The following is a 144,179-nucleotide window of genomic DNA, read 5'->3' on the forward strand; positions in this document are numbered from 1 at the left end:
GGTCCAACTGTAGGCTTTGGTTGATCAAGCGGAGCATTCAGATTGATCATTGCAGAATTCTGTCTGAGTACGTATGGCCTCGAGCTTAGAACAAAGTCCATATCCCGGTGCAGACAACACCAGCAGTCACGTGCTTGTCTCTTAGGGTATGTGAAAATAGCCTAGGAGAGCAAAGACCTGAGCTTGTGCCACTGTTTTAATCAAAGCTCAGATATGCAATGTTTTGTTGAGAGTTTGATGGACATAAGAGACCCATGTGGGTCTCTTTTAATGTGTCAGAATTTAACAAAGTATACCTATTTTATTTCGGTATCACAGATGCACTGGTCCCCTAGAAAACAAATTCTGAATGTCAATATTGGTATCCATCCATTATCAGTAATTCTCATGAAGATTACAGCAAATTGGAGCCTATCCCAGATGGGGATATAAGTTGCATTGAGGGACAGACAGCACAATACTGCTATCATCTTTAAGAGGATAGCAATCCATCTGCGGACAACATAAAAAGAAATAATACAAGTCAAACAGTCAAGCCTAGCATGTCACTAAGAGTTGGGCTAAAAACAGAAAACCTGGATATATTATACATGGATATGGGGAGGCAGAAGACCAATGACATAATCAAGTTCAGGACCTTTAAGACCATAAGACCAGCAGGACTTATCATCATGTCTCTCACCTTTTTTATTATGTTTATGCCAATGATGATATAATACATCTAAAATTAGTTTGATAAGGTTTTTGGATTTGCATATGGAAAAATAGAAATCAAACAAAGCAGTAATCTCTAAAAAATTCAATGAAAAGATGCATTTATTCAATTAAAATCAGAATAAGATCAATGCTAGATTCAGGCAAAGGAAATTATAAATTCTATCATATTTTTGTTACAGTCTTTAAAGTAAATATTCATAAATATTGTTACAGCATTACGCTAGGTATTCACTCTGTCTTAGGATCCAGAAATCCAACAGTGACTGCTATTTCAATTCTGACATCAAAGTCGCATCAGATGACAACTCAAGCAACTTCTCTTGTTCATTACTGAAAACATCTAGTGGTGGTTTTTACATTAGTGGTTTAAAATTTCTACAGTATGTCCATAGTATGGACATACTGCATTAAGCTGCAGTATGTCCAAAATTTAGCAGCCAGAATCCTGACCAGGTCTAGTGCAAGTGTTCACATTACTCCTATCCTGGAGTCTTTGCACTAGCTTCCGGTCAAATTCCGCGTAGACTTTAAAATCCTCATGCTCACCTATAAGGCTTTACATGGCTTGGCACCTCAATACCTGTCTGAACTTTTATCCCCCTACTCCCCACCGCGCAACCTCCGCTCTTCAAATTCTGCCCTCCTTACTGTCCCCCAAGCCCATCTACATTGTATGGGCGACAGGGCCTTCTCCTGCTATGCCCACAAGCTCTGGAACTCTGGAACTTGGGCTCCTTTGCCCAAGGATATTAGAGAGTCATCTTCTCTAAACTTCAAATCTAGACTCAAAACCTTCTTCTTCAGAAAAGCCTTTACTTAACTGGTTCCATTCTTCGACCCCTCTGCTCTTCTTAATACCACCTTCCACGGTCTCTTCTATTGTTATTGTTGTATTGTTGTAATTATAATTGTGTCCTATCTTGTGAAATCTTATTAATTATTGTTGTAGTCTTCTTATTTATTGTTATTGTCATCCTGTAAAGCGCTTTGAGAAGCCACCTTTAAAGGCGCTATATAAAATAAAGTTTATTATTATTATTATTATTATTATTATTATTATTATTATTATTATTATTATTGACATTCAAATATCATGTATCAAAAATAAATAGGTGTATAAATGATAAAGTGAAGGTTATGAAAATATTCACAGATCAACCTTAGCAAAATGCAAAAAGGTTGACAACTCCAGTTGGTTTTGTTAAGATGCCTTTAAAGTTTCAAAATTCTAACTTCGCACCAATATATTCTTGGTAGACTATAAAATTGAGGACAATTTCAATTGATTGATTTGAGTCTGATTACAAAAGGTGCAGTGTCACAGAGATGAGCACCTTTGCAGGATAATGCAAGGAAATTAAGGTTGATCAATCAACAGTCTGGGTCAAATATTAATTGCTTTCATCCTGCTTGTCTTGTTCCTTGGACAAAAGGAACTGTTTTTGTATAAGAATGTTCAGCATTCCTACAGGAGAACGGTACAACTCATTGTTGGGAAAGATCCAAAGTTTGGAGACATTGTCAAAGATGCAGGAACAGGAGACAGCAGGAGCAGAAGCACACAGTGTCTGCTGTCTCTAAACAGCCCACCACCTCCTGAAGAGTGTCTGGTTCTGGATGTAGTAGTACCCAGCTGAATGCATGTCACACTGGCTCAGGATAGGCCATCGCTGACTCTGCTCACCACCGCCCATGAATTTGGAAACACTATCAACAAGGACCATGTCTGAGCAAAATTCACAGATATCAAGACCGCGTACAATTCTCCTAGATTAAGAGAGGTGGATCGCATCATTTGTGCGATTAATGGTGGTCCAACTATTTTTTATTTTGATACTGTATAGTCTATTTAAAATGGAACAGGAAATACTTCCTTCACAGCATGTAATGAAGTTTAGGCCATCTGAATCAAATATGTGAACAGACTACAATTCCCAAAATGAAACACATGAAAAAAACATGAAGTTACATCCAGATAACCAAACAGTACTGTATAGTATATCAACTACAGTATATTACTGATTTTCTCTCTTCTTTTTTTCCAGCATGGAATAAACCTATTACTTATTACTGATTAGTGCTGATCTAAATATAGAACAAAATCTGGCCTGTGTTTATTTTTTTTACTCTATGCGTTTATTTGGTTCTAAATACAGTATGATATACTGTACAGTATGATACTTATAGGTTATAATTCCACTACAGTTTGTGTATATTTTTATGAAAATATTAATTAAAACTATATTTGGCCTAATTACTTGTTACTTAAATGAGCATTAAATCAAGATATAAATTATTTTACAGTATATGTAAACCTGCAAATAACACATCTCATTCACAACATGCTATAACAGTAACCTTTTTTTATACAGTATATCCGACTCTGTAATCTTGCTTGGTGAAACAGCCCAGTGTTTATTTTTAATATTAATGTTATATTTTAAATACTGTGATATATGAAGTTAATACAAATGTCAATATATTATACTGTAAAAGATTATCCCCAAGGGGCCAGGCATTATCTAGGAATCAAACCAGATGTTCCTCATGACAAGCAAGAATTCTACCAATGAACTGCCAATGCATTCATGGATTAATGTACTGAACTGCAAGGTTTTGCACAAAGACAATTCTAAATACAAAATGGGTAGTACTTTGCTTCAAGATGCTTCAAATTAAAAAGTTTAATGTTTTTATGTTGGTACATCATTATGAGGCATCCTCTTGCCAATAAGGGGAAACAATACAGGTAAAGAAATGGTTAGGATACGTATAGATGCAGCCATTTAAAGTGTACAAGGTGTCATATGGTATATCACAATAACTGTTGCGGTGAGGCTTACAGTACCGAATAACACTTTTTTATTTTTTCAAATAATCTGATGCAGGACTGCACTACTCTGTAAAAATGCCAGTTGGCACAATGAATCCTTAAAGTACTTAGATGAGTGTGACTGTCACACATTTTTTTAGTAATGAACACTAAATGTTGATTAAACATCCCTGGCTAGATGTTTATCCAGTCTTGAATGTTATCTACATCTTTTTTCAATCTAGTTTGCTGCTCAATGTATATCCACCAAATTTAGTATTATCTGCAAACTGGAATGCTAGGAAATTGAAATTGTGAAATTTGAAATTGATTGAATTTAATTGACTCTAGATTGAAAGGCACTATATAATAAAAAACTTGATTGATTGGCTTCTTAAACTTTATCAGAATCTAGGTCATTGATAAATGAAGAAGAGCAGTGGCCTTAAGACAAATCCCTGTGGTACTACACTAATGATATCACATCAGTTTGAGTATTCAGTTCTGATTTTACTTTCTTCTTTTCAATTTATTAACCATTTCACATTGCAGAAATGTGAATTTCCTTGAATGTCTCATCATTGCTGAGGAATGTCAGTAATAGCAGACTACACACTTTCCACAGTGTCTTACAGGAAAGAAGAATGATACAAAGAACCTCACAAGATGTATGAATCATGGTGTAAGTGCCTTTGGTTTATCACTGCAGGCAAATCAGACAGCATTAAGGTTGTAAAGACAGTGTTAGATTAACAAAAAAAAACAACATTAGTTTCATGTTGGACCTGAAACAACTACTGAATTTCTGCCTCAGGCTGCATCGGTGGTAGTTGGCTTAGTTGTGTTACAGCGAAAAGTACATATTAGGACAGGGAAGTGAAATTTGTCATTTTTGCTGTGTACAGATGCAGCCATTCAAAGTGCATGGCACAGACACGTACCGGAGGTAATTGGCTACGGCCTCGCGCGTCACAGTGCAAAATACCGCGGTACGTGATTGGTTGATTGACAGGGGCACTCGTCAGTCAACCAGGTGCGTTGGTCGGTCGTAGAAAGATTTAAATGTCTTTAGTGTGCCCGTTTTAGTATTGAATATTTATATGGAATTTTACCACTGAAGGGAAATCCTGGTAGCTGAGCATAAAAAGAATAGGAGCATACTGTAACACGTGTGAAGGCCATAAACGATATTAATTTTGGAACATAAACATACAGTATATGGCTGGTCTCAGTACTTTAAAGAAAAAATACACACCAGTATTCCATTTCTCCCTCATCGAAGTCTTTAACTAACGTGATACCGGAGTCAACAAGCATACTTTTAGAATTTGATTAAAAGGGAATATAATATGGAATCGCGTATCTAATGAAATTAATAACGATATAATTATATTCAAGTACCGCAACACAAGCATAGTACACGCTGTACAATGTCTGTTGATAATGTTTGTAGGGCTTTTTCAACACTGCTCATGTGACCTTGCCAGCGGCGCTGTGGGTTAGGTTCCTGACTCCCACATCACATGTGTTCGAATCCAGCTGGAGCCATGACTTTTTTTTCTAACAGACATTTCTTTGAAAAAATTAAACGTTTCCCTGGGTCAGAGATTAAATAAAACTTCACTCGCACCAAACAAATTTATATTTCTAAATAACACAACATGATCGAATTTAAGTCATTTTAATAAGTGAACAGTCATCTATGCGTTACAATATAAACATTTATATTGATTTAAATCGCGTTTAAATCACCTTTATTTAAAACCCATAAATAAAGCTGATACTGTTTAGACTTTTAATTATTTAAAACTGTATTACAGCAGCACAATGCACAATGCAACGTAAATCACTATCTTTGTCTTCTGCGTAAAATTGTTCACCTCTCTGTCCAGCAAATTAACAATAGTAATAATAATGAACTTTATTGTATATGGCACCTTTAAAGGTGGCTCCTCAAAGCGCTTTACAGAATAAAAACAATAACAACAATACTGTTAGGCTGGGCAAACGATTTAAAAAAAAAAATACAAAATGAGATATAATGATGTGTTCCGGCTTAGACATTAATGAAGAGCATAACACCTGGTTGGTGTAGCGGTCGGCTCTGGCTTTCCCATTTATACCGATGCAATGCAAGTACAACCCCCCTCTCTGCGGGAGTGCTGGCTGGGACAAATTAAACCGGTTTCACAGGTATTTTCAAAGTAGAAGGGGGCAAGATTTCCAGCGAAAGACACCTCCCCCACTACAAACCCCAGTAAGGACAGTACTTACTAGTTAAGAAATCACTTTAACATGCTAATACATTGGTGTAACAGTCCGGGCGTGGCAAGCTTCTAATGTCAACCCGACTACGGCGAAAGGAACCCTTCTTTCATTGGAGACAATGAATATATTATAGCCCTAAATGAATTAATAGCAAACATGGTTTACATAAAAGACATGTTTCCAAGAAAGTTTAGCCTTTGTCACAAATGAAACCACTAAATAAAGACATAAATATAGAAATCTTAAGATTTTTAAAATACATGACTTTGCTAAAATTTATTTAAAAATAAAAACGATTGCAAATGCCAGCGGAGAGAGAGAACAGGGGAGGGGTGTTGGTTTTGCATAAGGGGCGGGGCTATGGAAATGAGGCGTTACATGTTCTGGCTGTTTGTGAATTATCGTTGTTAAGTATGGAGTGTTGAGGTATTGATTTTGTGTAATGCTTTATGTTGAAAATTGAGGTGGGTTTTGTTTGTGATAAAGAGGATAAGCTGGGATGGGAGGAGGGTTTGGTTTTGCATAACTATGATAATTGGAGGAATTTGAGAGAGTTTGCGGGCTATTTTTGGTTTGTATTACGAATAATTCGTACAAGATATTGAGATTTCTTGATAATTGGAGGACGGTTTTGCTTTAATGGTTTGATATATTTGATTTTGTATTCTAGTTGTTATCTATGTTTTTGGTTGGTATTATGTTTATATGGTTATTTTTGTTGGTTGGTCATTATTACGGATATTATGTTTATTGTTTCATTTTTGATTATTGGATGTAATAATCAAAAGAGAGAGAGAGAGAGATCGAGCACGTTCTTTTTACTTTTGTAGCCAGAGGCCTTGAAGATCAGATTCCCTTCCCCCTACAGAAAGACAAACACATGTTTTCACAGTTTAGAAGCCGCTATTCAGATGCAGGCGAGCAGCCCCTAGATAAAACATCAACTTTATTTAAACTCCAACGAAAGTATTAATGGTTTTTAATTACCGTACTCTTATGGAACATGTCACCAGCCATCTGCATCGAATGATTAAAAATAAAAATGATTACGATTGGCACTTATGTAACTTTTTCACGAAACCTCCTTTTTCATGAAACAATAAATATACAGTATTTAGCTGAAAAGCTGTACAACGCAAGACATTTCGTTACTCTAGGAGGTTTAGTGAAAAAAGCACATTGTGCTGCTGTAATAGTTTTAAAAAAAGTCTAAACAGTATCAGCTTATTTATGAGTTGTAATTTAAAAAAAAAGTCCAAAACCGCACTTAAAATGCAATTTAGCGCTTTCTGGCAAGAAGAGACCCCCAAATTAATAATGTAATATGCTATTGTTTGTGCAGGAACATAGTTACTGTATACTGTTATTTCTTTAGATACGCGATTCCATGTTATTTTTTAATCTGTGGCAGGACCGGGAGTCCATAAGAATCGAGTAATAGGTTTCATTGCGCTTTGACAGATCGTCTTTAAATCAATTGTTGATTTAAAGGTCGACAGTAAATGTTTATATTGTAACGCATACTGTACAGCCTCTATTTCTCTATAAAAATATAAAAGATCGTTTGTGCAGCCTAAGAGGGGGGCAAATGCACTACAATAGATTAGCATACTGTAGAGGAAAACAGTATAGGCATCGTTGATATGAGGACTTTTGAAACCAAATTTCCCAAATTAAATATGTGGTTTTCTATATTTATTGTCAATTGATTGTCCATAATATTGCTATTCTAAGGAAGGAGCGCTTCACCCTGCCTGCTGTGGGAAGAGTTGGCTTATTCCTTCCCTGCCTCACCGAGGGCAGACCCTGCCAGGCCCTCGTTGACACAGGTTCGACCATCACCGTGCTGCGGCCTGGTATCCTGCCGGGCACCGAGGCAGCCGGACCCCCAGAGCGCTCACCGTGCACTTTGAGGCTGGGAGGGTGAAACACCCCTTCTACCTTGCCCCAGTCCATGTGGACTGTATCCTGGGATTGCACTGGTTGCAGCAGGTGGGTGGTTGCCTTGACTTGGGCGTGAGGGACGGGGTGCTGCGCCGGGGGTGGCGGGTACCCTCCAGCGGCAAGGTCAGGTGGCAGTTTGTGGTGTTGTGGTCGCTCTGTGGGGCAGTTCTCCAAGCTGTGCACGGCCAGCCGGAGGCTGCCAAGCAGTGACCTCGCCGCTGGAGGGCACTTGCCACCCCCGGCGCAGCACCCCGTCCCTCACCTCCAAGGCCTCCCACAGTGCACAGAGTGCCTTACAGACCGGGTAGGGGCAAGCTTATCTTACCGTACTGGGAGTCAGCTCTGGCACGCTAGCCCGACACCTGCGGCTCAGGCAGGCCCAGGCAACGCACGCCGCTGCCACCTCCGCTTCTCACTCCGGTCATCCCACACACCCCGGACACCTCCCGCCCTGCCCACCGCGAAACTGATTCATTCCCCCTGCCCCACCAACTCACGCCGGCCCAAGTCAAGGCAACCACCCACCTGCTGCAACCAGTCCAACCCCAGGATACAGTCCACATGGACTGGGGCAAGGTAGAAGGGGTGTTTCACCCTCCCAGCCTCAAAGTGCACGGTGAGCGCTCTGGGGGTCCTGCTGCCTTGGTGCCCGGCAGGATACCAGGCCGCAGCAGGGTGATGGTTGAACCGGTGTCAACGAGGGCCTGGCAGGGTCTGCCCTCAATGGGGCAGGGAAGAAATAAGCCCTGGCTGTGGCCAACCCTTCCCACGGCAGCAGGTGGGGTGAAGCGCTCCTTCTGGCTTTCTGGAGTGGGGGTAGAGTCGCTCAAGGGTGGCCTTCCCCTCTTAAGGCCACCCCGCTCTCGTTTCCCAACGGCCTCCGGAGTCCCCGGGGCTCCAGCTCCTGGTACTCCCGTGCGATGTGTCCCCTCTCCCCACAGCGGTGGCAGATGACCAGCCGTCACCGCTCCCCCAGCATCGCCGCGCTGGGCGTCTCCTCCTCCCCTTCTGATTCCCCGTGCGCCCCTCCGTTGGTGCCCACCGGTCTCCTCGAATACGGCATCAGCCTGCTCAGCCAGAGCTAGGGCCTGCTCCAAGAGGACCGGCGAGGCCAGCATCACGTGGCACTGCACCTTAGTTGGCGCCAGGGTCCAGAGGAACGCCGGGAGAGTAGGGTAACCCTGGCGGGCTAAGTGGGCCACGTCTGCGGCTGTTACCTTCACTGTTACCTGGATACCTCTTTATTTAGAACTCACTCTTCCCCCTGCTTGTCTGGCTTCTTTTAATCCTTCTGTGCGGGGATTGCAGCGGGTAAGATATTTTCCAAGAAAAAAAGAGAAATCCAAAAAAGAGAAATTTTACCATTTTCCCCTTCTGGTGTCTAATTTTTAGTTTAGAAGGATTCAAGCAGGATTTTGGATGAAAGGCAGTGACCTTAATCAAGCCCAAATCATAATTGAACCCATTCAGAGCCTACATTACATTTTAGCGTTTCATTCTGAGCAGAAGACCCTCACAACCCGAAGAAGGCTTGCGTTTTCTCCTCTTTTAAGCATGTGTACAATGCTGTAATACAATTTAAAATAATTAAAAGTTTAAACAGTATCAACTAAACTCCATTAATATAGTTAATTATTAATAGTTTATTAATATAATTAGAAGACAAAGATAATTTATGTTGCATTTGTCTGATTGTGAATCAAAAAATACATTTAATTAACTGCTCTCAGTGACAGCTGACAATCCTCCATACACTCAAGTGAAAAATTAGTAATGCCAATGTAAACGTCGTATTTACAATTTGTTGATAATAGAAATGTTAAGCTCTCTAAAGCTTTGTGAGGCAGCAAAAGGCAGCAAAAGATTTGAACACCCTATATTGTAATGAGCTGCTGAGCTGAGAATGGGTTATGTTCCTGCTGTCAGAGGGGGTGGAAAGTGCCCGCGGTTATTTAATTAGTATTACAATTCGCACTGATTCCCTTGCGAAGATATGGACATAAGAATATTCGTGCGTGGTCAAAAAATGGCATTAAGCACTTAAAATTAATATAGTTAATAAGAATAAACTGTAACATGCTGTAACAAGATCGTCTAAACTGGGATCTATCGCTTACGCCTGAAATTGGAGCTGCTCGTCGCACAGTGAATAGCGACTAATAAGTCTGTCTTTCTGTGGGGGAAAGGGAATCTGATCTGATCTGAAAACCTCCAACAGAGCTGTTCAACCGTTTTTTGTCGGGCACCTCAAGTGTCAAGTGCAAGAGATAAATATTTTAGTTGAAAAGCTGTACAACGAAAGACATTCCGTTTCTCTAGGTTTCGTGAAAAAGCACATTGTGCTGCTGTAATACAGTTTAAAATAATTAAAAGTCTAAACAGTATCAGCTTATGTATGGGTTGTTATTTTAAAAAAGTCAAAAATCGCACTCAAAATGCTATTTAGCGCTTTCTGGCAAGAGGAGACCCCCAAATTAATAATGTAACATGCTACTGTTTGTACTTGAACATAGTTACTTTATACTGTTATTTCTTCGCGATTCCATGTTTTTCTTTAATCCCTGGCGGGACCGGGCGTCCATAAGAATCAAGTTATATGTTTTTATTGCGCTTTGACAGAAACCAAATTATATCGTTATTAATTTCTTTAGATACGCGATTCCACATTATATTCCCTATTAATCAAATTCTAAAAGTATGCTTGTTGACTCCGGTATCGAGCGTATTTGCAGAAAAGCTTAAAGCTACCACTTTTTATACACATGTTATTTCACGTTAGTTAAAGACTGCGATGCTTAAAATGTTTAACGAGAAATGGAATACTGGTGTGTATTTTTTCTTTAAAGTACCGAGACCAGCCATATACAGTTTACATACTGTATGTTTATGTTCCAAAACTAATATCATTTATGGATTTCACACACGTTATGGTAAAATTCCATATAAATATTCAATACTTAAACGGCCACAGTAAAGACATTAAATATACATATACATACTGTATACAGTAAAGTATACATGTTCCTAAATCAACATCTTCTATGAGCATGTGAAAGGCATGGTGAATGTGGACCAGGGCAATACTTTGAGTTTACAGCTTGTCCAAGGTCATTCATTATACTGTAAATACTATTAGTAATATCTACTCTAAAGACTTTGATGGCGACAGCTCAAACATAAGAGGTTGAGCTTTATTAGCTCCACCTTGCGGAAATTCAGGATACTATTATTTTATTTGCGGTATCATGCGGCGCTATGCGAGAATATACAGTATTAATACCGTAACTTGCGGTATACTGCGTCAAGCGCACCGGTAAATAATGCGTTATCGCCCGTTTGTTTTGAATGGTTGCATCTGTACCTCTGATTTGTATTTCAGATTAAAAGATAAACAGGAGGCTAAAGTACATAATATCAGCTTTTACTATATTTTTGTGCTTGCATGGTAAATCATGTTAGAACAAAAATATTTTATGTTCAACACTCCCTCCCTTTTCAAATGAGCATAAGTATTGGGACAAATTAAAGGAATTATAACTAGTATAAAACTGGGTTTGAGTTTAGTTTACTATTTAGCAAGAAGCAATAGGAGTCAGCTCAGAAGATTGACTTGGCCAGTTCAAATGTTTCCATTTCTTTCTGATGAACTAGTTGGTAAAGTGTTCAGTATGTTTTGAGATATTGTTTTGCTGCTGTGTGAATTGCCGGCCAATGGGTTTGCAGACAGTTTTTGGACATGGGAAGATAAGATTTTTCTGTACACTTCAGAATTCATTCTGCTGCTGCCATCATCAGCTACATGAGCCAGATCCAGAGGAAGCCATGCATGGCCAAACTATGACACTACCTCCATCACATTTCTTAAATGAGGTGGTGTGCTCACTTTGTTGATTTTACAGTATATCACTTTGATATTGTTTATCTACAACTCATTTGTCCATAAAATATTTGTGGCTTATATTTGTAGGCCTTTCTGGTTTTAATACTGATGACAGGTTTGCATCTCAGGTTTAGCTTTTGTAATTCCAAGTGAATAAAAATTAATTCAACCCTGCACTCTGGGGATTGACAACAGCCTATTTGCTTGTTATTTTAGTGTGTTTCTTCATAGCTCACATTTAGTTTTTTTTATCACCTGCTGTTAGTTTTCCTTGGATGACCTTGTCTTTGCCGAATACTTTCTCTTCCAGTATTTTCTTTCTTTTTAAAGATATTCCATATTGTTGATTTTGTGATGCCCAATCTCCCTGCAATGGCTGTAATTTGATTTCTCGTCGCTATCATCTTCACATTTGGTTGCTTTTCTGTCAGACTACTCTCTAGTCACCATCTAGGGTTATGCCTTCTAACTCAAAAGCCAGACCCAAAATGTAAACACACACTGACATACAGGAATATGCACTAACTACATCAGGAAATGTGCTGATGATGTTACACTCACAAAAGAAATAAGAACTATTCCTAACCAGTAACCAGGATGAAAAGTAAGCTTCGCATCCTAATCAATGTGTGTAACAGACATCTTCCGTGCGTGGTTAACTGCATGTTAGTCTTCTGCGTTCTGTTCTTATTTGGACATCCATTAGACTGACATTAAAAATGAACAACCGGATGATCATCTGAATCTGGCAGTTCTCTAATGAAGCTGTCTGTATACTAACAAAAATAAACATGAAGCTGTAGACATGTAGAAAGCTGCTTCTTAAATACAGGTAATCAGTTCCCTCGACAGTTCACAAAGTATGGACTCCACAGTTCGTGATGAAATGACCTAATATTGACAAAGTATTGACCAATACTTATTGAACGGTATTATTAGAAGCAAGGAACATAAAAAAACAAAATAACCTTTTATGACCAAACAAATTTCCACTCAACATTCCACACTGTCACTCTACATAAAATACATGAAATACAATCATATAACATACCTGTATAATAATAAAAATAAACATGAAGCTGTAGACATGTAGAAAGCTGCTTCTTAAATACAAGTCGTCAGTCCCCTGTAGCAAAAAGATCACATGTGGGAGACCCGTAGGAAGCTCATGTCTCACACAAAACTCACGAAGATGGTATTTCCTTGCAATATACCAGTGTAACAGAGTCATTTAATGCTTACAGTACTCAATTGAACATATACAACTGCACAGTAGAATGTGGAAAAGATTCTATTGGTTATAAATCAAATTTTTTTAGAGCAACTAAAATAGAGCTTGCCTCTACAGTTCACAAATTATGGACTGAGAGGTTCGCAATGATGACATCACCAACTACTGAAGTCTCTTAAAGTGACAGAACATCAACAAAGTTCGTCAGTGTGGCTTTAGAACTAATAATATACAGTACATGAACAATGCAACACAAATAAAACTATTTACATAGAGTAAATGGTGAAGGTTCATTTTTTATTTTTAACTTGGTTACATTCACCCATTCTGAACGTCACCAACATCCTGATGACAAATTTAGCTTCCACAACTTAAAACAAAAACAAAAAATCCATAGAATCTAGCACAAATCCTCAACATTTACTTCAGGATGAAGAGGCAAAAAATTGACCTCCAATAACAAATTTCTGTGCAAAACTCTAGGGCGTCCAGCTATGTCCTTTATTTTGTAAACGTGAATGCCTGGATTCACTTCAACAATTGTATAAACCTCATCTTCTCATTTGTCTGCTAATTTCCTTTTTCTGTGTTCTGTTTTATTTGCCACAAGTAAGTGCTCTTGACTCATTTGTATTGTATTGCCGTGCCAGATGTCGCTGTTTGACAGAAGAGTGTTTCTTAGAACTTTATATAGCATTCTGTAGATCAGACAGCAGAGGTTTAGCATACAAATCATAGACAGTCAAATTAAAAACATTCAGTACTTGTTTGACAAGTACATCTACTTGTAGCCTAGGGACACGCCCAAATATAAGGAAAAGGGGTGCATTACCTGTAGTCTCATGGACTGTGGCATTGGAAGCAAATGTTAGGGTTTAGATCTGCTGTGGCCATTGGTGCTTCGCTTTAAGCAGAAGGGTGTGGAGCATGTTACCCAAGGTGCAATTGAACTTCTCTGTGCCTCCATTGCCCATGGGATGATAGCCTGTCATGTGGGATTTTGCTACACCAGACAGATGAAGGAGTTCTGCTATTAATTTGCTTTCAAAATTTGTGCCTTGATCTGAATGAATTCTCTCTGGGAACCCATAAACACAGAATATGTTATCCCTTAGTTTCTTAGCCAATTCGGTGAAGTGATCAGTGACATCAAGGACATCCACCGACTGCTGTTTTCTGTCTTCCGTTGTCCAAGAATCGATATATACTAATTCCATTGGTCTTGAAGTTTTAATGCTCTCCAATGGTGCGTGAGCAGCAGGTTCTGGGGATTTTCCGAAGTAATACACCTTGGGCAACATCTTACATAATCCCTAATGTCTCTCTCCATATCCTGCCAGTAAAACATGGACCCCAGACAAAGCTTTATTCCTCAAGGACTGTGGTAACATATATTGAAATCTCATCTGCTTGGTAACAGGATCTCTTGTTACCCAGCACAGAATACCATCACGAATCTCCAACTTGTCCCGCTGTCTCAGAAACCTCTGTACTTTCAAATCGGCGATGTGCTTGTCTCTTCTCGATGGCTGTCTTCCCACATTCACAAAAGGCAACACTTAAGAAATGTGCATGTCTTGCTGTTGACCTATTTGGAGTTCATGAGCTGAGAGTACCAGTAAAGGATCCTGACCACCTACTAACTGCTGGACTTGCTGGACTAGGCAGATGGCCCTAAACTATGCATCTGTGGCCCCTATCACAATGAACCTGGCAAAGAGCTCCAATCTCTGCTGCTTCATAAGCAACCTTTGACAATGAATTCTGGATTGTACTGGACAGACTGTGCACTTGAGAATTACAGCTGATTCTAAAAACATCCTGCACCAGATCTTTTGTTTACTCTGTTGGCTTCATGAACAAGAGTTCCATATGGCTCTTTGAAAAGTCGATGACAAATGGGCTTAACAAATGGATAATGACTCAAAGTGTCCACAATAACATTTTGACTTCCAGGAAGGTATTTCAGGTCAAAAGAACAGGATGCAAGCTTAGCCACCCAGCAGAGCTCCCATACATAGAGTTTTGGTCTTGTCAGCAGCTAAGCTAAATTGGGTTGTTATCTGTCCAAACCAAAGAATTATGGCCATTGAGCCAATGGCTGAATTTCTCATGCACGCTCCACTTAATAGCCAAAAACTCGAGCCTGTGGGCTGGATGTTTATGCTGTGCTGCACTGAGGGTTTTACTTGCAATGGCAATAGGTTGTAAATCAACAGACAAGATGAAGGGCTCATCAAAGTCTGGGTGTGCAAACACAACACACTGTAACAGCATGGAATATAGCTTGTTAAAAGCATCCTCACACTCTGTTGTCCAGTCTGCAGGAGTGAGCTTCCGGAACACACCCTGACTCTTCCTGTCCTTAGCCCCATATCCCCTCCTCTTCTGCCCTGCAGTCAGTGTGAATAACTGGTTCGCAATAGAAGAACAGTTGGGAATGAAATGTTGGTACTAGAATACCATCCCCAAGAAAGACTTAATTCTCTGGACACAGGGTGTACACCCATCACCCTCTATAAGATCTTCTACCTTCATGTTGTTGATTATTTCCACCTTAGCAGGATCAGCAAACACACCAGAACTATCAATGATATGTCCCAGGAATATGACTTGTCTTCACATCAGATGACACTTCTTAGGGGCCAGCTTCAAGTTGTTCTCTTGCATCCTCTGAAACAGTATGCAAAGTCTGCACAAGGCCTCATCCTCTGAAGGTGCAAATTCAAATCCCCAAAAATGCCAATCATCATTCTCATGAAGAACGCAGGGCTGTTCCACAATCCCTGAGGCATGTGATCGTACTCATGCAATCCTAGAGGGGTAGTGAAAGCTGTGTACTTCTTGTCCTCTTCATGCAAAGTAATGTTATAGAAGCCCGAAGTAAGGTCCATTGTGCTGAATGGACAGTTGACACCTAAAGCACCCAAGCTATCTGACTGGCATCCTTTATGGTTCTCGCATTTAACCACCTGAAATTGGTAGAGATGCGCACCCCACCATCTTTCTTCCACACCATCACTAAAGGTGATGCATATTCGGTCATAGATTTTCTTATTATCCCCCATTCTTCCATCTTGGTAAGAACTTGACTCGATTTCTGATAGTGAGCTGGAGGCAACCTTCTGTATGGTAAGCGAAATGGGTGATCATCAGTGAGGAGAATTTGATGCGTATACCCTTTGGCCTCTCCACAGTCCAGCGGGTGTCCTGGTACTCATTAAACATCTGCAACAGTTCCTGCTTGCAGGATTCACTGACCTGACATAAGCCAATGTCAATGTCACTTAACCCTAAATCTTCCAGACTTCTAGCTGGTATGGAAGTAGCACTGGAAAGACTAGGGGAGCTGCTTGACAGATGTTCCTCTTCTCTACCCTGAAGGCCTTGAAAAATGTCCAGATCCTCAACTGCCAAACATGGAAACACATCAGCCAACTTGCTATTGCGCTCCAAATTGATTACCTTGTCAGATGGACTCACAACAGTCATGGGAACCCACCTGCTCCCCCACATAGGACTGATAACACGACCTACCAGCACATTATGTGGCATAACCTCGGATGCGGTAGGTTCGATTATGACAGTACTGCCTTGGGACATAGGGATGAGAAATGGGAGTCTGCCCCAAATTAGGTGCTCCTGTCTGGGCAAAAGTGTGACAACTTGGGTCAGTTTTACAATGCCAATTTTGTCAGGCAACTCATCTCCCCTCCAGCATTCAATGTCAGTCATCATGGACAAGAACTTTTCAACATCTGGGTGAGCCTGGTTTTTAAATCTTGCTGTAAGATCCCAGAATTTGCTGCTTGTCTTCATGTAATGGAGTAGATGCTTGATGACATTTGAGCCCATGACAAGATCGTCATGTTGACCTGGAACAACTAGAGTGGGAGCAACACAGCTTGTGCCATAGAGCTGAAACTCCAAGTCATAAATGCCTTCAGGCCGGGTCTGTAAACCACCACAGCCAACCAGAATAATAATAATTATAATTGCTTACACTTATATAGCGCTTTTCTGGACACTCCACTCAAAGCGCTTTACAGGTAATGGGGATCCCCTCCACCACCACCAATGTGCAGCATCCACCTGGATGATGCGACGGCAGCCATAGTGCGCCAGAACGCTCACCACACATCAGCTATCAGTGGGGAGGAGAGCAGAGTAATGTAGCCAATTCATAGAGGGGGATTATTAGGAGGCCATGATGGAGTAAAGGCCAGGGGGGAAATTTGGCCAGGACACCGGGGTTACACCCCTACTGATATTTTCTTCTGGGCATCTCTTTTCAGGCAAAACACCTGCAGCACTAAGTTTCTGCTCCGCAACGGTACTAATAGTACAAGCCATAGAACCTGAATCCAGCATTCCTCTGAGCTCCACACATTAATTGACAAGAACAGGAACATAAAACAAATTGCTGAATGCACAAACTTTTGGTTGCCCAGAACAATTATTCTGCACCCTTCTGGTGCCTTTGTTAAACTTTACTCATACAACACTTCCAAATCATCACTGACTTCAATGAGGGTTTTGTTGCCTTCACCCCTCCCACAAGTATGGGGTGTTCAAGTTTAACTTTGTGCCCTGTTCAACAGTGCTGTCACTGAACTTGATATGACGTGGTCCTTGATGAGGGCAGCTTTTTTTTCCAGTGACCTGGCATGAGGCACCTTAAGCACCGATTTTCACATCTGCAATGGGACATTGTTGAATGGTTGAAGACACCACACACTTTGGATGCTCTGTGAAAGGTAGGCTGTGAAGCATTATATGGAGTGTCATGATTGACTGGCACTTTCCTCTGCTGTGTGACAAGCCGATCTAACAAACTCACTAAACTTTTCATACAGTCATTATCAACTGTAGCAGAAGGTGAAGGCGTTGGGACAGATACAGATGATGAAGTGTGTGGGGGCTCATATTCTGCTAGAGTAGACTGAGCATGGACAATGTTTCCCACTAAAGTATGCTTTCGTGGTTTCACAGCAGTACGAGTTCTCTTCTCCTGTACATACTCTCCTGAATTTTATCAGCAGACCATTTTGCCAGCAGATTTTAATTTAAAGATGCTGAAAAGACACTGGTCTGGCCAGTGTTTGACAAACATCATACTGACCTCATGGTGTGGGTTATCGATGTTGCGACCCTGCCTTCTCAGGCACTCATCTGCCACATCTACAGCTTTATTTAGTCGAATCTGATAATCCATAGCATCTTCGCCTGGCTTTGGGAGAGATTTATAAAAGTCAGACAAAGGCATGTTTGAATAGCCCAAATCACTGAAGTTCTGCTTTAATATATACAAAATCACAAAGGGCTATCTATGGATGGATTGTTGCACAGCTTTACAATATCACCTGCCTTACCCATAAGTCTATCCAGAACTTCTTGTGCCTGCTCCTGTACTGGAATGGCCCTCTTTCTCATATACAGAGTCATGACATCTTCACACTCGTGAACCGTATATTTGTCTGAGTTGTCACCCTTAAACACTGGAGGTTCTTTTGCATCTGACTGCATGACAAGCCTGATATTAGACAATGTCATCTCTATTGGTCCCTCAGGGCCTGCACTGTTAGGTATGCTCCTGTTCTGATTATCTGACTGAAGGTGAGTGGTTGTGGATTCACCTAGTTTCTCAGCTAACTGTGCACTGAGAACACCTAGGTCTGAGCACTGTTCAATCATGGCATGCTGTGATCTTCATAATGTGTGGAAATTAGCACAGGTGTATCTAAACCACCTACTCTAGGCTCTGGTATTCTGGTATTTAAAGTTTTGTTTAAAACAATTGTAGTGTGCTCTCATGAGGCACCAGTTCTGTAGGGGTTTGGGGATTTACTTGGACAATTATTAATTGTAGCAGTAAGTCACAAAATTATTCTTTTAATGGCCTTAGAATCCAACCATGCGGTATAACTCAAACAACGCACACACACAGGTACTCTTACACAAGAATACATTTATTAATACATAAAATGTGCATGTAAACATAACAGATCTTATCGTGAGGGTTAGCAGAATACAAAAGATATATATTCAGTCAATCACAAAGAGTTACATATACCAAGAGGAGATACGTTCAGTATATCGTTCATTTAGACCGTTTCGTAAATTAACTTGGATTATAACTTCTACACTAGATACTTAAAACAAGTACATTACTCTTAGGAATTAAATTGATATCAACTGGTTGGGATAACAATTGAATTCTCGAGCAGTAATGCAGTGAAGTTGAATACTCATCCAATCTCTGGGGATTCAGATCTCCTGCGGGCACAAAGAAGCAGTTGCAGGCTTGTTGCTGTCCAATCCGCGCTCTCTGGCTCCGTGCCAGGTTGTGATGTGCAGCTAGCGACGGTGCGCTGCTCTCTGAAGACCAGCTAGTTAGTGTTGGCTTTAACTAGCAAAGTTGTGCTCAGGAGAAAAGGTACTGTGGGTCCCAGCGGGTCAGGAAGAGGACCGGTTCATTCCTGATGAAGCATTAATTCTGAATAGTGATTCAGCTGTCCACAGTTCCAATCTGTCTACGAGGCTTGCTGCTGATGCTAACCTTGGGTGGATCTTTTGGTTACTCTCTGGCAACCTCCGCTCTCGACTCTTAGAACAAAGCAAAGTTCTGCACTCGGACACACTGGCCACGGACACGTGTTGGGCCGGGCTGAGTCTGAGGATGGTCAGGAGGCGCGCTGCGAGAATGTCCTGTGCTTCCCAACTGTTCTGGCCTGCGGGCCGTCCTGCCCTGGAATTGTCTTGCACCCCTGGAATTCTTCTTAGAATAGTTCCCTGGGAGCTCTGTGTTGCCTGTTTTTACCTGGAGGAACTTCAGCTCATTCGTTGGCTGAAAGTTTCATGGGCATCAGACTCACGTGGGTTACTCGGCCCTACTAGTTCCTGATTGGCTGATGATGAGTAACCATGCCCTCTGACCTTGGGGTTGTAAACCACTTGGATAAGGCTCTCCCTTGGAATCTTGCAGACTTTTAGGCGCCAATGGATGACCATTGATCATGATAGCCAGGCTTAGCTAAGTGCATCCCTATTTGGGAGCTGTCCCTTATCAAAAGAAAACATCTTTAATCAGCCTGCATGAATAGCTTCTCTGTAGCTGCACCACAGAGATGAAGAGAGAAATGGGGCCTCAATGGCAAGGGAGAAGAAAACTTAATTCCTGTATTTTAATAAGCTTCGCCGTTACACAATCCTCCCTATACTCAACCGGCCTTAGAAAAATTCATGATTAACATCCTTGCTGGCATCATTACCCACATGATATGTTCTACAGTCATCCATTGTATCAATCACTGTGCTCCTCAAGTAAAACAGTATATAAAATGGTTCACAATTATTTCTCAAAGAAATAAAAAGAAGGAAAAAAACTGAATTACTACTTGTATATTGACCAAAAACATATACATATAAACACTAGACGGTTGCCTGCAACTTCCCACGACGAACGAACTGGCGTCGATCTTCACTTGCATTTGGGTCACAGTACCATTGTAATGGACTTCTTCTGTGCATGGTTAACTGCACGTTAGTCTTCTCTGTTGTGTTCTTATTTAGACATCAGTTAGACCGACTTGAAAAATGAACAACCGGACGATAATCTGAATCTGGCAGTTCTTTAATGAATCCGTCTGTATAATAACAAAAATAAACATGAAGCCTGTAGACTGAAGCCTTTCTACTGTAGACATGTACAGATGCAGCCATTCAAAATGGGTGAGGTATTTCGCGGCATACCCCGGTGGGCGTGTCGCGGTATCACGCGGTATAGCGCAGTGTCACGCAGTGTCACGCGGTACATCGGGTGTCATTTGACGCTCTGCCGGAAACTATCCGGCGTCACCTTGTAAAACCGCCAGGGGGAGCTTAACCTCTCATGTACAGCATTTGAGCTTTTAATTTTGAACTGTGTATTACAGCATGTTAATCATCAGTCATTAAAATGTTGGTATATTTTATGAAAGCAAGATTGCTCAGTTGGACAAAAGTACACAACCTACCTTTATCAGAAATATTTATGCATCAAAGCCTTTACCGAAGATATTACTAATAGTATTAATAATGGATGACTTTGGACAAGCTGTATAGTAGGCTACAGGGGAACTCGCATGAACAGGGAGGCGAAACAGCCCTACACAGCCCTGTCGCGGTACACGAATATAATAATATCGTTATTAAATTCTTTAGATACGCGATTCCATATTATATTCCCTATTAATCAAATTCTAAAAGAATGCTTGTTGACTCCGGTATCTCTTTAGTTAAAGACTTCGATGCTTAAAATGTTTAGGGAGAAACGGAATACTGGTGTGTATTTTTTTCTTTAAAGTACCAAGACCAGCTATATACAGTACTGTATGTTTATGTTCCAAAATTAATATCGTTTATGGCCTTCACACGCGTTACAGTATGCTCCTATTCTTTTTATGCTCAGCTACTAAGATTTCCCTTCAGTGGTAAAATTCAATATCTACAACGGGCACAGTAAAGACGTTTACTGTAAGTCTTTCTACGACAGACAAACGGACCACGAGTGCCCCTGTCGGTCAACCAATCACGTACCGTGGTACCCCGCGTCATCTTGCGTCATGATGCGCGACACCGCAGCCAATTACCTGCGGTACGTGTCTGTACCGCTCACTTTGAATGGCTGCATCTGTAGAAAGCTGCTTCTTAAATACAGGTCATCAGTCCCCTCTACAGCTCACAAAGTATGGACTCCATGGTTCGTGATGAAATGACCTAATATTGACAAAGTATTTACCAATACTTATTGAACGGTATTATTAGAAGCAAGGAACATAAAAACAAAATAACATTTTACAACCAAAACAAATTTCCACTCAACACTCCGCACTGTGACTCTACATAAATTACATGAAATACAATCAGGAAATACAACATACTTGTATAATAAGAAAAATAAACATGAAGCTGTAGACATGTAGAAAGCTGCTTCTTAAATACAGGTCATCAGTCTAGTAAAAAGATTACATATGGGAAGACCTGTAGGAAGCTCAAAACTCAAAGATGGTATTTCCTTGCAATATACCAGTGTAACAGAGTCACTTTATGCTTACAGTACTCAATTGAACATATACAACTGCACAGTACAATGTTGATAATATCTATTGTTTATAAATCAACATTTTTTTAGAGCAACTAAAATATCGCTTACCTATACAGTTCACGAAGTATGGACTGAGAGGTTTGCAATGGTGACATCACCAACTACTGAAGTCTCTTAGAGTGACAGAACAGCCATCAACAAAGTTCTCCAGTGTGGCTGTATAACTTACATAACATACATGAACAATGCAACACAAGTAAAACTATTTACATAGAATGAGTCAGGATTTGGTGAAGGTTTATATATTTTTTTAACTTGGTGACACAAGGCATGTAGTATTCAAATTGGACAATAAATCAGAATTGAAGTCAGCCAGGATCAATCTAAAGAATGGTTTTAACCATGCAAAAACACACACAAACAGGAATTACAGGAACACTTCACCACTAACGACCCATGGCAAATGTGGCATGGTATACAGGCCCTCACAGACTACAAAAGGAAGAACATTTGTGCACCTGCCCATGATGCCACTCTGCCTAATGAGCTCAACACCTTCTATGCTCAGTTTGAAGCAAGCAATACAGAACCAGTCAACAGAGCAGCATCCTCCACAGCTGACCAGGTGATCTTGCTGTCTGCAGATTAACCTTCTGACAGGCGGACCTCAGGCTGTCAGGCTTGGAAATCACACCTCCAGCACTCTGACTCTAAACACTGGGGTCTCCCAGAGGTGTGTGCATAGTCCATTCTTCTAGACCCACAACTATAAGGCCAAACATAAAACCAACTCCATCATTAAGTTTGCCGATGACACCACAGTTGTAGGTCTGATCCTGCAACGGACAATAATGAGAGGACCTCCTTACAATCTCCTTACAATGAGGTGTGAAGACAACAACCTCAACCTCAATGTCAGCAAAACCAAGGAGCAAATCGTTGATTTCAGAAAACTGCAAAATGGTCATGCCTCTATCCAAATCAACGGGACTGAAGTGGAAAAGGTAAGTGACTTTAAATTGCTTGGCATCCATATCACCGAAGACCTCACATGGTCTCTCAATGCCACTTGTCTGATTAAGAAAGTGCAACAGCGCCTGTACTTCCTAAGATGGTTGAAGAAGGTTAAGATATGTCCCCAGATCCTCACTAACTTTTACAGATGCACTACAGAAAGCACATTGACAGGTTGCATCACAGTGTGGTATGGCAACTGCAGTATTGCTGACCGCAAAGCCCTACAGCGGGTGGAAAACTGGCCAGTCCATCAATGGGGCTGCTCTCCCATCCATCCAGGAAATTTATGACAGACGGTGCTTGAGGAAAGCTCTAAGCATCATCAAAGACCACACACACCCCAATTACAGACTGTTTGATCCTCTACCATCTGGAAAACGGTACCAGAGCATTCGGGCCCATACTACCAGACTCAGAAACAGTTTTTACCCCTGTACTATCAAACTATTAAACTCCCAGCCTCTCTCACCTACTATCTGAACCCTCACAGTGCCTTCTCTCTTTATCAGAACTCACACATTGAAATCAACCTCTACCTCATATGTAAAGAATTTCACTCCTCATAATTTTCTATCCTTTATTTCATTCTGTTGATGTATGATTTTGTACAACTGATGTTATTTTGCACATTGCCTGTTGTTGGTTTGCACATTGCCTGTTGTCTCTGTTTTTCTTTTCTTATACAATTGTGTTGTTGTTTTTTTTTTGTACTGAATACCATCTGAGAGCTAGCAAAATAGCATTTAGTTGTACAATATACCTGTGTATGAGTATAATGACAATAAACTTGAACTTGAACTTAAACTCCAAAGGCTGGAAACAGGGCTATATATACATAGAAGTTTTATGTTTCATAAGTAATGCAACATATAACAGAATACCTGATCATTTACAAACACGTTTGTTCCAATACTTATACTTGCATGAAATGGGGGGAATTGAACACAACAAATGACATTATTGTAACATGGTTTAGTATGTACAGGCAGTCCCCCAGTATACATCGGTTTTGGAACCAGAAGTTTGTAATGTATAGTGAACCGACATATTTTTCAAAACAAACAAAGTCATTCATTTTTTCAGGGTACAATTTTTCCATTGTTCATGCATTTAAGGTTAGCGATCACTCCTTGCTCCATTGATTGTATCAGTAACTTGTTGTCAGATGGTATGAACTCCAATTTAATGTTGGGGCTTAGAGATTCATAAATTTAAGTACAATACTTAATTGCAGTAACAACTAGTTGCATTGAATTTGGTTTGATTATATAATTAAAGACATGCAATACAAATATACAGTATAACATAAAGCTGATTATATAATGCATACACCCAACACATTCACAAATCATCTTAAACACATACCAGTAATAAAACATATATAGTAACAGTTAGATAGATAACAGTGAGGCCTAATAAAATAACAATGAGCCATGTAAAATATCAAACTTTAAGTGCAGATTTTATGTATCTCATAGCCTCTGGTTAGGTACTGTTATGAAACCTAGTAGTCCTTCCCTAGCTAGACCTAAGCTGCTTACCAGAGGGGAGGAAAGTAAACAGAGGTTGGGCAGGGTGGCAAGGGTCAGTGAGGATTGTGTTTTGATTGTGCTTTGTGTATCAGTCTAGAGAAGAAGAGTGAGTCCACAGAGGGAAGGTGGCATCCTACATTTTGGGAGGCTATACATACTACTCTCTCTAGCTACTTCTTGTGCTGGGCAGAAGTTTTCACATACCACACAATAATGGAGAAGGGCAAAACACTCTCAATGACGGAACTGTAGATGCTTCCATTGCTTACTACGACACTACAAATATCTTTACCAGTCTCAGAATGAACTGTTTCTGGTGAGCTTTCTTTACCATAATGGATGTGTTGACCTCCATTTTTAGAGTGCTGGAGATGATGGTGCTTAGGGACTTAAAATTCTCTACCACCCCGACCAGTATGACTGTATAGATAACAAGTTGTGACTAGTATAGATAACAAGAGAGATTAGTGCCATCAGTAAATGTGAACCTTTGTACTGAATCTGAATCAGAAATACAGTGTTTTGTGTACAGAGAATACAGGAAAGATAACAGGACACAACCCTGAGGAGCTTCTGTGCTGCTATCCTGCAGCTTCACTACCTGCTTCCTATCAGAAATGAATTCCAGTAACCAATAACATAGTCTGATTATTTCACATCTCTGCTGGCTTATCAAAACGCTTGAGAGGAGCTGTTGTGTTAAATGTAGAACTATAGTCAATAAAGATTATATATGCTGGGTGCATGTACTGTATACTGTATGTTAAACTATAGCATGGAGCCACCGGGAGACTATGTCACCCACTAATCTGTTTGATCTGTAGGCATGGGTACAAGTGCACATTAGATATGAAATTGAATTACTCAAAAACTTTCATAAAACAGATGTCAAGGCTACTGGTCTGTAGTCGTTGAGACACCATCTTAGGTTACTGGTATTATATTACAGTAGGTATTTTGAAGCATTCTTAAGATAATCTACGTCACATTCAACAGCACTGTCTAAAAGTAGAATTTATAGTTGTAGCGGCAAGGCTTATTAAAGTACAGGAATTAAGTTTGCTGCTCCCTTGCCAGTCCCTCACTCCTTCATCTCAGTGGTGCTTGATACTGAGAGGCCATTCCATTGGTTCATATTTAAGGTGTTTTTCTAGCTGATAGAGTGTCCTGATAAGGAACAACTCCCAAAGCTGAGACACATCAGTCACCCTAATAAATGGTAATCTCTGGCACCTTAATGTCTGAGAGATTTTGGGAGAGTCTCATCCCAAGTTTGTTTACAACCCTAAGGTCAGAGTTGTTACTCATCCTCAGCCAATCAGGAACTGGTAGGGCAGGTTAACCCCATGTGGGTCTCGAATGCCCATGGAACTTTCAACCAATGAACAACAGCAGTTACTCCAGGTAAAAAAGGCAACACAGAGTTCCTCCAGACTCAGAGCGCCTCCTGAACATACTCAGACTCTGCTCAGATCACCACGTAACGGCTTGTGGGTCCGAGTAGCAGAACTTTACTTTGTTCTAAGAGTCGAGAACGGAGGTTGCCATCACGTAACCAGAGGATCCACCCGAGGTTAGCCCACCATGAAAGCTTGCCTGATCAACAAGTGAACTACGGGCGGAACTGTGGACAGCTGAATCTAAGTATTCAGAACTAGTGCTACATCAGGAACGAACCAGTCTTCTTCCTACCTAAAGAGTGTGACCTGCAGTCACTTTTCTCCTGTGCACAAACTTTGCTAGTTTCAGCCAACACTAACTAGCCGGTCTTCAGAGAGCAGCAGCAGCGCATTGCAGCAGAAATCTCTTCCTCCTTCCACCACGTCGCAAGCCGCAACAGCACTGCCTGGCACCGAGCCAGAGAGTGCCGATTGGACACAGCAACAGCCTGCCACTGTTTCTTTTTGTCCACGGGATTTCGGAATCCCCACAGATTGGATGACTATCCAACATTCTGCATTAAAGCTAGAGAATTCAATTGTTACCTCAACCTGAGTTGATATCAATTTAATTCCTAAGAGTGATGTACTTGCTTTTGAGTATCTAGTGTAGAAGTTGTAACCAAGTTCATTTAGGAAACAGTCTAAATGAACGTATGTAACTCTTTGTAATTGAATATATACCTTTTGTATTCTGCTAACCCTCATGATAAGATCTGTTATGTTTATATGCACCGTATGTATTTATAAATGTATTCACGTGTATTAGTATCCATATGTGTGTGTTGTTTGAGTTATCCTGCAAGGTTGATTCTAATAGCCATCAAAGAATCATTTTGTGACTTACTGCTACAATTAATAATTGTCCCAGTAAATGCACAAACCCCTACATTTACTGGTGCCTCGTGAGAGGATGCCTACATAGTGTTAGTGTAGAATTTTGATCTTATCTTTACAATATTTTTTTTTCATTTCAAGAACAAAATACTCCATGAATCAACTCTGTTGCTAACTTTTGATGTCTTGAAAAACAATGTACTGTAAATAGGGTGACTTTTTCCAACAAGTTCCTAAATTTATTGATGACATAATGAATATGTTGCGGGGCAAGTTATAATGAGGACTATCTGTATGCAAAATATTACCCAGGAACAATAGCTGACATTCTGTTATTTTGCCTAGTATTAGTCCTTTAAACTAAAATACAGATTTAATTTGTTCACAGAAAAAATGACAAATTTAACTTTACTCTCCCAATACCTGTGCTTTTCACTGTACATGTCCATGGACACCTTAGAACATATAGTGGAACTGATTTTGCAACACTAGGTTTTTGGGCTGCCTATAGTACTGAAATGCTTTGGTGACAGTTATTGATGACCTACTTATCTCTTCAGATGCTGGTTTTCCATCCATTATCATTTTATCTGACCTATTGGCAGTTTTTTATACTGTAACTTATATTTTGATTAAGTGATGGAGCTGTTATGTAGATCTAGACGTAACATACTGTAATGATTTTAGTCTTACCTTTCTGACAGACAGCATTTTCTTAGCCTTGACAATTTTAAATTGTATCATGCCTCTGATAAATGCACATCAAGAAACTTCTTAGCATATGCGGGTCGTACTCACTACTAAATACACCTACTAGCATTGTAGATGTTTTCTCCTTGCACACCAGTTTTCATAGTATTCTTGTTATAGATTTTTTTTAATCTTTGTGTCTATATGATGGAATTCAATAAAAACTGCCATGTTACACTTGATTCAACCATTCTTGAGTTTGCTAGATATTTTGTCACCTTGTAACTTGGATTGTATTTGTGTTGAATCCAGTTTCAAATAGTCAGTTCTATTGTGAAAATTACAGGCTGATGAAATTATAGGTATGGGTGAAATGTCATGTCATGTCATTTTCCAAACCACTTTATACCATACAGTGTCATGGAAAGCCGGAGCCTAACCGGAAAGTAACAAGCATGAGACAGTGTACACCCTGGACAGGGCGTCAGTCCATCGCAGGGCAAGTGCAAGCCAATCATACAAGGGGACAATTTAGAGGCCATGGTAAAGGCCGAGAAGTGAAATTTGGTCCGGACACGGAGGTAACTTCCTACTCTTATCGAGAAATGCCTGGGAATCTTTAATGACCACTGTGAGTCAGGACCTCAGTTTAATGTCTCATCCGAATGATGGTAGGTTAAATTATGACTCTAATTTAATTTTACCTTTTTAACTGCTGTGTCTTCAGACCTGAATGGTTGGATTTTATCATGTGAAACAATCTGGCATGACGATGTTTAGTCTTACTTGTGTATGCAGTTATCTTTCTAAATATTCTTAATACATTTTTTTTCAAATCCTTTAATACATATTTTTTTTGTTAAAATGGATTTTATAGAACAGTACACCTTGTAAAATGATTCATTATGAAGAGTAAAACTATCTATGAAGAGCTAAAAATATAAAAATAGTCCAGTCAGGGTAATAAGAAAATGTTTTGATTCTTCTAAGTAGTTCAGGTGCGTAGCTGCGTCAGCATGCATAGGCTCCAAAGGAACAAGTAATAGGTTGTGAATAAAAGTTAGTTAAGTACTGTTAAGGTAATTGTCATTGTGTTAATGTGACACCCGAAGAAGGCTCCACAGCCAAAACGTGTTTTCTTTCTTCACTTTTCAGCATGGAATAAGCTTATTACTTGTTCCTAGATTCATATAAGTTCCATCCATTAAAAAAGGATAAAATAGAAGCATTTTCTACTTTTATTTTGTTATATGCTGTTTTCACCATAAATTTAGAAAACAAGTTTGAGGCACCTGCACTATTTCACAATTCTATGGTATTATTTTTCATAGGACAATTTGTATTTTTAAAACTAGAAAACACAGAAAATTTGTATTTTATACAAACACATTGTTAGTTTTGTGTTTATGATGGGCATTCAAAATGTACGAAGCCTGATCTAGAAGAGAAAGTTATATGCTTTTTAAATCCCATTTGCAAACTGTTTATTTTTCAACATAATGATACTACAATACTAAAGTGTTTCTTCCATCAGTGCTTATATTTCAACATGTCATGCCAAGAAGCACAGTTTCTGGCCTGCTGAAATGTTTTCATTAGTTTCAGAATGACATAGTCTTAAATTATCCTTGAGCTGTGGAAAGAGAAACACGTTCAGTAATTCAAAGCCATTATAAGAGCAACAATTGTTCAGAACTATATGACCTCATGTAGTTTCAACAGAAGCATTGTGTTGAAGCATGAAAATTGTAACATGTGATTAATATTTGGCATAGTCACACCACATAAAAAGCATACCTTGAAAAAAGAACCATGTAGCCCAAAATGACAGTCCTTCCCTCACAGGCTCAACACAACTTGAGCAGCATGTATATACAGATGGATAAATGTGTCAATGATATATGCTGTTAGACACTTAACAATCCATTTCAGGTCATTTTTTAATTACTCTTGTTTAAATATTTATAAATCAATTAAAAATATAACAGATTAATGAATGCTTTTTCGAAAAAATTACAACAACAAAACCATGTTGATGTAGCTTGAAAACAGGTTGAACAATAAGAACAAATATTTTTGTATTTTCCCAATGGCCACAAAGGGGGCAAATGGATAACTAGAAGCACAATGTCAATTTAACAAAATACAGAAAACAATATATAATTTGAGAACAAATATAATCCTTATATCCTGTTTCCTGTGTTATGGAAATAAGTATCTCTTAAAACAGTGGTCCATCTTCCCTCATGGGATAGAGAAAATACCAGTCTTCTCTATACTGTACCTGTTTGTTTCAGGCCTTGTGTGGAGCACTAGATGAAGTTAATGCTGTTAGTTAGTCTGTTAGTCTGTTAATGCTCAACCTTCCACCTGTACATTTATTTAGTAATTACTGGTTGTGTCTAGATTTGGTGATTTAATCTGTGCTTCATGCAAATGCTTATTTATTGGTCAGTGATCCACTAGGTACAATTTCTATGTATGTGTGACATGAAATGTAAACTTGTGAGGTGCATACTGTATGCAATGATGATGTGTGCATGCATTGAAAGTACACATTAGCCAGATTTAAGTTTCAGAATACAATAACACAGCTAAGTAAAACACAGATAGAATGAGTTCTAAGATTTCCACTATTTGGAAAGTAACAACATGAAGTGCATAGGTCTGTGAATTACTGGACTCAAGTAGTACTACTGACTAACAGTAAGCACCTATGATCTGCCTATATCTCATCAACCAAATGTACCGAGATCAAATCTGAGTGAAGGTGTGTTTGAAAACCTGCAGGCATAGCTTCCACACAGCAACTGCTCTTGCTCTGTGGTAAGGGAGTGTTGCAGGAAACCAGAAATGCCACTTGGACACCTAATAAAAAGCTCCCACAGTGACAGTAATAACCACTGCTCTCATGAATGTACTGTAATAGTACAAAGACTACAAGTGCATCACTAACCCTAGCAGCTGCATAAATATTGGAACTATAAAAACAATTAAAGGAATGGTCTAATTTGGTTACTTTGTAACAAAGGGAAGTTAAGAATGTAAACTTGTCCACATCAAAGGCAGAACAGAGAAGTGAGCAGCAAATCTATTATGGTGTACCCAATAGAGAAAGTAAGGAAATCTACATAGGAACTCTTGAATCCAAATGCCAGAAATAGTGCAGAAGTCCAGGGACTTATGAAATGTATGTCAACCTGGTTACAGTCATTAAGCACTATAATAATGGTAATGTCATCACTCAATAACTGTGTGTAATTGGGTTAATACAGTACAGGGATCCTGACAAAAGATCTTCAGTCATTGTCTAATTTGCTGTAGGTAGAAATGGTGCATATAGGAAAAAGATGATACAGTAAGTTAGATTTGCTGGGGATAATATTGTATAGAAGGGCTATAAATGCTACCTCTAGGATTCATCTTGTTGTTTTCAGTGATAATTTCATTCCAAAGACCTATGTTTTATCTTTTAATATAAACTTAAAGCTTGCTGTGCTAATTTGGAATCAATTTCATGGACTGGTCTATGGAACCTGAACTCTTGTTGAAATTAATTGGGTAAAAGCATACATACATCATCGAAAACCCACAAATAACATTGCTTTTCAAGTTTAATGTAAGAACATTGGATCATTTGCAATCACATTGTGAGTCTATACAACTTAATTTGTTTGTTTTTAAACCAATAGAAGGCACACTCAGAGTTGAATACAAGATTACATGTCTAATTTCAGCACATTTGACCAAATTATAGTAAAATGTTCCCCTAAGAAGATTTACAAGATTAAAGGAATGGCAAATATATTTTCCAATATCATGTAAGGCTAGTGAAAAAATATCTTTTAACATTGTCAAGGAACTACATTAATTCAGTTTTTCTTACATGCTGAACTAATTCAACCTTTGTGCTTAATAATAGCGTACATGACTGGAAGGCATCAGAGCTTTTCATGTAACCTTTCTAGAGCATGGGAACTAGGGATGATTTAAGCAATCAAGAAGCCTGATTGTGACATTGTGATCAATTATTTATTGGGTATTTCGAACTTCTAAAACAGAGTAACAACGAAAAAGACATTATGCTCAAATTTAACAAAGGCCTTTGAAAAAAGAAGCAATTTCACGCATAACTGCATTTTCCAACAGTATTGTTCTTGATTTGCCCCAAGGCCTACTGTACCTCCCATCCTCTGCACTCCACCTGCAGTAAAAACTCTGTTAGTTCACAATAAAGTAAACTGAGAAAAGGCCAATGAAAGGCATTAATCACCTCCTTGCACATCCTTTCAGTGATGTTACAGCTTGCTGCTGTACAAATTGTGATAAGTTAATATCTACATAACCCTGTGTTTTATGCCCCTTCAATTGAATGCAATTAAAATTTACAAAATGTTTTAGCCAATATATATTTAATGCAGAGTTACCTGACAAGAGAATTTGTGTAATTATTTCTTTTAAACAAAATAATGCAAATATATATATATAATTTCATAGTTCAAATTTAATTAAAAATAAAGTAAATCCAAAATTTGATGCCAGTTTACCAAAAACAAGAAATCTTATGTGTACCATCAAAATATTACCTCAAGATCAGTGTTTGTATTTTGCACTCACTGCATAGCCAAAGTTTGATTTAATCTTAGCCTAAGGCTGATATGAATATTTTTTTTATTTAATTGTGAGAATGATTGAATTCCGTCCCAAAACATATTGAAAACAATTCAGTAATTCTTCTGAATGTCTGAAAAATGCCAAAATAATGTACTTAGATATACTTATAAAATGTGTCTAATAACATGTATACTATATTTTTCTGCTGAAGTCTATTATTTAGCTTCATTATGAAAATTCTTCTTTTTTAATTGTTCATTTTGAACTTTGATACTGAGACATATAGCATTAGAGTGGATTCAAATAATTTAATTATTAGGAAAATATACTATTCAGCTTTGGAGAATAAGAAATTTCCTTTGAAAGTTAAATGTGCTATTAATACAATATGTCCTTTATCACCTTTAAAGTGACATGGTATAAAGAATATCATGATATTAATTTGTCTATTGACAAAAGAACCACATTTCTTAACCACATAAAGTTAATGTTGCAAAAAGTCAAGGCATGAAATAATTTAAAATTTGCATAGTTCCACAAAACAAAACTGTGATGATGCCTTGTGCAATACATGAATCAGATAGCATTTGTATGGCATAAGCTGTGGTTATTCTTTAAAGTCTTGCTGTCACATTCTCTAAAATCTTGTCAACAAGGTCAGGAGGCTTGTCATACTTCTTTTGATCACTTCTGATGAATGTACAGATGCAGCCATTCAAAGTGCGCGGTATAGACATGTAACGGAGGTAATTGGCTACGGCGTCGCACGATGACGCGCGGTACCACGGTACGTGATTGGTTGACCGACAGGGGCACTCGTGGTCCGTTGGTCTGTCGTAGAAAGATTTACAGTAAACGTCTTTACTGTGCCCGTTTTAGTATTGAATATTTATATGGAATTTTACCACCAAAGGGAAATCTTAGTAGCTGAGCATAAAAAGAATAGGAGCATACTGTAACGCGTGGAAGGCCATAAACGATATTAATTTTGGAACATAACCATACAGTATATGGCTTGTCTTGGTACTTGAAAGAAAAAATACACACCAGTATTCCATTTCTCCCTAAACATTTTAAGCATTGAAGTCTTTAAATAATGAGATACTGGAGTCAACAAGCATACTTTTAGAATTTCATTAAAAGGGAATATAATATGGAATCTTGTTTCTAAAGAAATTAATAACGATATAATTATATTCATGTACCGCAACACAAGAATAGTACACGGTGTACATTGTCTGTTGATAATGTTTCTGTAGTGCTTTTTCAGCACTCGGCATGTGACCTTGCCGGTGGTGCTGTGGGTTAGGTTCTTGACTCCCATGTCATATGGTCTATGATCGAATCCCACTGGAACCATGACTTTTTATTTAACAACATTTCTTTGAAAAAATGAAACGTTTCCCTTGGTCAGAGATTAAATAAAACCTCACTCGTACCAAACAAATTTATATTTCTAAATATCACAACATGATCGAATTTAAGTCATTTTAATAACAATGAATAGTCACCTATGCGTTACAATATAAACATTTATATTGATTTAAATCGCGTTTTGATTTAAATCGTAAATGCGTGTTTAAATATATGTGTTTTTTGATTCACAATCAGACAAATGCAACATAAATTGAAATCTTTGTCTTCTAAGTATCTTAATAAACTTTCAGCATAACTTTCTCCCTATTTAGATTTATTTTTCTTGGGATCTTGGGATCAAACGTGGAAAGATTAGATTGTAATCGTTTTTATTTTTTAAATACATTTTCTAAAAGTGTAATCTATGCTAAAAAGTTGTACACCACCTGCTTTAAATATACATATTGTATACTTTCGGGTTCGGATAGGACAGACACGAGAACTCAGACTTGCGGAGTTAAAGCAAGTTAAAGCATTGATTTTATATATCACCTTTAAAAGTGGCATCTCAAAGCAAAGTAAATACCCAACACTGATTGTACCCATCTGTCATGCTAATAAATCATCTTGAATTGAATTGAATTGAGGGAGAGAGGGGAGACGGGCAAGCAAGAGAGCCAGGACAGACAGGCAAATAAGATACACTCCACAGACATTCACAACAGCGACATATCATAAAACGTTTGCACATATAGTTAAGTTATTACTTGGTTTTCAAAGTGCAATGAAATACAATATTGTTGTTGTTGCTGTTATTGCTGTTTTTATCCTGTAAGGCGTTTTGAGAAACCACCTTTAAAGGCAACATATAAAAGCACTGATTCTTATGGAATGTGTTCCGCCGGGGATTCAAACTTTTTTTTATTTTTTTTTAATCGTGTATCTAAGGAAATAGCAGTATAACTTTGTTCATGCACAAACAGTGGCATGTTACATTATTAATTTGGGTGTCTCCTCTCGCCAGAAAGCTCTAAAATGCATTTTGACTTTTTCTAAATTGCAACCCATAAATAAAGCTGATACAGTTTAGACTTTGAATTATTTTAAACTGTATTACAGCAGCACAATGGACAATGCAACGTAAATTGCAAAAATGCACTTGGAATCTGTCCAAGCCCTACTTTGTCAGGCATTTTCTTTTACTGCAACGGACATAAAAACTCCCTTAACCGAGCGTCTAACCCCTCTGATTGGAGAAAAAAGACGTGCTGGTTTGCTATACATACTGTACTAGGAAGATGATTTCTTTCTATTCGAAACGTGTATTTTAAAAGTTTAAGAAGTAAAAACCTTACAGCGTAAACAGATTTCTAAACTGATCAGGATCATTATCTTTGTCTTATCCATAATAATGTTCACCGCTCTGTCCAGCAAATTAATAATAAACTTTATTTTATATAGCGTTTTAAATGAATAAGTAATTAGATTGCTCATAAACCTAATCACCTTTTCTAAAAAAACACAGCGTGATTGCTCTCTGAAAATGCTCTCAGATTTCAACTATAGATCGTATTATTATAAACTTTCTTGGAAAAAAGTATTTTATGTAAACCATGTTTGCTATTAATTCATTTAGGACTAGAATATGTTCATTGTCTTCCAATCGAGTCGAGATCACATTAGAAGCTTGCCACGCCCGGACTGTTACACCAACGCATTAGCATGTTAAAGCGATTTCATTGAGGAGCCTAGCTTTCTTAACTAGTAAGTACTGTACTTACTGGCTTTGGAGGGGGGAGGTGTCTTTCGCTGGAAATATCGCCCCCTTCTACTTCGAAAATACCTGTGAAACCGGTTTAATTCGTCACAGCCAGCACTCCCGCAGAGAGGGGGGTTGTACTCGTTAATGTGTTAGCCGGAACACATCATTATATGTCATTTTGTATTTCTATAAAACAATCGTTTGCCCAGCTTAACACTATTGTTATTGTTTTTATCCTGTAAAGCGCTTTGAGGAGCACAGCTTTCTCACCACTTAGCTTACTTTTTGATACCATCCTTACACAAAGCAGAAACTTCTTGTATTTTCCGATGAAATACAAGTGGAAAGATTACAGATTTTAATCGTCTTTTTTCTGAACCAGGGAAAATCTGATCATGTTTCTCTATAACAATAATAAAAAAAACTTTATTTTACATATCACCTTTAAAAGTGGCATCTCAAAGCAATACAGTAGATATAAACCACAGATTACAAAGTAAATACCCAGACAAACGCAAATGCGTTTTTAATAAAATGCTTTTATTCATTCAGCAGAGAGAGCATAAAACCTGGCTAACAGCTGTTCCTTTTTCTGATCACTTGCTCTCTGGATAAACGTCTCACCTGTCCTGTTTTTTGTTTTCCTAATTTGCTGATTATGCCTTCTGCGATCCACTCCTGCCCTCACACCTAAAGAAGACTATTTTAAATTTCTTTGCACGGTCCATTGTGCAATTAACCCTTGTATGTGCTGTACTTAAGGTGATATCACATAAAGGTGATATGTAAAATAATGTTTTTTATTATTGTTAAAGAGAAACATGATCAGATTTTCCCCAGTTCAGAAAAAAAGATCTAAAGTACTGTACTGTATACTAGTTTGTCACTCTTCTCATCCCCTCTTTGCTAAATGGCTTTTGAATAGAGTCACATGAAGAAAGAGGTGAAACAGCCCTACACAGCCCTGTCACAGTACACGAATATAATTATATCTTATTAATTTAAATTTATATATTTAGATATAACTTTATATAATATAGATTAAACTTATAAATTTAGATACGCGATTCTTTTAATACAGTCTTTGCTGTGGTCTTGGGGATCCTTGTGATATTTCGAGCTCTGGTTGAATGATAAGTGTCGCAGTTTAAATAATTTTCGTAGTTAGAAATTATGGACCGCTCAGTTAAAAGCAAGGGAGTTTTTACGTTCGTTGCAGTAAAAGAAAATGTCTGTTTTTATGTCCGTTGCAGTAAAAGAAAAAGCCTGACAAAGTATACTGATTTTTTGAATCCCCGGCGGAACACATTCCATAAGAATCAGCGGTTTTATATATCACCTTTAAAGGTGGCTTCTCAAAACGCTTTACAGGATAAAAACAACAATAACAGCAACAACAACAGTATTGTATTTCATTGCACTTTGACAGATCGTCCTTAAATCAATTGTTGACTTTTCTCTCTTTACTACTGAACTTGTTTGGATTGACTGAGCTCCGTTCTGTACTACACAATGATCCCCCCAGAGACTCTGCCCCGGGTGATTTGTTTTTTTTTTTACAGAGGGTAAAAAACTCTCTCTCTTGCTTGCCCTCCCCGTGTATTGTATGTTTTTTTTGTGCTGTCCTTTGACAAAACAAGGCTCGCCAGATAATGTGAATCGAAACCTGTTTTTCTAGATTTTAAAGTCGTGTGATGTGTAAGCAGGAACACATCATTATATCTTACATATGAAAAATACATAATATAGCTCCCAACCAAACGCAAACGTGTTTTTAATAAGATGCTTTTATTCACTCATAATTCAACAATTTCAGGAAGACTAAGGGAGGTCTGGCTTTTTTTCTGGAAAACCATAACTCTGGTCTTGTCCAGATTGACTGTCAGCGCCCAGGTCTGACAGTGCTGCTCCAGCAGTGCCAGGTCCTGCCGCAGCCTCTGTTCTGTGGGCGACAGCAGGACCAGGTCATCTGCAAAGAGCAGGAACTCGATTTCTGTAAATAATGCAGATCAGTAAATCAAGGGACAAAACAATTATTGCGCCCGGCTCCTCAATGGGCTTTGACGTGCTAATGCGTTGGTTTAACATTGGTGTGGCAATGTTTTTTTATTATTGTTATAGAGAAACATGATCAGATTTTCCCCGGTTCAGAAAAAAATATCTAAAGTATACTAGTTTGTCACTCTTCTCATCCCCTCTTTGCTAAATGGCTTTTGAATAGAGGTGAAACAGCCCTACATAGCCCTGTCACAGTACACGCATATAATTATATCTTATTAATTTCTTTAGATATGCGATTCTTTTAATACAGTCTTTGCTGTGCTCTTGGGGATCCTTTTGATATTTCGAGCTCTTGTTGAATGATAAGTGTCGCAGTTTAAATAATTTTCGTAGTTAGAAATTATGGAACGCTCTGTTAAAAGCAAGGGAGTTTTTATGTCCGTTGCAGTTTTTATGCAACATGAATATAATTATATCGTTATTAATTTCTTTAGATACGTGATTCCATATTATATTCCCTTTTAATCAAATTTCTAAAAGTATGCTTGTTGACTCCGGTATCACGTTAGTTAAAGACTTCGATGCTTAAAATGTTTAGGGAGAAATGGAATACTGGTGTGTATGTTTTTTTAAAGTACCGAGACCAGCCATATACTGTATGTTTATGTTCCGAAATTAATATCGTTTATGGCCTTCACACGCATTACAGTATGCTCCTATTCTTTTTATGCTCAGGTACTAAGATTTCCCTTCAGTGGTAAAATTCCATATAAATATTCAATACTTAAACGGGCACAGTTAAGATATTAAATATACATATACATACTGTAAACAGTACAGTTTGCATATGGTAATATGTTTATGTTCCTAAATCAATCTCTTTTATGAGCATGTGAAAGGCATGGTGAATCGATTCTCAAAAATTACTGTACTTTGCATGATTGGAAACAAATGCGTGATTGCGAAATGCTGTGGTGTTACTTTTACAAAGACAGTCAATGAAAAAAATAACGTGGACCAGGGCAACACTTTGAGTTTACAGCTTGTCCAAGGTCATTCATTATTAATACTATTAGTAATATCTTCGTTAAAGACTTTGATGGCGACAGCTCAAACATGAGAGGTTGAGCTTTATTACCTCCACCTTGCGGAAATTCCGGATACTATTATTTTGCTTGCGGTATTATAGGAGAATTTACGGTAACTAGCGGTATTTACCGGTAACTCGCGGTAGACTGCGTAAAGCGCACCATAAAATAATGTGGTATCGCCCGCGCATTTTGAATGGCTGCATCTGTAGGAACTAACAATCCTTGATGCAGGTATCCCATTCAATCACCATGAAGATTGCTTGAAATGGCAGTGCCAAAATGAATTTAAATGTCTGAATTTAAATGGAAGGATCACAAAACACAAGTGTGGGTTCTGTTGTACATGACATTGAAGCTTGACCTTTCTAGTATTTTGACTTCAGCCCCTCCCTTGAGTGATCTTGCTAAGAGGTGTTAGTGGGGCCAGCAGGGGGCGCTCATCCTGTGGTCCATGTGGGTCCTAATGCCCCAGTATAGTGATGGGGACACTATACTGTAAACAGGCTCCGTCCTTCAGATGAGATGTAAAACCGAGGTCCTGACCCTCTGTGGTCATTAAAAATCCCAGGGCATTTCTTGAAAAGAGTAGCGGTGTTACCCCGGCGTCCTGGTCAAATTTCCCATTGGCCCTTACCAATCATGGCCTCCTAATAATCCCCCTCTATGAATTGGCTACATTACTCTGCTCTCCTCCCCACTGATAGCTGATGTTTGGTGAGCGTTCTGGCGCTCTATGGCTGCCGTCGCATCATCCAGGTGGATGCTGCACATTGGTGGTGGTGGAGGGGAGTCCCCATTACCTGTAAAGCGCTTTGAGTGGTGTGTCCAGAAAAGCGCTATATAAGTGTAAGCAATTATTATTATTATTATTATTATTATTATTATTATTATTATTATTATTATTATTATTATTATAATCGCTAATCAATAGCATTTTGCTATGTGTAGACCCTGATATAACTGTTAGGTTAATCAAGGCAAGCTATGGATTCTTCAGTGAGTTAACCTGGCATCATGCTACTCCTATATCACTTGCTCCTCATTTTTCTTGATCCTGAAGTTAGGCTGATGGAGTTAAGATGGTCAAAGCTCTTCTGGAACATCATATCATCAGTCTTAAAGTATCTGTGAAATCCCTAAACATGACAATTTAAAGATCATTTGCCAATTGGTTAATGGTTAAAAGAAAGTTATGGCAACACTTCTGAGGATTTGTAATTCTTATGTATGTCCAACGTGAGCTCTTGTTTAACTTCTTTCTGGCATTATTTAACAGATTCTTTCAACACTTTTGATTTAAAGTATTCTGTGGTCACTGTTATGTTCATTGTTAAAGCATTTACAATTGTATCTAATTACATATATCAAATTGTATTAATATGCTAATGATGACAAAATCCATCATACACATGCTTTATATGCTGTTTTGGTATAAACTAAAACTGAACATTTATACCAGTCATACAGTAGGTAATAATTTATGCATAATGGCAAAAATGTATATTTTTGTCTAAAACTCATCAATAGTATGCAGTGATAGTATTTTGAGGTGCCTAATCATTTAATTCCACCTGAAATTCCTAGCTTACCTAACGAGACTGGAAAAAAACAATTAATGTGGAAAACCTTTATTAGAAGGAAGAGCAAATGGAATGCAACTACGAGTTAAGAAACATTGAACCCATTCCCAAAAAAATTGTTATTATGGTCAAATATAAGGTCTTATGGTTTATCCCCACAAACCAATACATTTCACAGCTGTCGTCTTAGTTTCTTTGTTTGCTTTCATGTCCTGAGTTGCTTGTATGAACGATACACAATTGAATTTATCACAAGAGGAACATCAAGTAGCCCACTCTAGTAGAAAGGTCAACAAGACCTTGAAGGTTCAGGGTATACTACTGCATGGATGATCAAAAGTGTCATTATACCACTGAGCTATTTTACAATAGTTTAACACTACAGTGTAAAGCAAAGGTATGGTGTGAATCATTCTAAGATATATTGCAAAATTAATTTACAGGTAATGCTGGATACAAAAGCAAATGCAGAAACTGAGCTAGAAAGTAAACATCTACAGTATACATTTTTATACATATTTGGAGGGGACTCATAAGACCAATAAAACCCAAACATCTGAACCAAGTTATCATTTACTGATACTATTCCTATTATAGACCCAAGGGGAAGCATTGCACATGGTTAAAACATGAAAATGATAGATTTCTAATGTGTTTTGAGAGCACATATCGGTCACAAAAATGATAGGAAAGATGAGCAAATCATTCTTTTGTTCCAGCTAATAAGACATTAGAGTCAATGAGTTTGTCTTTTAATAATGGATGTATGCTTTGTAACATAAAAATAACAAATTGATATTGCTGGATTAAATAATTTATCACTAACATCCAAATACATCCACCAAAAACACAAAGCTTAATTAATGCAATTTAATATATTTGGAATGCTTTTGTTCTATACATGCTCATTATGAAATAGCTTTTTTGACAACACATGAATGTTTTTTATATGTTTACTCTCTGTATACAGTGCCTGAGGTAATTGTTTTAATTTTCATTTTTTAGCTTTTTCTGTACTATCAATATTGGAAAATGATGACATCATTTAAAAACTAGATAAATAAGCCCCTACAGTTAGTACTATTACTTTTTTGCAATGATAGAAAAAGACAAACACCAGATTAGGCTGATCCATCTGTTGACTCCATGGTGTCTTTTGATAAGTAGACTACCCAGTAAACCATGTTAAAAGCCCCAAAGGAAACTGGGAAAAGAATACGTGCATACTTGTCGATTTTACTTGTTCCAGATGCAGTAGGAGTAGAAGCAGGAGCTGCGGGGGTTGGTGATGCCTGTTTTAGATTAAACTCCATTTTGTCTCCAGCCATTTGAATGTGCTCAAGTTTGGGCCCAAGCAATTGCTGTATAGAGGCAGATCCCACAAAAACATTAGTTGTGATACGAGTTGATGCAGTTGGAGTTGAGGGTGGTGCCGGTGGAGTGATTCTTGATAACAGTGTAGCTGAGGTTATATTTGAGTGACTGAAAGGATTGGGACTTGAATGACACATAGAGGACAATGCTGCTGAAGGTACTTGGCCCACTAAGGATTGTTTTGAAACTCCCCCTTTGTTATTGCTGCCAGCATCAGTTCTTTGGTCACTGTTAGAATCTGGTTGAGTCATGTAGTTCATTCTTTTTCTCAAGTTGCCATTTGTATCAGGATTCTGTAAAAAGAAGTCAGTTTTATTTAAAATATTTTCAAGCTGATTATCACATTAACAGATAAGAATGAGCATAACATTTGTCAAGATATATGAATACAAACTAATTTTGTCTTGAAATCTAGTCCTTCACACTTTCATGCATACTGCATTTGGTGGATAAATTAGAAATTAACTTTAGAAATTTAACTTACCTTCATATACTCTCTGCTCAGCAATAATAAAATTATATTTTGTTGTTCTCACTTTATTCAGTAGTATAATGTGCTTATATGTGGCTTTAGAGCATTTGCTTCATGTTTGAAACTTGAGCTTGACAAATGAATACACTCAAAAATGAGAAGGATGACTCCTCAACTGGCATTCTGCATATGGAGGAAGACCAGTGATAATGAAAGGGACCACTGAGAAAAGCAGATGGTTTAGTCACGGACAATCCTTGAAACCAAGTGGCATGGCCTACTATCAAAGGATGTTGTGATCTGCCATTCTATTAATAAATCTATGCATCACATACTCACATATAAGAGGTTATCATTTAATATTTGGCCAATAATTACTGCTATACACAGACATTTTTAAGCTTGAATGGTAATTACATGTAATGTGCTAGGATAAAGAAATTAATTTACAGATTGTAGTTACAAATATTTTTTTTGTTCTTAGGATATTACATTAAATAAAATAAAAATACACATTTTGTTTTAGTTTAATGATACTGTATACAGTACGAATACAAAATATAGAAATCAAAATGTATATACATGGCAAATATTAATATAAATAACACCCTGTAACAGGTCTTTTTTACCCTACAACTCACTACACTTGTGTTCACATTACACACTTCACAGTTCCAAAAACTTCACTCACAATTTTCTTTTAAAACTCTGCCACTTGTTTCTCTACTCATCAGGCAAGTGAGAGAAGCAGAGGCAGCTGCGATGTATGAATGCGGGCATCCTAAACACCCTGTGCCAGGAAAGTGAGAGAGCCAGGAATGGACATGTAACTACTGTACAAAAATCATCATAGTTTACAGTCACAGTTACTTCCTGACTTGTACTTTTCCCTGCCGGGATCCTTCTCTGACCCTGTAGTCTAGCCTCCCAGACACAATTCATTGCCAGATAGCAACAAACTACACAGACACCCCCTGGCACTCTTTCTTTTCACAGGTGGGGTCAGTTGCACTTCTGGTTCTTTGGTCCTCAGTCACACCTATTCCATTCACCTGGGTATAACAAGGCAGTACAAAAGAACGGATACAATTTAAAAACACTGTTCTGTCAAATTGTCTCCAGGCTTCAAGATCTCACCATGTTGTTCCCCTTCTGGGTAGACTATGGTGTTTTCCAACCTGTTGAATTCTCACACTCTCACAGATAGCATTCAGGCCGCCACTCTAGGTCATCCGTTACCAACAGCCACTCAGCTATGAAAGCCAGCTACATCACCTGCCCTCTCCCTGCCATGTGCTAGGTGAACATATGCCGGTGGAATGGAAGTGTTCTATACCTATAGCCCTTCCTAAGGAGGAGAATTCTTCCTTCTCTTTTCACGGTCTGGTACAGAGACATTGCAGAACCACCAAATCCATACATTTGTGTCTTCTTAAACGGACAACTGCTGATGACTTATCACACAAACCAACCCTGTTTTATAAACATTAAACGACATAATCATATTCAAATAGAATATACATCTGCTAAGCACTTTCTTGGGCATTGCTTAAACAAAGGTACGCAATGAATCAGTGAGATTTTGTATTATAGCATATGTAGTGGATAAGCTGGATCTGGGGGGTGTCAGTGCGTGCTGAAGACCACTAGAGGGCAGCTTAGAGACACTCCAGAGATAAAGGGTATGCGTTAGTACAAGATATATTGAGGAATCTAATACAGTTGTTTTTTATTGGTTTCCTCAATAAAAAGTTTCATCAAGCTGGAATGGTTGTATAGTTTTAGAATTGGATTGCATCACCAAAGTCTCAGGGTGAGATCAACAAGGTATTTTTAGAAACCTAGGGTGATGATGCACAGGAAAAGTCGTAAGGCGAGTACTTTTAGGTCGTACATGGTTTTGTCTTGAAATGACTAAGATGGCGGTGCGCACGGACCCAGCAGCTGATCCGGGTCTGGAAAAAATGGTGCAAAATGTTTTACTAGTGTTAAGTGTTGTCTCTTGTCCAATTTTTCAAACATTTACGATCACCTGACCGTGCCGGAAATTGAAAAATGACGCAAGGACTACCCACTAGTATTCTGACGGAGAAGCTAAGTAGCCTTGGCTTACTGGGAGGAAAAGGTCCCGGGACAGCGGCGCAACCTGTTGCAGGTGTCTCAATGAGGAGGCACTGAAAGTGGAGTTTAAGAAAACAGGAATGAGGCAAGAGGGCTAAAAGCTGTTGCAGGCTAAAAGCTAACCCTAACAGACTGGCTCTCCCATCAATTTTTCTTTCCAATGTCTGTTCTCTGGAGAACAAGCTGGACTACCTAAGATTGCAATGGGCTGCTCAGCAAGTGCTGCGTCTTTATTTTTACTGAAACATGACTAAAGGACAATATTTTGGATATGGTCATTCAGAGACTGGTAAGTCTAGTGAAAGTGATTATATAGATGCAGCCATTCAAAATGCGCGGGCGATACCGCATTATTTTCCGGTACTCTGTACGCAGTCTACCGCAAGTTACCGGTAAATACCGCAAGTTACCGGTAAATACCGCTAGTTACCGTAAATTCTCCTATAATACGACAAGCAAAATAATAGTATCCGGAATTTCCGCAAGGTGGAGCTAATAAAGCTCAACCTCTCATGTTTGAGCTGTGGCCATCAAAGTCTTTAACGAAGATATTACTAATAGTATTAATAATGAATGACCTTGGACAAGCTGTAAGCGGAAACTCAAAGTATTGCCCTGGTCAACATTCTTTTTTTCATTGACCATCTTTGTAAAAGTAACACCACAGCATTTCGCAATCACACATTTGTTTCCAATAATGCAAAGTACAGTAATTTTTGAGAATCGATTGATTTAGGAACATAAACATATTACCGTATGCAAACTGTACTGTATACAGTATGTATATGTATATTTAATGTCTTAACTGTGCCCGTTTAAGTATTGAATATTCATATGGAATTTTACCACTGAAGGGAAATCTTAGTAGCTGAGCATAAAAAGAATAGGAGCATACTGCAACGCGTGTGAAGGCCATAAACTATATTAATTTTGGAACATAAACATACAGTATATAGCTGGTCTCGGTACTTTAAAGAAAACATACACGAAACATGGTTTCATTATGACCAGAATCGGTCTTGAGATATTTTTAACTTGATTTACAGTATTTGAGAGGTATGTCTTAACACCGATACTACAGTGCTTAAGTACTGCTCACGTATATGTTTCTAGGTTTATATTATGCATTTCATACGGTCAAATTACTTTTGAGCAACTAATAAGAAGCGCGAAACGGTATGCCTAGGGCGTTTTAGTTTCGTTTTGTGCTGGGACTCTGCTTTAACAATGTCGCCGTAGATTGATTAGAGATATCAAGTACATACAAGTCATTTTTTAAATGTTGTAGTTCGTCTTGTAAAAATGTTACGAGTACATCATCTATCAACAATTACACAGGTTCTGTTTCCATATTGCGGATTTTGGTTACGTAATATTATTTTCTAAATTTCACGTTGTGAATATATGAGTTGGGCAAACAGAGCCGCAAAGAAGTACATTATGGGTTGTTGTTTTTTTTTTGCAGTTTTATCTAGAACAAGCGATGCTTAAACCTTTGTCTGATTCTTGTGAAACTATCCACACGACAGTTACAGTACCTAGGAGTTGACTTCAGTGATGTCACTGATGGGATGTTTCTAAAAATCCATCCTCTGTAAAACGTCTTCTCTAGTTGTCCTGCATATGTATTCGCTAATGAAGCTGTGTGTTCTGAGCCTGGATCTCTACAGATGCAGCCATTCAAAATGAGCGGTACAGACACCTACCGGAGGTAATTGGCTGCGGGGTCGCGCATCATGACGCAAGATGACGCGGGGTACCACGGTACGTGATTGGTTGACAGGGGCACTCGTGGTCCGTTGGTCTGTCGTAGAAAGATTTACAGTACAGTAAACATCTTTACTGTGCCCGTTGTAGATATTGAATTTTACCACTGAAGGGAAATCTTAGTAGCTGAGCATAAAAAGAATAGGAGCATACTGTAACGCGTGTGAAGGCCATAAACAATATTAATTTTGGAACATAAACATACAGTACTGTATATGGCTGGTCTTGGTACTTTAAAGTAAAAAATACACACCAGTATTCCATTTCTTCCTAAACATTTTAAGCATCAAAGTCTTTAACTAAAGAGATACCGGAGTCAACAAGCATACTTTTAGAATTTGATTAATAGGGAATATAATATGGAATCGCGTATCTAAAGAATTTAATAATGATATGATTATATTCGTGTACTGCGACAGGGCTGTGTAGGGCTGTTTCGCCTCCCTATTCATGTGAGTTGTCCTGTAGCCTACTGGTCTACGTGCCTGACTACCAGCTTGTGGGTTGTGTGTTCAAATCCAGCTGGTGCTGGGCTTTTCTTTTAACAAACATTTCTTCAAAAAATTGAATATTGATATTATGGACAATCAATTGACTTTTATATTTCAAAATATCACAACATGATCGATTCTAAGTCATTTTTTATAACAATGAATAGTCACCTTCTTCCCTTCTGACAACGGTCCCTGCTTCTGCTTCCTGCTTCTATTGTGTGTGTGTGTGCAATAGAGTAAATGTTTATAGAGAAATGGAGGCTGGACAGTATGCGTTACAATATAAACATTTATATTGATTTAAATCGTGTTCTGATTTAAATCGCAAACGCATGTTTAATTATGTGTTTTTTAATCATAATCAGGCTAATGCATTTCTACATTTCTGTATGAACCAGCTTAGAGGGCTAAAGACAGCTTGTGTTTAAATTGAGTGTAAGGTAATTTATGCTTCTAAAGTCATGGTCAGCATTTATTATTGTACTGTGCTGTAAACTTGTTCTGTGCCTAGTCACATTATTTTATAGCGTTTTTATAGTGTTATCAAATCTGGTGGCGCTGTGTGTTAGTTTCCTGACTCCCATGTCACATGGTCTGTGATTGAATCCCATGGAACTATGACTTTATTTTTTAACAAACATTTCTTTGAAAAAATGAAACGTTTCCCTTGGTCAGAGATTAAATAAAACCTCACTCGCACCAAACAAATTTATATTTCTAAATATCACAACATGATCGAATTAAAGTCTTTTTAATAACAATGAATAGTCACCTATGCGTTACAAAATAAACATTTATATTGATTTGAATCGTGTTTTGATTTAAATCGTAAACGCGTTTAAATATATGTGTTTAAAGGCGATATACTATATAAAAGCGCTGATTCTTATGGAGTGTGTTCCTCCGGGGATTCAAAAAATCTATTTTTTTTAATCACGTATCTAAGGAAAATTGCAGTATAACTTTGTTCATGCACAAACAGTTGGCATTTTACATTATAATTTGGGTATCTCCTCTTGCCAGAAAGCTCTAAATTGCATTTTGAGTGCGGTTTTTGACTTTTTCTAAATTGCAACCCATAAATAAAGCTGAAAAAGCTTAGACTAACTGTATTATAAACTGTATTACAACAGCACATTGGACAATGCAATGTAAATTGCAAAAATGCACTTGGAATCTGCCCAAGCCCTCCTACGAAAATTATTTAAACTGCGACACTTATCATTCATCTCTAAATAAACTTTATGTTATATAGCGTTTTAAGCGAATAAGTAATTAGATTGCTCATAAACCTAATCGCTTTTTCTACACAAACACAGCGTGATTGCTCTCTGAAAATGCTTTCCCTTTATATTTAGGCTCAGATTTCAACTATAGATCGTATTATTATAAACTTTCTTGGAAAAATGTATTTTATGTTCATTGTCTTCCAATCGAGTTGAGTTGACATTGGAAGCTTGCCACTCCCGGACTGTAACACCAACGCATTAGCATGTTAAAGCGATTTCATTGAGGAGCCCAGCTACCAGTTAACACTGTACTTCCTACTTTGAAAATACCTGTGAAACCGGTTTAATTCGTCACAGCCAGCACTCCGGCGGAGAGGGGGTTGTACTCGTAAAGTAGAAGCAGGCGAGATTTCCAGCGAAAGACACCTCCCCCCCGCTCAAAAAGCCAGTAAGCAGTAATGCTTTATGTTGAAAATTGAGGTGGATTTTGTTTATGATAAAGAGGATAAACTGGGATGGAAGGAGGGTTTGGTTTTGCATAAGGGGCGGGATTATGATAATTGGAGGAATTTGCGAGAGTATAATGGTTTGATATATTTGATTTTGTATTGTGGTCGTTATCTATGTTTTTGGTATTATGTTTATATGGTTGTTTTTGTTGGTTGGTTGTTATTATGGTTATTAATAATATGATCTATAGTTGAAATCTGAGCCTAAATAAAAAGAAAAAGCAAGTGAATAGGTTTAGGAGCAATCTAATTAGTTATTCGTTTAAAACGCTATATAAAATAAAGTTTATTATTAATTTGCTGTACAGAGCGATGAACATTATTATGCATAGGACAAAGATACCGATCCTGATCAGTTTAGAAATCTGTGTACGCTGTAAGGTTTTTACTTCTTAAACTTTTAAAATACACGTTTCGAATCGAAATAAATCCTTTTCCTGGTACAGTCGCATGAAGAGAGAGGCGAAACAGCCCTACACAGCCCTGTCGCAGTACACGAATATAATCATATTGTTATTAAATTCTTTAGATACGCGATTCCATATTATATTAGCAGAAAAGCTTAAAACTACCACTTTTTCACACGCTATTTCACGTTAGTTAAATTTAATTTATATATTATATATTTATATCTCTGACCAAGGGAAACGTCTCATTTTTTCAAAGAAATGTTTGTTGATTGTTATCAAAAATGACTTAGAATCAATCATGTTGTGATATTTTGAAATATAAAAGTCAATTGATTGTCCATAATACCGCTATTCTATTTTTTCGAAGAAATCTTTGTTAAAAGAAAGGTCCAGCACCAGCTGGATTTGAACACACAACCCAGGAGTTGGTAGTCGGGCACGTAGACCAGTAGGTTACAAGGGAAGTTACATGAAAAGGGAGGCGAAACAGCCCTACACAGCCCTGTCGCAGTACACGAATATAATCATATCGTTATTAAATTCTTTAGATACGCGATTCCATATTATATTCCCTATTAATCAAATTCTAAAAGTATGCTTGTTGACTCCGGTATCTCTTTAGTTAAAGACTTCAATGCTTTAAATGTTTAGGGAGAAATGGAATACTGGTGTGTATTTTTTCTTTAAAGTACCAATACTGTATGTTTAAGTTCCAAAATTAATATCGTTTATGGCCTTCACACGCGTTGCAGTATGCTCCTATTCTTTTTATGCTCAGGCACTAAGATTTCCCTTCAGTGGTAAAATTAAATATCTACAACGGGCACAGTAAAGACGTTTACTGTAAGTCTTTCTACGACAGACCAACGGACCATGAGTGCCCCTGTCGGTCAACCAATCACGTACCACGGTACCCCTCGGCATCTTGCGTCACAATGCGAGACGCCGTAGCCAATTACCTCCGGTACGTGTCTGTACCGCGCACTTTGAATGGCTGCATCTGTATGAAAAAAAAATGATGCAGAAATGCTGCTGTAGTCTCTAGTTACTGCTCACTGCGAGTGGAATTTATTATGGTTAAGTGTCTGCCCTACTATTTACCAAGAGAATTTACTACAGTTATTATTGTGGCTGTGTACATCCCGCCCAGTGTTAAGTCCAAAGAGGCGCTATGAGTCCTTTATGGGACCATCAGCGATCTGCAAACTGCCTCATCCTGACGGCTTTATCATTGTTGCTGGCGACTTCAATCACACGGATCTTAAGTCAGTTCTCCCTAAATTTTATCAATATGATAACTTTACAACAAGAGGGGTAAACACACTAGACTTAGTTTACACAAACATCTGCGATGCATGTAAGACTGTTCCCCGGACCCGCTTGGGCTACTCTGACCACATCTCTGTAATGCTTATCCCAGCATACACAGACTGGAATATGTTTAGGGGGGCTGCTACCTATGGACATCTCATCAACTTAGAGGAGTATGCAGCATCTGTGACTGGCTACAACAGTAAGTGTATAGATGACATCACAAATCCACCATCACACGGGCAAACTAGAAACCATGGCTGACTGCAGAGGTCCACGCACTGCTAAGAACCCGTGATGCTGCATTCAGATCAGGCGACAAGACAGCCCTCAGGACTGTGAGGGCCAACCTGTCCAATGCCATCAGGGAAGCAAAGCGCACCTATGCACCAAAAATCCATGGCCACTTCCTGGACACCAGAGACATGCGGAGCACGTGGCAGGGCATCCAGGCCATTACTGATTACAGGACTACCCCACGTGTCAGTGACGGTGATGCCTCACTCCCAGATGCCAGATGACTCCCAGTGTCTGCGAGGAAACCACACTTCCTACCAATGATCAGGTGCTTTACCTGTCCCCTGCTGATGTAAGGAGGACACTAGCCAAAGTTATTCCACGTAAGGCTGCTGGACCCAATAATATACTTGGTCGCATGCTCAAGTACTGTGCAGAACAGCTAGCTGATGTCCTCCCAGATATTTTTAATATCTTCTTGTGTCAGGCAGTCATCCTCATATGCTTCAAATCCACCACTATTATACCAGTGCTGAAGAAGTCGGCCATGTCCTGCCTAAATGACTATCGCACCATGGCACTCACACCACTTACCATGAAGAGCTTCGAGAGGCTAGTCATGAACCACATAAAGTCCAGACTCCCTACCCCTCTGGACCCCGTTCAGTTTGCATACCACCCCAACCGGTCTAATGATGATGCTGTATCTTTTGCCCTTCAACTGGCCCTGTCCCACCTGAATAAGAAAGACTCTTATGTAAGAATGCTTTTCATTGACTTCAGTTCAGCATTTACAGAAAAGATTGAGCTTGCTGAACATTAACACCTCCCTCTGTAAATGGATTCTGGACTATTCAAACTGCGTCATCGAGTTTGCTGATGACAAGACAGTGGTGGGCCTCATCAGAAACAATGATGAGTCACTATACAGAGAGGAGGTGGAGCAGCTAGTAGACTGGTGCACAAACAACAACCTATCTCTCAATGTAAACAAAATAAAAGAGATAACCATTGACTTCAAGAGGGCCCATGCTCATCACTCCCCACTGTACATCAATGGCTCCCCTGTGGAGACAGTTAAAAGCACCAGGTTTTTTGGTGTACACATTATAGATGACCTCACTTGGTCCCTCAATTCCAACTCCCCAGCCAAGAAAGCACAGCAGCTGTTGACTCTATTTCCTGCGGCGACTGAGGAGGGCAAACCTCCCCCTGCCCATTCTTACCACTTTCTACAGAAGCACCACTGAGAGCACCTTGACCAGCTATATCACTGTTTGGTTTGGAAATTGCAATGCTTCAGACCGCAAGACCCTGCAACAAATTGTGGAAACAGTTGAAAAGATCATTGGAGCCTCCATCCCTTCCATTTCTGTCACCTATCACACATGCTGTCTACACAGGGCCTCCAGTATAGTAGATGACCCCTCCAAGCCCTCCCATAAACTCTTTTCCCTTCTACCATCTGGGAAAAGATATCGCAGTGTACGGGATAGCTCCACCAGACACTATAACAGCTTCTTCCCTCAGGCTCCTCAACACCCTGGAATCCAATTCCTCCAACTCCAGAAACAGGGTTTAAATCCTCCCAGTGTGTTGTGTATATTGTATTATGTATTTCCCTTGTAATTTGCACTATCTGCACTTTGCACTATGTGTATCCTGTCTACAATGTCTGTCAGTGTCCTGTCTGTCCTGTCTTTATTTGCACCGTGGACCAGGAGAAACAATATTTCATTCCACTATATACTTGTATATGGCTGGCATGTCAAATAAACGTGAACTTGAACTTGAAACTTAAACTTTGAGCAGCAAGGATAGTTTCAGAGCTGGCATATTAGTAAAAAAAATAAAACATTAAATGTAGTATGCGCAAAGGTTTGGGCACCCTTCCAGTTAATCCACTAGTGTTATTTTTTATTAACTCGTTCGGCCGTCAAGTGACAATTCCAGAGCTTTATAAATTCTCTGACTCTTTGAACCTCACAGGGTGTTGTGCTTACACTCAATAACCATGGGCTCCTCTAAGCAGCTGACTGAGGATCAGAAAATAAAGATGATTGACTATTACAAAGCAGGGGAAGGCTTCCTACTTGCAATTTCCACTGTCCGTTAAGTCATTAAGAAATGGAAGTTAAGGGGAACTGTTGAAGTCAAGACAAGATTTGAAAAACCAAGAAAAATCAGAACTGCTCAACCAGTCAGAAATGCAATGCATAACCCCCATATCACTGCAAAGGACTGCAGGAAGGTTTAGCTGGCATAGGAGTAGTGGAGCACTGGTCTACTGTGCAGCGTTGCTTGCACAAACATGATCTGCATGGAAGAATCATCAGAAGGAAACCTTACCTGCAATCTCATCACAAAAGTTAACGTCTAAAGTATGCAACACACTTAGATATACCAGAGGCTTATCTGTGGTTTGATGAAGCAAAATAAGAACTATTTGGCTTCTCTCTTTTTATTTGGAGAGAAAAAGAGAAGCATTTGAAGAAAAGAACACCTTGCCAACTGTTAAGAATGGGGGTGGATCCATTATGCCTTGGGGTTGTGTGGCAGCCCGTGGCAATGGAAATATTGTGAGGGTAGAGGGAAGAATGGATTCTACTAAGTGTCCCACAGTCAGTGAAGAAACTGAAGTTGAAAAGAGGTTATATATTACAAAAAGACAATGATCCAAAACATACAGTACCTCAAAATTAACCACGGACTACTTCAAGAAACGAAAAATTAAGGTTTTGGAATGGCCTTCACAGTCCCCAGACTTGAATATTATTGAAAATCTGTGGGTAGATCTCAAACATGCAGTGCATGCAAGACGACCTAAGAATATTTCTGAACTAGAAGCGTTCTGAAAGAAAGAGGGTGGAAAATTTCCTTAAGCAAAAATAGAAAGACTGTTAGCTGGCTACAAGAAACGTTTGGAGGCTGTGATTTCTGCCAAAGGGGGTATTACTAAGTACTGACTTATAGGGTGCCCTATTTTTTCCATCTGTTAAATTCAGCAAATAAATAGTAACTGTGCATTAAAATTTGCACAAATATGTCAAAATTTAATTTGTTCGCTGCAGAGGTTGTTAACTTCTTTTCACTTAGAAAACCAACAAAACGTAATTTGGTCAGGGGTGTCCAAACTTTTGCGTACAACTGTAAGTCTTAAAAAGAGAAATGGAAAGATCTGTAAATTACAGACCATACTAGGGTTGCAAAGATTGATTTTACTGGGGTTGGTCCAGCCTCAGCACTGTTTCTGCATCTCCCCATAGAGAAAGGGGGTAATTTATCTGTATGTCAACAGACATGCTTGTGAGCATTCATAATAGGACTCTGTAATGCTCAAGAAAGAAGCAGTGGATATGTCAGGTGGTACCATGTTCCTGGTATATATTTCAGTACATATTTAATGCTACTGTACATATTTCAGCCTTCCAATATTCAACTGACGTTTCCACAGGTGTACTGGTTGCGTGTTCTTTCCATGTTCTTGTATGTTCCCCTGGATGCTCTGCTTACCTCTGACGTAACAATGAGATATTGATAGTTTGATTAGCCATGCTAAATTGCCCTTATATAAGCAGGAGTTGAATCCCTTTCTTAATAATCTGCCCTATGCTACCTTGCCAGTCCCAAGCTTTTAGATAGTACAGCGCTATATAAGTACCTACTGGTACTGTAAGTCTGCTTTGCAGTGCTTTAAATACATCTCATACATCAGAAAACTACAAATTAAACCTAATGAAAATATAAAATTATTTTTAAAAGTAGACCTTTTAATTTAATTTGGAAAACGAAATGCGAAATTTAGTGCAAAATAGGTCAAACAATGAAAAACATTTTTTTGTGATACAAAAAAGCAAAATTGTGCTACTGTTTTATTAATAATGATGTCAATATTGCTTTGAAGAGCATGACAAAGGTAATATATTTTCTGAGAATCCATAAACATATAATCAAATTAAGTGTCAAGTTCTAGTACAAAATCCATATTGCATTTAAACCACAGTTATATAACTTTTTATTATTCACATAACAGTTTGGAAAGTGATCAATCCAAGTATAGATGCAATGCTTTAACAGGCAAACAGCTTCTCCAGTTGCTCTCCTTAATATAAAAGGGGAAAATAATTTATTCTAGCCTTTTCATAAAAGGAAATGGGAAAAAAAGGTTTCTGACATGCTAATACACATGGGACATGTTGCTACTTTTTTTTTACTTGATCAGTTATTTTGAAAATAATATCTGCAAGGATATGTTACAAAATTACCGTATTATACCGTATAATACCGCAAGTAAGATAATAGTTTGCGGAATTACCGCCAGGTGGAGCTTATAAAGCTCAACCTCTCATGTACAGTGTTTGAGCTGTCGCCATCAAAGTCTTTACCGAAGATATTACTAATAGTATTAATAATGAATGACGTTGGACAAGCTGTAAACTCGAAGTATTACCCTGGTCCACATTCTTTGTAACCGTCTTTGTAAACGAAAATACTTTATTTTTTCATTGACAAAAAGTAACACCACAGCATTTCGTTGATCCAATCACGCATTTGTTTCCAATCATACAAAGTAATTCTTGAGAATCTCCAATTCATCATGCCTTTCACATGCTCATAAAATATATTAATTTAGGAACATAAACATATTACTGTATGTAAACTGTACTGTATATGGCTAGTCTTGGTATTTTAAAGAATAAATACACACCAGTATTCAATTTCTCCCTAAACATTTTAAGCATCAAAGTCTTACATGTGGTTATTTTGGAAACATTTTTACGTGTTCCTTGCTACCTCTGACCATGTTACTGTACGTTTATGCAGTATACAGTACTTTGTGAGAAAAGTGATAGTTTTAAGCTTTTCTGCGAATACGCTCAATATCGAAGTAAACAGAAGCATACTTTTAGAATTTGATTACTAGGGAATATAATATGGAATCACGTATCTAAAGAAATTAATAACGGTTTAACTATATTCATGTACTGCTGCACAAACAGTAGTATAAGACTTTCCATTGATATATGTTTGTCACATGACTTGCCTCGGTGGCGTGATGGCTTAAGTGATTGACTTATGTCCCTGAGGTCAAGTGTTCAAACCTAGCTATCACCATTACTTTTCTTTTAACAAATAAATATTTCTTTGAAAAACTAAAATAGCAAATATTATTGGCATTATATTGACATTTTTTATATTTCTAAATATCACAACATGTTCGTACTGTATGTTCACAGCAGTACCGCAGGTTTTACTGTAGGGCGCAAATCCACGTGAGTCCGAAAGCCCTAAATTAATGTGCATTCGCCTGCCGCTGCACAGTTCTTATCGCATCTCTCTCTGTGTCTACATTGTTTGTAAACAAAACGGTTTCACAGGTATTTTCAAAGTGGAATAAGGGCAAGTCCACCTCCCCACTCACATTTTCTTAGAAAAACAGATTCACAACATGAAGATGTGTCAGTCTTCTGTGTAAAAAAATCATTTTGAACACCATGGATGGTGCTTTAAAGACGCTGCTGAGTAAAGAATAGGAATTTTCCTACAGTGAGCAGTATTGTGTATATAGTTGACCCTTACCTGAAAGAAAACAGGACTGAAAGGGTTTCAGAAATCAAAAAAAGCTTTATTCCTTTGTTTTGTGGTCTGGGTAATTGGAGGCTACGCTGTTATGCTTCCTATGGTGATATACGGGTTTTTCGCACAAAGCCATATTGAGCAGTATTTCTTGCGTTATGAACGTGTGTACACAGCAGTCCCCCCGATTCCAGTTAGTGCGTAATTACGCATCGATGAAAAAAAAAGAATTAAAAAAAGAGAATTAGCTCACTGATAGTTTTATGTGGAGGCTGTGAACATTTTCACATGTCGTGGTCTTTAAAATGCATTTGGTTTGAAGGCTTTCTGTGTTTCCCATCCAAAGATATGGACAGAAGAATATTCGAGCGTGGTCAAAAAAATGGCTTAAAAACAACATAGTGTAGGCTGTGAAAACAGACACATTTACTTTGTACACACAGCAAGTGTTTTCATAACTCTAGGAGGTATCGTGAAAAAGCAGTCTTGCCAATTGTAATCATTTTTATTTTTTAAATACATTTTAGAAAAGTGTCATCTATACAAAAAAGTTGCATTTAATACCACTCGATATTAATATATTTACAGAGATAAGCTCTCTATTAAAGTTCAGATCAAAGATCAAGCACAGATCAAACAGCAAGATCTCACACACTGGGACTGATCTGTAATCAGTCCGCTGGCTGTGCTGAAAACAAATGGTTGAACAACTCTTAAGCATACTGTAGTTTTTAGAATGTATTATTAGCACAATTTATTACAGTTCTTAATTTAATATTATTGATTACTAATAGTTTATGCTAACACCTAACTTTCTAAATGCGAGAAGTACTACTGTAAGCAAAACCAAAAAAAAGGATTTTTGGAGGGGGGATATTCTGACAGCGGTGGGGTGCTGTACCAGCTGTCAACAAAAAACAGCTAAATACATTTCAGAAAAGTGTAATCTATACTAAAAAGTTGTATTTATTTAATACCACTTGATAGTTATATTAATAGAGATAAGAATTCAAGTTGATACTGTTTAGACTTTAAATTATTTTAAACTGTATTACAGCATTGTATATGTGCTTAAAAGAGTCTTCTTCAGGTGTGAGGGTCTTCTGCTCAAAATGAAACGCTAAAATGTAATGTAGGCTCTGAACGGGTTCAACTATGATTTGGGCTTGATTGAGGTCACTGCCTTTCATCTGAAATCCTGCTTGAATCCTTCTAAACTAAAAATTAGACTCAAGAAGAGAAGAGGCTCTGGTGAACTGAAGAGTTAAAGTGTAAAGTATATCCTCCTTTTAATGGGAAGAGACGTGGTGCTTTAAACAAGAGTGTGGCGTTACTTTTTGTCAATGAAAAAGTGTGTGTGTTTTTTTTTACTCCCTGGCGGAAACGGGCTTCCATAAGAATTAGTATACTGTAGCTTCTGGGAAATAAATTTTTCCTGCATTAAAATTTAACCCGTCCAAAGCGCCCTACATTACAAACTCCAAGCATTTCATTTTGAGCTGAAAACCCTCACACGTGAAGAAGGATTCACAGCTGAAATGTTGCAGTACTGTATTGCAGTAAATGTTTATATAATTATATCTAATTTTTTATAAATAAAAAAAATCATTTGCCCAGCCTAAGAGGGGGGTCTGCTCTCATTGACAGCTGACACCCCTCCATACACTCAAGTGAAAAATTAATAATGCCAATGTAAATGCTGTAAACGCTCATGTACAGGTAGAATATGTTCATTGTCTTTCAAATGAAAGACGGGTTACTTTTGCAGAAGTCAGGAGACATTAGAAGCTTGCCACACCCGGACTGTTACACCAACGCATTAGCAAGTTAAAGCAATTCCATTGAGTAGCCGTGCGCAATAATTGCTTTGTCCCTTGATTTCCTGATCTGCAAGGCCATTTGGCTGCAGCGAATGTGAATTTTGTCTGGCATTGCAAGATTGTGAAAAAATAAAAGTATTTTAATCAAGATGGGGGGTAAGGGAGTCGTCTCTATGACACTCTCCCTTATAAAATTAACGTGAAACAAAAAAAACTAAAAATAAGACACAATCTACTGACATTCACAACAAAGACATATCTTAAAACATTTACATATATTGTTAAATTATTACGTTAAATATATACTTTAAGTTACTGAAACAGCCAGCTAATAAAATCATTGCAATGTTGTTCCTTTTTGGAGGTGGGGATATTCTGACATACAATTGATTTAAAGACAATCTGTCAAAGTGCAATGAAATACAATATTACGCTGGGTAAATGTTCCAAGGTCAAATTCTTCCGCGACGGGGGTACCTTTAAAGCGTAGACGACAGCACCAAAAATTTTTGCCGTGCCCTCTCTTTAAAGCCCTGGCCAAATACGAAGACCAACGCACCACGAGTGCCACTGTCTGTCATTTTGGCCAGCCAATCACATACCGCGGTATGACGCATTATGACGCGCTATGACGTAATGATTTGCCCGCAGTACAGGTTTGTACCACACACTTTGAATGGCTGCATCTGTATGTTAAGAATAACAAATTTGAATAACAAATACATGAAAAAAGTCATTTATTAAATATTTGAATTATGGTCATACCAGGAACTGCCATGAATAATCTAAAAGTTGAAACTGCTTTCACTCTTAGTGATATATTATTTTTTTTGTTTCTGGATAAAGAAGTAGTTTTCACTACTTTCAATGAAAGTATTGTTGATCAGGGCATTCTATTCTATGCTATTACAGCATTAAATCCTACTTGACTATCCTACTTACAGAGCTGGACAACAATTTCTAATGATGAATATTTATTGGATGATTTAATCAAATTTTAAATTAGACATTCAAATCAAATTTGAATAAAAGTTTGATTTTTTATCTTTTCCATGTGCAATGTGTACAAAATCTGATTCATGTCCAGAATGATTTATGAAGTTCATATGCAGATACTGATACAGAAAATGACTATGACAAAGAATGAGGACATATATTACTCTTCTATACTTTAATCCATAAATTAATATTGTTCATTTATAATCCTGAACAGGTAATTGTCTCTGGTTCACCATTATCTAAGCCCAAGTGAATAGTTTTATAGACATTAATGAGGAATTGGCACATACTGTACCTCAATAGTGCCCTCAAAAGCATAGGGACAACAAAGGCAAAACTGTTGGCAACTTATATTTGTTGTCATTCAGGTAATATGAATATGTTACACACAATATAATATATATATATATATATTTTGGGGTAACAACAATCAGTATCTTTAACATCTTTTTCATCTCACTGATGTGGCCATCCTGTGTAATGTAAGATATCTGGGATTTTTCTAGAAAGAACAGTTAAACTGGTACTGTTGTTCAGGCATAGCATTATGTGCAAAAGGGGGCGTAAGCAGTGCACATTGAAGAGGGATTGATATTAGTAGGGTAAGAAAATATATTTAAGTCCCTGGTTCAGATACAGTTAATATATTAACTATTGAACAGAATGACAAAAGAAAGTAAGGAAACACATTTTGCTTCTTGGTATTTATGGTTTTAACAGGAATACGTGTGTATTACCAATTTAACTTAGAGGGCATCGCAAAAGTATTCACCCCATGTGATAAAGGGGTGGTATTGTTTTCAGCAACATCTGAGCAACAAAGCATATGTCCTATGTATAAAAAACATAATATAATATTGTTTCATTTATTGGAAGTGCCTGGGGTGTAAAGAATCTAGGGACACCTACATCTAGCTAGTGTCAACATTTGCAGTTCCCAGGAACTTCAAAGCAAGAAAAGAGCTAAAGTGTTTACCTGTGTCCTAGACATGGATTTAAGGAATCATTCACCTTGGCTAATTAAGTTCTGAGTAAATGACTAAGAGTTATCAACAGTTGAGGAACAGAAGGTAGACAGGTGGGCAGGTAGAGGGAGGAGTAGGGAGGACACAAAGCGATGACAAAAAAGGACAAAAGGGAAGGAGACGGATGGGGAGAAAGGACAGCGAAGACACAAGGGAAGATGAAAAAAGACACAGTGCTAGGTGGAAGGTCCTTGTTCTGAATAGCCTTTAAGACCAGATTTGAGTTTAGTATTTGAACCTAAGAGAGCTTGCTATTCTCTTGTTTTTAGGAAACTCTCCTGGTTAGTAGATGCATTTTTGGATTACGGAGTTCATTCTTTTTTAGCATCAAGGTTTATAGAGAGAGATTTAAGCCTAGGTTGTATTTTGTTTGATACAGAAAGCAGGTTTCCTCTGTTTTGGGGCTTTTGGGGCCAGTTAATTATATAGGATTTGAATATTTGGTAGCAGGCTGGGGTTTGTCTGGTTAGTTAGGACATGGTCTTTTTAGATGCCTTGTTTGTAAATAGTATAATTTGCATGCTGTATATTGTGTTATTATGTATAAATATTTGTTTAACCAAGTCTGCCCGAGTCATTACTCTTTTCATTACATCTGTGCCAGAGAACAAAGAACTCAGGTGTCACTAACTATACCAATCTCAGTTATATTCATGGCAAAATCTTGATGATTTGGTGTTTATGAGTATTTATTTCAACTATTGATTAACCCACTATATCTATTTCTGATATTCACTATTTTCATAACCACTATTTGTAACAATATAGTTCCATTTGATATTTCTGTTAAATTATTATTAACAGAATTGAGAATAAGAATTAAGTTATTTTTACAGAAAGATAACATCACAGTTCCAATATTCATATATCATGAAGTTAACAACAACAACAAAAAAAACAACAATAATAATAATATGGTTTGAAAATGTGAATCCAAGTGGCTCTCTAGCCTGTTGGAGTTTGTTATATTATGATGTAGATGGTGATTAATGTCTCTATGAAATGTGTAAATGTAAGAAATTTGTAACAAAAAATCTGGTCTCTGGGACTCCACAGAATGCTAAAAGGTCTCTGGGGGTCAAAGATTTTCCAATAATCATGAGACCAGACATGGTGCAATTGTAATTTAAACTGAAAACAAAACACAGAGACTAAATAGAGAAGCAATATTGTCCAAAAATGAGGCATGGCTTATTTAATGTATGGATATCATTGACTTTTTGGAATGTCATTGTAGAAAACAATCATCGTATATACAGTATTACAGCAGTTAATATATCAAATAAACAAATACCAATAATGCAAAGTATGTTAGTAAAGTAGTAGCAGTCCGCACACAGCAAATCAATAAAATAAAGATAATCTCATTAGGAACAGTGCTGCTTTATTGCAAGAAAGTGGTTGTTTTATAATCCTGGTCTGAGTCATCTAGCACCTATACCGATGCTTCTCTGCACTGTTGCCATGGCATCCTGTTAATCCACTACACCTAGACTGAGCTGCATTCATGTATGACTATTCTACATCAGGTTTAAGCAGAAACTAACAGCAATATGTTAATATTTTACTGTAATGCATGCATTACTTTTTAATTTGTAAATCACTTTTAGTGAGTCGGGTGTCTTAAAATACCTACATTCCATATTTTAGAAGGTGATACCCCACCCCAAACCAGGCACTGAAAATGCTGGACATAGTTAATCCTAATAATTTTGCAAATCTGAGGGTTTATCACACTAGATAACCCCAACTGGGTGGTGCATAGATGGCTTCACAACTTATCATGTTGGAATTTCCCAACTTATGACAGTGGACTTTCTAGAAGATAACCAGCACCTCATGTGATAATGTTGTCATCTTTTAAAAGGGAAATCAAAAGTAAAAAGAGAATGAATCAGGATATAGCAGGAGAGGAGAAACAACAAGATGAAACTATGACACAATATTTTATAAATGGTTACCAGCATTGCTGGGGTGCACTGGAGCAGATAATGGTAGGGACCTAGTAGGGAAAGTTGTAGGCTAAATGTTGGGCTCTAAGACTCCAATTGTATCCTAAAGCTTTGAGTTAATTATTCATCTCACAAGATATTGTCTGTCTATTTCTCCACCACCAAATTGCTTGTGTCAGGACAGACTAATAATATCTGACTTAATATTGATCAACTCTTCAAACTCTATTAACTACTAACACCCACCTAAAGTTACAAGGAAATAATAATAATAATAATAATAATAATAATAATAATAATAATAATAATAATAATAATAATAATAATAATAATAATAATGTTCTTTAACATTAAAATGTCCTTAATTGAGTTCATTTAAAAGATTAAGAAGATTTAATCATTTCACTCCACTTCACGAGAGGGTCATGGCACAGTTAATATTTTTAGAAAATACTAGTGACGGGGCACATAATTGCTGTATCCAGGTTGCTGCTTGACTTAATTTTTAATTAAGAAATAAATGGGTTATATTTGTATTTAAAAAATATGTTTGACATATTTACATTTATCTAAGGGAGACTCTAAGGTCTAACTTGATTACTATGTCTAACTCCATCACCCATGTAGTAGTTTCATTTCATATTGGCACAGTGCTGTAGAATCGTTTAGAATGAAGAGTACTAGATAAATGCAAGGAAATATAAATAATAATTATTACGTTTTATCGGCAGATTAGGTACGACAGTAAATTATCATTGTATTCTGCTTACTTCCAATTAATAATCAGTAATAATGTGTTGCTAACATGAGATATAAAAAATCAAAAAGATAAGAAAAACAACTTGCCGTTAGCCCACAGCAGCAATGTCAATTTCAACTTTAATCTTTTCCATCCATTTTATAACTGCTTCTTCCAATGCAGGGTTGCAGGGAAGCCGATGCCTATTCTGGCAAGCAACAGGTGCTAGGCAGGATACACTCTAGATGGGATGGCAGTCCATTGCAGGGCAGACACGCAGACACAAACACAGTCACACACAAACTGACACCTAGGAACAATTCTACCAGAGGCAAATGAACCTACTTGTATGTTTTCATGAAACTGAATTACAGAGAAAACCCAAGTGAACACATTGAGAACATACTGTACAAACTCTATGGAGATAGCACCTGAGGAATTGAACTGAGGGCCCCAGCGTTGTGAGGCAGAAATGCTAAGAATTGCAGTACCATACCAAATGATCTTTTCTTTTAATTTAAATCTTTTAAAGTTAATGCATTTCTGTGATTTTCCTGGTTTTCACAGGTTTCTTATCATTCAATATGTATAAATGCACTTTTATAACAAGTCCACATTTATATTGTTATCAATCAAATGCATAGTTAATATTAGAAATATGACAAGTTAATGCATAATTTCCTATGTTAAACCAGTTGTTCAAGTTTAGGAGAGATGTTGCAGGAGTGGTACTTCCAATTAAAATACTTGTTTGATTTTAACAGATATGAATTCTGTATTTTATGTATGTTGCTGAAGAATTAAAAGCAAGAAACTGTTGTGAGTATATTTTTTTGTTATTTTTTTCGTAGGAGATGGTTCATGGGGTCAAAGTCTGTATCCTATAGGTTACAGTAAGACCATGAAAACATCCTGGTTAAATATTTAGGTTTCACATTCTTACTGCAGCATAAGCTATATTACTCTGACAGGAAACACAAAAATACTGTATTTGAATTTGCTGTTACATAAAAAGCTGAATTGTAACGTTTTGCACAGAATATTGTAGTTGGATCTTTAAATCAATTATCAGAAATTAAAACAATTTTACTACATCTTTGTTTTTTTCTACAATGAGTAACACATCACTGGCAGACTGTGCTATCAAAATGTGTCCTCACAGGGATTTCACAGGGATGTCCACATCAGTTTGTGTCAGTAATACCTGAACTGATACCTAAACTCCACAAAGCATTTTTCAAAGCTGTGAAAGATACATTGACTATTTTTATTTTTACCTTGGGACTGTGCCTTTATAATTCTGTTTTGAATTGGTTGTTCTCCAACGAAAACACAAAAAAGTACATGATGTGTATATTGTTTATATTGTATACTATATCTTTTACATACCATATGTGTATATACTATACAGTATAGAAGAAGTTATGTTTCTTTTCTTACATGACTTCATTCCTGAATATTTACTACCTTTGAAATCTTCAGAAAGATGTAAGGGTTTCAGTAAACTGTCATAACTAGAATGTAGTTGATTCAGTCTTGCTGTGGAATCCACAATAAAAATACATTTGATTTTTAGGACAGAAAAATGAAAAGAATCTCATTTGCTGACATCTAACACTATTTAAATACTCCTGTATTTAAATAGCCTGCCTTGTTTATAGGCTATGGTTTACTCCATTCTATGTCCTTTTCCAGTTTTCAGACTGAAAACCATCCTCAAAATATTTGTGTAAAATTAAATTTTTATTAAAAAAATATTTTCTATGTCTACAAGATATAAGCTTAGTTTTATTCTTCATCCATAAGTTTCTGTAAAATACCTTTCTGCACTCTGCACATTTGTGGCATATAATTTAAATTTTAATAAACACTCCAATATCTCCAATCATACAAAATATGATATAGCCTTATTTTAAATACATATATTTTAAGGAACTGGCAGAAGTTTATCAAATTTCCCACTCCTTAACAGTCACAACTGGCATTTGGTCATTTATACAGTTTATTTGTTGCCCATTTAGTTCTATCTTTACTTTTCATTCTCCTGTTCAGCTTATCTTAATAACACCACAGAATATAAAGCATTAGCACTGGTGACACAAGAAGCAAGGAGTAGTGGATGTTTCTTGTTTGATATGCCTGAATTACCCAAAATTCTCTTAATTCCCTTCATAGAAAGACAAAAGATGCAAAATGGACACCTTCCCAAAAAATAAGAAATAACAGAAAACACATGCCCCCCAAACCCTCCCAGTATTTTCTCAAACACAGCTGTGCACCCTCACTGGGTTACAAATCCACCTAAACAATGAAGAGGAAAGGAAGGCAAGATTCCTTGGAGACTATGGTCTGTAGGAATCCAATCCAGGAATAATGCTTAGAATTCCATAAACATTTTTATAGACATATCACAATTTTTGCCAGTCAAATACTCATGTTTGTCAGCAAACCTAAAGTCCAGGTGCCACAAAGCTACCATTAGATGGCATTCAAATCAGGGGTGAAATGTTTGTAAAGGTTAGCTGGTGATTGCTTACAAGACATATGCAATTGTTTTTCATATTATAATCTATCTCTGTGTAGACAGGTGGTCAATTAGCACTGTATATTTTGAAATGTGCAGATTGAGACGCAATCAATATAGAAAAATTCTGTACAACGGTAAACTGGACCGTAAAAATTTATATAGCAGGACATTCACTGGAGTAGTTTAAGTGATACAGGATACAATAGCAGCTTCTCACTTACTGGTATTGGTAGATACAGAAATTGGTTGATACAGAAATTTTCAAAATGTCTGCCTTTTATTTTGAATAAAATTAAAATATTGGCTATCTTTGAGTGGAACCTTCATTTGAAATAGTTTGAAAGGAGTCTGTGAGTCATTATAAAGAGGGTCCTTAGTTGAATAGATACCAACTTGAAACTACTTACACATGCTGATAAAAATACTTGTGCTTTTCCATAAACATGCATCTGTGGAACATAAAGGAGTTCTTCAGAGCAGTCTTATGAGTTTTAAAAAGATCTAGAATACAGTATTGTCATTGAGGGAGGAAAGTGTGTGAAAAGTTATATTTTTAACTAAGTATAAGTTCTATTTTTTACTAAGTGGTAAAACCTGGTTTGTCTCGGAATGTATAATTATTGCAATAAAGAGTAATGTTCTGAGAGCTATTCTTGTTCAGAAAAAGTGGATCTCTACTTCAAATATCTCATTCCATCTCATCCCACAGATGTTCAATTGGATTGAGATATGGTGACTGGGCAGACCTTTGCGTTAAGCAGAATTCACTGTTATATCCGTGGTACGGTTCAAGGACAATCTTAGCCTCATGGTACAGGACATTATCCTGCTGAAAAAAATCAATTTGCAGTTTGATATACTGCTACCATGAAAGGATGTAGCCATTTGGCAATGATATTCAGATATCCTGTGGCATTCAAACTTTGCTCCACTTTTATCACGGGGCTCAATGTGTGTGTCATGAAAACACACCGTAAACCATCACACCACCACCACCAGCCTGTAAACACACAGCATGATGGATGCATGTGGTTTTTACCATAGCATTGTCCTCCCATCAGTGTAAAACAGCAGGTACTGGGATTCATTAGACCAGGCAATGTTTTTCCAATCCTCCAGTGCCCGGTGTTTTCAATCCTTAATCCACTGCAACTGTGGTTTCTTGTTTTTTTGCTGAAAAAATTGGAATTCTGTAAGGTCATTGGCTACCATACCCCATTCACGTCAAGGTGCGGCGTGTTGTGCATTCTTTTACGGGTCATTTGTGCGCAAATGTTGTACTTAACTGTCAGTTGATTAACTGTACAATATCTGTTGATCTCAGAATTTGTGTCAGCCCCTTTCATCAATGAGCTGTTTTCCACCACTGGCCTGCCAATGGCTAGATGTCTTTTGGGTGGTGGATAATTACAGATACACATTGGACACTGTTGAGCTTAAAAACCCCAGAAACAGTGTAGTTCATGACACATTCAAACCAATGCACCTGACAACTACTACCATACCATATTCACTTAAATCTTTTTTCTTGCCTATTATCCCTCACATACACAATCCATGTCTAAGTTGTCTCAAGCCTTAAAAATCCTTCTTTAACTTGTCTCCACACTTTATCAACACCAATTGAAGTGGATTTAACAGGTGAAATCAATTAAGGATTATGGTTTTCACCTGTATTCACCTTGTCAGTCTATTTCATGAAAAGAGCAGGTGTCCCTAATGTTTTGTACACTAAGTGTCTTGTTTCACAGTTGAATTAAAGAGGGCATTTTGATAGGCCTGACTAAGCAAAACCAAAGTGCTACTTAGGACACTGGAGTAATTGTCCTACACTTCCAAACAGTGTCATGGGATTTTTGAGATCTTTTAGATGATCAAGTGTTCAGGACTTTGATTTAGCATCTCATACAAATGATGTGGTTGTCTGGGCTTGGACATTTTGACCCAGAGAAAACTGTGCCAATTACATCATTTATAGTAACAACTGGTGTGGTGTGGAGTGGTAATTTGATTTTTCCAAAGGACTGTAAACACGATATTTAGTGCGAAGTTGTAAGAAATAAGGGAAAAGAGAAGAGAGACAACACAATGTTTCGGCTGTGAAGCCTTCTTCAGGTATGAGGGATGTGGATGAAATACTGTATTTTGCAACAACCAGGTGTCGGTATCTATAGCTTCACATGCCATTGGGAAAGAGACCAGCACCAGAATTGATCCAGGTATTTGAGGCTCTATTTTCAGCATGGAATAAACCTATTACTTTTTCCTTTGCAGACTATGTATGCTGACACAGCTACCCACCTGAACTATATTATATAAGTATTAGTGAACATCAATGGAGTCATTCAATCACTGATTGCACAGCCAGAAAGCTGAGTAATATATGATTAATATAATCTCTGGATCCTTTAGACCAGTGGTTCTCAAACTTTTTGGACCAAGTACCACCCCTAATCCAAACAAAGCATCCAAGTACCACCTACAAGTCATCATCTCATAGGAACCCCAGAAATTCTCAATGACCAACATGAGTGTGCGTGCAAATACTCACACATACATATAATAAATATTATAATAATAAAATTTGATATAGCGCCTTTAAATGTGGCTTCTCAAAGCGTTTTACAGAAAAAAACAGTAACAACAAGAGATAAAAATAATAAAAAAGCACCATTTCAGTGAGAGGGGTGAGCCTGTTTAGTTGAGCAAAGCAGATGTGAATTCATTTTTCGAGTCTTGATACAATTCACAACAGAGTCTAACAGATTTTAAATCGTCAGGCATTTTCTTGTCCTTAATATATAATAAATTGTATATCAAATACCTTAAAAATACAGACCATGTCATACAACTTCCCCTCAAGGGAAAAAATGTGATAATATTTTATAATAATCAAAACTTTATATTAATATAATTTAACGTTTAGCGATTTAAAAATAACAGTAAATAACATTTTACACTTAATTTTTACATTTTTAAAGAAAAGCTTTAGTATAATTTGATATGAATACTTTTATCTGTACAAACTGCCATGTACCTGAAATTAGCACAAGGTTTTGGCAGCTTGAGTTTATATGATTCTTAAGAAGAGATTATTGTAAGGTTTGACTTGCATGTTGTTCAGTAAAACCCTTGAACATCTTACAGAGTTTACAAAATGTAGCTGTCTGGATTTTAACTGGAAATACATTATAATACTGGAAATACATAACAATACTGCATTACAACAATGTAATTCCTGTATTGGCTGCCAGTAAATTCTTTTTAAATTCTTACTTTACTTGACATTAATGGTCCTGCACTTGATACCATCAAGTATCTACTGTAATGCAAATCTCATACTTCTGATTCTGGTCACTGATGTGTACTCAAAACTCTTTTGTTGTAACACAGATATATAACAAAATGTTAATACCCTTTCACAGATATATAACAAAATGTTATTTTTTATGTATGTGTGTTATATAGATATCTTGCATATGTAGAATTTTAAGAACTACACATCAGTTATGAAAAGAATTATATTGAAACTGGGAGCAGGCACCTACACTTTTTGGTTTTGCTTTCAAACAATAAAAAGACTAGATAAAACAACATGAATGCTCTCATTCCTGACTTCTTTTAATACAACATTTAATATTTAAAGTGAATAGCTTCTAAAAACACTCTACCAACTGGATCTTCAGCAAGATTGAGCAAATGTAAATGTTTCACTTTTGAAATCAATGTTCTCAGCATGGATAATTATGCTGCAGGAGCAGCTCAGTGTTTTGAATGGTGTTCATGAGTAAATCATCAAATCCTGACTGTATCAGTCAGAGAGTAAAGGATTTACAGTTGTGCCTTGAAGTTATCCCATTTTTTAGAAAACTTGTGTCTGAAATCATTGACCATTCACTCAGACCAAGAGGGATGAATGCAATGCTGTGACATACAGATGCAGACATTCAAATTGCACACTAAAAGCCCATACTGTGCGAAATTATCTGCAGGTTAGCATAGAATACCATAGTATGTGATTGGCTGGCCAAAAAGACCGACAGGAGGCACTCGTGCATTGGTTGTTAGTGAAACAATTGTTTCATTTAATCTCTTTACTGTGCATGTTTAATTCCACTTAATATTGAATATTTAATATCTAATTTTACAACTAAAGTTAAATTTTGGTAGCTGAGCATAAAAAGAAAAGGAGCATAATGTGTCTGAAGGTCATAAACGATATTAATTTAGAAATATAAACATATTATGTAAGCTGTATATGGCTGGTATTGGTAGTTTAAATAATGAATACACACCAGTATTCCAATCTTCATAAACATTTTAAGTATCAAAGTCTTTCATTTTATGTGCTCCTTCTGACTATATTAAGTTTATATATTATTAAAAAAGTTTTAACCTTCTTAAACATCTGTAAAAATGATTCTCCTGCGACTTCTTAGAAACATTTTGCCTGCCTTTTTCAGCAAGAGTTTAAATTGTCAAGCAGTGCGTTGGTGTAATGGCTTTGGTGTGTGACCCACATGCTGGAGGTCGGGGGTTTTATTTTTTTTACAATAACAACAAGTGGTGTTCTTATCACGTATTCTTAGAAAAAGATAAAATGTTATAACTGTTAAGTACAGTATATAAGCTTTATCATGTTAGATAAAGTTAGATAACTTACCCAATGTAAGTTACCAAGTTAAAGACTTTGATGCATAAAATATTTATGCTTAATTTAAATATTAACAGTATGAAGAAGGTGGAAGGTGGTGTACTTTTGTTCAACTAAGCAATCTTGCTTTTATAAAATATACCTACTTTGTAATCAGTTTAATGTTTAACATGCTGTAATACACAGTTAAAAATTATTAAAAGTCTGAACAGTATACAATTTAAATTCTGTAATTTCTCAGCTAAGCCCATCTCCAGGTGGTATTACAAGGTATTGCGGTACTTTGCAGTTCATTGCGGATCATCCACCGCGTTTTAGCACAGCATAGATTATGCATTTTGAATGGCTGGATCTGTACAGTAACATGTTAAGTAGGAAATATCAGTGAAGTACACACATGCCAAGCAGTTTTAATTAATCACATGGTGATCTTGTACTATATTGTTATCTGTAGTTTCCAATACCAAATGTGGAGGTAAAATAGAAACACATTTACAGTTGTATACATATACCCTTAAATGTGGTAGAATTTTTTAGCATATTATAATAAATAACATCATAAACAGACAGAAACGTTTTAAAATTATACACATTTTAAATGCCTGTGACTACTAGTTTGCCGATAGCAGTCTGCATAACCAGTTAGATAAGTTATTTTCAATAACAATTATGTTTATAAAATGCTGTAAGTAATCTTGAACGTAGCAGTAGCAGTTTACTGTTAACTAGCACATGATAGAGAGGCTTACCTGTAGCACTTCTTCACTGTCATTTGCCTTCTTTATTGGAGTTACTTTAGGCGCTGGTGGACATTTCATTTGCTTCTTTTTTGCTTTCTCCATTTGTGTATTTGTGAAGTAGTTCACAGCAGCAAACTCAATGAGAGCAGAGAACACAAAGGCAAAGCATACCGCTATGAACCAATCCATTGCTGTGGCATATGAAACTTTTGGTAAAGAATGCCTTGCACTTATGCTTAATGTTGTCATTGTCAGAACAGTTGTTATCCCTAAAGTAGGGGAAAAAAAGATGTCATTTTCTTACAATAAAGGACTTATTAATTAAATTAATTTCAATATAACTGGCAGATCAGATCTAGGTCAACATAAGAAAAATACAAAGAGCATTTTAAAATTCAGTTGAAGATTATTTTGTGCTTTATTTGGAAAACCTGAAAACCTGAAAGAGATGTTAGTTCTGTAAATAGAACATATGACATTGAACAAAACTGTTCTTTGAGAAAACCTGGCATAAACAGAATACTAGGATACTAGGACTACTATGTTGTTTCATCATACATATTTTGTAGACTATATAGACTGGGGTCCCTTTTGTTGTGCAGAATTGGCATTTATCACACACAAATCAAATTGTAAGGTATACATTGCATCATTATCAGCTGACTATCACACAAATATTGCAGTATGCTGTTAGACTCAAACATATTGCAGGCTCTTATGGCTCTCTAAAAATATTTTACAGGAAACATATCAGCAAACTAGCTGGAATCTGGTGACAACATTTATGGGATGAAAGTGACAGGCAAAGAACAACCAGGGGAACTACAGAAATAACATCTGTGACCTATATATAGTAAGTGTATTAATTAAACCTGTAAATTTATGTTATTTATAAATGTAATCATTTAAAATTTTCACATTTAAAAGCAATACAATGATTCACAAAATCACAAAATACTTTTTTCTGACCAATTTATAATGCCAAAGATAATAATGAGTGTCTGGTGTGGGGGGCGGAGCCCCAGATTAAGGGAGACATGTTGCTGTGGAAATCACACCTGATGTGAATAAGTGAATGAATGGGAGGTGTAGAAGTAGTTTAAAACTACCCTGAATACTTCCTGGAAAAGAAGGGGAAAGATCCAGCAGGACCTTGGTCTTGCTGTCACTGCAGTGGTGAGAGGAGAAATGTGGAGGCTCTGCTGTGAGAGAGCCGGGCTGAAGTATGACAGTAGCAGGTGTGAGATGCTACTAGTCAGGGCGATGTTAGAAGCGTGACGCCATGTATGAATGAACAAAGAATGATTAGCCGCTGTAGAAACCCCATGAGAGGGTGGAGAAGCACTACAATTCCGGAGGGAATTGTGAGAGGAATAGCCTGTGAGGAAAAGAGTGAGAACGTCGGTCTGCAAGGAGACTGACAGAAGAAATGGGGCTTTATGAGATCGTCCAAATATTTAAAGGGACAGCATCCTGATAGGGTGTGAGAGCAGGGCTGTTGTGTATTAGTGTGTGTGGACAAGAGTGGGTTGTTTGGTAGACGGACCCTGCCCCTGGCAATACATTGGTATCACAGAAGAGCCTGACCATGCCCAATGCGGTGTCAACTACCCCCATGGCACCACAGTACATAAATGGATAGTCTAAAAAAATCTTTATTTAGCCAAATGTTTGTTACTATAAATTTCAAAAAATCTACTACAGTATATGTTAAAGTAAATATGTAAATCTAGGTTAATGTTAGAAACAATTGTGTGCAAATAATATAGACAAATAAAATGACTTTATAAGGGTGCTTAAACCTGGGTGAAGGAACTGTAAGTTCTTGTAAGGAACTGTATTGAAGTTTGGTGTAACAAATCTTTGTCTCCAAAACACAGTTCTCTGAATTGAGTAAACAACATGGCACCACATATTCAGGCCTCCAAAAATGGCATTTAAATTTATAATCTGCATAATCTTGTGTGACATATCACAACAGAAAAGTTTTATCTCTGCTAAATGTCAGAAAATCCAGATCCTTAAAGAAAAGGCTAATACAATAGAGAACAAACAAAAGGTACTCATAGGACTCCAAGAGATGAATGAACTAACAAAACGAACACTCAATGTGGTGTGCACCCTCAGAGAAACAATTTAGAGACAAAGTGAAAGAAGCAGGTCCCAGGTGACAAAGAAAATAATCTTTGCAAAAAATCCTAAAGAGTATTGTCAAAATACATTGCCAAAAACAAATTCCCCACTCCAGGACTAGGAGGTGTCCTGGAGGGACATGAAGGCCAGTACATCTATGAGAGAACAGTTTGCTGTCTCCCTGGAACTTTATGAATTTTATTAATCTTATGGACAAATAATATTAATAAAGTCAACAGATTCCTTTTGTAGCTTGTGCAGGTAATTGTCAGGATGCGTTCTTTCCGGGCCCTATGCAGACGACACAATCCGTGGTAAAGTGAGAAAACACTGGGAAAAAAGCATGCAGGATACGGGAATGAGAACAGGGGGAGCGTGTCCATGGAGTGCTGGTGGTCGGGGGAGGTGTGGCCAAGGCAAACGATCCAGGGATGAGTCAAACGGGAAATACAAAAAGTCCAAGGGCAGGAGATCCATCCAAGAACGATGATTAAAATCCAGAACCAGGTCAGGACCGGCAGGGGGAACGGGAACAAGAACAGAAGCTAAAACCATAACGGAGCCAGGTGCATCCAGGTCCCGGGCTCGCATGATGCAGAAACCAATGCAGAGCCCGGATTAGCGTCTGCGCCTGGCTTTTAAGGGGGAACTGAAAAGGGGCTGGAACAGGGAACAGGTGCGGGAGATGAAACTAACAAGGTAGGGCTGGAGAGCCCTTAAGAGGAGGGGTTGAGATCGTGACAGTAATGGCGCAGTTGTTGATCTCCATTTAGACACAAATGAAATTGGAATAAACAGCACAATTTACATCCAGAATAAATTCATACAACCTGGCAATGAACTGGAGAACAGCACTTAATAAATTGTTTACTTATACTTAGGAATCTTACCAGCAATGAAGCAAGGTGAACATGTAAGATTATAAATGATCAATGCAACACATGGAGATGGACATGCTATACAAAAGAAGGCCTCATCTTTGAGAAACTAGAGAAAATCAAGAAGGAGGTCACATGGCGGACAAAGACCAAGGAGCAACAAAGGTAAAAACACAACAAATGATCAGGTAATTAAGTGTTTATACCTAAATGCTAGGAGTATCTGAAACAAATTAAATGAGATAAAAGCTACTACACGGCATGGTGCCATGAAGGTTAGCATTGCTGCCCTGCAGCACTGAAGTCCTAGTTTCATGGAAACCTACTAATCCTAAAGTGAATGAGACTCTAAAGTTAAATTTATTGGAAGGCACTCTGTTTTATTATCAGACACTACAACTCAAACTTGTGTCATAAAGAGATATAGACGTGGGTAATGCCACCCTAATTAAACAATATGCTTATTGCGTAAATCCTGCTGAACTAGTGGTGTTGCAGAAGGAGGTACTGTAGATTATTTGCTGGAGAAAGGTTTAGTTCAAAGAAGTAATAGTCTGTGGAGATCCCCTTGTTCATTGATACCAAAACTTGATGGGACATTATGGTTATGTACAGATTACAAAAAAGTGAACACTGAAACTCCACAAGACATCATAAGTATTGTACAACCATAATCAAGGACTGATGCGCTGTTTTCTTATATTATAGAACTAATCCCTGGAAATTAGATACAAGAAGGCCATAAAATTTGTATTTAAAATTAAATGCTTTATACGCATACTCAATTGTGATTTCTGTTTAAAGACATCTTTGTTTCTGAGGCACCTCGAGATTTTTGGTATGTTGGTCAGGGGGTTCATTCATGTTATTACTTAATATTCATAATATTGTGAATATAGTTTACAAATTATTTTATTGTTAGAGAGTGCTTATTATGTCCACAGAACAGTTTGTTAAAAGACTCAGGTCAGAGCTGGAACGAAACCCAGACCCTTTTGCATGATAGTAGAAGCCTACCACTGAGCCACCAAGAGCATGCATACACAGATTTTGAAATTATTATTAATTATAAAGTGACTGATGTTTTTCTGGAATAAAGAAGTCCTGAAATACTTATAAAATGATGAAGCCAAAAAGTCAGCTGGGAGAGGTAAATTGGGTTGCAATTAAGTGGTCAACAGCATGAGATGATAGGTGAGTCTGGGGAAAAAATTGATATTTCCTTATTTCACCCTGGATTAACACTGTACTTGCTTCTTTGCAGGCAACACACATAAGATGGAAGTTAAATTTGGTCATTTATCTGATAATACATTTTATGAAAAAATATATGCATATTTTTTACTGTGGATGATAACCACTTTTATTCAGTGTTGTATGGAAGCAAATACAAGACATTTTATAGTCCAATAAATAATTTAGTAAAAAACAAATAATTAGATTTCTGATTTAATACTTGATACACTGTGTGACTACAATTAAGCAGCATTTAATCACTATACTCTTTCAATTGTACATACAGTACCATCTAAATAGCACAGATAGAATAAATCAGAACTGAATCGTAATTGGCCATATGGAAGGAACACTGAAAGCTCCATCTAAATCACATGTAATCTAAACATTACACAATGAAATAATAATCAATAAGTTATGAATTGTAACAAAATAAATAAATGTGTACATTTTTAAACTTAATAAATTGTTTACACTTATAAGTGTATAGCGATATGTTATAAATCAAACACAAACTTTTTGGATATTTGGAAAAAACGCTAACACTAGGGTAGAGCAGTGACACTAAGGATCTGCACCTTTGGCTGGAAGGTTGCCGGTTCAAATCCCATAGCCAGCCAAAGAATCCTATTCTGGTGGGCCCCTGAGCAAGGCCCTCAACCCCAGCTGCTCCAGGGGTGCCATATAAATGGCTGACCCCTGTGCTCTGACCCCAAGCTTCTTTCTCCCCATATGAAAAGACAAATTCCTAATGCAAGAAATTGTATATTGTTAATAAAGTTATCTTAAAAGGGCCACCTCAGAATCTTTATCCTCAACAGAAATCTCAGGACAAATGGCATACTATTATATAGGGGATTTTGAACAGGAATTGAATGCAGTATTATACTGTATTTCATTGGTTATCAAGAAAGAAGTGGAAAGAATTGCAAAACCTTCAAATGTTTCAAATGGTCTTTTAAGACGCCAAAGAATATGAGCATGGAAATGTATCAAAAACTACTGTCAAGTTAAGCATCTGTGATTATTTTTATAGGCAATATTCCAATGATCCAATTGCTTGACATTAATAAAGGTACTATAATTTCTTCAAGAGCACTAAGATACAGTTGAGTATAAAACGGTTTGAATGGGGCATCACAGTAGCACAGTGGTGAGCCATCAAGCCACCCTGGGGTCCTGGGTTCAATTCTGGACATATCTCCGCATAGATATTGTATGTTCTCCCTGTGTTTTGAGGGTTTTCTCTGGGTGTTCTGGTATCCTCCCACAGTCCAAAGAAATACTTGTAGATTACCTCATTTTTGGAAAAATTGGCCACAGTATGAGCATGTGCATGTTTGTGTCTCTGTGTGCCTTGCGATGAAGTTAATGATGCCATTCAGAGTTCGTGATGCCTTGTGTTTGTTCGTTGTTGAGATGGGCTCTGGCTCCCATGTGATTCTGTAAAAAGATCTGTAAATCTGTAAGATCTATAAATCAACATGTGATTTTGCTTTTTGCATCGTTAATTGTTAAGTTGAATAGATATGACAGATCTTGCAGACAACGGGAGCAAGGCATGATGCACCCTGCATGGGACACAAACACATAATGGGCCCCAATGACCAATGTGTGATTGTGCTATATGTGGTACAACAAAATATGATTGACCTTATAAAACTGAAGTTGATATATTTGGTGCCTTCTTTCCACAGAAAAGTACAAAGAGAACTGCAGATCTCTTTGTGGTAAATCTTAAAAGTTACTGTACTTAAAATGTAAAATTGTAATAAAAGCTTCTGTATTGGCCTATTACAATATATCTATTATAATAAATCAACAAAGTTATACCTGGCAAGTCAGTGTATCTAAAGGTTTTCAATTTTTCTAGTACCAGCATCTATCTATAATGGAAATTAATATTGATTAACTCTTAATTTCATAGTTGTAATCAGGACAGAACCATTTAAAGAGTTCTTATTCCACCTCTTTCATATACAGTACAAAGTGTGAAACCATAATATCTAATTATTTTCATTCCCATTGTTTATTCAGAACAATTGTAGGCTTTTACAGCACACCATAAACCTGAAAGGTGTTGCTTATATGACATCTATCTGTCCCTTTTGTTTCTTGCATTGGTCATTTGTGAAATATTGTGTAGGTTTGAATTAATGGGAGTGGTGTGTGATAACAACTTAATAGCTCTGGAATAGTCAACATTTGATTTTCATTCTACAAGAAAGTTGTTTTGATTTACTGTTTAAACATTGCATTTTTAGTTCTGTTTACCCAAACTTTCACATGGCATTCACACTTTCTTTTTCAAATGGCTATGCACAGTATAATTTTGCAAAATGTAATTCTTTTTATATAATTTTAAAAGTTTATAGTTGCAAATATAGCAGGGCAGATGAAGTGGTATTTTTATCTATTACTGTATATTTTACAAGTTTTTGCTATTACAGCTTATCTATTGAAAGCACAGGGAATCAATTTTATGTATTTTACATACAGGAGACTAAGAAATATAAATTATTAATCAGATTAATATGACATTAACAAGGAGAGATGTGGCTTCCAGCATCCATGGAGTGGAGGCCTTTGGAAATTAATATCAAACAAAAGGTTAAGACAGGTACAAGCATATGATAAAATGTATGTGTAAAGTCCACTTATTCCTAACAGTACTAACATTTATTTAGAACAAATCACATTTACAGTATAATGTAAGACAGTAAGTATTCTGCAAAAAAAACACTGAATCAAGGACAGCAATAGCTGCAGTTTTGAGACAAAGTACAACAGCAAATTTACTTTTTTTCACAGGTTATAGGTTTTTGGTATCAGTAGTTAGATTCTGTCCATGTTTTTCAGTTCTGTGATACAAAGCCAATTATGGGACAACTGTCTGGTATAAGTCTTTCTATGCAACAAAAAGCAAAGACGTCCTGAATTGTAGCTATTGGAACTGAATAAAACAATTAAAAAAACGAGTTATTTTTACATATGTGAATGATTCATAGAAAAAAGAACCTACTCTGCAGTAGGAAATCATTCTTGCAGATTTTTCAGACCACTGGAGCCAGTTGTCAAATACATATTCCTTGTATTTATGACCTTTAATGTAACTATTATATTAACATGCTTTAGATCATTTCATCTATTGAAATATTGCTTTGAATGCAACATGCCTGTATTCAACATAAAACTGTCATTGTAATTTGAAAAAAAATAACTGCTGAGATCTTAAAAAGAATATTATTGTGGAAATAAAGTATAGAATGAATACACGACTTTACTTTATTATATTAATATTGCATAACACAGCCATACTCCCATTGTAAATACACTTAAACACTTTGGCAATAAACTGTTTTTTCACTATACTTATTTCTGAACATACTGTATTTTCAATTTACAGTACTTGTAATAAATAGGGACAGGCAAACTGCTACATTTTGGATGTTGACATGTTTACACTATCAAATGTAAATTGACAAATTTACAAATCAGAAATTGCGAACACTGAAAAGATAACATACATCACAAGTGTGTGTTTTGTCGAGATGAAGGACATGCCTCTGAGGCAATAATAAGCTAACTGAAGAACACAAACATAACTTAAGAGTGGTACTTATGGAAGACATTTGTTAACACAATCTTTTCAAACTACATGGTTAATTTAATAAAACTACTGCTAAAACAGTAGTGCTTCTGACCATCACTTCCAGACAGCTATATCTAGATATCATTACAATTGTACTTCATACAAAAACAGCAATGTGGAACAGTTGATATCATGATGTATGCAATCTCTATTGTAGTAACAACCTCATACCCTGAAGTGGAACTGTCTTTTTTAATCTTTTTAAGTCTGTCTTTTTTAAAAAACACAGAATAGAAACTCTTTTAACAAGGTTCAAATACTTAGCTCCAATCTGGTCTTCTTGGATCATCTGGTTAACTACCTCTCACCTTGCACACAAATTCTATCCTCTAAATTCTATCCTCCTGTTTCTCCTTTCTCTTGTGGTCTGTCCTCTCTCTTGTTCTGTCATCTGTCTTTAATCCTACAATTTTGACACTCTTAATAATTTACCCAGAACTTAATTAACTAAAGTAAACCAGAAGATTATTTTGATATCTGCAACTCACACCTAGCACAACTAAGTAAACATTAATTGGTTTAAATCTCTAGGAAGTGGAAATATTGACACAAATTAAGTGTTACCCATTGTGTCTAAATTCTCCACAGTCAACTACCTCACCCTACAACAATAACTAAACAACAAACAATTAAAATTAAAAGTCAATTTCATTTCAAAGTGTTTTGGAATTAAACAATATGAATAAAAACACTGAAAAATAGCAGGCATTAACTCTAAAAACAGCATTTTATAAATCAAAAACATTTTGCTATAATTATTGTGGCTGAGAGGAGAATGGTGTCCAAACCAGAGGCCATCATGGACAACATCTCCTTCCCTTCTATGACATGCTTTGTGAGAATGAAGAGCACATTCAGCAACAGGCCGATCCAACTACAGTGCAACACGGAGCGCTACAGAAGGTCATTCTTGCCTTTTGCCATAAGACTGTACAACTCATCCACTTTGTGTCTGGACAGAGGCAACATTGACACTGACCTGTTTTTGGACTAAACAGTAAACTCTCTGCTACATCTGGCTTTTCCTGTCTACAACTGTCTTTTGTGCAATATATCCCAGACTTGTGCAATATATTTATATTTATAATGTGCAATACAACTTTTTGTGTACTGTTCTGATTTGTTTTTTGTATATTCTGGACTGTGAACAACTCTTCTTAGTGCCCTTTTTACTGACTGTATTGTATGTACTGTATTGCACTGTTGTATTATTGTATCATTTCGTTTATATAGTTCAGACTCGTATCAGCTCCAATGTAACTTGCAGTACGCAATCGGAAGTCATTCTTTGAAAGTCATTCAAATCACTACTAGCCAGCTTTCCAGCTTATTTGTTTTTAAATTCTATATTATTTGAAAGCACTATGTATAATATATTTTTAATATTCAAAATCTAAAATATATTTATCTGACTTCTAACTACTATTTATACACAATTACTAATAATACTAATAAATGTATTTAAATCCTGTAATTAAATATAAAATGTTACTTATTGTTACTGTACATTATGATACAGTGTTGCTTTTCATTATGCACACCTCATACATTTTGATTTAGAAATATTTAGAATTAAAAAGTAAAAGAGTGTTAGAGTAAGTAAAAGATTGTTATTTTAAACAGTTACATGTTTCTTGACAGTTTTGACAACAGTCATTCTTTTCTATTTTTGTGAACATGTACTGTACTTCTCATTTTGGTTGGCAGATTGCATTTTTATCCTTTATCATATTATATTGGGCATTCTGCACCTTTTACTTTGGCTGTATGTTGAACAGCAGTTGCTCTCCTGCAGTGTCTTAATGGAATGGATCATTTTAGAGAACTGACTATGCAGCTCAAACCAAGTTACACTACTTAACTCACAATTTAACAGGGTGTTCAAGTATAGTAAAAATAATAAATATAAAACAAAAGGATGTACTTGCATTTACATTGAAGTGAGACATGTAAATATCTCACATATCCAGCATTGCAATAACCACATTATTGCAATTGCACTTAACCACATTGTGGAAAGTGTTGCTGGGGTCTGTTAATTTAGCCTTCATCAAAAGTTATGCTAAGATGCAATAAAGATGACTTGCTTTAGCAGCCCCAGCGACTTAACACTACATAACAAGACAGGACCAACACCCACAAACATACTTATACAGGATAAAGCAGATCAATGTCTCCTGCATATAAAAGGATAGAACCTAGAGCACGACAGAGCAGGACAAGTAATTACATATCAAAGAACAGGTCACACTCAGATTGTGAAACAAACTTCTTCCTAACTCTATATAGGCGCTAGGAACCCCTTGCAATGATTCTGCTCTGTGGGGCAGACCCAGAGCGCATTGCTGAGCTCAATAAAACTGAATCTGCACAAGGCTGTGTCCTGCTCCTCTGATGAAGAATTCCCCACAATAGCATACTATAATTCTAATACTTTTGTTAATGAACCTCAATGCTATTCTTTCTAATGCTGCTACACAAGATAAGATAAGATTTCTTTATTAGCCATATACAATTTCTTGCATAGGAATTTGTCTTTTCGCATACTCCAGCTAGCTCTCCATGAGACACACAGGCACACAGATGGGGAGAAAGAAGTTGAGCTAAAGCACAACACCTGTTAAAGAAATTTTATCCAAGCTCAGTGCAACTACTAATTTAATAAAGAACAAGAATTTGCTTTACTCACATCTTAAAGCTCACTTTCTTTACGTACATTATAGGCTTAGATTTTTTTGCCTCAGACTTGCATTCATATCCCTTTTTTGTTTCCTTCTTTTCATAAAGGATTGTAGAGTGCCATTTGTATAATCCTTAATTTTGAAAATGGTAAATTCACTATGACTCACTGCTGCCACCTCACCCCAGCTAGCAAGAAATGAAGATAACAACAATCGCTTAAAGTAAAGGCCTCTTGTGAGTCATACAGATTACCAAATCATTCATTTTATATTCTCCTGATGTCAAATACAAACAACAGAGCTTATGTGCTAAAAAACAAGAGAGGCCCATATCTTATCTGTCACACTCAGACATGTGTGCATCATCAGCCACATTGGTTTTCCCCAGAAAGCACTACCTTTACCACCAAAAAAGCAAGGCACTGTGAAAATCCATTCTAACACACAAATCCGTATCTTCGTACAATATAATATCTTATTTTTTTAGCAAAACCAAATGTTACTTCCAGATAAAAATGTGGAAAGTAGTGAAGCTGATTGAAAGTAACTTTTGCCACCCAGGAGGCTAATGAATTATTGCAGTAAGCACTTGTGTATAAGTTATTAAAATTAGAATGAAGTTATTTTAATAATAATTTATTTAACAATTACATTATGTCTAAGATCCATTGTTTCTGCAGTTCTTGCTTCTTTAATAAAAATATGGAAGGGACATGAAATATTACAGTATTAATCCATACTTTAATTTCCAATCTATCTATACAGGTTTTTTTCAAAACTGCTACTGTACATACTACTGCATACTCTCATTCTATATATCACATATATCATCAGGTTGCACAGTAGAATAATATTTACAGTAGTAAAGCCTTAGAAATTACTTACAATATTCATCAGTGAGTAGCAAAAGCTAGTTTTAAATAATGCTCTATCTGCATATACAAATTATGTCCACCATTAAACATTTGAAACTATGCCACAGCATGCCATAGCTCTTTTCAAGTGAGGAGGGAACAGATATCTGAAGTAGAGGAGTTTCAGTAGCTAGGGACCTTGTTCTTGAGTGAGACTATAGGGATTGACCAGCGAATTGGTGCAACAGCTGCATTGAAACAAACTATGGTGATAAAATGTGGAATAATATTACAACTGAAAGGGACTTATTTTGGTAAGGATATTAATTTTCTTAATTTTCTACAGTGCTATAAATATCACAAAGACAAGTAAAGTGTTTGAGGAGTAGAAAGAAAAGAAAGAATGGCAGGGAAATAGTAATTTTAGGAGTTGATTTTAATTCTCCTGTAACTTTCTGATAAAGAAACATGCATTGGAGAACAATAGATGAGATGAGTCTATGGCACTTTTAAAAATATTTGAGAGGATTTTAGGTTAGAGGATTCTTTTAGAATGGTGTGACTGATAGAATCAATGTTTACCTGGATAAAGAATATTGGGAAATAAGCTACAAGAATAAATTACATCATTAGCAGATTATTGGAATGTACTAGAAGTCATTTGATTCAGATCATTCATGGCTTAAATTAAAGATTGGGTGTGGATGCTGGAAGTTATATACTGCATTTCTACAGGTTGAAATAAATGATTGTTTTAGAAAGAAATACAAAGACTTTCTTTGCATCACAAAGTTTATGGTGGTAGTGGGTAAAATAATCAAACAGGGTTTTTCCAAGAAATGGGAAAGTAGCAGAAAGCAGAGGAGCAATGAAGGTTAAGAATTACATTGCATACTACAAGACTTGGAATGGGATTCTGCAAAAATTGGAGAAGTGAAAAAAGCATAAGGAAAATATATCAAGAGACAAAAAGAATAAACATTTTAACAAGAGAAAAGACATTAACCCTAACAGGAAGGGGCATTGCTCTCACTTCTTTAAGATTTTAGGGAAAAGTGAGCAGATAAAATATGGTGTCTTAGTGAATATAGTGGAAGACATTATGCAGTAGAAGACTTTTTATGTAGATTTGTATGCTAAGCTTGTAGACTCTGATGGAAAAATAGCTGAGGACATTGATTGCAAGGGTAAAAAAGGGTTGTGAATCTAAAAAGCATCCAGAACTTTTAAGTTTGCGGGGAAACTCTAGGAGGTGATGGTTTGTCACTGGAGAATTGCACTGGAGGAAATTTTGGGATTAAATTGTCATAACCGTCCCTTGTGGTAGATCTAAGCAGGGCTCCATTGTTCAAGAGATAAACTCAATAGCAGGCATACATAAAGGCAAACATAGTGTTGATAGAAATCCAAGCAGCACAAAATCAGAAATACAGGACCTGTTAAGAGGCTCCTAACAAAGCACTATATGTTGTTTATCAAGGCACAATCAGAGTAGCCTGAACCACCTGAGGTGGGCCTAAATAAACCCAAGGAGGTATGGGTCTCCTGTCTTATTGCATATCCACGGCAGCCGGCACCGACTGATAAGTGAGTTGAAATGGGTCTAACTGCCATGGCAATGCTAACTGCAGCTCTCCAGCAGGAGAAAGCATGACATTGGTGGGGTAAGATCTAGTCAGACTTTTTAAGGACAGTGACAAGGAAGATGTCTAAAACAATAGGTTACACCTAGGAACAGTGTTCCCAATTTACAAGAAAAATGAATAGGATACATTGGAAAAATTGGAGATTAATTTTAACACATTTTAAATAAAGTCTTATATTTAAGTTTTTAAAAAAAAGTTTTAGGGGAATATTGCATCTACTGTAGATCAAACTTGTGGAGTGCCAGAGTGAAAGGCAACAGACAGATATTTGTAAACTATCCTATCTGTTTTGCAAAAGACAAAAGTATCTGTTTGGCATTAGTAAATTTAGATTTAGAAAAAGCATATGCTGTGGTCTCACACTAGTAAATGTTTAATGTACTGGGGAAATTGGAATTTCTGAGTAGAGTGTGTATGCTATACTATACAGGTCTATTGCGAGCAAGGTTTTGGTGAATGGTGGTGAACAGCTGTCTGAAAGGAGGAAATACACTGTCATTTACAACAAGGCTTTCCTTTTTCTCTCTTGCTATTGTTTGCTGTATACATCTGTAGTGTGCTCTCACGAGGCACCAGTTCTGTAGGGTTTGGGCATTTACTGGGATCATTATTAATTGTAGCAGTAAATCACAAAATGATTCTTTTAATGGCTTTAGAATCCAACCATGCAACATAACTCAAACAAAGCACACACACAGGTACTAATACACGAGGATACATTTATTAATACATAGAATATGCATGGAAACCTAACTGATCTTATCGAGAGGGTTATCAGAATACAAAAGGTATATATTCAATCAGTTACGAAGAGTTACATATATCTATAAGAGGACATACGTTCAGTATATCATTCATTTAGACCATTTCGTAATTGAACTTGGTTACAGCTTCTACATTAGATACTCAAAACAAGTACATAACTCTTAGGAATTAAATTAATATCAACTGGTTGGGATAACAATTGAATTCTCGAGCTGTAATGCAGTGAAGTTGAATACTCATCCAATCTCTGGGGATTCAGATCTCCTGCGGGCACAAAGAAACAGTTGCAGGCTGTTGCTGTCCAATCCGCGCTCTCTGGCTCGGTCCCAAGCTGTGCTATGAGGCTTGCCACGGTGCGCTGCTGATGCTCTCAAGAATCGCTAGTTAGTGTTGGCTGAAACTAGCAAGAGTTTGTGCACAGGAGAAAAGAAGACTGTGGGTCCCAGCAGGTCAGGAAGAGGACCGGTTCGTTCCTGATGAAGTGCTAGTTCTGAATAGTGATTCAGCTATCCACAGTTCCGACCTGTTCATGAGGCTTGCTGCTGATGCTAACCTCGGGTGGATCCTCTGGTTACTCTCTGGCAACCTCCGCTCTAGACTCTTAGAACAGAGGAAAGTTCTGGCACTCGGACGCACTGCCCGTTCCGTGGTTGTCTGGGCTGAGTCACAGGATGGTCAGGAGGCGCGCTGCGAGAATGTCCTGCCCTTGGGAGCCTTTCTGCTCCTGGGCCATCCTGCCCTGGAATTCTCCTTTGAGATTCTCCCTTCCAGAAAAGTCCGAAAAAGTCTTGGAGCTCTGTGTTGCCAGTTTTTACCTGGAGGAACTTCAGCTCATTCATTGGCTGAAAGTTTCATGGGCATCAGAATTCCACGTGGGTTACTCGGCCCTACCAGTCTCTGATTGGTTGATCAAGGTGAGATATGAGTCACTTACTCCTGACACTTAGGAATGCAGTCCAGATGTCCATCTGGCACTCCCTAGACAGATAGGCGCCAATGGATGACCATTGATCATGATTGCCAGGCTTAGCTAAGTGCATCCCCATTTGGGAGCTGTCCCTTATCAAAAGAAAACATCTTTAAATCAGCCTGCATGAATAGCTTCTCTGTGGCTGCACCACAGAAATGGAGAGTGAGATGGGGCCTCATTTGGGAAAGCACAGCAACACTTAATTCTGTCTTATTAACAAGCATCGCCGCTACACATCCGCTGCTACAATATTTGATATAGGAGATAGGGGAATTAATGTTCTGAAATCGGTAGACAAATACAGTAGGTAAATATGTTGCATATACAGATGAGATGACATTCCATAGAAGGTTGACTACATTATAAATGTTACAATGTGTTTTTTTAAAGCTTCAGAATCTAAACTAAATACATTAAAAGTGAAATGATGTGCTATGGTAATGAAAGGGGTTGATATTAGAAGATATTCAAAAAGATTATTAAGAAGTGGAAGGTGTATGGCACTACCATGCCCCCCGCTTGCCCCTGCAAGCCATCCAACTAAACTGGAAAGACCAAGCAAGAAGCAGACTTTTATGGCCAAGATTAATCAAAGTATGCATGTGACAACAATATCCCAAGCACTCCATAGATATGGTTTGTATGGCAGTAGGACAAGAAAGAATCCATTACTGAAAAAATAGCAACAAAGCATTACAGTCATACAGCAAAGAATATTTGATCATTTGTTTTTCACTTGTAGGTTTTGTGTAGCATGTATAAATGCAGGTAAAATAAATTAATATTGAATGTGTCTTGAATCCAGGTTAAGCTTCAAAATATATTACTTCGAAACAGGTATGTAGACTTTCACTTGGCATTCAATAGGCACTCAGACACAAACATTTTAAACTAATACTAACTATGCCTAATTGGTGAATATTGGTTAAAAGTTAAACATTTTAGGAGACTTAAAATAAGAGTTCTATTTTTAAACTAAAATAATAAGTTCCTCAAATAGGATTAAAAGGACTGAAAATGCACACATAGAAAATGCTATAAAGGTAATGTGTAGCACACACTATTATTAGAAAGCTGTCATCTGTTGGTGGAAATATACTGTATATACAGATGTAGCCATTCAAAACAAGCGAGCGATACCGCATTGTAATGCGGTGTGCTTGTCGCGGTATAACTCAAGTTACCGTATAATACCGTATCGATACCGTATATTCTCGCATAATACCACATGGTACCGCAAATAAAATAATAGTAGCCGGAATTTCCGCAAGGTGGAGCTAATAAAGCTCAACCTCTCATGTTTGAGCTGTCATCATCAAAGTCTTTACCGAAGATATTACTAATAGTATTAATAATGAATGACCTTGGACAAGCTGTAAACTCAAAGTATTGCCCTGGTCCACATTCTTTATAACCATCTTTGTAAACGAAAATATTTAATTTTTTATATAGTACCTTATTGTGCATGTTTTAGTATTGAATATGAATATGGAATTTTACCACTGAAGGGAAATTTTAGTAGCTGAGCATAAAAAGAATAGGAGCATAACGCATGTGAAGGCCATAAATGATGTTAATTTTGGAACATAAACATACAGTATTATGTAAACTAAGGCTGGTCTCAGTACTTTAAAGAAAAAATACACACCAGTATTCCATTTGTCCCTTAACATTTTAAGCATCAAAGTCTTTAACTAACATGTGAAATAACCTGTATAAAAAGTGGTAGTTTTAAGCTTTTCTGCGAAGCTTTTCACCCTCTTAGGCTGCGCAAACAATTAAAAAAATGTTCATAAAGAAATAGAGGCTGTATGCGTTACAATATAAACATTAACTGTCAAACTTTCAATCAACAATTGATTTAAAGACTATCTGTCAAAGTGCAATGAAATACAATATTGTTGTTGTCATTGTTGTTTTTATCCTGTAAAGCGCTTTGAGAAGCCACCTTTACAGGCACTATATAAAAGCACTATATAAAGGTGCTGATTCTTATGGAATGTGTTTTCTTTCTTCTTTTTTTCAGCATGAAATAAACCTATTACTTGATTCTTATGGAAGCCCGGTTCTGCCAGGGATTAAAAAAAACACACACTCTCATGTTTCAAGCACCACGTCTCTTCTCGTTAAAAAGAGGAAACACTTTACACTTTAACTCTTCAGTTCAGAGCGAAATTTCACCAGAGCCACTCACTAATAGTTTATGCAAACACCTAACTTTCTTAACACATGGTGCCCCCCGGGGTACCAGTTAGTGCGTGATTACGCAACAATAAAAAAACGGAGGTTTAAAAAAAGATAATTATTTTCGTGTAAAAGCTACAGGCGTACCAATTGTAATCCTTTTTATTTTAAAATACATTTAAGCAAAGTCATCTATCAAAATCGGTCGAAATAGAGATCATTTTCTCTATTAATTAAGATATTTATCATGGATCTATCTATCCATCCATCTGTTTTTTAACTTCTTTATCCAAAATAGTACTATGTGGGAGTCAAAGCCTATCCCACCAAGCTTGTGAACAAGAAGGGATGCACCCTGGACAGGATACCAGTCCACTGCAGGGTACGCTCAGACACAAACATGCACACACTCACACCAGGGCCAATGTTCCCAGAAGCCAATTAACCTATCAGGATGTCTTTGGACTGTGGGAGGAAACTGGAGCATCCGGAGGAAACTCGTGTGGACATGGGGAGAACATATTAGTAGATATGTTCCAGAGTTAAGCCTAAAGCACCAGCACTATTACTTTAGAAGATATATATTGTTCTTTTTTTATGAGTTTGTATTTAAAGTACGTTATATTAGCATTTATTCAAAGATGCCTGAAATTTTATTTAGTTCAAAAATTTTGTAAAAACAAAAACCATTTCCCCATATCTTTCATTCTTTTACATATGAGATACCATTTTCGCTCAAATCTAAATTTTACAATAATTGATCCCTCTTTCCCTTTTTATCTTGCCCTAATGGCATCAAATATGCAGAATCATATCAGTTGTGTCACTCTAGGAAATATTACTTAAACCATTTGTTCATTTGGTCATATTTGTACATTACATTACTAAATTTTAACACTTGCATGATCAGAATTGCAAAAATGATCAAACACAAGTCAGAATTATAAAAAAGTCAATTTCCCTTCATCACTCACTATTCTTAATAATATGATTACAGTGCTGCTTGAAAGTTTGTGAACCTCGGTTGTAGTTTTTTCAATGTTAATGTTAATGTTTCAATGTTTACTATGACTTCATTGCTTAATCAAAACTAGTCCTTACTTTTCTAAAAGAAAGGATTCATATACACACATTATATTTTTTGTTTAGAGGAACTGATGCATGCTATAGAAAAATAAATAATACATAATAATTAGTGCATGTGCACCAACTAAGTAAACCACAAGATTCAGTAGCTCAGTCAACAAGGTTAAGTGCTAAAATAATTGGGTACCGGGTTAACTAATCAAAGAGCCACTCTGATTACAAGGACAGCCTAGTCCAATTTGGTCTTACCCATTTAGGTTAGTGTAATTACAACATGCCGTGATTAAAAGAGACCTCAGATAACCTAAGGAAGAGGTCTGTGCTCATCAGTCTGGAGAGTGTTATCGGAGCATTGGAAAGACAACATAAACGCCAAAAGAGGTATTTCTGTAAAACCCTCTTCAAAAGAAAACTCGGAAATGGCGAGTGTGTGTCAAGAGAATGACTGCTGTATTCCCCTTCTAAAGGTGCAGTGTTTTGTTTCCCATGTAAATTATTTGGGGACAGAGATTATCAGTCCGGACTGATCATAGGCTATAGTGCCATAGGCTATGGTTGCATACGTTATGCGCTGTGCTGATAATGGTCTAATAGATTCAAAACTAAAAAAACAGCTTGACAATGAATGAGTATTGGAGTAACGTCTTGAAAAGGGTGGTTGCAGTGTTGAAGTTTTTAGCAGAGTGAGGGCTGCCTTTTAGGGGTGCAGCAAAATGTTCGAGCACCCCGACAACAGGAACTTCATGGGTGTCCTCGAAGTTATCAGCGAGTTTGATCCCTTCTTGAGAGCCCATATAGAGAAATATCTAATCGTCTATGCAGTGTATTGACTGATTTGAGTCTATTGACTGCATTGGACTTGCACGAGTGGGGAGTGTCCTGCTGTTCTTGAAATAATGCGCTCAAACAGGGTGGTCACTGGTCTCTGCTGTGCTGATCTTGTTGTGTATCGTCGGTTTCAAAGTAAGTGTCCGCATGATTTCTGTTTTCAGCTCACTGGTCTGATTTATTGGTTGCAATGCTGTACTTATATTACAGGCTATTGAAGTGTGTGTATTTGGGCTCCCTGTGTACGTGTGTGTTCCCTGCGTGTGAGGTGTTACATTCCGTTTGAGGCGGCAGCAGGCTCTTACTCCAAACGCGTCACTGAATTATTACAGTATTTGTGGGGGGGTAGACAACGTGTAGCCTAGGGACCTCTGATCACCTTAATCCGCCACTATTTTCCTGGCACATTTTGTATTTCCTTTACTGACTTCGATCCTTGGATTACGGCTTGGACTTGGCTTTATATGTTCTGTGGTTACTGGGACTCTTGGCTTTGGTTTCTTTGCTATGATTTTGGACTGCGTTTTGGATATACTTTAACTGATTTCTCAGTTAAATTTATCTTTAACAGTTCTCTGGAGAGGTGAGTATAAAATTTGATTAATCTTTTTGACCATAAGAAATAAAAAGCCACTTTTAGTTAAAACCTAACACCAAAATAATCTTATCCCTACTGTCAAACATGGTGGTGGGCATATCATGGTTTCTGGCTGTTTTTCTGCCCATGGACCTGGACGACTGAAATATATTGAGGGGACTATAAATTCAGAGTCATACTGTACCAAAATTGCATAAGGAGAACATCTTGCGTTGTGAGTTGAAATTAAGTCAAAAATAGATCTTACAATTTGAAATTCCGGCAAATCTACTACATAATGGATTAAATGGAAGAAATGTCATGTTTTGTAATGGCCAAGTCGAATTCCATATCTCAACCCAATAGAAATGCTGTGGCAAGACCTAAAGTAGGCTATTCATGCAAGACAACCAACAAATCTGGAGAAGTCAAAGCAGTTTTGTAAGGAAAAATGGGCAAAAAGGTTCTCAAAGCAGATTTTGAAAGACTGATTAGCAACTTTATAAAATGTCAGTTGCTGTCATAGCTGCTAAAGAATGTGCCACCACTTTTTCATTTGCACACAAGGATCATTGAATTTCTGTTAAATTAACATGTTTTAATAAATAATGAAACAAAATATTTTTGTGTCTATTATTCAGGTCATCTTCATTAAATATTGGAGCTTACATAAAGGTTTTTTAATACTATTTGTCTAAGACATGCTGTATGAAAGATAAGGGTTCACATACTTTCAAGCAATACTGTAGTTAATAACAATATATTGGTTAATATACTGTATTGTTGAGTAATAGTAATACATCTCAGTTAAAACTTTATTTTAATATCAATATTTGCTACAGCTTCATCAACATGAATACACTTAAAATGATAACAAACAGCAGTCATAGGCAATTACTATAAGTCTTAGTTTTTGCACAACATTACTTGGCAACAAAACTTAAGAGTAATTCACAGCTGCCAAGGCATAGCTGATGATTTGTGCTACTGTAAACTGTATATGATTTTAACTGAGTTACCAATACATTTCTCATTACAGCTGGGTGAAAATAAAATATACAATTGCTTTTATTGTTTTCATTTGTTGCCTTTGAAAATAGAAATACTGGAAAATTTCCGAAAAGCAAATTTAAAATTTTCTTAAATTTATTTAAATCAGTATAAACAGGGAAAGACTACAATTGGTACAATGTGGGGGACTGTCGAAAATCTTAACAAGGTAGAACAACAGAAGTGGAAAACAGCTCTTGATTAAATATAACATTAAAAATTGAAATTTTATATGTACACCTTTAAGAAATAAGCCCATTTTTTTTGTTTTGGATTAGTTGAAGGTAAAATATAATGTCTGTAGAAATTAAACGTTTATTTTGTGTTTATAACTCAAATGACAAATATTAAGAGGCTCCAATAAATATGTATATAGTACTGCATTAAAATAATCTGATGTTCTATAAAAAATATTGAGTACATTAAAATGTGCTGTGATCACTTGGTAATGATCTTTATGTCATATTTTGTGTAATATGTATGTGATATATTTAGTGATTTTGTGTTTCTGTTGAGATGCTAATTTAAATATTGCAACACAAAAATACATTGAGACCAAATTGAATTCATGGCATGTAATTGATTAAGGTCCGCAAGGATGTGATGTGGCTACCTTTAATTTGCAAATGTATTATTGGGTGTTGGATAGCCAACTAATAACAAATAATCTCTCTTATTTAGAACAGAATCATAGTTTTACTGTTTACAGGCCAAATAATTCTTTAGGCACCACTCAACCCCCCCCAAAACCTAACTCCTTGGCAGAGTCTTAACTTCACTTTAACTTCTCTACTGAAGCAGGACTAATTCCTAATAATTGAAAATACAGGTTTGATTTGGCTACCACTTTAACTTGAGTCATATTTTCCCTTTCTGTCCCTCTCTGTCCTAGTCTCTTCCCAAAAAAGACAACCCTGTTCTGTTGAAGTGAGCTTATATTCCAAGCTGGTCTCTAATTATCCTGACAGCTCTACTCAATTACTATGCTGTCAGTTACCATTTTGGCTTACTGAGTACCTTTCATTGCCAGATGAGCCAAAATGGTTACTTCCGACAGAAGACATCTTAGCTGCGTAGTCCACTCAGGAATGTGGACTACATCACATGGAGTTGGAGGAAAGACACAGCACTAAAAAGAGCTATTTGAAGCCTATCCACATTCGTGGAAGCAATTTCTGAGCAACATGTTTTATCCATATCAGGGGATATACTACCCAAGTATTTTTGTACACAACAGAAAGAAATACAGTAACTGACATGACCACTTACTGTAGTAGCAATAAATGTTGTCTGTCAATTCACAAAAATGATGTGTTTCAAATATATTTAATGAATGATTTATCATTTAACTGTGTCTCTGTTTGGTTATTGTTTGAGATTATAACACCAGTATACCAATAAAATGATTTTCCTCCTTTTTCTCTGTTATCATGCCCTACTTTAGTTGTTAACTCAGACAAGGATGTTTATTAGAAATAAGGCAGCTGTAAAATAAAGTAGTACCTTACCAAAAAAACAAAGAGAACCTTGAAAATTCATCCTATTCCCTCCACAATTTATCCATCCCTACACAAAGTTAAGGCATTTAACACAGCACGCCTAAAGTGTACAAACTAATGATAGCTTGTTTAAATCAAAGAACTAACCCTACAAATTTCATCCACTTTTAAATAGATAGTTGAAGAATGTACTACAGACCAAAGCATTCTCAACCTCCCACATCAAGACACATTGGAAGCAAAGATAGGTTCACCACACAAAATGTTCTGTGTTTGTGTATACTCCAGGTTCAGTCTTTTTGGGAATACCGTAGCCATCCTTGTGTATGGCTGCCTCAACAAAAGACTGCACATGCAGTTCCAAACATAAAAACATACAGATGCAGCCATTCAAAACAAGTGGGGTATGCTGCAGTACAACGCGGTGGGCATGTTGCAGTATACCGCAATTTACCATATGCAAATGTATGTTATGTTAATAGTAACCGGAATCACCTTGTAAAACCAGCAGGTGGAGCTAATAAAGCTTAACCTCTCCTGTACAGCATTTGAACTGTCACCAGAAAACATCCGGTTTCGAATCACGATCACTGCTGAGGGACAATCTTTATTCAATTAAGAATTTAAGTTGTATACTGTTTAGACTTTTAAATTTAAACTGTATATTACAGCATGTTAATCATTCTACATTAAAAAGTAGGTATATTTTATGAAAGTTGCTCAATCAGACAAAAGTACACAACCTAACAGCTTTATCATTAATATTATAATTATGAAGAAATATTTTTTCTTTGAAAAACTAAAATAGCAAATATTATGGACACTACTGTACATTGACAATTTTTATATATCTAAATATCACAAGTTAAAGCTAAGTCATTTATTAGTAACAACGAATAATTTCAAACTGCTACTGAAATTATTACTGACTAAATATTATCGACACTATATTGAATTTGTTGTTTTTTCTAAATGTCACAAAACGTTCAACATGAGTTAAAAGTGAGTGAGTTCCATGAATACTTGCGCTCATTGTTGCAGTAAAAGAAACTCATACTTTTCAGAATCTAATTATTTAAGCAATAAGGCACGAGAGGCCGTGCTACTGTATATCATGGATATAGTCACAGATAAAAGGTGTTGTTAGGCCCGATGCGGTACAGAGGGCCGGCAACCCTTTTAACTGTGACTATATCCATGATAAAGCACAGGCCTCAAGTGCCTTATTGTTTTTATAAAACGGTCCCCAAATATACGATTGCTGTATAGAATGAATTTTAATTTAAAAAATGTATTTAACATGAAAATTAAGCTGTTTACATTCCTCCGCTGGAGAATATAGTCCCTCATTACTACGCAACACAGAAACACAGCCACAAGTAACTAACAAGGACAGGACATTAGCTAGCCAATAGGATAAAGGAATAAATTACTTGTTTTGTATTTCTTTAGCACATTTATTTGAACATTCCATTTCCATTTGAACATTTATTTGAACACATCCTACAAGCACTGAAAAACTGTCCAATCCCTGGTTCGTCAGCCATTTTCTTTTTCGCCGCGGGAGCGTTTCATAATTTCTAAGAATTAAAATGATTTAAACTATGTGACATTTATCATTCAACAACACCTCGAAATATCACAAGGATCCTCTAGAGCACAGAAAAGACTGTATTAAAAGTATACTAGTGACAAACTAGTATACTTTAGATCTTTTTTTCTGAACTGGGGAAAATCTGATCATGTTTCTCTATAACAATAATAAAAAAACATTATTTTACATATCACTTTTATGTGATATCACCTTAAGGACAGCACATACAAGGGTTAATTGCACAATGGACCGCGCAAAGAAATTTAAAATAGTCTTCTTTAGGTGTGAGGGCAGGAGTGGATCGCAGAAGGCATAATCAGCAAATTAGGAAAACAAATAACAGGACATGTGAGATGTTTATCCAGAGAGCGAGTGATCAGAAAAAGGACCAGCTGTTACGCCCAAGTTTTACGCTCTCTCTTTGCTGAATGAATAAAAGCATTTTATTAAAAACGCGTTTGCGTTTGTCTGGGTATTTACTTTGTAATCTGTGGTTTATATCTACTGTATTGCTTTGAGATGCCACTTTTAAAGGTGATATGTAAAATAAAGTTTTTTATTATTGTTATAGAGAAACATGATCAGATTTTCCCTGGTTCAGAAAAAAAGACGATTAAAATCTGTAATCTTTCCACTTGTATGTCATCGGAAAATACAACAAGTTTCTGCTTTGTGTAAGGATGGTATCAAAAAGTAATCTAAGTGGTGAGAAAGCTGTGCTCCTCAAAGCGCTTTACAGGATAAAAACAATATCAATAGTGTTAAGCTGGGCAAACAATTTTTTTATAGAAATACAAAATGAGATATAATGATGTGTTCCGGCTAAGACATTAACGAGTACAACCCCTCTCTCTGCGGGAGTGGCTGTGACGAATTAAACCGGTTTCACAGGTATTTTCAAAGTAGAAGGGGGCGAAATTTCCAGCAAAAGACACCTCCCCCCTCCAAAGCCAAGGAAGTACAGTACTTACTAGTTAAGAAAGCTAGGCTCCTCAATGAAATCGCTTTAACATGCTAATGCGTTGGTGTAACAGTCCGGGCGTGGCAAGCTTTTAATGTGAACTCGACTCGATTGGAAGACAATGAACATATTCTAGCCCTAAATGAATTAATAGCAATTAATAGATTGTCTGTTATAGTGGACATAAAAACAAGAGTTCGCTGGCATTATATCCTAGAAGACACAGACCGGCGCCAAACCAGGAGAATGCCCGCAGCGTAAAAGAAAATGCCTGATGAACTAGGGATTGGACAGTTTCCAAGTGCTTGTACAATCGATGGTGTAGGGAAAACCGGCTCAGGGACGCCAAATATGTAATCATAGCCATAGCAAAATTACATGTAGTGGCTCTCTGAAGGCACAAGTTCTGTAGGGTTTGGGCATTTACTGAGACAATTATTAATTGTAGCAGTAAATCACAAAGTTGATTCTTTTGATGGCTTTAGAATCCAACCATGCGACATAACTCAAACAACGCGCACACACAGGTACTAATACACGAGGATACATTTATTAATACATAGAATATGCATGTAAACCTAACAGATCTAATCGAGAGGGTTATCAGAATACAAAAGGTACATTCGGTCAGTTACAAAGTGTTACACATATCAAGAGGGCATACGTTCAGTATATCATTCATTAAGACCGTTTCGTAAAGTGAACTTGGTTACAACTTCTACATTAGATACTCAAAACAAGTACATAACTCTTAGGAATTAAATTGATATCAACTGGTTGGGATAACAATTGAATTCTCGAGCTGTAATGCATTGAAGTTGAATACTCATCCAATCTCTGGGGATTCAGATCCCCTGCGGGCACAAAGAAACAGTTGCAGGCTGTTGCTGTCCAATCCGCGCTCTCTGGCTCCGTGCCAGGCTGTGCTGCGCGGCTTGCTACGGTGCGCTGCAGATGCTCACTGTTGGCTTTAACTAGCAAAGTTTGTGCGCCGGAGAAAAGATGACTGTGGGTCCCAGCAAGTCAGGAAGAGGACCGGTTCGTTCCTGATGAAGAGCTAGTTCTGAATAGTAATTCAGCTGTCCACAGTTCCGACCTGTTCACGAGGCCTGCTGCTGGTTACTCTCTGGCAACCTCCACTCTAGACTCTTAGAACAAAGGAAAGTACTGGCACTCGGACACACTGGCCGTTCCGTGGTTGTCTAGGCTGAGTCTCAGGATGGTCAGGAGGCGCGCTGCGAGAATGTCCTGCCCTTGGGAGCCTTCTGCTCCTGGGCCGTCCTGCCCTGGAATTCTCCTTTGAATTCCCTTTAGAACAGTCCACAGAATCCTCTCCAGAATCTTACTGAATCTTCCTGAATCTCCCAGGCTCTCTGTGTTGCCTGTTTTTACCTGGAGGAACTTCAGCTCATTGATTGGCTGAATGTTCCATGGGCATCAGAGTCCCACGTGGGTTACTCGGCCCTAGCAGTCCCTGATTGGTGAGATATGAGTCACTTAGTCCTGGCACTTAGTAATGCAGTCCAGATGTCCAACTGGCACTCCCTAGACAGATAGGCGCCAATGGATGACCATTGATCATGATAGCCAGGCTTAGCTAAGTGCATCCCCCTTTGGGAGCTGTCCTAGGACCTTAAATCACCCTGCACGAATAGTCTCTCTGTGGCTGCACCACAGAGATGAACAGAGAAATGGGGTCTCATTTGGGAAGCTCAGAAACACTTAATTCTGCCTTATTATTAAGCCTCGCCACTACAATGGAAATGTTCAAATAAATGTGCAAAAGAAATAAACAAAATAATCATTTATTTCTTTACCATATTGGCTAGCTAATGTCCTCTCTTTGCTAGTTAGTGGCTGTGTTTCTGCGTTGGGTAGCAACGGGTGACTGTTCTCAGGCGGAAGATGTAAACAGCTTAATTTGCGTGTTAAATAATTTTTTTAATTAATATTCATTCTATACAGCAATCGCATATTTGGGTACCATTTCATAAAACTTTCATGCTTAAAATGTTTAGGAAGAAATGGAAGACTGGTGGGTATTTTTTCTTTAAACTACCAAGACCAGCCATACACAGTACAGTTTACGTACATACAGTAATGTTTATGTTCCTAAATTAATATCATTTATGACCTTCAGATGCATTATGCTCCTCTTCTTTTTATGCTCAGCTACTAAAATTTCCTTTTTGTGGTAAAATTCCATATAAATATTCAAAACTAAGCGGATTAAAATGTGCACAGTAAGGAGATTAAATGATTAAATCTTTTCACTACCAACCAATGCACCACGAGTGCCCCTGTCAGTCATTTTGGCCAGCCAATCACTTACCGCGGTGCCCTACGGTGCCCTGCCATGGCTTGTGGGTAGTTTACCATACCACGGGTTTGTACCACGCATTTTGAATGGCTGCATCTGTAAGTCAGTCACTTAAACCATCACGCCACTGACGGAGGCACATGAGAAACAGTGAAACAGCCGTATACATATCAATAGAAATGTGTATATACTACTGTTTGTGTTACAGTACAGGAATATAATTTTATAATTATTAATTTCTTTAGATACGCGATTCCCTATTATATTCCCTATTAATCAAATTCTAAAAGTATGCTTTTGTTTACTCTGATATCGAGCGTATTCGCAGAAAAGATTAAAACTATCACTTTTCTCACAAAGTACTGTATATAAACGTACAGTAACATGGGCAGAAGGATCACATAAAAATGTTTCCGAAATAACCACATGTAAGACTTTGGTGCTTAAATTGTTTAGGGAGAAATAGAATATTGGTGTGTATTTGTTCTTTAAAATACCAATACCAGCAATATACAGTTTACATAATATGTTTCTGTTCCTAAATTAATATCGTTTATGACCTTCAGAGGCGTTATCCTCCTATTCTTTTTATGCTTAGCTACTAAAATTTCCCTTTAGTGGTACAATTCCATATAAATATTCATTACTAAGTGGATTAAAATGTGCACAGTAAAGAGATTAAATGATTAAATCTTTTAACTACCGACCAATGCACCACGAGTGCCCCTGTCGGTCATTTTGGCTAGTCAACCACATACGCCTCGGTGATTTGTGTGTAGATGCGTGCGGTACGGGTTTGTACCGTGAACTTTGAATGGCTGCATCTGTACACTTAATACTTAATGCTCATCTGGTTTGCCACTATGACTCATTTCATTATTTGCCTTGCCTGGACCACCATATTTTTGGGCTTCTGCTCTGGTTTCTACTCTGGCACTTCCTATGCACGTTTATACAATATTTTCAACAGTAGGCCATGAAGAACTGTAAAAGCTCCTCAGTTTCACCACCAACATCAGTGACACAGCTACAAATTACAGTTCAACAATGAAGCATGCAACAGAGATAGAATGCAACTTTGAAAAGCTGGATTTATAATGCCATACATGATATCTGTTGGAAGCTATTACTGAAATGGAATTTTTTTACAAAATTCTTGGTGATATAGTTGTGTACTTGTAACTACAACATACTGTTTTAAGTTATATGAATAAATAGTTTGTTTCTTTAAATAAGATTAATTAGTCAAATATATCAAGATTCTTTGGTGACATTTCAAATTAATTATTTTAAATAAACAACTATTCCAGGACTGCTTTTAACAGCATTGTCCACTATGACATTTATAGTGTATACACTATCATTGTTTTGTTACTGTTCATATTTGTTTAATCAGGTTCAAAATTTCTATAGACAGAACTAAATGCTGAGGCAATATAAATTCTTTAAAAAATATATTAAATTCAATTTCACAGAAGACTTACAATTTGCATTATAATAGACAACATTGCCCTCAATAAAATGTATAGAGCTTTATGAATAATACATACCAAATACAGTTCTTGCAGGGACGGATTCTTTATTTATCCAAAATGACACTTGAGAAAGGATTACTGTCATAATGCATGGAATATATGTCTGAATCATAAAGTAGCCCATTTTCCGTCTCAGATGAAAATAAACTGTCATCACAATATATTCACCTATAAGATAAAAGCTTGATTACTTCCATAAATAAAAAAAGCAATAGCCAAGCACTTAAGCAGATACATATCTTAAATTGCAAGTATAAACAAATACTTCAAAACTACATTTTCTTTAATCATACAAACATTTCTGTGTTACAATGAAAGGATATTTTGCATAGAATACAGGAAATAAATTAACATTGATTATATTTTCAATTGTTATAGAAAATAAACTTTTAGTACCTTTTTTAAAACAATGTATCATTTTTAATTAAATGTTTCAAGAGCCTGATTATTTCTAGCATACTGTAGCACTCCTTGAAAGCACATAAATAAGACATTACCTGTAATTGATTTCACAGTTTCACTAGAAACAGTCTGTCCAATCAGATCATATTGTACTAAGCTTGATGATTCTTCAGGAACTTCCACTGAATTTTGTGGTCCTTTGGTCCAGGTATAGATCATTTCAGTTTTGGGATATGCATCTGCAGTACATTTTTAAACATGAGTTAATGGATCAATGCCTTACTAAAGAAAATAAATCCACAAAAATGCACTCCAGCTCCCTAGTACTTTTCAAATACTTTTAACTGTTTTAAAGGTAACCCCTTTTAAAATAAATATTTTTCTCTAGACTGACGAATGGCTAAATAACACTGAAAAATGTAAGTCAATTTAAGTCTTAAGAACTCATTTGTTGTTGTTAAACAAAAGGAAACAAAAAAGATATCTTGGTATGCACTATACAGATGCAGCCATTCAAAACGGGTGGGGTATTTCGCGATAAACCGCGGTGGCCATGTTGCATGAAAACGAAGTATCACGCGGTGTATCGCGTCATTTGACATCATACCGGAAAGTATCCGGAATCACCTTGTAAAACTGCCACGAGGAGCCAATAAAGCTTTACCTCTCATGTACAGCCTTTGAGCTTTTAAATTTAAACTGTGTATTACAGCATGTTAATCATCAGTCATTAAAAAGATGGTATATTTTATGAAAGCAAGATTGCTCAGTTGGGCAAAAGTACACAACCTACCCTTATCATAAATATTTTAATTATGCAGAAATATTTTATGCATCAAAGCCTTTACCGAAGATATTACTAATAGTATTAATAATGAATGACCTTGGTCAAGCTGTAAACTCAAAGTATTACGCTGGTCCACATTCTTTCTAACCGTCATTTTAAATGAAAATACTTTATTTTTTCATTGACAAAAAGTAACACCACAGCATTTAGTTGATCTACAGATGCAGCCATTCAAAGTGCACAGTACAGACACGTACCGGAGGTAATTGGCTACGGCGTCGTGCATCGTGACGCGCAATGACGCAAAATACCACGGTGCGTGATTGGTTGACCGACAGGGGCACTCGTGGTCCGTTGGTCTGCCGTAGAAAGACTTACTGTAAACGTCTTTACTGTGCCCGTTGTAGATATTGAATTTTACCACTGAAGGGAAATCTTAGTAGCTGAGCATAAAAAGAATAGGAGCATACTGTAACGCGTGTGAAGGCCATAAACGATATTAATTTTGGAACATAAACATACAGTATATAGCTGGTCTTGGTACTTTAAAGAAAAAAAATACACACCAGTATTCCATTTCTCCCTAAACATTGTAAGCTTCGAAGTCTTTAACTAACGTGATACCGGAGTCAACAAGCATACTTTTAGAATTTGATTAAAAGGGAATATAATATGGAATCGCGTATCTCAAGAATTTAATAACGGTATGATTATATCCGTGTACTGCGACAGGGCTGTGTAGGGCTGTTTCGCCTGCCTGTTCATGCGAGCTGTCTTGTAGCCTGCCGGTCTAGGTGCGTGACTACCAACTAGCAGGTTGTGTGTTCGAATCCAGCTGGTGCTGGACTTTTATTTTAACAAACATTTCTTCGAAAAAATAGGTAAGCGATATTATGGACAATCAATTGACTTTTATATTTCAAAATATCGCAACATGATCGATATTTGCGATATTTTGAACATATCTTCCCTTCTGACAGCGGTTCCTGCTTCTATTGTGTGTGTGTGTGTGCAACAGAGTAAATTTTTATAGAGAAATGGAGGCTGGACAGTATGTGTTACAATATAAACATTTATATTGATTTAAATCGTGTTCTGATTTAAATCGCAAACGCGTGTTTAATTATGTGTTTTTTAATCATGATCAGGCTAATGCATTTCTACATTTTCTGTATGAACCAGCTTAGAGGTTCATACAGAAAGACAGCTTGTGTTTAAATTGAGTGTAAGGTAATTTATGCTTCTAAAGTCATGGTCAGTATTTATTATTGTACTGTGCTGTAAACGTTTTCTGTGCCTAGTCACATTATTTTATAGCGTTTTTATTGCGTTATTAAATCTCCCATTATTTAAACTGCGACACTGATCATTCATCTCAAATAAACTTTATTTTATATAGCGTTTAAAGCGAATAGGTAATTAGATTGCTCATAAACCTAATTGCTTTTTCTACATAAACACAGCGTGATTGCTCTCTGAAAATGCTTTTCCTTTATTTTTAAAGTAGGCTCAGATTTCAACTATAGAAGGTATTATTATAAACTTTCTTGGAAAAATGTATTTTATGTAAACCATGTTTGCTATTAATTCATTTAGGGCTAAAATACGTTCATTGTCTTCCAATCGAGTCGAGTTGACATTGGAAGCCTGCCACACCCGGACTGTTAAACCAACGCATTAGCACGTCAAAGCCCATTGAGCCAGTATAGGCTTTAGTATTCCCCCCTTCTCCCCTCAATTCAATTCAATTCAAGGTGTTTTATTTGCATGACAGATGGGTACAAGCAGTGTTGGGTATGTATATTGTAACGCTTACGGCAGACAGGCACTGTGTAAGAGCCGACGCAACAGAGCAGCGCACCGAGGGAGCGTCTGCATTTATAACTTAGTTTTTAAAATTAGTCAAGCAATATGAAGCATCTCCTTTTACTTAGTGCCTGAGCATACTGCAACACGTGTAAAGTCCATAAACGATATTAATTTTGGAACTTAAACATACAGTATATGGCTGGTCTCGGTACTTTAAAGAAAACATACACACCAGTATTCCATTTCTCCCTAATCATTTTAAGCATCGAAGTCTTTAACTAACACGATACCGGAGTCAACAAGCATACTTTTAGAATTTGACTAAAAGGGAATATAATATGGAATCGCGTATCTCAAGAATTTAAAGACCAGACAATCGCAAACTCGTTTTCAATAAAATTATTTTATTCATTCAGCAGTTTGTGAGAGGGACATCCAGCAGGGGGAGACACACACACCGGTTTTCATTGACAAAATTGTTTTTTTTCAATTCCTAACAGGAATGTTTTGTTTGTGGACAGACTGTTAGATGAGAGGAACAGACCGCCTCCTCCTACGAAGCATTTCGTTGATCCGATCACAAATTCTTTTCCAGTCAACTCGACTCGATTGGAAGACAATGAACGTATTTTAGCCCTAAATGAATTAATAGCAAACATGGTTTACATAAAATACATTTTTCCAAGAAAGTTTATAATAATACGATCTATAGTTGAAATCTGAGCCTTCTTTAAAAATAAAGGAAAAGCATTTTCAGAGAGCAATCACGCTGTGTTTATGTAGAAAAAGCGATTAGGTTTATGAGCAATCTAATTACCTATTCGCTTTAAACGCTATATAAAATAAAGTTTATTTGAGATGAATGATCAGTGTCGCAGTTTAAATAATGGGAGATTTAATAACGCAATAAAAACGCTTTAAAATAATGTGACTAGGCACAGAAAACGTTTACAGCACAGTACAATAATAAATACTGACCATGACTTTAGAAGCATAAATTACCTTACACTTAATTTAAACACAAGCTGTCTTTCTGTATGAAACTCTAAGCTGGTTCATACAGAAAATGTAGAAATGCATTAGCCTGATCATGATTAAAAAACACATAATTAAACACGCGTTTGCGATTTAAATCAGAACACGATTTAAATCAATATAAATGTTTATATTGTAACACATACTGTCCAGCCTCCATTTCTCTATAAAAATTTACTCTGTTGCACACACACACACAATAGAAGCAGGAACCGCTGTCAGAAGGGAAGATATGTTCAAAATATCGCAAATATCGATCATGTTGCGATATTTTGAAATATAAAAGTCAAATGATTGTCCATAATATCGCTTACCTATTTTTTCGAAGAAATGTTTGTTAAAATAAAAGTCCAGCACCAGCTGGATTCAAACACACAACCTGCCAGTTGGTAGTCACGCACCTAGACCAGTAGGCTACAAGACAGCTCACATGAACAGGCAGGCGAAACAGCCCTACACAGCCCTGTCGCAGTACACGGATATAATCATACCGTTATTAAATTCTTGAGATACGCGATTCCATATTATATTCCCTTTTAATCAAATTCTAAAAGTATGCTTGTTGACTCCGGTATCACGTTAGTTAAAGACTTCGAAGCTTACAATGTTTAGGGAGAAATGGAATACTGGTGTGTATTTTTTTCTTTAAAGTACCAAGACCAGCTATATACTGTATGTTTATGTTCCAAAATTAATATTGTTTATGGCCTTCACATGCGTTACAGTATGCTCCTATTTTTTTATGCTCAGCTACTAAGATTTCCCTTCAGTGGTAAAATTAGATATGAATATTCAATACTTAAACGGGCACAGTTAAGACATTAAATATACATATACATGTATACATACTGTATACAGTACAGTTTGCATACGGTAATATGTTTATGTTACGCAATTAAAAAATAAATAAATAAAAATGAAAAGTCCAGCACCAGCTGGATTCAAACACACAACCTGCCAGTTGATAGTCACGCACCTAGACCAGTAGGCTACAAGACAGCTCGCATGAACAGGCAGGCGAGACAGCCCTACACAGCCATGTCGCAGTACACAAATTCTTTAGATACGCGATTCCATATTATATTAGCAGAAAAGCTTAAAACTACCACTTTTTCACACGCTATTTCACATGCTAGTTAAATACTTCGATGCTTAAAATCGTTAGGGAGAAATGGAATACCGGTGTGTATTTTTCCTTTAAAGTGCCGATTCCTGGAATCTGACAGGCTGACACCCCTCTGAAGTGGTTCCATAAAATCTGGTATACGGAAAAGAAAGCGTTGATAAATACAAGTGTCTTTTAATACACTCTTTGCTGTGCTCTTGAGGATCCTTGTGATATTTTAAGCTCTAGTTGAATGATAGGTGTCGCATTTTAAAACATTTTCGTAGTTAGAAATTATGAAATGCCCTGTTAAAAGCAAGGAAGTTTTTATGCCCGTTGAAGTAAAACAAAATGCCTGACAAAGTATGGCTTGGACAGATTCCAAGTGCTTGTACAAATGTGCTAAAGAAATTATACTTTGAGTATACAGCTTGTCCAAAGTCATCCATTATTAATACTATTAGTAATATCTTCAGTAAAGGCTTTGATGCATAAATAATTCTGATAAAGGTAGGTTGTGTACTTTTGTCCAACTGAGCAATCTTGCTTTCATAAAATATACCAACATTTTAATGACTGATGATTAACATGCTGTAATACACAGTTCAAAATTAAAGGCTCAAATGCTGTACATGAGAGGTTAAGCTCCCCCTGGCGGTTTTACAAGGCGACGCCGGATAGTTAGTCACGTGACACACGTGAACTGCGTGATACCCCGGTGGGCGTGTCGCGGTATGCTGCGAAATACCTCACCCATTTTGAATGGCTGCATCTGTAACTAGCAAGGACGGGACATTAGCTAGCCAATAGGATAAAGGAATAAATTACTTTTTTTGTTTATTTCTTTAGCACATTTATTTGAACATTTCCATCGATTGTACAAGCACTGAAAAACTGTCCAATCCCTAGTTCGTCTGGCATTTTCTTTTAGTATAACAAACATAAAAGCTTCCTTGCTTTTAACAGAGCATTTAATAATTTCTAACAACGAAAATTATTTAAACTGCGACACTTCTCATTCAACCAGAGCTCAAAATATCACAAGGATCCTCAGACTGTACAAAGACTGTATTAAAAGATACATGAGAATCCAAGCTTTTTTATCTACGCTTTCTTATCTTCGCTAAGAAGTAGTCTTTAAAATTTATCACACAGTAAAAAGTCAAATTTCTGGGGCATCCGTATACCAGGGATTATGGTACTGCTTCAGAAGGGTGCCAGCCAGTCAGATTCCAGGACCGGAATTATCTGTTTTATAATCGAGAATATGTAATCACGTATCTAAATAAATTAATAATGATATTAATTTAAGGATCTAAATATCTAAATCTATGTATCTATAGCTGGTAGTATTACTGTATTTCACTTTCTTGTAAACACATTTTGTCAACACCCGAACCGCAGGTGGATTCTGTTTTTTGGTCTGTTACGGTCTGTAGCTCAAATCCTGCTTAACTAAAAATTAGACACGAGAAGAGTATTATTGGACAATGTTGTGAGGCTCTGGCAGAATTTCTCTGTAAACTGAAGAGCTATAGAGGAGACTGGTTGTGTATTGTTTCTTTTGACACTTGTAAAAAAAACATTCCAATGTTAATGCGATACGGAAGATAATGTGGTTTATTGGTCGTTAGTGAAAAGATTTAATCATTTAATCATGGAATTTTACCACTAAAGGGAAATTTTAGTAGCTAAGCATAAAATGCAGAGGAGCATAACGAAGGTCATAAACAATATTAATTTAGGAACATAAACATATTATGTAAAACTGTATGTTGCTGTTATTGGTATTTTAAAGAAAAAATACACACCAATACTCAATTTCTCCCTAAACATTTTAAGCACCAAAAGGTGCTTTTGCCAAAGTCTTACAGTACGTGGTTGACCTTCCGACCATATTACTGTAATATCTGTATTGCTGTTTCAGTGTGTGTCATGTCTTGCCTCGGTGGTGTCATGGCTTAAGCGACTGATTTACAGTACTGTATAAACGTGAGGTCGGGTGTTCAAATTCAGCGAATGTTATGAATTTTCTTTTAACAGAAACACTTAAAAAAAACTAAAATAGCAAATATTATGGACACTACAGTATATTGACATTTTTTATAATTCAAAATAACACGTTTATACTGTATGTACATTACACAGCGGTACCGCAGGTTGAACTGTAGGGCGCAAATCCACCTGAGCCCAAAAGCCCAACATTATGTGCATTCGCCTGGTGCAGCGCGGTTTTCATCACTCTCTGTGGGAGTGCTGGCTGTGACGAATTAAACCGGTTTCAGGTATTTTCAAAGTAGAAGTCTTCTAGTGAAAAACACCTCCCCCCCTCCAAAACCCCCTTTTTTGGTTACAGGAGTAGTACTTCTCGGGTTAAAAAAGCTAGGTGTTAGCTTAAACTATTGGTAATCAATCATATTAAATTTAGCGCCGTAATAAATTGTGCTGATAATAAATTCTATCCTACTCTGAGAATGTAGGGGGGAGGATGAATGCCTGTGGTCTTTTCACTGATAAACTTGTGTCAAGCTGTCAACACAAACCAGCTGTCAAAAAAACGTTTTCTTTTTTTAAAGTCAATTGTGTGTCCATAATATTGCTATTTTGATATTGCTAATTGCTATTGGTACTGAGTCTCTGTGTGTTCAGTACATTGTTTGTGATCCACAATGTACTGAACACGCTAACATGCTAATGCGTGGGTGTAACACTCTGTGTCTACAGTACATTGTGAACAAACCAGTTTCACAGGTACTGTATTTTCAACCCCCAACCACTGTTGTTTCATCGGTTGTTATCCTGTAAAGCGCTTTGAGGAGCCACCTTTAAAGGTGCTATATAAAATAAAGTTTATTATTATTATTAATATTGATCATATTTTCCTCCCAGAACTTGTAAATTGTTGTTGTTATTGTTGTTGTTATCCTGTAAAGTGCTTTGAGAAGCATACTGTCCAGCTTGTCAGGTGAATTCTCTTGTAAAATAGTAAGTAGAGCTTTGGGCTTATTACTGCTCCACTTACAGCAACCCAATGTAAAAACATTTTGTCTCCAAATCCACCACCACTTGTATGAATCATAGCCTTGCCAAACGATGCAAATTCCGCTGCAATGGTTGTGTGCAGGAATTATTCAGTATGGCATCTCCATGTTCAAGTAAACTGCTCTGTGTGCAAATGCAAATGCATTTAAAAAAAGATTTAAAAAAAAAGCCACCTTTAAAGGCAGTATATAAAATAAAGTTTGTTATTATTATTAATATTGATGATATTCTTCCTCCCAGGACTTAAATTGTTGTTGTTATTGTTATCCTGTAAAGCGCTTTGAGAAGCATACTGTCCAGCATATTGTATTTCATTGCACTTTGACAGATCGTCTTATAATCAGTTGTTGTTAGAATATCCCCCAAGAGGATATTCCGCCCAAGAGGATTTAGAGGATATCCCAAAAGAAGTATCCAGGTAACAGTGAAATGGGTGTACAGTCTGGGGAGATCGCCCATTTGTGCCTGAGTTGTTGCCATCTTTAACCATTCTGTGTCCGAGTCGCAGTAGGTAGAGACACGTTTGAAAAAAAGTTCATCCCAGCTACAATACATTATTTTTAATATTTTTGTGGTAAGAGGGAGCATAACATCAGTATTTACTGCTAGTAATTAGTGCACGATCTATAGTTGAAATCTGAGCCTAAATAAAAAGAAAAAGAGCATTTTCAGGGAGCAATTACACTGTGTTTATGTAGAATAAGTGATTAGGTTTATGAGCAACCTAATTACTTATTCGTTTAAAACGCTATATAAAATAAAGTTTATTATTAATTTGCTGGACAGAGTGGTGAACATTATTATGCAGAAGGCAAAGATAACGATTTACGCTAAAAGAAATTTAATTAAACACGGGTTTGCGATTTAAATGGAAATGGGGGTGACGGGAACTCTTAATCTAAATTAAAAAATAAAAATAAAACAGGTTTCGATAGTTAATAACCACTTTTTATGCACGAAACACGGGTGATTTTTCTTCCTCCTATTCAGCTTAGAAATCTGTGTACGCTGTAAGGTTTTTACTTAATTACACTTTTAAAATACGCATTTGGAATAGAAACAACATATGTTGTTGACTTCCTGGTGTGTAGAGCAGATCAGCACCTCTTTTTTCCCCAGTCAGAGGGGTGTCAGATGGTGTCAGCCAATCACCATTCTGAAGCCCTACCGTAATCTCTGGTATAGGGAGACACCAGAATTCTGTCCCATAGTTTTGATAGATAGATGATAGATAGTTTATTGATCCCGTGAGGGAAAAAAAGTAAATCATTTTCATTTTAGGAAATTATGAAAGGCTCGGTTAAAAGCAAGGGAGATTATCTGTTATAGTGGACATAAAAACAAGAGTTTGCTGCGTCGTTATTGGAAACCCAAATTTAACAAAAAATCGCTGGCATTATATCCTAGAAGACACAGACTGGCGCCAGACCGGGAGAATGCCCGCAGCGTAAAAGAAAATGCCTGATGAACTAGGGATTGGACAGTTTTCAAGTGCTTGTACAATCAAATAAATGTGCAAAAGAAATAAACATTTATTTCTTTATCATATTGGCTAGCTAATGTCCTCTGTTTGCTAGTTAGTGGCTGTGTTTTTGCGTTGGGAAGCAACGGGTGAATATATTCTCAGGTGGAAGATGTAAACAGCTTAATTTTCATGTTAAATAATTTTTTTTATTAAAATTCATTCTATACAGCAATCGCATATTTGGGTACCGTTTCATAAAACTTTCATGCTTTAAATGTTTAGGGAGAAATGGAAGTCTGGTGTGTATTTTTTCTTTAAACTACCAAGACCAGCCATACACAGTACAGTTTACATACAGTAATATGTTTATGTTCCGATATTAATATCGTTTATGACCTTCAGATGCGTTATGCTCCTCTTCTTTTTATGCTCAGCTACTAAAATTTCCCTTTAGTGGTAAAATCCATAAAAATATTTAATACTAAGTGGATTAAAATGTGCACAGTAAAGAGATTAAATGATTTAATTATTGATTTTTTTAAAAATTAATGATTTTTACTACCGACCAATGCACCATGAGTGCCCCTGTCGGTCATTTTGGCCAGCCAATCACTTACCGCGGTAGACTGCGGTGGCTTGTGGGTAGTTGCGTGCGGTACGGGTTTGTACCATGCATTTTGAATGGCTGCATCTGTAGATGCATAAAGTATGAAAACTAACTTTATATGTTCTAAACATTTCTAATTTTTTAATTAGATTTGGGGGACAATACTAGATTAAGTTAATTCTGTTAAGTATTCCTCCTCTGGAATTCTGGATAAGATTAATAAAAGCAGAAATATATATGTTCAAAATGCTACTACTGTACTTTCATCACAAGTTATGCAGTGATACTGTAAAGCTCAAAAGGTCCACATTAACCCTGGGAAGCACATGAATTTCTAACCTTATTGAGACACAATAACACAATAAGCTTCTGTGCTTCTTTATTTCTAAGGACTGGCAGAATTGTAGGAAGGATGCTTAACACAAAGAGAATTTTAATTGTAATTACTACATAAAAAACAGAAACAGTAAGATACATCAGCAAAAATTCAAAACATTCAGACTTCCTTATTTCTGTTCGTTGTGCAACTATAACATTTGTTGACAATGCTTTTTTCCCTTTCCTGTCCTTAAATCAAATATGCTTCAGAAAAATCTCAAACTTATCCAAAAATTTTAATCATTCATTGTTTTTGTAATGAGGTGCATACAGTATACATCTGACCAATGGACACTACAGAGAGAACAAATGTGTGTGTATCTCTACACCCCCTATCCCCAGGGAACATTCAGCCTATTTTCCTTTTTACCCACGTCATTGCCTGAAAGAGTATGCTAAAATGCTTGTGGTGAAAGTCTTAATTTTATTGGTTCCAGTAACTAAAACATGATAACTATATAGAAATAAGTGCTAGGGAGTAATGAAGTAGCATTATACTTTTTATCCTTTATTTTATTATTCATAGTGACTTATTTTCAAATAAACTGCTTTGCTATCAGTAAAGCAGATCCCTACAGACAGCATGCTTGTCAACTGCAATCAACCAAAAAGCATAAGAAGTAATTCACAATATTTTCAGTGTTTTTAAATCATGTTGACATTCAACTCACAGCTTCCAAACTTAAGAGGGCAAGCATGTCCATCCATTGGGAAATCCACAAGTCTCATTGGGCACTCTGCACTTATTGTAAGCCTGGAATCAAAAACATGATTTTAATGTACCTGTTTGACACAGCTGACATAAATGCCTTGAATGGTAAAAAGCTTATTTTCTAATCTGTAAAATGAACAAATGATAAGAAAGAAACATACCTCATAGTGTACAGAATAGTACCATTTCTCATGATTCTGAATAATTTGTTTGGAGCTGTCATGTTATGAGAGACAGATTTTTTTCCATTTCTAAAGAAAGTATCAGGTGTCCACACTTTTGTGACCATTAAGTTGTTTAGCCTTAGGATTTCAATGGGGCCGTCATATTTTAATCTTTTGTCTACCCATGTTTGGCGAAAAAAAACATCCATTGTATATTCCTGCATTAGGAAAACAGAAAAAAAAATTATAAAATGTTTACAGTACACTGGTTATAAAACTCTTACTATTTCCGTTTTGACTCCTCACAAAATAACTGAAATTGTTTTCTGGTTACATTAATAGATCATTTTAAATTAATTTAAAGTTTATTACATAAACATAATTTTTCAATGATATAATTCAGTGCTTCTATGAAATTTTACAAAAAAGAAATACAATGTAAATAATTTATTTTTCATAAATCCCTATTGTGTCATACAAACAGAATATTTTTAAATAGCACGACAGCACAACATGAAGATGATGCAATTTTTAAACTGCAAGATCTTTGCATTATCTTCAGACTCATTACTAATCATCTATTTTTATCAAATTTATAACTTAAATTTGCAAACAAATTAGTATTGGAAAAATAAATGTAAAGTAACTTACCATTTCAACATCAGAAACTGGTCCAAAGCTTGTTACATAAATATCTGTTTTAACTTCTGTAACTGGACCTAAAACATTAATTACATAATGTATGTAAATCTTGAGGAAAAAAAAACAATGTGTAGTATGTGAAAGTAGAAGCTACAAAGAATCAATGTACATGTATGTTCTGTTGCCATTGTTTTGTAAATTGCAAAACAGTTGTTCAGTAATAAGCTGTTTTGCCATTTACAAACTTTATTGTGCTACTTTTAAAAATGGAACTGTCCTCAAGCCTATTAATTTAAGAAAATAAAACAAAAATTTGTGAATTATAATGTATGTTTAACAAATACATATAGGCTGTTTTGCCATTGTGAAAAAAAATTGTTTTCAGATTAATGTAAAACTGATTTCAGGTGTGCAACATTGCTTTGGCAAGTTACACAATCCTTTGATTGGGGCTTGTCTGTCTCAAAAAATAGTGGGTCATGTGATTTTACTGAATACATCTGTCTATATACTCTCTCAATAAGATAGGGAATTTCAAGAAAAGGTTCAGCCTTGAAGACCAAAGGGCTTTCACTGAAGATTGTGAAAAAACACAGATCAGGAGAAAGGGATACAATATTTCAAAAACTGAATGTTATTTTGAGCAAAGTGATTATTAAAAAAGAGAAAATTAAACCATAGCACTGAGCTTAGCCTAGAGACTGTCCCTCCAAACTGAGCAGACAGACAACATAAAGACAGTTTAGGGATACCATTGTAAGGTCAACAGCAACTTGAAAAGAGCTACAGAACAAAATGGGAAAAGATGAGTCTATCATATCCTGGTTGCTCCAGTATGGCATTCAGGAAGGTAAGACAAAGAACGTAATAAAGTAAGGCAAACATGTGGCTAAATGCTTGTGGTCAAGACAAAAACTGGAACCTTTTGGCCTACATGTAAAGCATCATATCTACTGCAAACTCATTAGAGTGCACAGCACTCAATTAACACCATTCCTACTGTCATGGTGTTGAAGTATCATGTTATGGGACTGCTTTTCATCAGGAGGGACTGGAAAGCTTGTCAAGACAGGGGAAAATGGATGGAGAAAAGTACAGGAAAATTTTAGAGGAAAGTTTAATTGTTGGTTGATCCTGCTAAAGACCTAAAATGAGGTTGAAAATTCACCTTTCAGCAGGATAATGACCCAAAGTACAAGGCCAAACTACACTGAAGCGTAATAACAAAAATAACATGAACGCCCTTCAGTGGTCCCATCAAAGTCCTCACTTGAATCCCATTGAAAGTCTATAGCAAGACTTTAAATTTACTGTCCATCAAAGTTCCTTAAACTACTTGGCTGCACTTGTACAAGTTTGCAAAGGAGAATAGGTGAAACTTGCACCACCCCAGGTTGCAAAGTTGGTAGATGCCAAAAAGATCACAACTTTAATCTCTGCCATACTTACTTCTACCAGGTATTGACTCAGAGAGGTCAATACTTATGCAATAAACATATTTTAATTTTAGATTTTTCTTTGCAGTTTCTGCGGACATTCAAATTATTTAATCCATAAAATTGGTCAAATTGAACATTAAAATTTTGATTAATTCACTTTGTAAAAATACATATATAAAATTTGTAGTCAATGGATTTAGGTAAATACTTTTGCAAATCAATTTAAATGTATTAACATGTTTATCATTTAAAAACATTTAAGTAATAAAAATCTCTCAAATCTTTAGATCTAGACTTAGCAGTATCACCTTACTGAACTTATTCTACTATGTAACCTGTATTGGTTTTACTTCTTCAAGTTAACATGATGAGTATATGTAAAACTTTAGTGACTACAAAATAATTTATTAATCAGCCAGAAAAGTTTTAAAAACTAATATTCCTGTTTCCTCAAAGTACATGCTTTGAAAGCATTATAACAATACTTTACAGCTTTTAGTCCTTACAATTTGCTTAATTTGACAATTTTGCTATAATCAACTCCTTATATTTTAACTGATCATCAGCAGCATCAATATTGGAATTAATGAGGTGGGTCTGTCAAAACTATGGAATGGAGCAGGTTCAAGCTAAATATCAACACTTTACAGTTTAGTACATTAAATACAGTGGCCATTAACTGTGGCCATTCATACTTTTGTTATTCATAATTTATTAATTGAAATAATTACTAGTTTGATTGTTTTAATTTATTCCTCTCCAAAGATACTGTCTCAAATAATAAGACTACAGCCTTCATCTCCTGCCATATACCGTGGAACAAAATCTTAAATAAACTTAGATACATTTCTTTTTTTTAAGTTAAAAACTAAAGTTTTAACTCAAGAAAATGTTCTCTTTAATGCAGTTTCAAAATAAAATACTTTATCCATGAGGCTACCTTTGGCTCTTGACTGACATGGTGATGAGCTAGATTCTTTTAAAATAGTTTAATCAGTGAAAATTACAGATTATTGTATATGTATAATTGCAATTCGATTGCATATCCTAAAATCAAATTGAGATAAATTAAACATGGATAACCATGAATATATACCAACGTTTGTACAGCACAGTTTGTTCTAGTTTGTTCCTGGCAAATGCTAAGTAAACTGAATACTTTGTAACAGCTGATACAAAACAACACCATGCTTATTTAAAGTGGAAAAGCTCAACAACTTTATCGTGTGGGATTATACAGTAGATCATCCCTGTCACAGAACCTACTGTATATGGGATACCTGTTAAGTGGCTTTATTAGAGGTCTTTCAAGGGGATCAACTGCAATTTGCATATGAAATGATGAGTATTTTAAAGAAAGTTGTTGTCCAGGTTCTTACTACATTTGAAACACAACTCTGGAATGACAAGCATGTTTGTGTAATCTTCAGTCGAATCCCACAAAAGCACCCCTTTAAACTTGCTTCCCAAGTCTAGCTTAAAGAGATTCTGTGTCAGGAACAGAAAGACACCCTGCTGACTAGGATCACTGATCTTGTACACACAAAGTGTAAACATATTTTAGTCCTGGATAACACAAATTATAAACAAACTACAAACCCTACTGTTACTAATATTTAGAATGTTTTTTCTGAGTCTTAACATTTTTATATCAAATGTCTGCATACACATAAACATACATACTGTACTACCTTTTCTTTCTGCAATTGAACATCAACAGTCAATTTATTGCTTCTTTCAGTATACACATACTGATGTAGTAGGCTACCAGTATTATGGTAATCAGTTTTCATCCATCTCCATGACTAGACAGCTTTATAAAGAGTAACATTTGCTGTTGTTTGACAAAACAGAATCTTGTGAATTGTGACAGTGCTATATTACTGTACCTTCTGCAGTTTCAGATTATGTTTATTCCTGTGACAATTTCAAAATGTGCTGTGTGATGAGTCCATACTGTCATAAATTGGAAAACACATCTTAATCAAGTTTTGAGTTTGGGACTTTTTAAGTTCTTATAGTTTCCTAGGCAACCAAATTTATTTATTTCTTCCTTTGATGGGATGCAACAGCTGAACTATGAAACTAGAAAAAGGGCTCGGAAATGAAACGTTAATCGACTGTATCATTAGTAGCATTAACTCTTTACAGCCAATTCGCAGGTTTCATCTGCTTAATGCTTCTGCTACTATAATGATGATATCTAGGACAATAAGCACTTCATGAGTTAGGATAGTACCTTTTTTTTCTAAATGTAGAAAAACAACAGCAGCTGGTATTGCTGCAGGTAGGCACTGCCACATTGCTTATCTTGGCAACCAACAGGACAAGCAATCTGTAACACTAACTGGTAACGGAAGATGAATTGTTATGCAAACTGCATGTGTCCACGAAATAGACAACATTTCCACGAAGAATTCTAGATTACTTCTGTACCACTACGCTTTATATAACCGAATAAAAAAATCAGATAAAACCGTTTAAACTGTAAAACCTTCCGGGACATAAGCAGATTTCCAACCATAATGCAATGTGTAGTTTCCAAAGGAGATACGTGTACGTGTAATTGTTATTAGAAGTTGAAGACAATACAGAAGGAAAAAAACATCCCTCATTATTAATTGTTTGTAGCTGTTTTATTCAAATTATCACATTATTCATCTATAATCACATAGTGCTCGAATACAACACGTTTCTGAGGCTAATACTTCACGCTACTGCTGCCGTCGTGCACGGTTTAAACAAAAAAGATCTGCACTCACTCTACTTAAATTGAGCATTAAGCGGTATATTTCCGATTATATTATATTTATATTTCGATTTTTGACTATACTGATTCTTCTTAAATAAATATACGAATCTAAGAAAACAGCCTTTGTATCAAAATCCAAAGTCGCCTCCCCGAAAGTTTATACCCTTCCATGCCATTTGCAAATTTTGTATATAAACAGATCTCAGTCTTCTTGATGCAGCTTCCTAAGCTAAACGCCCTTACCTTTATTATTATTATTATTATTATTATTATTATTATTATTATTATTATTATTATTATTATTTTTGATGCATACGACTTTATCCAAATGCCTACTCTCAAATCCAGCTCGAGAAGTTGTCTTTTACTTTCGTCTGACAAATCATTTACTCTTTTTTTTTTAGCTCTGTCCTTTCTTCACACAAAGTGGATCGACTACTTGGGAAAAGAAACTACTCATTAAGGTTTCGGAACATACCCCCAAATCCAGGTCGCAGCCTGTTGTCATAGCCATCCAGAAGTCGATCTAGTATGCGAGTGAAATTTTCAGGATATAATTTCTCATCCTTTCTGATCTGTCCAGAGCTTTTCTTTATACTGCAAAACAGATATAAATTGTGCCATAAATATATAGCCGTTGACAACAAACGATTCCTACATTATTACTAAGCATGTTATCATCTCTACTAATAGTACTATTATTACTATTTTTACAGTCAAGGTAGTAATCTGATATACTAAAGCATAAATCATAGTGATCTAGTAAATAAAAGGTGAAATTGACCAGTGAATCAGATAGCTTTTCAGCACTCACCATGCTGTCACGCAGAGAAAGTAAATCAGAGTGGAAATGTAACTGGAGGACATCGCAATCACCATCTCCTTCTTGGCAGAAACCATCTTTGCATGCCATACTTTAAGCCTGTTCACATTTCCCCTCACCAAATGTCTTGTCCCGAGGAAAGATTATAGCCGAGAAGAAATCAACAGAACTGTATGAATCGAACGCCTGCATTTCCCGCAATCTCTTTTGGAAAGGAAAAAAAAAGCTTGCTTGTGCTGAAGATCCTATTTACTGTTATCTTGCTTGTTGTCGCCAGACAAATGTGCCCCAGCCCGTAACTCTGTTGGTGGCGAATACCCAAAAATAACCATCTTTTTCACATGATCGTATTACTTGAATGATCAACAGACTGGAGGTGACACAAGCATATGCTCCGTTTTATTTTAAAACTGGGTTTTGCCTCCGTAGCACAAAAAAATCCGATCTTTGGACCATCAGTAATAAAATTCATCATCGTTCACAAATATGCATTGATCATGGGTTACACATTTCACGTGTATTTAAGTTACACTAAGCAATTGTTTATCGGTAATTTCAATGTATCTAGCACCATTTGTTTACCTACAATTCAAGGTCAGTCGAATTTAATTTCGAATAAGGAGCATATCGCAGTTACAGACACTTGCACCATTTAATACGCATCAGACGTCCAAAAACGTCTCTACCACATCAAAATGGAATTCATTTTAGAATGACAGAAGGTGAAAACTGTATTTACGTTGGGAAGCAATTAACCTTTAAATTACCGTTAAGATTTTCTTTGCTTATTTTGATTATCTGTCAATCTATCGATGGAAGCAATGCCACAAATCGTCTAAAACTGCATGCATGACAGCATTGGATTCGATGATATTACTCAGACACTTATATAAACATATTTTACATATACTAGGCTTTCATACTATGTGCTTTTTAAACTATGTCAACATTCATAGAATATTGAAAATATACAGAAAATAATAATTTTTAATGAAATATCATTCTTTAATCAAAGCATTTAACACAAATTGAAAAAAATGTTCAATAAGTTACATTTTTCAATATTATGTAAGCACTGTTTATAACAATATGTACTGTAGAATGTAAATGAGTTCTGACATACAGCACATAAATATTCAAAAAGACAACTCCATTCACATGATAAGGACATATGTGTACTACACTGCAACAGAAAAGGTACAGTAAGAGGAAGCTTCAGTGATCAAATGGTAATGCCACTTAAGGTGTTTAGTGTGCCCTAATGTTTATGAACATGGTTGCATAGCTGTTCTCTTATGGCATGTTTGCTAATAATAATGGTGAGCCAATGAAAGTGGTACAAAGTGGTACAAAAGATGGTACAAAATAACAATTTTCACTTGCCCTGAATGTCCACAGTATTTTATTTTATAAAGAGGGACATTAAAGCTAAACCTTAGCAAAAAGGTGCACATGTTTCAGAACATGCAAGCAAAAAAATGGTTAAAAAATAATAATAATGGTGATAAAAAGTTTTTTTTTATTATTTTGTATAGAAAATAATGGCATACATAGGAGCAGAAAATTGGATACCAGTGCACAGGTTCAATAGACACAAGGTAGAAATACATTTTTAGAATTGCAGTGTGAACTGGTGAGCTTTGATAATGCTTCTGACTGTGGTATGAAACGGGGTAATGTTTTTTTTTTACTAAAACAGAGCAATTTTGAGTTCACTAAAATAGGGCAGTTATGATTTTCACTTTAAAAGGGCTATTCAGATATTAACTGATACAGAGCAAGTCTGATATACACTGACAGCTGGTCCAACCACTGGAGGGCAAGGGAGGAAAACGAGTGGGAATGCAGGCTGGAAAGAGATGGAAAGGGATAACTGTTCATCCAAGGGATAGGGTGAAAGGTAAATTACATAACAGTACCGTAATTGTACCCTGATCTCTTGTCTTTAAGAACATGATTATTACTAATTTTGCATTTTGATCCTCCATATACATTTTCAATTGAGCCTTTCACAAACAGTAATAAAATACAGTAGTCTCTCTATATGTACAGTATCCCATACTGGTGGTCTGCAAGAGGAGTTTAACTTTTCCTGATACATGATGACTTAATTAGTGATCACTTGGCTATCCGTAGTATAAAAGGAATATGTGGGTTTTAAAAGGATTCTGCTAACCTTGAACTAAAGAAGTAGTGGCCTTACAAAGCTTGAGATTCTTGTTGATGTTTAATGATGGTTAATGTTTTTCTGTGTAGCATTACCTGGAATAAAATTTTAAAAAATAGGTAACCTTAGCTTAGACTGGTTAACAAGATAACTGTTTCTTTAACGAAAATCCATGAACTGTTGCCTACACTCATATTATGTCAGAACTATAAAACAAGCATCTTTTCATGCATCTGTTGTTCACAACAATTATTCAAGTCCCCCTTTTTTTTTCAATTGTATGCACATTGACTCATATCTTATTTGGGCTTAATGTGTGCTGCTCAGATAGAAAAATGGCATAAAATAATGATGTGCAAGTTACATCTTTGTTTTGTAAGGGTGTTTTCTGTGGAATGATTAAATCTTTTAACATTTGCAATTGTTAACTCTGACATTTCCTGTTTTTTTTAATATATATATATGTTACATTAATATAACCCTACTGGTCAGGTCATCACTGTAATTGAGACATATCTTGTTAATTTTATTATTATTATTTTATATTTGGCAGCTACTATAATGTGAGACAGAAACCTTTTTCTCTCTAAAAGCTGCTACCATGGCTAGTAATGTAGCGTGCTTTTGGAGAGATTATGGACTATTATGGAGAAAGCATAATTTAGAACATATGCTGTACATTACATTACTGGACATTTAACAGTATATCTCATAAACAACTGAGTATTTGGAAATAGAAAAAAACACAGATTACACATAACATAATTCCATCACTTGTGTTAAATTGTGTAGTATACACAATAATATAGTCATTCATTTATAATGTACACAGAGAGATGATGTATGGTTCTAAGGAGAGCATGCACATCCAGTACCAGATGAAGCAGAAAACCCAAATTATCCACAAGTGTTATTATGTTCTCTATATTACCGAAGATGATCCAGTAGAATTCTTGCTAACAACTTAGTGTAACTGCAAATAAGGTGTTAATTGTGCATATTCATCCTGAAAACCTTTGTTGATAAAAAATATCCAAGTAAAAGAAGATGGTTGTTTATAGAAAAATGTTCCTGGAAGACACTTTTTACAAATGAGTTCAAAATAAAAAAAAATGTTTAACAGTGATGTGAACTGTGCATTTTTACAATAATTTGCCTATTAGAGAGTTATGTCAGAGGTTTCATAATACCACAGTGTGGTGAAAAAGTGCACCCAGTTGTGTGGTAACACATCATGCCCAGATTAAACAAAAAATCTATGACAGTCTTTGAGAAAGAATTGTTGATGGGTGTGGGAAGGGTAATGCAATAAAAATACAATAATAACCAATAAGGAAAGGATTGTATAACAATGGTTTTCATGGAAGGATAGCCAAGAGAAAGCCCTTGCTGCCAAAATAGAACACTGTTGTATGGCTGATATTTGAAAACCAGCTCTTGTATGAAAACAAAGCTACTAAAATGGAAAGAATGAATCATAAGTGGAATTGTTTGGCTATGATGCACAATATCATGTTTGGTGAAAACAAAACATTGCCTTTGAACAGACGAACATCGTACCAACCATCATGCACAGTGGTGGGGGTGATGTTTTGGGCCTGCTTTGCTGCCTCAAAACACGGACACCATTGATTCTACCATGAATTCAACACTACCAGGGTAGTAAGTAGAACAAAGTAGAGCAGAGTAGGGCAAATCCATGTAAACAACTTTTAGAAGTCTACGTTATCTGACATTTAGACATTATGGGTTTAAATTTCGATCAAAGAAAGTCAATCAGCAGGCAAAGTACAATTTGTGCTACTAGATACAGTATTTACCAAAAAAAAGTTTTTTATTGATTGATAAACTGCATGGGAGCAAGAAAATAAGGAGTAAAGCAGGGGCAGAGCATTAACTAATACATTTACCCAATAATATGGCTGAATGACAGAACACAGAATAACAGAAACACGTGCCTGCCACACTTGTTAGTAGTTACTTGTGACCACTTTAATGTTGATTAGGTTATTGAGGCTGATTAGGAAGTTAGTGTAACCAAGGGTATACTAAATGTATTATCCTTGTGTTTATGTATCTCTTCTGTATACTCTCTATAAGCTTGATATTTTAAGTGCTTTTATGTACACATTATTTGATGTATCATTAAATGTATGCCATGTGTTGTGAATCCTTGTGAAGACTCCTTGTTGCTCTGCCAATTGATTCCTAATAGCCAATGTAAACTCAAACAATTTACTGTTACACCTGAACATTGCGCAAGTAAATTCACAAAACCACTACAGTGGGGATGGTGTTAAAGGTACATGGGTGATAAGATGTGTATGGTTTGCGCCAGCCATAATGCTTTGCATTCATGCCAAAGAGTTCCGTTTTTGTTTTATCAGACCAGATAATCTTTGTCACAAGGTCTAAGTATCTGCAGCATGCCTTCATGAAAATTCTAAGCAAGCTATAAGCTTCCATCTAACCATTCTCCCATAGAGGCTAAATCTGTATAGTGCTGTAGAGACTGATGTCCTTGGCAGTTCTCCAATCTCAGTCATGGAACTCTGTAGTTCTGTCAGGGTGGTCATTTAGTTATCAGTCACTTCTGTAACCAAGGTCCATTTTGACCAGTTGCCGAGTATTGGAAGACAGTCTAGAGTCTCTGTGGTGCACCTGACTGTGCCTGGAACTTTAAATAGTCTAAATATATTTTATATCCCTTTTCAGATTTGTGCATTCTCATAATTCTATGATGAGTTTGTATGGACAGCTCCATGATCTTTATAATAGAATTTCTGCTCTGACATGTGCTGTCAACTGAGGAACTTTTTAAAGAAAAGTGTATTTATTCTGAATTAATTGTAACCAATTAAACTGAATACAGTTGAAATCGAGTTTTAAAGTGATGTCTCAAGGAAATTACTGTAGATGGGCTCAATTTGGAATGTCATAGCAAAAGTTGGTGGGTAAATCCTTATAAAATCAAGATATTTCAGTTTGTTGTTTTAAATTACATGTAAGAAAAACCCAACACTTTCATTCAATTTCAAGGGGAGAAGCATGAACAACCCTTGACTCGCTGAGAGTTGCATGAGAGGCGCTGCCTCACGACTGGGAATGAATCCCTCAAGGGGGAAGAGAAAGAACCCTGACTGGAGGAATCAATTAAGAGGTGCTGCTCGAGAGGTTGAGAATGAAGAGAAAGCTGCTCGAGAAGGAACTGAAAGAAGTCCTCTGACTCTCTGATGGTCACTATGAGGTATGGCCTCGCAACTGGGATAAACCGTCAGGGGACCGAGGAAACAAGAATTATGTTACCAAGAATAATGTGGCTGGGGTTCCCTCTGGCTTGCACTTGAGAACCTCTCCAGAAAGGGTCAAGGTTGGGCTGCCATTATGAGGTTGGGGAAGTGAGCTTCACTTATCCCCCAAAGATGGACCCGAGACCAACACTTTCCCTCCCAACACCCCTGAGGACAAACAAATTGTGTGCCAATGCATAATTAAAACAAACGAGAAAAGAACAGAAGAGTTGGTGAAGAGAATATGTGTGAGCCTGACAACTAAGTGGGGAGGAAAAAACCCTACATGCCAATTCAGGGGAAAACCTCTGGTGGCCCCGGCAGAACAGACACCCCCACTCCAGGCATATTAGCCATAGATAATGAGTAGCTGAAATGCCTGAGAGAGTGGTGGAGTGCAGAGGTGGACAACTGGCCTGTTGTTTAAATAAGTTGAATATCCAGGATAGCTTGGGCAGTGGAGATGCCAGCTACAATTGTGAAGAAATAAGGAGAGTAAACTGCTGGATTTGGGTAACTGTGAATGGTAAAAAGCATTGATTGAGCATTGAAAAAGTCAGGGGGGCGATCCTCGCTAGAGCTGAAGAAAATCCAGGTGAGATGGTGAAGGAAACTTGAAACTAGGGGGAGAGGATCTTCCTTTATTGGTAATAGAAGCACCCAATATCAGAAATAAGATTGATCACTGGTCATGAAGTACTGTATCACAAACATAGATGGCAGCAACAATAGCGAAGAGCTCTAGAAGGGCTGACGATTATACAAGGAGAGAGAAAAACACTGAGCATTGAATATTACTGAAAGACTGATGGAAGCATTAGAGGAAGGGAGGAGGTCATGCAAAGTAGAACACCAATTCTTGTAGAAGAGAGTGGCAGTTCTGAAGATGGAGTAGAGATCCACAGACTGATATCCTTCCGAGCATCAGCTGATATAGTAACGTGGGCATTGAGAGACAATGGTTGTAGAAAGCGAGAAGATGGGAGTAAAATTTGGCATGAGGTATAATGCGGATATCATCATTTTAATGTGCCGACTAGGATAGTAGCAAGTCATATTAGCAATAATTTCAAAAACTGAAATGAAAATAGAGTCAGCTGTGAGAAAGGTGAGCTGCAAATGTAACCGTGACAGGGCTTTTCTGCTAGAAAGCAATACCAAAAGGGGGTGATCCAAAATGTCCAAGAGGAGACTTTAGGAAGGAGCCAACTAGAAACCCTTTCAGAGCTCAGCTGTTAGAAGAAAGAAGAGAATAATTTTGGATCAATGGGACGGATCAGTCTAGAGAGGATGAGACAGCTAGGTAATAAATATTCAAATTGGGACGTGCCTTAGAACAAGCAGAGTGGATAAATTACAAATCGGTTCAAACTGAAAATTTCAGAAACCTTGTTTAACCTTGACAAACAAGAATAAGCAGTAATAATCCACTCCTGCCACCGCGGAGGGTGGAAAGAACAGATAGCATCCCTGAAAATAGAGAAATTTAAAATAAATTAGTTGAGAGTGAAACTTAAGAAGACATGGGTCCTATGATTTAGAGCAGTAGTTCTCAAACTTTTTGGACTAAGCACCACCCCTGATCAAACCAAAGCATCCAAGTACCACCTACAAGTCATCTTCTCATAGGAACCCCAGAAAATCTCAAATTGCATGCAAACACTCACATAAACATATAATAAATATTATAATAAACTTTATTTGATATAGTGCCTTTAAAAGTGGCTTCTCAAAGCATTTTTCAAAATGACAAAAGGAACAACAACAATTAAAAATAAACAATAAAAAAGCACCATTTCAGTGAGAGGGGTGAACCTGTTTAGTCGAGAAAAGCAGATGTGAATTCATTGGTCGAGCCTTGATACAATTCACAACAGAGTGTAACAGCTTTAAAATCATTAGGCATTTTCTTGATGGCCAAGGCCTCGCGGTGGATGCTGCAGTTCATATCTGGAGCAACCTCTTTAATTCCTGCAACTACACCGTTGTTTCGGCTTGTCATTGCTCTAGCACCATCTGTACAAACTCCGACGTGTTTTATCCAGTCGATGCCATTCTCTTCGATAAATTCATTCAGAAGGTGAAATATGTGCTCTCCTGTCATTCTTGTTGGTAGCGGCTTACAGAACAGAAAGTACTCGTGGGACATGGCCTCAAACTCGTATAGAACGTAAACGTGCAAATTTGCCAAATCAACTACATTTATAGACTCATCTAATTGCAGTGAAAAGCATCTGCTCATCATCATCCCCCATATCAGTAATTCTATGAGTGACTGTATGTTTCGGAGGGGGCAGCAGGTCGAGCTATTCAGCAGCTTTTTCTCCACACATAATTCACACATAAAGTGTCAGCACTTTTGCCAATGGTAAACAAAGTTCTTCACAAGTAGTGTGGGGCTTACCTGCTTTTGCAATCTGCAAGCTTGCATTTTACCCTGTTTCCATTTCAGGAGTTTGTCTCAGAAGTTAAAATAAGTTTTTATTTCATGCATATGGGAGCGAAATAAAAACTTCCTTTTCCTGTGCTTACAACATTGGCATTGTTTCAAAATCACACACATTCTCCTACCTCCCTATTTGCTGGAGATAACTTTTTTAAAATATAATTGGTCGCTTGCGTTCGTAGCATGCATTCTTATACAATGGTATAGAATTACATTGTAGCTCTTGTGTCCACTCAAGTATTAGCGCGCGATGTATCAAACTACAGATGCAGCCGTTCAAAATGCATGGGCAATACCGCTTTATTTTCCGGTACGCTGTACGCAGTCTACCGCGAGTTACCGGTAAATACCACTAGCAAAATAATAGTATCCGGAATTTCCGCAAGGTGGAGCTAATAAAGCTCAACCTCTCAAGTTTGAGTTCTCGCCATCAAAGTCTTTAACGAAGATATTACTAATGGTATTAATAATGAATGACCTTGGACAAGCTGTAAGTTAACTCAAAGTATTGCCCTGGTCCACATTCTTTTTTTCATTGACCGTCTTTGCAAAAGTAACACCACAGCATTTCGCAATCACGCATTTGTTTCCAATCATGCAAAGTACAGTAATTTTTGAGAATCGATTCACCATGCCTTTTACATGCTCATAAAAGAGATTGATTTAGGAACATAAACATATTACCGGATGCAAACTATACTGTATACAGTATGTATATGTATATTTAATGTCTTATCTGTGCCCGTTTAAGTATTGAATATTTATATGGAATTTTACCACTGAAGGGAAATCTTAGTGCCTGAGCATAAAAAGAATAGGAGCATAATGCAACGCGTGTGAAGGCCATAAACGATATTAATTTTGGAACTTAAACATACAGTATATGGCTGGTCTCGGTACTTTAAAGAAAACATACATGAAACATGGTTTCATTTTGACCAGAATCGGTCTTGCGATATTTTTAACTTGATTTACAGAATTTGAGAGGTATGTCTTGACACCGATACTACGTAAGTACTGCTCACGTATATGTTTCTAGGTTTATATTATGCATTTCATACGGTCAAATTACTTTTGAGCAACTGATAAGAAGCGTGAAACGGTATGCCCAGGGCGTTTTAGTTTTCGTTTTGTCTTAATGCAGTGCGGGGACTCTGCTTTAACTATATGGCCGTGGATTGATTAGAGATATCAAGTACATACAAGTCATTTTTTAAATGTTGTAGTTCGTCCTGTAAAAATGTTACGATTACATCATCTGTCAACAATTACACAGGTTCTGTTTCCATATTGCGGATTTTGTTACATAATATTATTTTCTAATTTCACGTTGTGAATATATGATTTGGGCAAAAAGAGCCGCAAAAAAGTACATTATGGGTTGTTGTTTTTTTTTGCAGTTTTATCTAGAACAAGCGATGCTTAAACCTTTGTCTGATTCTTGTGAAACTATCCACACGACAGTTACCTAGGAGTTGACTTCAGTGATGTCACTGATTGGATGTTTCTAAAAATCCATCCACTGTAAAACGTCTTCTCCAGTTGTCCTGCATATGTATTCACTAATGAAGCTGTGTGTTCTGAGCCTGGTTCTCTACATTTCTGTATGAACCAGCTTAGAGGGCTAAAGACAGCTTGTGTTTAAATTGAGTGTAAGGTAATTTATGCTTCTAAAGTCATGGCCATTATTATTGTACAACGCAGCATTTATTATTGTACTGTGCTGTAAACTTGTTCTGTGCCTAATTACATTATTTTATAGCTTTATCAAATCTGTACATTGTCTGTCGATAATGTTTCTGTAGTGCTTTTTCAGCACTCACCATGTGACCGCGCCAGTGGCACTGTGGGTTAGGTTCCTGACTCCCATGTCACATGGTCTGTGATTGAATCCCATAGAACTATGACTTTGCTTTCTAACAAACATTTCTTTGAAAAAATGTTTCCCTTGGTCAGAGATTAAATAAAACCTCACTCGCACTAAACAAATTTATATTTCTAAATATCACAACATGATCGAATTTAAGTCTTTTTAATAACAATCAACAGTCACCTATGCGTTACAAAATAAACATTTATATTTATTTGAATCGCGTTTTGATTTAAATCGTAAACGCGTGTTTAAATATATAGTGCCTTGCGAAAGTATTCGGCCCCCTTGAACTTTTCAACCTTTTGCCACATTTCAGGCTTCAAACATAAAGATATAATTTTTTTATTTTATGTGAAGAATCACCAACAAGTGGGACACAATTGTGAAGTGGAACGAAATCTATTGGATTTTTGAAACTTTTTTAACTAATAAAAAAATGAAAAGTGGGGCGTGCAAAATTATTCGGCCCCTTTACTTTCAGTGCAGCAAACTCACTCCAGAAGTTCAGCGAGGATCTCTGAATGATCCAATGTTGTCCTAAATGACTGATGGTGATAAATAGAATCCACCTGTGTGTAATCAAGTCTCTGTATAAATGCACCTGCTCTGTGATAGTCTCAAGGTTCTGTTGAAAGCGCAGAGAGCATCATGAAGACCAAGGAACACACCAGGCAGGTCCGTAATACTGTTGTGGAGAAGTTTAAAGCCGGATTTGGATACAAAAAGATTTCCCAAGCTTCAAACATCCCAAGGAGCACTGTGCAAGCGATCATCTTGAAATGGAAGGAGTATCAGACCACTGCAAATCTACCAAGACCTGGCCGTCCCTCTAAACTTTCAGCTCAGACAAGGAGAAGACTGATCAGAGATGCAGCCAAGAGGCCCATGATCACTCTGGATGAACTGCAGAGAACTACAGCTGAGGTGGGAGAGTCTGTCCATAGGACAACAATCAGTCTTACACTGCACAAATCTGGCCTTTATGGAAGAGTGGCAAGAAGAAAGCCATTTCTCAAAGATATCCATAAAAGTCTCGTCTAAAGTTTGCCACAAGCCACCTGGGAGACACCCCAAACATGTGGAAGAAGGTGCTCTGGTCAGATGAAACCAAAATCGAACTTTTTGGCCACAATGCAAAACGATATGTTTGGCGTAAAAGCAACACAGCTCATCACCCTCAACACACCATCCCCACTGTCAAACATGGTGGTGGCAGCATCATGGTTTGGGCCTGCTTTTCTTCAGCAGGGACAGGGAAGATGGTTAAAACTGAGGGGAAGATGGATGCAGCCAAATACAGGACCATTCTGGATGAAAACCTGTTGGAGTCTGCAAAAGACCTGAAACTGGGACGGAGATTTATCTTCCGACAAGACAATGATCCCAAACATACAGCAAAATTTACAAAGGAATGGTTCACAAATAAACGTATCCAGGTGTTTGAAAGGCCAAGTCAAAGTCCAGACCTGAATCCAATCGAGAATCTGTGGAAAGAGCTGAAAACTGCTGTTCACAAACGCTCTCCATCCAACCTCACTGAGCTCGAGCTGTTTTGCAAGGAAGAATGGGCAAGAATTTCAGTCTCTCGATGTGCAAAACTGATAGAGACATACCGCAAGCGACTTGCAGCTGTAATCGCAGCAAAAGGTGGCTCTACAAAGTATTAACGCAAGGGGGCCGAATAATTTTGCACGCCCCACTTTTCATTTTTTTATTAGTTAAAAAAGTTTCAAAAATCCAATAGATTTCGTTCCACTTCACAATTGTGTCCCACTTGTTGGTGATTCTTCACATAAAATAAAAAATTTATATCTTTATGTTTGAAGCCTGAAATGTGGCAAAAGGTTGAAAAGTTCAAGGGGGCCGAATACTTTCGCAAGGCACTGTATATGTTTTAAGGCGATATACTGTATAAAAGCGCTGATTCTTATGGAATGTGTTCCGCCGGGGATTCAAAAAATTTATTTATTTGAATCGCGTATCAAAGGAAAATTGCAGTATAACTTTGTTCATGCACAAACAGTGGCATGTTACATTATTAATTTGGTTGTCTCCTCTTGCCAGAAAGCTCTCAATTGCATTTTGAGTGCGGTTTTTGACTTTTTCTAAATTGCAACCCATAAATAAAGCTGATACAGTTTTGACTTACTGTATTCTTAACTGTATTACAGCAGCACATTAGACAATGCAACGTAAATTGCAAAAATCCACTTGGAATCTGTCCAAGCCCTACTACGAAAATTATTTAAACTGCGACACTTATCATTCATCTTTAAATAAACTTTAATTATATATAGCGTTTTAAGCGAATAGGTAATTAGATTGCTCATAAACCTAATCGCTTTTTCTACATAAACACAGCGTGATTGCTCTCTGAAAATGCTTTTTCTTTATATTTAGGCTCAGATTTCAACTATAGATCATATAACCATTCGTATTGACATTGGAAGCTTGCCACGCCCAGACTGTTACAGATGCAGCCATTCAAAATGGGTGAGGTATTTCGCGGCATACCCCGGTGGGCGTGTCACAGTATCACGCAGTATCACGCGGTATCACGTGTGTCACGTGACTAACTATCCAGCGTCGCCTTGTAAAACCGCCAGGGGGAGCTTAACCTCTCATGTACAGCATTTGAGCCTTTAATTTTGAACTGTGTATTACAGCATGTTAATCATCAGTCATTAAAATGTTGGTATATTTTATGAAAGCAAGATTGCTCAGTTGGACAAAAGTACACAACCTACCTTTATCAGAAATATTTATGCATCAAAGCCTTTACTGAAGATATTACTAATAGTATTGATAATGGATGACTTTGGAAAAGCTGTATACTGAAAGTATAATTTCTTTAGCACATTTGTACAAGCACTTGGAATCTGTCCAAGCCATACTTTGTCAGGCATTTTGTTTTACTTCAACGGGGCATAAAAACTTCCTTGCTTTTAACAGGGCGTTTCATAATTTCTAGCTGCGAAAATGATTTAAAATGCGACACCTATCATTCAACTAGAGCTTAAAATATCACAAGGAAAAATACACACCGGTATTCCATTTCTCCCTAAACATTGTAAGCTTCGAAGTCTTTAACTAACGTGATACCGGAGTCAACAAGCATACTTTTAGAATTTGATTAAAAGGGAATATAATATGGAATCGCGTATCTAAAGAATTTAATAACGGTATGATTATATCCGTGTACTGCGGCAGGACTGTGTAAGGCTGTTTCGCCTACCTGATCATGCGAGCTGTCTTGTAGCCTACTGGTCTAGGTGCATGACTACCAGCTGGCAGTTTGTGTGTTCGAATCCAGCTGGTGCTGGACTTTTATTTTAACAAACATTTCTTCGAAAAAATAGGTAAGCGATATTATGGACAATCAATTGACTTTTATATTTCAAAATATCGCAACATGATCGATATTTGCGATATTTTGAATATATCTTCCCTTCTGACAGCGGTTCCTGCTTCTATTGTGTGTGTGTGTGCAACAGTAAATTTTTATAGAGAAATGGAGGCTGGACAGTATGCGTTACAATATAAACATTTATATTGATTTAAATCGTGTTCTGATTTAAATCGCAAACGCGTGTTTAATTATGTGTTTTTTAATCATGATCAGGCTAATGCATTTCTACATTTGTGTTTATTGAATAAGTATGCTTGTTGACTCCGGTATCACGTTAGTTAAAGACTTCGAAGCTTACAATGTTTAGGGAGAAATGGAATACTGGTGTGTATTTTTTCTTTAAAGTACCAAGACCAGCCATATACTGTATGTTTACGTTCCAAAATTAATATCGTTTATGGCCTTCACAGGCGTTACAGTATGCTCCTATTCTTTTTATGCTCAGCTACTAAGATTTCCCTTCAGTGGTAAAATTCAATATCTACAACGGGCACAGTAAAGGCGTTTACAGTAAGTCTTTCTACGACAGACCAACGGACCACGAGTGCCCCTGTCGGTCAACCAATCACGCACCGCGGTATTGCGTGTCATCTTACCTGCGGTATCTGTACTGCGGTGTCTGTACCGCGCACTTTGAATGGCTGCATCTGTACACCAACGCATTAGCATGTTAAAGCGATTTCATTGAGGAGCCTAGCTTTTTAACTAGTAAGTACTTTACTTCCTACTTTGAAAATACCTGTGAAACCTGTTTAATTCGTCACAGCCAGCACTCCTGCAGAGAGGGGGGTTGTACTCGTTAATGTCTGATGACATAAAGGTGGAAAGATTACAGATGTAGCGGCGAGGCTTATTAATAAGAAAGAATTAAGTGTTCTGAGCCTTCCCAAATGAGGCCCCATTTCTCTGTTGATCTCTGTGGTGCAGCCACAGAGAGACTATTCATGCAGGTTAATTAAGATGTTTTCTCCTGATAAGGACAGCTCCCAAAGGGGGATGCACTTAGCTAAGCCTGGCTATCATGATCAATGGTCATCCATTGGCGCATATCTGTCTAGGGAGTGCCAGTTGGACATCTGGACTGCATTACTAAGTGTCAGGAGTAAGTGACTCATATCTCACCTTGATCAACCAATCAGGGACTGTTCTAAAGGGAATTCAAAGGAGAATTCCAGGGCAGGACGGCCCAGGAGCAGAAGGCTCCCAAGGGCAGGACATTCTCGCAGCGCGCCTCCTGACCATCCTGAGACTCAGCCCGGACAACCACGGAACGGCCAGTGTGTCCGAGTGCCAGAACTTTCCTTTGTTCTAAGAGTCTAGAGCGGAGGTTGCCAGAGAGTAACCAGAGGATCCACCCAAGGTTAGCACCAGCAGCAGGCCTCGTGAACAGGTCGGAACTGTGGACAGCTGAATTATTATTCAGAACTAGCTCTTCATCAGGAACGAACCGGTCCCCTTCCTGACTTGCTGGGACCCACAGTCATCTTTTCTCCTGTGCACAAACTTTGCTAGTTCAAGCCAACAGTGAGCATCAGCAGCGCACCGTCGCAAGCCGCACAGCACAGCCTGGCACGGAGCCAGAGAGCGCGGATTGGACAGCAACAGCCTGCAACTGTTTCTTTGTGCCCGCAAGAGTTCTGAATCCCCAGAGATTGGATGAGTATTCAACTTCAATGCATTACTGCTCGAGAATTCAATTGTTATCCAAACCAGTTGATATCAATTTAATTCCTAAGAGTTATGTACTTGTTTTGAGTATCTAATGTAGAAGTTGCAACCAAGTTCACTTTACGAAACGGTCTTATTGAATGATATACTGATCGTATGTCCTCTTGATATATGTAACTTTTTGTAACTGATTGAATATATACCTTTTGTATTCTGATAACCCTCTCGATAAGATCTGTTAGTTTTATATGCATATTCTATGTATGAATAAATGTATCCTCGTGTATTAGTATCTGTGTGTGCGCGTTGTTTGAGTTATGTCGCATGGTTGGATTCTAAAGCCATCAAAAGAATCATCTTTGTGATTTACTGCTACAATTAATAATTGTCTCAGTAAATGCCCAAACCCTACAGAACTGGTGCCTTCAGAGAGCCACTATGATTACATATTTGGCGTTCCTGAACCGGTTTTCCCTACACTTTAATCATGTTTTTTCTGAACCAGGGAGAAACTGATCAGGTTCAGAAAAGGTTGTTTTGAGTGTCTGAACATTGTCTCTTTGCACCCGTGGTTATTTGCAGCGGGTAAAGCTAATGATCATGATCTGGGAATGTAACTGAGATTTTTTTCTCCAAAATAAGCAGCTTTGCAGCAGGTTATTTGTTTTCACTGCTTGAGAGGCATTGGAATGCTGCAAGCAAACATGCAGCTGTAAAGTTGAGCAGTTTTTAATGTCATGCTCTTAAGAAATAAAGCCTTTAGACAATTAGGAGGTACTGGTATTCACAAGGTAGAAGGTGGTGTTTTCAGAGGCCTAAAGGGAAACTGTTATACCTAATGATTAAATACTTGATAAGACATTTTTTATTGCATTGTTTATGTATGATCTGTGTATCTCAGCTGAAAAGCTGAGATAAAATAAGATGTATGCATCTAAATAACTGGACCTCAAATAGCAGACCTTATGAGCAATACTGTGTGTATTTAAAATATTTATAGCTCCTCTGGAAAGTTGTTGGGGGAAAAAAAACTGATGTGCTGAAACAGTACAATTAAACACGCTCTGCAGAAAAGGGGATGGTTGTTAGGTCAGCTTCAGTTTTACACGTACAGTACACATTTGATTTAATTAAAATTATGAGGTACCCTGTATCTGCAGGACTCAAGAGGCTCTCAGTCATGTCACTTTGCAGTTGATGTCTCCTAGACGTTCCTAGATTCTTATTGTAAATAAAAGGAACAGCATACAGTGGGACTTTTTCAAAAACGGGGAACAAATTTCAACATCTGACTGCACCGAGCACACAAATATTGTTTCTAGGCTCCTGAATCGCCTTTGGTCCCTGGATCATTGCTTTTAACCATTTACACAAGGTTTTTACTGTAAAGCACTTTCACAGCTCAACATAAATGGACCTTCTGGGGCACAGGCTTTAAAGGAGCTTTTTTAAAAAAAACAGACTTTGCATTTCCTGTTATAAGCTATTCTTTTAGCATATGACAAGCATGCCCTTATTATGGCGATATCCTCCTAAACATTGGAGAAATAACTCTAGAAGTTTAATTAAAACAGAAATGCTTCAAATCACTTGGGATACAACAAAAAAGTGGCGTATTATAAAGTGTGTTAAAAATGTAGCTAGTTTTTCATACCTTAGATTATAATAAAACCTCACCATTTAACACCAACAGGTGTTTTCTTGAAGTCTGCTAGCTTCAAAGTTTATGGTTTGGCTTTTGTGTATAATGATAGTGAACTGCATTGGAAATGTAGGAAAGTAAGTATTAATAAGCAGGGAAATTAAACCAAGAAACACCTAAAGTACTAGACTATATTGCAGATAAACTACCGATCTACCTTTTAAGCCTGTACAACCTGCAGAACTCCAGCTTTAATTGATTGGACTCAACAGCCTAAGTTTTAAGGCTATCCTTACAAGTGTGGAAAAGCATTGGCGTAATGTTGCAGCCTTCACTGTTGTTTTAGAAGTTGTTTTTTCCAGCTGTATGAACATTTCTGTCTTGAGTCTTTCTTAACAATATGGTGTAAACAATGTCTGGTTTCTACTGTGATTATTATTTCATTACTGAAGTAGCCTTTTGATATTTCCACAGTATTTTTTGTTGTTATTGCTGTTTTCATATTCGTAGTTTTCTTCTGTTAAAACTTAAAATCTCTCGCATTAAATTGGCTACAAATGCAAGAATTCAACCAGATATTCTTACTTGTAAAATGTCTACTGTTGCATTGCAGTTAGTTAATGTAGTTAGTCCATAGTCAGCAATCTAAACGTTATTGTTAAGCTTTAATGATTGATGTTGTACCAGTAACCTTTACAAATACTATAGTACTTCACAAATGCTTTGTGTGTTTGGAAATCTTTTGAGTAAAACCCTTATAAAAATAGGTTTCGTTTTTACAGGACATCACAAAGAAATAGGATGGTATAATTCTTATAATTGCTTAGTGATTGTATTTGGAAGATTATGGACTAAACAGACTTCAGGGATGCCAGTGGATCATTGTGCTATTTGGAATTATTCCAAAAATCAAGTGACCTCTTTGCTTTGCTTTATGTATTTAGTATTAATAAAGAATAGATTAATTAAAGTCGTGTGATGTGTAAGCAGGATATGTAAAATAATGTAAAATAAAGTTTTTTATTATTGTTAAAGAGAAACATGATCAGATTTTCCCTGGTTCAGAAAAAAGACGATTAAAATCTGTAATCTTTCCACTTGTATGTCATCGGACATTAACGAGTACAACCCCCCTCTCTGCGGGAGTGCTGGCTGTGACGAATTAAACCGGTTTCACAGGTATTTTCAAAGTAGGAAGTACAGTACTTACTAGTTAAAAAAGCTAGGCTCCTCAATGAAATCGCTTTAACATGCTAATGCGTTGGTGTAATAGTCCGGGCGTGGCAAGCTTCCAATGTCAATTCGACTCGATTGGAAGACAATGAACGTATTCTAGCCCTAAATGAATTAATAGCAAACATGGTTTACATAAAAGACATTATTCCAAGAAAGTTAATAATAAAACGATCTATAGTTGAAATCTGAGCCTAAATATAAAGAAAAAGCATTTTCAGAGAGCAATCACACTGTGTTTATGTAGAAAAAGCGATTAGGTTTATGAGCAATCTAATAACCTATTCGCTTAAAGCGCTATATAAAATAAAGTTTATTTAAAGATGAATGATAAGTGTCCCAGTTTAAATAATTTTCGTAGTAGGGCTTGGACAGATTCCAAGTGCATTTTTGCAATTTACGTAGCATTGTCCAATGTGCTGCTGTAATACAGTTTAGAATACAGTAAGTCTAAACTGTATCAGCTTTATTTATGGGTTGCATTTTAGAAAAAGTCAAAAACCACACTCAAAATGCAATTTAGAGCTTTCTGGCAAGAGGAGATACCCAAATTAATAATGTAACATGCCACTGTTTGTGCATGAACAAAGTTATACTGCAATTTTCCTTAGATACGCGATTAAAATAAATAAATTTTTTGAATCCCCGGCAGAAAACATTCCATAAGAATCAGCGCTTTTATACAGTATATCGCTTTTAAACACATATATTTAAACGCGTTTACGATTTAAATCAAAACGCGATTCAAATCAATATAAATGTTTATTTTGTAACGCATAGGTGACTGTTGATTGTTATTAAAAAGACTTAAATTCGATCATGTTGTGATATTTAGAAATATAAATTTGTTTGGTGCGAGTGAGGTTTTATTTAATCTCTGACCAAGGGAAACATTTTTTCAAAGAAATTTTTGTTAGAAAGCAAAGTCATAGTTACATGGGATTTGATCACAGACCATGTGACATGGGAGTCAGGAACCTAACCCACAGTGCCACTGGTGCGGTCACATGCTGACTGCTGAAAAAGCACTACAGAAACATTATCGACAGACAATGTACAGATTTGATAAAGCTATAAAATAATGTAATTAGGCACAGAACAAGTTTACAGCACAGTACAATAATAAATGCTGACCATGACTTTAGAAGCATAAATTACCTTACACTAAGCTGGTTCATACAGAAATGTAGAGATCCAGGCTCAGAACACACAGCTTCATTAGCGAATACATATGCAGGACAACTGGAGAAGACGTTTTACAGTGTATGGATTTTTAGAAACATCCCATCAGTGACATCACTGAAGTCAACTCCTAGGTAACTGTCGTGTAGGATAGTTTCATAAGAATCAGACAAAGGTTTAAGCATCACGTGTTCTAGATAAAACTGCAAAAAAAAACAACAACCCATAATGTACTTCTTTGCGGCTCTGTTTGCCCAAATCATATATTCACAACGTGAAATTAGAAAATAATATTACGTAACAAAATCCGCAATATGGAAACAGAACCTGTGTAATTGTTGTCAGATGATGTACTCGTAACATTTTTACAAGACGAACTACAACATTTAAAAAATGACTTGTATGTACATGATATCTTGTATGACTTGTATGTACATCAATCCACAGCGATACAGTTAAAGCAGAGTCCCCGCACAAAATGAAACTAAAACGCCCTGGGCATACCCTTTCGCGCTTCTTATCAGTTGCTCAAAAGTAATTTGACCGTATGAAATGCATAATATAAACCTAGAAACATATACGTGAGCAGTATTTACTTAGTATCGGTGTCAAAACATACCTCTCAAATACTGTAAATCAAGTTAAAAATATCTCAAGACCGATTCTGGTCATAATGAAACCATGTTTTGTGTATGTTTTCTTTAAAGTACCAAGACCACCCATATACTGTATGTTTATGTTCTAAAATTAATATTGTTTATGGCCTTCACACGCGTTGCAGTATGCTCCTATTCTTTTTATGCTCAGGCACTAAGATTTTCCTTCAGTGGTAAAATTCCATATAAATATTAAATACTTAAACAGGCACAGTTAAGTGATTAAATATACATATACATACTGTATACAGTACAGTTTGCATACGGTAATATGTTTTTGTTCCTAAATCAATCTCTTTTATGAGCATGTGAAAGGCATGGTGAATCGATTCTCAAAAATTACTGTACTTTGCATGATTGGAAACAAATGCGTGATTGCGAAATGCTGTGGTGTTACTTTTACAAAGACGGTCAATGAAAAAAAGAATGTGGACCAGGGCAATACTTTGAGTTTACACTTACAGCTTGTCCAAGGTCATTCATTATTAATACTATTAGTAATATCTTCGTTAAAGACTTTGATGGCGACAGCTCAAACATGAGAGGTTGAGCTTTATTAGCTCCACCTTGCGGAAATTCCGCTATTATTTTGCTAGAGGTATTTACCGGTAACTCCCGGTAGACTGCGTACAGCGTACGGGAAAATAATGCGGTATCGGCCGCGCATTTTAAATGGCTGCATCTGTATATATGTTTATGTTCCTAAATTAATATGTTTTAAGAGCACGTGAAAGGCATGGTGAATAGGGGATTCTCAAAACTTACCTTGTATGATTGGAAAGAAATACGTGATTGGATCAACGAAATGCTGTGGAGTTACTTCAATGAAAAAATAAAGTATTTTCATTTACAAAGACGGTTACAAAGAATGTGGACCAGGGTAATACTTTGAGTTTACAGCTTGTCCATCCATGGTCATTCATTATTAATACTATCAGTAATATCTTCAGTAAAGATTTTGATGCATACATATTTCTGCATAAATAAATTATTAATAATAAAGGTAGTAGGTTGTGTCTAACTGTGCAATCTTGCTTTCATTAAATATACCAACTTTTTAATGCATAATGATTAACATGCTGTAATACACAGTTTAAATTTAAAAGTCTAAAGAGTATACAACTTGAATTCTTAATTGAATAAAGATTATCCCTCAGCAGTGATCGGGATTTGAAACCTAGTGTGTTCTGTTGACAGCTCAAATGCTATACATGAGAGGTTAAGTTTAATTAGCTCCTCCTGGCAGCTTTACAAGGTGATTCCGGTTACTATTAACATTATCTAATTTGCATGTGGTAAAATGCGTTATGACGCGTTTTGATGCGACACACCCATCGCGTTGTAAGCAGCATACCCTGCTCATTTTGAATGGCTGCATCTGTATATAACAATACAGTATTTTTAACATTCCAATCTTGTCATTTTGAGACTTCCAGTTTTGTTTTTCCATGTAATACTTATAGGCATTATACCTATTGTTATAGGTAAAAATCAGACATTTTTATTCTTTGCATAGTTATGCTAACCCTGTACAACTTTTCTTATATTTAGTAGTGTATTATTAATGAAAAGCACTCTTTTATGGTAGCCTTCAGTCTCCAACCACCTAGAATTTTTGTCTACAAGTCACTGATAAATATTACCACGGGTCACATCCACATCACACATGTACCAATGGCTTATTATACAAACAAGCTACTCCAGAGTTAACAAAAGCCATTGAACTGGTAAAAAGGACACTAGAGGGCACAGTGACTCATGTGACACATGATCAAGTATTTGTCAATTTGGCAAAATGGACCTACAAGGCTAAATGGACTAGTTCATCAGACTCTTATGAACGATTTGATTATACATGGCTGGATTGGATCTTCAGTGCATAAGTTAATGTCTGCTCCATCATCCTGAAAATCACCATCATTAAATGCTGTTATTTGAAATAACTGAAATAACTTACCATTTACTTTCCATTAAGATTGAAATAAGAGACATGTAAATGCTCTGCATGAGCAATAACATAAACAAGTGCCCTGTAGTGATATGAAGGTTTTTAATTTACTAAAATAATTAAGAAAAGGAACGGTAAATTGAAAAATTGGTTTAATAACTATAAGGAATCAACTGAAAACAACAAGCCCTCGTTGCACATATATTCAGAATAAACACTTTATTAATACAATACCATAATATGCATAGCAAACCAATAAGAATAAAATAGATATTCCTACTCCCCAGGTTATGTAAGGGTTTGGTTCCACAAGTTATTATACAATCCAAATCTTAGGCAAGTCAGAAGTAATCCTTTTTTGTGTTAATACATACAGATGCAGCCATTCAAAATGGGTGAGGTATTTCGAGGCATACCGCGACACGCCCACCGGGGTATCACGCGGTTCACGTGTGTCACGTGACTAACTATCTGGCGTCGCCTTGTAAAACTGCCAGGGGGAGCTTAACCTCTCATGTACAGAATTTGAGCCTTTAATTTTGAACTGTGTATTACAGCATGTTAATCATCAGTCATTAAAATGTTGGTATATTTTATGAAAGCAAGATTGCTCAGTTGGACAAAAGTACACAACCTACCTTTATCAGAAATATTTATGCATCAAAGCCTTTACTGAAGATATTACTAATAGTATTAATAATGGATGACTTTGGACAAGCTGTATACTCAGAGTATAATTTCTTTAGCACATTTGTACAAGCACTTGGAATCTGTCCAAGCCATACTTTGTCAGGCATTTTGTTTTACTTCAACGGGCATAAAAACATCCTTGCTTTTAACAGGGCGTTTCATAATTTCTAACTACGAAAATGTTTTAAAATGCGACACCTATCATTCAACTAGAGCTTAAAATATCACAAGGAAAAATACACACCGGTATTCCATTTCTCCCTAAACATTGTAAGCTTCGAAGTCTTTAACTAACGTGATACCGGAGTCAACAAGCATACTTTTAGAATTTGATTAAAAGGGAATATAATATGGAATCGCGTATCTCAAGAATTTAATAATGGTATGATTATATCCGTGTACTGCGGCAGGGCTATGTAGGGCTGTTTCGCCTGCCTGTTCATGCGAGCTGTCTTGTAGCCTACTGGTCTAGGTGCATGACTACCATCTGGCAGGTTGTGTGTTTGAATCCAGCTGGTGCTGGACATTTCAGTTTTATTTATTTATTTTTTAATCGCGTAACATAAACATATTACCGTATGCAAACTGTACTGTATACAATATGTATATGTATATTTAATGTCTTAACTGTGCCCGTTTAAGTATTGAATATTCGTATCTAATTTTACCACTGAAGGGAAATCTTAACATAAACATACAGTATATGGCTGGTCTCGGTACTTTAAAGAAAAAAATACACACCAGTATTCCATTTCTCCCTAAACATTGTAAGCTTCGAAGTCTTTAACTAACGTGATACCGGAGTCAACAAGCATACTTTTAGAATTTGATTAAAAGGGAATATAATATGGAATCGCGTATCTCAAGAAATTAATAACGATATAATTATATTCATGTTGCAAAAGAACTGCAACGGACATAAAAACTCCCTTGCTTTTAACAGAGCGTTCCATAATCTCTAACTACGAAAATGCCAGGTGAAAGGATTTGTAAACATATTTTGTTAAAGCAAGTCAGTTTTTTCTGCAACACATAAAATACATTTTTCCAAGAAAGTTTAGCCTTTGTCACTAATGAAACCACTAAATAAAGACAAAAATTTGTTTTATTTAATGTTGGTAGCAGGATGAACTGTCAGAGTGTATATTTTGTAGCAAAGTTGCTGCAAGATGTTAACAGTGAAAAAGGTATTTAGAAATGAGTTATTTCAAGATGAAAAAGAAAACATACACGAAACATGGTTTCATTACGACCAGAATCGGTCTTGAGATATTTTTAACATGATTTACAGTATTTGAGAGGTATGTCTTAACACCGATACTACAGTGCTTAAGTACTGCTCACGTATATGTTTCTAGGTTTATATTATGCATTTCATACGGTCAAATTACTCTTGAGCAATTAATAAGAAGCGCGAAATGGTATGCGTTTTAGTTTCGTTTTGTGCTGGGACCCGTGGATTGATTAGAGATATCAAGTACATACAAGTCATTTTTTAAATGTTGTAGTTCGTCTTGAAAAAATGTTACGAGTACATCATCTATCAACAATCACACAGGTTCTGTTTCCATATTGCGGATTTTGGTTAGGTATTATCAAATCCAGTGGCGCTGTTAGTTTACTGAGTCCCATGTCACATGGTCTGTGATTGAAACCTGTAAAACCGGTTTTATTCGTCACAGCCAGCACTCTTCAGGTGTGAGGGTCTTCTACTCAGAATGAAACGCTAAAATGTTTGTGTATATTCTAATGGTAGTGGGGGCGGGGTGTGTGGGAACAGGTTTGGTTGAAACATTTTCTCTGAAAGCATTTTCTTCGTAGTTTAACCGATCTTGTTACAGCATGTTACAGTTCACTATTATTAACCATATTAATTTTAAGTGCTTAATGTAAAATCTTGTAAAAATATATTTTCATTGTTCAAATATACATTAAGTCTGACTATCATATAATAAGTTAAATACAAAACTAAAGAAAAAATAAGGTTTAATATAATTCAAAATATTTTGCTAACAATGTTAACTGTTTATGAATAATAAAATGTATTAACTAAGGAGTAGGATGGCACAGTTGTTAGTATGTTTTTTGTTTTGTTTCTTTTTCATAAATACAACAGTAGTACCTGATGTCTCAGTGGCTTTCAAAATTAAATTATGCAATAAATAACCACATGTAAGACTCTGATGCTTAAAATGTTTAGGGAGAAAGTGGAATACTGGTGTGTATTTTTTCTTTAAACTACCAATACCAGCCATATACAGTCTGTAACGTAGGGATTTCTATATGTCTTTATTTAGTGGTTACATTAGTGACAAAGGCTAAACTTTTAGCTTCAGTAACGTGTACATATCTCCCCTTTTTATAAAACGACATGGTTGAAAACTGTTCCAGAGCCACTGTTGTTTCATCAGTGAAAAGTACATCATGAAATGCCTCTCCCTGTTCAATCCACTGGAAAAAAGAAAAGGAGCATAAAGCTTCTGATGGTCATAAACGATATTCATTTAGGAGCAGCATCAGAGGTATGTTTTTAACTGCACTGCATTAGAGAGAATACCATAGTGTTTTTTTTTTTTTTACTCCCTGGCGGAAACTGGCTTCCAGAAGAATCAGTATGGCTCAGAGATTAAATAAAACTTAACTCGCACCAAACAAATGTATATTTCTAAATATCACAACATGATCGAATTTAAGTCATTTTAATAACAATGAATAGTCACCTATGCGTTACAATATAAACATTTATATTGATTTAAATCGCGTTTAAATCACCTTTATTTAAAACCCATAAATAAAGCTGATACTGTTTAGACTTTCAATTATTTAAAACTGTATTAAAGCAGCACGATACACAATGCAACGTTAATCGCTATATTTGTCTTCTGTGTAATAATGTTCACCTCTCTGTCCAGCAAATTTACAATAGTAATAATAATGAACTTTATTGTATATGGCGCCTTTAAAGCTGGCTCCTCAAAGCGCTTTACAGGTTAAAAACAATACTGTTAGGCTGGGAAAACGATTTTTTTTTAAGAAATACAAAATGAGATATAATGATATGTTCCGGCTTAGACATTAACGAAGAGCATAACGCGTGTACTGTATACACTGCAAGTACAACCCCCCTCTCTGTAGGAGTGCTGGCTGTGACGAATTGAACCGGTTTCACGGGTATTTTCAAAGTAGGAGGCGAGATTTCCAGCGAAAGACACCTCCCCCCCCTCAAAAACCCAGTAAGTACAGTACTTACTAGTTAAAGGCTAGGCTCCCGACTACGGCCAAAGGAACCCTTCTTTCATTAGAAGACAATGAACATATTTTAGCCCTGAATGAATTAATAGCAAACATGGTTTACATAAAAGACATTTTTCCAAGAAAGTTTAGCCTTTGTCACTAATGAAACCACAAAATAAAGACATAAATATAAAAATCTTAAGATTTTTAAAATACATGACTTTGCTAAAATTTATTTGAAAATAAAAACAATTACAACCGCCAGGGGAGAGAGAGAACAGGGGAGGGATGTTGGTTTTGCATAAGGGGCGGGGCTATGGTTGTTGGTTGTTTTTGTTGGTTGGTTGTTATTATGGTTATTAATAATACGATCTATAGTTGAAATCTGAGCCTAAATAAAAAGAAAAAGCAAGTGATTAGGTTTATGAGCAATCTAATTACTTATTCGTTTAAAACGCTATATAAAATAAAGTTTATTATTGATTTGCTGGACAGAGCGGTGAACATTATTATGCATAAGACAAAGATAACGATCCTGATCAAGTTTAGAAATCTGTGTACGCTGTAAGGTTTTTACTTCTTAAACTTTTAAAATACACGTTTTGAATAGAAAGAAATCCTCTTCCTGGTACAGTATGTATAGCAAACCAGCACGTCTTTTTTCTCCAATCAGAGGGGTGTCAGATGGTGTCAGCCAATCACCATTCTGCGTTGGGTAGCAACGGGTGACTGTTCTCATGCGGAAGATGTAAACAGCTTAATGTTCGTATTAATTAATTTTTTTAAATTCAATTAAACAGGCACAGTTAAGACATTAAATATACATATACAAACTGTATACAGTACAGTTTACATATGGTAATATGTTTATGTTACGCGATTAAAAAATAAATAAATAAAGAAGAAATGTCCAGCACAAGCTGGATTTGAACACACAACCTGCCAGTTGGTAGTCACGCACCTAGACCAGTAGGCTACAAGACAGCTCGCATGATTAGGCAGGCGAAACAGCCTTACACAGTCCTGCCGCAGTACACGGATATAATCATACCGTTATTAAATTCTTGAGATACGCGATTCCATATTATATTCCCTTTTAATCAAATTCTAAAAGTATGCTTGTTGACTCCGATATCACGTTAAAGACTTCGAAGCTTACAATGTTTAGGGAGAAATGGAATACTGGTGTGTATTTTTTTCTTTAAAGTACCAAGACCAGCTATATACTGTATGTTTATGTTCCAAAATTAATATCGTTTATGGCTTTCACACGCGTTACAGTATGCTCCTATTCTTTTTATGCTCAGCTACTAAGATTTCCCTTCAGTGGTAAAAATCAATATCTACAACGGGCACAGTAAAGACGGTTACAGTAAGTCTTTCTACGACAGACCAACGGACCACGAGTGCCCCTGTCGGTCAACCAATCACGTACCGCGGTATTTTGCGTCATCGCGCGTCACGATGCACGACGCCGTAGCCAATTACCTCCGGTACGTGTCTGTACCGCGCACTTTGAATGGCTGCATCTGTAGGGATGATTACGATTCATCACATTGCAGCAATCTTCCCTTATTTGCCATAGCTTTGTCCAAATATAGGGAGGAGGGAAAGGAGAGTTAAACTGCAGGCTCACCAGGGTAGCTGTGTCTAGCACACCAAAATGTGTGCTAGACACAGTGGTGGGTAGAGAGCAGAGAGAGAATATAGCAGGAAATAGCAGTTCATGATGTAGAGAGAGGAAAATAACTGAAAATCCCGCTATTTTTGTAGATGAAGAGAAATGAAATAATCATGAATGGAAAAAAAAAGTTTAAAAATCTCTAATTAGAATAATTAAACACCAAGTATAGAATACACTAAAACATATACAGTACAGTAAATAAGCGAGAATGGCCCTTAACAGATTTTTTAAAATATTATACAGTACAATTCATTACCCTGCACTCTACTTTTTAGTAATTAAACACTAAATAAAATTCACAGTAAACAATAAAAAACAGTAAAATCACTCAGGTGCTTAACTGACGTGATTTCAATATGGATTGCTCACAATTTTTAAGAAAAGGTACATGCTAATATGCAGAGATTGACACACGTGTGAAAGTAAAGTGAGACTGAAGTGAAAAGGACCCCAAATATTATTATCGTGATTAATATTACCCAGAGTCCTGAGTAATAGTACATTTACTGTGCACTATTCATCCACAGAAGAGCTTGTCAAAATACTTGCTTTTACATAACGTAATGTTAAATCTTCTTACTTTGAAAATTTTATTTTGGGACTATAAATAAACCCGCTGGATGGTAGCTGAGTGTGGGAGAAATTTGCCATATTAACCCCCGACTACCTTCCTGTCCACACGGTGAGACAGAGCTTCCCCTGAAGCTGTCACTGCATCTAACTGAACTGGAGTGGACATGGACAAAGACCTCGCAGAGAGCCATCAAGCAACTTTCTTTTTAAAATTGAATGAAATTCATAGGTCCAGTGGCAAGTTAGATTGGTGGGGAGAAGTTTGGCCCTGCTATATTATTCAGACTATCAACAAAAAGGTCCAAATATATTTTATTAATTATGTTGATCAAACAAAATAACAAATGGCTAGGGGGATTCATACTTTCTCCTGTTGCAGAGGAAATCTCAGGAGAATTATTTTTACAGAAAGACTCACTCTTACCTGGCCTGACATCTTGACTAAGGTTCTGACTCAGACTGGAATGCTTGTAAATCATGTGGTTTGTGCTGTTGTCAGATTGCCACAGTTTGATTGAGAGTGCAGAACTAGGAAAGTGAGCTGTGCCATACCTTGTAAACCTGTACATCACGGTTGGTGATTGGTTGTCATGTCATCAGGTGTAGTGTCTTTCTCCACCCTGCATGTTCCTCATTAGTTGGTCATACTTTGGGTTATTGACCATAGTCTCTGACCCTGGGTCTTAGTCAAGATGGTCTTCATTGGTTTATACCAGACTGAGAGGAGCCATGTTGGACTATTCATCATAAGAGGTTGAGAATGGACCCAGTTTCTGAATTGCCTTGTCTCTGTTACAGACTTGGTATAAATGCTTATCAAAAGAGTCTGCTTTCAGTTGCAATCCTAGTGATCTACACAGAGGCCCAAACTGTTAGGATTATTGTCTGGTCATGATAACATAAAGATTATTAGAAATCTTTAATAACACTAAGTTCTTAGTGTAATAATGATTCTTGCTGTTATAGCCTAAATACTAATGAAAATCTGTGTTAATCCTTTGAACTTTTGCTTATCTCTGAAACTTTAGCTTATCTAAAGGCTTTAAGGGAGGGAAGGCAC

The 144,179-nt window shown here is 36.8% G+C and overlaps 1 protein-coding gene across 3 annotated transcripts; it reads right to left on the bottom strand.

Annotated features, from left to right (window-relative positions):
* Window positions 1–38,027: 38,027 nt before the first annotated feature.
* Window positions 38,028–116,074, bottom strand: gabra4 (gamma-aminobutyric acid type A receptor subunit alpha4). Of its 3 annotated transcripts, XM_015345326.2 has the most exons (9): window positions 115,416–116,074; window positions 115,080–115,198; window positions 110,420–110,487; window positions 109,766–109,986; window positions 109,564–109,646; window positions 98,760–98,903; window positions 98,278–98,430; window positions 69,823–70,082; window positions 38,028–41,523 (listed from the first exon to the last, which is right to left on the bottom strand). In XM_015345326.2, the coding sequence occupies exons 1-9, from the start codon at window positions 115,499–115,501 to the stop codon at window positions 40,978–40,980; spliced, it is 1,680 nt and encodes a 559-aa protein (XP_015200812.1). In that variant the 5' UTR covers window positions 115,502–116,074; the 3' UTR covers window positions 38,028–40,977. The 3 variants fall into 3 exon arrangements, with proteins under 3 accessions (XP_015200812.1, XP_015200814.1, XP_015200815.1); XM_015345328.2 differs by lacking the exon at window positions 69,823–70,082 and having other exon boundaries at window positions 41,430–41,523; XM_015345329.2 differs by lacking the exons at window positions 38,028–41,523; window positions 69,823–70,082 and adding an exon at window positions 83,607–84,909.
* Between the last annotated feature and the right edge of the window lie 28,105 nt (window positions 116,075–144,179).

This window comes from Lepisosteus oculatus, chromosome 1, assembly GCF_040954835.1.
Source record: "Lepisosteus oculatus isolate fLepOcu1 chromosome 1, fLepOcu1.hap2, whole genome shotgun sequence".
Classification (NCBI taxonomy): Eukaryota; Metazoa; Chordata; class Actinopteri; order Semionotiformes; family Lepisosteidae; genus Lepisosteus; species Lepisosteus oculatus.

Excerpts from the sequence above, each read along its gene's own strand:
- gabra4 (XM_015345326.2), bottom strand. The coding sequence starts at position 115,501 with ATGGTTTCTGCCAAGAAGGAGATGGTGATTGCGATGTCCTCCAGTTAC. Across the intron at positions 109,987-110,419 it reads CAGTTTCTGATGTTGAAATG|GAATATACAATGGATGTTTT; the intron begins GTAAGTTACTTT and ends TTCCTAATGCAG. Across the intron at positions 41,524-69,822 it reads ACAGTGAAGAAGTGCTACAG|AATCCTGATACAAATGGCAA; the intron begins GTAAGCCTCTCT and ends TTCTTTTTACAG.